At 43.1% G+C, this 144,179-nt stretch overlaps 1 protein-coding gene across 1 annotated transcript; it reads left to right on the top strand.

Moving 5' to 3' along the window:
* The first annotated feature begins 45,679 nt into the window (after positions 1-45,679).
* On the top strand, positions 45,680-141,768 carry ATP13A4 (ATPase 13A4). The gene is made up of 30 exons (XM_075557152.1): positions 45,680-45,754; positions 46,283-46,456; positions 60,130-60,276; positions 65,484-65,554; positions 65,643-65,723; positions 67,230-67,299; positions 70,185-70,319; positions 76,174-76,243; positions 82,982-83,116; positions 84,359-84,532; positions 86,605-86,762; positions 88,538-88,726; positions 90,909-90,970; positions 95,539-95,689; positions 97,788-97,874; positions 98,113-98,266; positions 99,484-99,595; positions 104,983-105,107; positions 108,783-108,946; positions 109,742-109,864; positions 112,029-112,108; positions 112,775-112,817; positions 113,467-113,576; positions 119,934-120,030; positions 122,319-122,391; positions 129,481-129,652; positions 130,546-130,739; positions 131,791-131,879; positions 135,350-135,430; positions 141,556-141,768. Exons 1-30 carry the CDS (start codon positions 45,680-45,682, stop codon positions 141,766-141,768), a joined length of 3,609 nt encoding a protein of 1,202 aa, XP_075413267.1.
* Positions 141,769-144,179: the final 2,411 nt, after the last annotated feature.

The following is a 144,179-nucleotide window of genomic DNA, read 5'->3' as shown; positions in this document are numbered from 1 at the left end:
TAGACTCATGGAATACCAGGGTCGGAGTTTCTCCAGCATTGACCCGACCATCTCCTGTCCTTACCTCACTAACTTTTCATAAATGCCTCTGTTGTTGTCAGTTCCGACTCAGAGCGAGCCTAAGTACAACAGAACAAAACGCTGCCGGTCCCATGCTTGGCGTATGTTTGAGCCTGTGGTTGTTACCACGGGATCAATCCATCTTGTCCAGGGACCTCTTTTACCATCGCCCCTCTGCGGTACCCAGCCTGATACCTTTTTCCAGGGAATGCGCTCTCCCGAAATGCCCTTAGACATGGCAACTTACCATATGTCTAACCATTTCCTTATAAGACAGAGCTAACTATTAAAATCATTCTCCCTTATGCCGAATTATGCTTCAATTGACTCAATTTATTCATCCTACTTCCTTTGTCTTCTGGGGCCAGACATCAAAAATGAGCTTCCTGGTCAACAACGCAAGCATTTAAAAACTGTCCCCATGTATTTTCCATCTCCATCCTTCCAGACATCTCTGTCCAATGAAACATACTCTATTTTTAATTCCACTCTACGTGTGGCGTAGTTTGGGAGCATTGGCCTTTGAATGTCTTCCCGCACTAAGCAGAATGCTCTGGGGATTGCCCCGGTGCTGTGTGTAACTTTCTTTTGTATGTGCTGTAGCAAGAACTCCATGTTGTGGGTGCACCGGAGCTACTTCACCATTCACCTACCAAAAGGCATGGTGGGGCTGCCAGTATTCGAGTCTCATTTAAAAAGCTACTGTAACGTGTGTGTGCAGATTTTCGTTCACTTAAGTTTTCACTTCTCCAGGATAAATGGCCATGAGTGGAAGTGGCAGTTACACGTTAAGATTCTTAAGAAATTGACACACTGTCATCCAGAGTGGCTGTCCAATTTCACATCCTTACCAGCAATGTGTCTGAGTGATGCACTGCTTCACATTCGGCTAATACCCGCAGTGTCACTGTTGTGCTTTTTTTAAAAGTCGTCCTCTGCAGTATGAGAACACTGTGATTTTCATCTGCATTCTTTTCTAACTACATTTTCATGTGTTTATTTGTCATCTGAACCCTCCTGCCTTTCCCCATATTCTAACTGGGATGTTGGTTATTTTTACTGTTGACTTTTGAGAATTCTTTATTTTATTCTAGATAGCCACTCTTAATTGGATATGTGGTTTGAAATATCTTTTTCTCTTACAGCTCATCTTTTCTTCCCTTACGATGTTTTTTTGATAGAAAAAAACCCTTAATTTTGATGAAGTCTAATTTATAATTTTTTCTTTTATGTATTGTGTTTTGAAAAATTAATTAATTTATTTATTTTAATCATTTTATTGGGGGCTCATACAACTCTTATCACAATCCATACAGACATCATGCATTGTGTTTTTAATGCTAAGCTTAAGAACACTTTGCCTACGTTTGGAGCACCAAGAGTTTCTTCTATTTTTTTTTAAAGTTTGTTTTCTTGTTATGTTTCATAGTTCAATGGTTTTGCATTGAAGTTTGTGATCCACGGCGACTTAATTTTTGTATAAAGACTGAAGTTTAAGTCAACATTCACTGCTTCCTCCTCTCAATACTCAAACTGTCCCAGCACCATTGGTTGGAAAGACGATTTTTCCTCCTTTTAATGGCCTTTGCACATCTTTCAAAAATCAATTGTGCTTATTTGTGTAGGTTTTTTCTTGTCTTCTTATTCTGTTCTATTGATCCATATCTATTGCCTCACCAATGTCCCACAGTTTTGAATATAACAGCTCTCCAGTACGTTTTGAAATCAAGTAGACTGATTCCTCTCACTATTTTTCTTTTATTAAATTGCTTAGATAGTCTACTTCCTTTACATTTTAATATAAATTTTATGACAGTCGTGTTTCTATGTAAACATGTGTCTATATATACAAAAGTCTTATTGTGATTTTGATAAGCTTTTATTAAATGTATGTATCAACATGGGAAGGATTAACATTTGACTATGTGGAGTCTTCTAATTCATGAGCCTAGTATGCTTCTCTGTTTACTTAAATCTTTGATGTCTCTCATCAAAATGTTGCTGTTTGGGGCACACAAGTACCATAGGTGTTCTATTAGATTTAATGTAAAGATTGAGTTTTCGATTGCTTATTAAAGGTACTGTTTTGTTAATTCTATGTTCATTACTAGTATGCAGAAATACAATCGATTGTTCCGTGTTCATCTTGTATTTACTGGGTAGTTACTGAACTCATGTATTAGCTCTAGGAGTAGTTTAGTAGATTCATTGGGATTTTTTACATCAAACGATATATCATATGCATGTAGGAATAGTTCTATTTCTTTCTTTCTAACCATACAGCGCTTACTTCTTTTTCTTGCCCTGTTCAATTAATTAGAAGTTTCAGTAGTTTGTTGAAAAAAAGTGGTGAGAGTTGAAAACCCTGCCTTTTAAAAGACATTGTTTGTAATCATTAATCAGAATGTTAGATGTTTTGTAGATGCTTTATCTCAAGTTGAAAATGTTTCTTCTCTTCCTCACTTTTTATCATAAGCAGCTGTGTACAGTTTATCAAATAGTTTTCTTTATTAGTTAACGCTTAGGTGACTTTTACCTTTTTCAGTCTGTTAACATTATGAATTCTATCGATTGATTCTCTGTTATTGAATCCCTGGAATATATCCCATTTGGACATGTTGCAATATTATGAGGTATTTTCACATACTGCTATACTGTTGGCTAATATTTTCTTAAAGATTTTTGCCTCTATAATCCTGGGGATTTGGATCTGCAGGTGTTGTTTTGGTCTTGTTTTATTATTATTTTTGTCTCATTTTATTAGCTGAGTAATGCCAACCCCATAAAATGATTTGGGGAATGTTCTGTCCGTTTCTGTTTTTTTTGGTAAGAGATTGTATGAAATTGACACTATTTAACCACTTGGAAGAATTGCCCAGATTCGTAACTTGGAGTTCCAAGATTTCGTAACTTGGAGTTCAACAAGTATGTATTTACTTTTCTTTATAGTGGTAGGGCTCTTCAAGCTACCTGTCTCATTTGCAGGTGTGTTTATTTGTGGCTATTTTTTTCTTTTTCAGAATGAGTCTGTTTCATTTAAGTTATAAAAGGATGTAAAGCCTGTGAAAGCTGACACTTGGGTAAATAGAAACTGATTAGAAAAGGGGACTACAAATGACTTCCTCTAAGAGAGAACAATGGACATGTGATAACACTGTGAAGTCTCAGGGGTGGAACACTTGTCAGACCAGGCAAAGCAAGGCAGTCAGGTAAATTTACATTCTTACATGTATACATACAGATAGCTGGATTGGTTACAGTTGTATTTGATTTCTGTTTCTTGCTGTAAAAAGTACCCCAGGTTAGAGAGTTTAACACTACAAAAATATATTCTCTGACAGATCTGGATGACAGAATTCAAAACCCAGGGGTTGGCAGAGCCCCGCTCTTGCAGAAGCTCTCGGGAAGAAGTTTTTCTTGCCTGTTTTGCCCCTGGCGGTTTTAGATATGCTCCATGGTTTGGGCGGCATAGCTCTGGTTTCTGCCTCTGTCTCACACATGGTCTTCTCCTCTGTGTCTCAGTCTGTTAGTCTATCTCTTATGAAGACATTTGTCCATGGATTTAGAGCCTATCTGGATAACTCAAAGGAACCTCGGTGGTGATGTGGGTTACGAGTTGGGATGCTAACCCACAGGTCAGTGGTTCAAGCCCACCAGCCACTCTTAGGGAGAACAATGAGGCTATCTGCTCTTGCAAAGACTTACAGCCTGAGAAACCCCACTTAGGAGCTCTATGAGTCACAATTGACTTGATGGAAGTGTGCGTAATTTTGGGGTGATCTTATACTGAAACTCTTAATGTAATAAAAAACCTCTTCAAAGATTGTTTGTCTAGATAAGATCATCATTTCATTGATTTCAGTATTATTTCTTCATTCTACATGGCTTGGTTTATTTTGCTCTTGTTTTCCCTAAGCTTTCAAGTAGATGATTGATTTCACACCCCCCCCCCCGCCCCCCAATAGATGTAGATGTACTAGAACTCACCACCATTGAGTAGAATCCTACTCACAGTGCCCCTGCAGGACAACATAGAACTGCCTCTGGGTTCTGAGGCTGTAAATGTTTACAGGAGCGAAAAGTTGATCTTCTTCCAGAGGAGCAGCTAGTGCGTTTGAACCACTGACCTTGTGGCTTGCTATCCAATACTCTCACAATAGCTATCTTTTAATTACTGTGTTGAGATCATTTCATGCTTTACATGATTATTGATATGCTTTGACTTTTAGCTGCCATTTTAATTTGTTGTCTTCTAATAACTCTTTCAGTAGTTACTTCTTTTTCCCTGTCTTTCGAAAAGACAAACAGTTCTTAGAATTACCTTTGGTTTATTTATAGTCTATTTGAATGCATCTATTAGTGTATAACTTAGTGATTGCTCCAAGTGTTACCTGATGCACATACATAACTTATCACAGGCTACAGTTGTCGCTTTACCAGCTCTAGTGAAATTCAGGAAGTTTACCAAAAATTTCTCCATATACCCTTCTTTGCTTGTAACAGAATTGTGTTAAAAGTTTCTTCTACATATGTTTAAAGAGTCTTACACCTTTTGTTCATTGATTAAGCATAATTTTAAAAACAAAGGAAGAACAGTCTATACTGCCTTTATCTGTATATTTTTCCCTTTATCTATATTTTTATTTACAGTGTTTTTTGTCCTTTCTGATGCTTCATGTTTCCTTTGTTCATTTTCCCTTCACTTTGCAAAATTTATTAGGTCCCTTCTCTAGTACAGGTCTGCTGGCAACACATTCTCTTAGCTTTTCATTTCCATCTCATTCCTGGCAGCTGTTTTCATGGTGGTACGTAGGATTCTGTGCTGGCAGGTCTTTTCGTTCAGCGCCGACAACATTGCTCCCTTCCTCTGGTGGGAGGGAGCCCCTCAGGCGGATGAGCCGTGCGCCCGCGTAGCCCTGTTTCGGGATGTCATGAGGGGGTTTCTTACCGGCAGGCATTCAGAAGTTGAGATCATTGGTGTAGTTTTCTTTCAGTTTATCATCTTTTGGGGGGTCCCCTTAACTTCTCAGATCAGTTTTATGCCTTTTCCTAAATTTGGGACATTTCATGTCAGGTTTTCAGCCCCGATGTCTTCTTTTCACTACTAGATGAACTTCAGTGACACACATGTTAGATGACGCCGATTCCTGAGGCTCTTTTCTTGCTTTTATTTTTGATCTAGAGTCTCTTTGTAGTTCAAATTGGGCAGTTTTATTCTGATTTCCACTTCAGTGCTTCTTTTCTGGGTGTATCTCTGCACATCACTACTGGGTGGAGCTGTGGGGTTCTGGATTTCTATCGGACCACTATGAATACCTCTCTGGACTCCTCACATGACGTCCATGATGCCATAGGGGAGGCCCTACCTGGGAGTGGATGTGTAGGCTCCCCACGTGTTCTTCACTGATACCGTAAGTATAGAGATGAAAGCGCCAGCACCCCACTTGGCCTTCTCCTGCATTATCCTGCAGTAGGGGGGAAATTTGGGATGCTGCCTTACAACACAGCAATTGTGGAGGTGTAGGAAAACTACTTGCTGGCAAGGGTTGGGTTAAAACCACACATTTTTCGGTGCTATTCAACTACAAGAGAGCAGTTATTGTCTATAGGGACATATTGTCTGAAAATGACATTCCCCTGCTTACCTGGAGAACAAAGCAGTTTTGAATCACATGGGAACCCACCCCCCCAAAAAGGAGAGAGAATAAGGAGATATGTTGATGGCATTACAAACTATCAATATAACTTTTGTGTGTCAGTTCCAAATAGAGCACACCATATTAAGTGATTTTGTGTTTTCCTAGGCTGCCCCTTCCTGCTTATTCAGCCAGAGAGAACAAGCTCTTTTATTTATTTATTTAGTACCTATTGGTCTTTCCAGGTTACTGCCTTCTTCCTCCCCAGGCTGTGGTACATGAGGCAGAAAAGATGACCAGAAACGTTACCCCTATGTCTTCTTGATTCCTGGGGTTCAGAGCCACCTACTGTGGTCATTACATAACCTCCTGTCAACTTGAGCAAAAGGGTGGAGTCTATCCTGTCAATCAGGTTGCAGCTTGATGACCTTATTTAGAGGCATGAAGGAGATCAATAGCTCACTGGAAACTAGACCCAGTCTGTCTGCCTTCCCTTTCCTGCTACTGAGACACCCAAAGAGCTGGAGGAGCCACGTGGAGTGCCGTGCTAGTGTTGAGATGCTTCCACTGTCACTGGAGCCACAAGACTTTCTCCCCAGTGGCCTGTAATCTTCTTGCATTCAGTACCATTGCATGTGTTACATGAGTCTAAAGAGGAATTTATGGACAAATATTGGACATGTGGGCTAATATTGGACTTATGAACTTGATCTGGACTAGGCCCCAGCCTAGTTTTCTTAATATACAATTACTGTTGGATATAAAACTTTTTCTTACACACATGAGTGTCAATAAATTTCTTGCTCTATTTGATTCGGACTAACACAGCTACCTTCTCCACTGTTCAGTCTTCTTACATTTGTTCTATAGAAAATAATAAAGAATTTTAGCTAAACTTCTTGTGAGGAATAGAAAAAAAATGTTGCCTGCCCTCTGTTCTTAGATGTAGCAGTCTCATCTATTTTAAACAATTTATTTTGTCTGACTTTATATAAAGATTTGTTTTATTTCACTTTAGAATTATGAAAAGCACAGAAAAGGATACAGAAATAAATAAATGTCATACATGGTTTAGAGCTTTTATGGCCTAGTGGGTTATGTGCACTGGGTTGCTAACTACAAGGTCAGCAGTTTGAACTCACCAACTGCTCCTCAGGAGGAAGATGAGGCTGTCTGCTCCTGTAAAGATGAATGACCTCAGAAAACCCAAAGAGGGCTGTTCTACTTTGTCTTATAGGCTTGCTAAGTTAGTATTGACTCTGGGCAGTATGTTTTGAGTCTGATGGTTCTGTAATTTGATATTTGGTGGATTTATTTTCTAACTTTGGGGGAATTTGGGGGGCTATGTATTCCATCTCTGAAATTATTGGACTACAACTATAAATGCTCCTTTTCACTTAACACACTATAAATATTTGCCTGTGTCCTTAAAGAAAATGTCCTTGACATTTTGTGAAGCATTCGTAAGTTCCGTAGCCAGTTCCCTAAAGTACTGAGATCACTAGTTATGTTCTTTCTGGTGCATGTGCCCATTATATGTTTGTGTTTTTAAATATCATATTTTAAAGAATTATGCTTTTCAATTTATGAAAGATGGGTTCCTAGAAATAATAATTTTATTATTGATCCCTAAATGCTGAACATTTCTAACGTCCTTGATATACCGTATATACTCGTGTATAAGCTGAGTTTTTCTAGCACAAAAATGTGCTGAAAACTGGGTTCGGCTTATACACGGGTCAGTGGTACCCCAGCGAGGTGTAACATCTCTCTGGACCCCACTCCTGGGGTAACGAGATGAGCGCCCATTATCTTGTGGGTGATTGCCGTTTCTCCACTGATCATTCAAAGCCCCGCTGACACTGCAGGGCTTTGAATGTTTGTTTACTCACATCTAACCAATCAGAATCATCCTATGATGTGTATCTTTGAATAAGCCTTTTAAAGACCATATGCGAAGGATGTGGCATGAATGGATGTCATCTGGTCAAGCCCGACTAACAAAAGGAGGAAATCTCATGAAGCCCGACATAGAGTTAATAGCAAAGTGGGTTCGAGATGCATGGGAAGACATTCCAGAAGACATGGTGCGACGTACCTTCCAGAAATGTAGTACTAGTAATGTTATGGATGGCAGTGAAGACTGCACTTTGTATGAAATGACAGCAGTGTAGTGATGATGATGATGGCCATCTCAGTGAGGACAGCATCTATGATGACCTCACACCAGCTGAAGCTCTGCATTGGGATACGGATGATGATGAGGAATCCAGTTTTGAAGGATTTTAACTCTTTACATTTTAGCTCGGTTGCTGATTGAGCTCAGGGAATAGTACTCTTAAGGTATCATTGTTGATACCTTATTGTTTTTGTTGAACCTACTTTCCACTTACTGTGCTGGTTTACTAACGTTAAATGACTTGTTGTCCTTTTATTTATGTTTTTATTTAAAATAAATATTTAAATACATTCCCCCACTGATGTATGAATTTTTTAGTAAATTTTCATTTGTTTTGGTTATTGAAACTCACCAATAGCTTGTGCATTTTCCACCCTAGGCTTATACTCGAGTCAATCAGGTTTTCTGGTTTCACAGGTAATAATTAGGTACCTTGGCTTATACTTGGGTCAGTTTATATTCGAGTATATATGGTATATGTTACTGCAATGCTTACCATTACATTTTTTGCCATTTTATGAAGAATTCTACCAGCTTTGTACAAGAATACTCCTGTAATTGTCTTCTGGTCAGCCTTTATACTTGTCAAAAATCTTGGCCAAAATGACATACTTTTAGTTTTTCAACTCCCTCATTTGACTCAGGGAAGGGGCTTATGCAAAACCATTCAAAATTCAGTGTAATTCAATTTGCTAAAAGCCTATACGTTTCTCTGCTGGCGGCTAAGATACTGACATGAATACAGGGATGAAATAGACATGTTCCTGTCTGACAGAAACTCAGAGTCTAGAAGCAGTGTTGACTCATGTGTACTGAACCCCTCCATGCATAATCCATTGTGTGAGCACTTCACATGCATCCAATTTAACTGTCATGACAACCGAGGAGGCAGTACCAGTGTGATCCTTATTTGATCGAGGAAGTATGACTCACCCAAAGCGGTGAGTCTTCATTATACAGGTTGACAAGTCCCCAACACTAATATGGCTCAGAATCAGCTGAAATGCTTCCCTGCAAATACCCAGGTCCTGAGAACTTCGAGGGAGTGGCCTAGGGATCTGCAGTTTCATAAGTGCCCATGTGATTATGATGTACCTGAACCTACATTTTTCTCTCCTCCACCCCGACTTTCTGGCCTGTCTCCCCGACCTTTCTCCCTCCTTCTATTCCTTTATCATTTATTGAGCACTCACCATGCAAGGCTTTGTTCTCAGCAGTAGATGCATGAAAACAGTCCTTGGGCTCAATGTCCGGCGAATGATAGATTCCAGTGGACTAAGAGCCAGTGTACACATGTGTAGTGACTGAAGAAGAAGAGAGGAAGAGGAAGAGGAGGAGGAGGAGGAGAAGGAGGAGGAGGAGGAAGAAGAAGAAATAAATTTCAAAGCATCTGGATCAGGGGTTCTCAACCTGTGGGTAACAACCCCTTTGGGGTTGAACGATCCTTTCACAGGGATCACCCGATTCATAACAGTAGCAAAATTACAGTTTTGAAGTAGTAACAAAAATAATTTTATGGGTGGGGGTTCCCACAATATGCCGAACTCTATGAGGAAGGCTGAGAACCACTGATCTAGAAGAATGATATGAAGGATTCAGCAGGAAGCCCAGATAAGAAAGATATCCTAGGTCAAGGAGGCACAATGTACCAGGGTAATGAGATGTAAAGAAGCAAAGTCCATTTAAAGAACTGAGTGTAGTCTGATCAAGCTGGCATGAACGCAAGATGTGTGTGTGTGTGTGTGTGTGTGTGTGTGTGTGTGTGTACGGACAGAGAGCTGAGGCTAAATAGGTAGTGTGGGGAAAATCAGAAAGAACCTAAGATACCATCTTACAGGGACTTAGGAGTTTGTTTGGGACTATCGGATGTTAGCATTTCCACGCTGTAAGAACATCTTCAGTTGTGAGCACATTGGGGCAGCGGTCAGTTAGGTGGGGAATTGAAATCCAGTGTAAGCTTTAGGCGGCCACCTGTAGCAGTGCCCACAATAATTTAGACCGAGGCAGAATTGAAAATGGTGGCATTTGCTTGCAGTGAATCCAACAAAAAATGGCACAAACTGTACAGGGATGGAGCAGAGAAGACTCATGCAGAGAGTTAGGAAGCTGGGGAAATGAGAAAGATACTATTAAAGGAAATTTCTAAAATTTTGAGTTGTGCAAATGAATGTGTGGAGGTGAGGGTGGTAATTTGGGGAATGAAGAGAAATCAGTTAATGAGATGCATTGTGAAATTGTGGTTGATTTTGATTTAGGAAACTTTATAGAGAATGTTTCTTTTAGATAATACTTTTTTAAGATTGCTAGGATTCCTGCCCTGCCTCTGGGAAAGGAGGCAATGAGGTAAAGGCAGGTATTTGAAAAACAAAAACAAATCAACTAATTAGCAAACAAACTAACACTGCTTGTATAAGGTATAGAGGTAGGAAAGCATAAGGTAAGTAGTTATCAGGCATACTGCTTTTAGGTGCAATGACTCCAAATAAGCTTATTCCAGATCTTCTAATCAGACTAGGGGAAATGAAAGAAGGGAAAAGTATTGTTTGGCTACAAATATAGGACAAGACAAGGCTTCCTGACTGGCGTTCCATCTATGACACTGGGGTGGCATACCTGGATAAATTATACATGTGCTTCAAGAGAAGTTGAGTTATCGATCCCATCCAGCTTCAAGCTGTCCCATTCATTTATCTGATTGGCAATATTGGCATATCATTTTTCTATGAGTACTGTATATAAGAAATATTCAGAATCAATCTCTTCTTTAGTGTGGTTAGAGCCAAGAACTCCAAGCAACATAAAAGTATAGCTAAATTTTTATTAGAGAATAAAACAATGGGGTAAAAAGTTGACAGCGAAAATTTTAGCTAGGTCTCACTATTCCCCTGTGAAATAAATGTTATTATTTTTAAGACAAAGATGAGAATGAAGAGTTGCTTGTCTGTGTTCTTTAGTAACAGCTGAAGTCAGTGGGGGACTTGCCACTAGGACATGTGTTCTGGCTGAATGAATGCCCCTTCAGTAAAACATCATGAACCAGAGAAAGAGTTAGATTTAAAATAATAGGCAAAAATATAATGGAGATTCTATGAGAGTATGTGACAATTCTCCCCTTTCTTTTATTGAGAAATAGATGATAAAAGTGCACACCATATTTATTGCTGTTTGATGGATAATTAGAAGCGGAATGCTCATTAGTATTCATCAAAATTAAGAAATAGAATAATGCCAAGCCAGTTTGGAAGAACCAGTTGCAATGAACATAAGTGAGCTCATTGGTGACATAGGGATGTATTTTGAATATTAGATGAGATAAAAATCCATTGCGCTGCAAAAAAATGGAGGTTAAGTAAACAAGAATTGCAAAATAGCATTTACAGTATTGTTTCATTTTGTTGTACGGAAAAGCAAAGCTGAGTATTATGAACCAATTAGCAGTTGTTATCATTGTGTGACAGGAATGGAACGTTTTCATTTATTTTCTTACTTTTAAAGTGTGCATATATTTTTTCTATAGTAATAAAAAAGTTATTGAATAGAACCCAAGGGGAGAGGAAGTCTAGTGTTACATTCCTAATGAGATACTGTTGTTAGTTTCGATCCAGCCCTTGGTGACCCAGACTGTGTGTTATAGGCTACGGGGTCTCTAGACCCTGTCCTTTTGAGACCCACAGCATTCTTCAAAGGCCACATCAGAAGGATTCGATGTGGAAACCCCACTAAGTGAACTGGGCTTACTTCAAACTCGACTGTCCTAGATTTGAGGACCCGATGCATGCCCTTGGCTTTAAGCCTGAGATACCCTGGTGCGAGAAGAAGCAGAAGATTGCTATCTTATGATTATGGAATTGATGAGCTTTAGACTTTTGTTTGGATCTCTTGCTTCGAAGGTACCCAATGAAAGTAGCCCTGGACTACCATAGAGTTACTCTTTTAATGTCCTTCTTGCTTTCTTTCTTTTCTCCCTTTATTAATTTTAAATTAAAAAAAACATTTTATTAGGGACTCATACAACTCTTATCACAATCCATACATATACATACATCAAATGCATAAAACACATCTGTACATTCTTTGCCCTAATCATTTTCAAAGCATTTACTCTCCACTTAAGTCCTTTGCATCAGGTCCTCTTTTTTCCCCTCCCTTCCCGCTCCCCCCTCCCTCATGAGCCCTTGATAATTTATAGATTATTATTTTGTCATATCTTGCCCTATCCAGCATCTCCCTTCACCCCCTTTTCTGTTGTCCGTCCCCCAGGGAGGAGGTCACATGTAGATCCTTGTAATCGGTCCCCCCTTTCCAACCCACTCACCCTCTACTCTCCCAGTATCACCCCTCACACACTTCACCCCTCACACCCTGGTCCTGAAGATATCATCCACCCTGGATTCCCTGTGCCTCCAGCTCCTATCTGCACCAGTGTACAACCTCTGCTCTATCCAGACTTGCAAGGTAGAATTCAGATCATGGTAGTTGGGGGAGGGGAGGAGAAGAAGCATTTAGGAACTAGAAGAAAGCTATATTCTTCATTGGTGCTATGTTGCACCCTGAATAACTCATCTCCTCTAGACCCCTCTGTTGAGGGGATCTCCAGTGGCCAACAAATGGGCTTTGGGTCTCCACTCTGCACTTCCCCCTTCATTCACTATGGTAAGATATTTTTTTTAATGATGCCTTATACCTGATCCCTTTGACACCTCATGATCGCACAGGCTGGTGTGCTTCTTTCATGTGGGCTTTGTTGCTTCTGAGCTAGATGGCCGCTTGTTCACCTTCAAGCCTTTAAGACCCCAAACACTATCTCTTTTGATAGCCGGGCACGATCAGCTTTCTTCGCCACATTTGCTTATGCACCCGTTTGTCCTTGGCGATCATATCATGGAGGTGTGCATCCAATGATATGTTTTTTTGTTCTTTGATGCCTGATAAATAATCCCTTCGGGACCACATGATTACACAGGCTGGTGTGTCCTTCCATGTGGGCTTTGTTGCTTCTGAGCTAGATGGCTGCTTGTTTATCTTCAAGCCTTTAAGACCCCAGACGCAATCTCTTTTGATAGCCGGACATCATCAGCTTCCTTCCCCACATTTACTTGTTCACCTGCTTTGGCTTCAGCAGTTGTGTCGGGAGGATGAGCTTCATAGAATGCCAATTTAATAGAAGAAAATATTCATGCATTGAGGGAGTGCTTGCCTTCTTGCTTCCTTATGACATGTATTAATCTGGTTGGCATGGTTTGCCTTTGTGAATGAGTTTTATTGAAAGTTTTGTCTTTCCAGCCCCCATTGTTCATGTAGTGTCCAATCACTTAGGAATTTAATCTGTACAAGTCAACAATTCACGTATTGCGCTCTGAATCTTGCCTATCCTTTTATAATTTCCGTTTCTCAACAATGTTTTAAGTTCCATACAATTGCCTAAACTCTGACACTGTCAACAGAATTACTTTATGCCCCAGGGGGATGATTAATCTCTCTATTATAAAATGATAGAATGTCTCTAAAGTGATATCTCTCAAGTGAATCAGGGACATATAAAAACCATCGCTATTTGACTGGATTTTTATCTTGAATTAATTCTAGCCCCAATCTAAGAACAATCAGTTCTTATGAGATGGCCCTACTAGGTATTTGCTCTCATGAAGAGATCACTGAAGATATGCGTTCGACATCAAAGTATGAAGAAACCAGATGGTGCCTGGCTATCAGAAACAAAGAATATGTAGGGTCTTGCAGGCATGTCTTAAAACAGGCAGTCAGGTAAGTGAGGAGACATCAACTAAGAACACATGGAGGACGCACACCAGCCGAGGTGATCCAAGGATTGTAAATAACAAAATTCAAATCAGAATGAGGGAATGGTATCAAAGTGTAAACACCCAGTTTGTAGAAGGCGATGGATGTCAGTGCAAGTCCACAGTCTATTTATAGTGTTCGCACATGGAGTAAGCCTCTGGTGAATCCCCTCTGACCAAAGTTCAGGGGGGTGTGCATAGCCTTGCTGTCAGACAGAGAGCATTGTAAAGTCGATTATGACTGATGTAGTTCAGATGAAAGTGTAATACTTTATCACATTATCCCCTTTTGATCCATTTTAGATATTAAAAGTTGTTTCAGCTTTTAGTAGTTTGACTTTTCTTTTTAATTAAGGTTTTATTCTGTTTTGCCTAGTGTTTCTGGTTGGTTTGTCTTCTGTTTGTGCCTTGTATGATTTTCTGTTTATGAAATTCAGGATAGGTAGATCTATAGCTACAGTGATTGGATAGGGGCATGGCAGGTGAGGCTGGTGGGGAAATGAGTAGGTAACAATGTGTATGAGAAGAAAATGTTCTGAAATTGATTACACAAATCTTCATAATATGACTGGGCGATTACATTGTATGTGTGAAGTATATGCCCATAAAACTATTTTTTAAAAAGAAAAGATTATTTAAAAACTGAAACGATGCCATAACTATCCGCTGTAGCATGCCCTGGATGACTCTGTATGTGCTCTGTGTGACATCGCAGGGTTTTTGAAAAATATAAATATTATTGTCTTCTTTGTGCCCCACTCTTCTCCCAAGTAATTTTTTTATTCTAAAAAGGTCAATTATTTTGCAACCATCTACCTTCATTTCTCCATTGGCCACTTCTATTGAACACTGCAGTAAATTAGGGTCCCATTTCTGGCAGTCAAAACGGTAGTTATCATTGAGCATCGTGGCGCAATGATGCCAACTTACAGCTTTGCCAGAAGCCAACCCCAGGACTGTGTGCAAGGCGACATGCCAGTTAGAAAAACGAGTCAAGTTGTGTTGTCGCAATGAGTAGTCCTGACGCACAATAGCCAGGGAGTCATCTAGTGGCACAACAGCTCCCATTCCAGGGGCAAGGCATGAACTTCCAATGTGGTGCCATGCTCCTGGAGGCCTTCCTGATAGTTTTCAAGCAGGAGATTTGCAGAGGTTGCAGGCGCGTCTTTGCACAAATGGTGTGAGAGAAATCCACCTTTCTGCTTTCTTAAGGGGTGGTTGAAGCCTGAGTGAAGGCCATGTGAGCCACATGTAAGAGATTCATACATGGGAGATGCCTTTTGCTGCAAGAACTATAGGTTTCAAAGATTTAGAAGGACTCAAGAGATCCCAGAATCCAAACAACTTTGTTATAGATGAAGAAACTGAGGGGGAAAAGGAACTTCCTAGTAGCACCAGCGCTCAGACTGGAACACCGGCTTCTCCATCACCAAGCCAATGCTTTCCTTTCTTCTTCTACAACCATGTTTGCAACCCGTGGGCCACTGGCGCTTGATTGTTTCTCAGACTTATTGCTATGGGATCCAAGGATTCATATGACTAGCAAACAGAAAAGTTATCTCTAGGAGCAAAAGTAGACTTTAATTATGTGAGAATGTATGATATATTTTTAAAAATCATATACATGTGCAAAAACACTGCGTTCTGTGTCACAGAATCGGTTCTGACTCATAGCAACTTCATGGGATGGAGTGGTCTCTTTTCCAGGCAGAAATGAATGTGACAGTTGCGCACTGACTAAGGAAGATCCAAGAGGATTTGGTACATTTGCCTTGTGGTGCTGATGAAAAATATTGAAAGTGCCACGGGCTGACAAAAGAACCACCGAATCAGTCTTAGTGAATGTACAGCTAGGATGTTCCTTGGAGGCAAGAATGGTGAGCGTATGTCTCATGTACTTTGGGCATGTTGTCAGGAGAGACCAGTCCCTGGAGAAGGACATCAAGCTTGGGAAAGCAGAAGATCATCGAAAAGAGGAAGACCTTCAAGAAGAGGGCTTGACAGAGTAGCTGCAATGATGTAACAACAGCTTGTGAGGGTGGCTCAGAACCACGCAGTGCTTTGTTCCGTGGTACACGGGGTTGCCCTGAGTCAGAACTGACTCGAAGGCACCTAACAGCAACAAGAGCACTGTGGGAGCAGAGCACAGGAGCCATGGGGTGGATTTGAGCCACTGACCTTTTGGTTAGAGCTGAGTGCATCATCATCCCACCAGAAGGTCTCCTTGACAAACATCCCACCAGTTGGGTAAATAATTTGAAAACCCATTTGATAGTCCCCTAGGTCAGAAGGTTCCCTTTCAGAGTGCCCTTTGGGACCAGCTCTAACTAAACTCACCCCCGTTGCCCTTCCTTGTTCAACCTTACATAACCTTTCATCTGACTTCTGTAATGATTGGTCTTCTTTTTCTCCCCCTGTCACTTCTCAGTGTAGACATTCCAGAGCAGGCTTTCTGGCTTTTTTACGACTGAAGTCACAGTCTTTCTATCATGTACTCGTACCTTGATGCTTACTCTCCCCGCTCCCCCCACCGCACGCCCCAGCCACTTACAGGGCCAATTCCACCATGTCCCATAGGGTTGTCATGAGTCAGAATGGATTCAGCGGCATCGGGTGTGGGTGTGGGTGTGGGTTTGCTGTGCTGTAGTTGTAAGAAGTATTCACAAATGTCTACAAAGTACTTTCAAGCATTAACGTTTTTTGCTAATTCTCATAAGTATGCTCAGAAATAGCAGGCGGTCAGGTTGGTGGTTAGACGCCACCAGCAGGGAAGCAGAGAAACTAAGACCGTGTGCTTGCACGAAGACGGGCACCCTTTGGAGCTCTGTGGGACGCTTCTGCTCTGCGTGGTCACTCTATGGTGGAATTAACCCGATGGCAGTGGGTATGTTGACTTAACTAAGTATTCACCGTTTCAACACTCTACGCGCACCATCTAGTGATGTGAATTATGCTCATCGTGTTGAAAGCACACGCTTTTGATGTTAAAGCAAATAGCGGCGGGGTTTTCCTGGCTAGATGGGAAATGTGGGTGCCTGCGTGTGTATGTGAGCACACAGGTGCCAGGACAGGTTTAGGGGGCGGGGAAGATGACTAGGACTCCCACCACCTGAACTCTTCAAAGGACGCTGATCTTAATAGCTGGCACATGGCGTAATCATTAGCAGTACTGTCTGGACAATGGAACGGGCTGCCCCCATGAACTGGAGTCTCAGTGGAGCTGTGGGAGTCAGGAGGCATGTGGTATAGGTGTTGTGGAAGGTACATTGGAATGAATCTCCTTTATTTTCCAAATCGTATGGGTGGTGACAGATATTACCTGGGGATAAAGACAAGTAATCCTTCTTTGTGTTAAAATTTCTTGTCAAGAGCAATTCTACATGGATCTATGAGCAGTGCTTTTTGTTAAGAATGTCCCTGAAAAATGAAAAGTTTACTAGGCATTTATCAGCTGTTGGCCTTCTGTGATAGGAGTCCTGGTGGCACAGTGGTTATGTGTTGTGCTGATTCCCTTGGTCAGTAGTTCAAAACCACCAGCTGCTCCTTGGGATGAAGACAGAGTTTTCTACTTCAGTAAAGAGTGATAGTCTCAGAAACTCACCAGGGCAGTTCTACCATGTCCTATAGGGTCACTATGAGTTACCATCAATTTGATAGCAGTGATATGTTTTTTTGGGTGGGGGAGGGTCATCTATGGTGGCCATGCTTGATCTCTCTGCCTACCAGCATGGTAAAATTCCAATTTCTTTCCTTAGGTTGAGATCCCTGTCAATTGGAGATATTTACTCGCCTAAGAAATATTTGGGACCTGCTACATGCCAGACAATTTTCCAAGTACCAGGGATTCCACAGTGAATAAGATAGGTCAGTGATCTGCTCTTGTGAAGCTTACATAAAAGCTGCTGTTAGTTGTTAGGTGCTATCCAGTAGGTGGCAATCCATCGTGACCCTATGCCAGCAGAAGTGAACATCGCATGGTCCGGTGCCATCCTCACAATTGTTCCTTGACCTGAGCCCATTATTGCAGCCACTGGGTCAGTCCATGTCACCGAGTTCCTTCCTCTTCTTTGCTGCCTTTCCACGTTACCAAACATGATGTCCTTCTCCAGGGACTGGGCTCTTTTGAAAACATGCCCAAAGTATGTAAGATGAAGTCTTGCCATCCTTACCTCTAAGGAGCACTCTGGCCTTAGTTCTTCCAACACAGATCCGTTTGTCTTTTAGCAGTCCGTGGTACTTTCAATATTGATCTCCAGCACCACAGGTCAAATATATCGATTCTTCTTCTGGCTTCCTTCTTCAGTGTCCAACTTTCACGTGCATACGATGCAATGGAGAGCACCATGGCTTAGTCCTGAAGGTAACATCCTTGCTCTTCAATACTCAAAAGAGATTGACCCCATGCAATATGTCAGTTGATATTTTGACTACTGCTTCCATGAACATTGGCTGTGGGTCCAAGCAAGACAAAATCCTTGACAATGTCAACCTTTTCTCCATTTATCATCATGTTACCTATTGATCCAATTCTGAGTCTTTTGGTCTTTCTTACATTGAATTGTAATCCATACTGCAGGCTACAATCCTTGATCTTTATCAGTAAAAATTTCAATTCCTCCTCCCTTTCAGCAAGCAACTTTCTGTCATCTGCATACCACAGGTTGTTAATAAACCTTCCTCCAATCCTGATGCCACATTCTTTTTCATATAATCCAGTGTGATAGTCTGGGTATTTTAGAGAAACACATCCACAGAAACTCATGTATAAGACAGTTTTATATAAAGGTTAAGAAAGCACCCCAATCCAGTGCTTCCCAAGCCCACAACTCCAACATTAACCCATCTGTCCAACACCAATCCACAAAGTCCTCCTCACAAAACAGACACAATGATGTCGACTGCAGGAGGAAAACTGAGTCAGTGAATGTCTAAGCATCTCAGCGTTGGCAGGGGTCTCCACATGGCTGCTCCAGCACCCAGGACTGCATCAGGGTAGGTCATATGCAGCTTCTCCTTGGGGATGTCTTGCAGGAAGTGAGCCTTGCCAGCTGAAGCAGGGAACTGGCTAAGGCAACTGCACCATGGTCCGACCCTCACAAAGCAAGAGACCCGAGAACATGGAAGGTGAGGCTCACTGAGCCACTTATCGCTCCGCCTTTCAATTAACCCCACATGTGTTTATCGGCCAGGTTGGCACAATATACTAACTACCTCATCCAGCTTCTCTGATTATTTGCTTAGCATACAGAATGAACAAATATGGTGAGAGGATATAACCTTGATATACATCTTTCCTGATTTTAAACCATGCAGTATTCCCCTTGTTCTATTTTCATAGTTGCTTCTTGATCCATCTGCAAGTTCCTCATGAGCACAATGAATTGTTCTGGAATTTCCATTCTTCTCAAGCTTATCCACAGTTTATTATGGTCTACCCAGTCAAATTCCTTAGCATAGTGAACGAAACATCTTTCTGATATTCTCTGCTTTGAACTAAGATCCATCTAACAATAGCACTGAGGCCCCTTATTCTATAACTCTTGTGAATTTTGCCTGAACTTCTGGCAGCTCCCTCTGAATGTGCTGCTGCAACCATTGCTGGAAGATCTTCAGTAAAATTTTACTAGTGTGCAATATCAATAATATTGTTCTATAATTTTAGCATTCTGTTCGGTCACTTGTCTTTGGAACGGGCACAAATATGGATCTCTTCCAGTCAGTAAGCCAAGTAGCTGTCTTCCAAATTTCCTGGCATAAATTAGTGGGCTCTTCCAGTACTTGTTTAGCTTTCTAAAACATTAAAGTTGGTATTCCGTCAATTCCTGGAGTCTTGTATTTGGCTAATGCATTCAGCGCAGTTTGAACATCTTCCTTCAGCACCACCGGTTCTTGCTCATGTGCCACCTCCTGAAATTGTGGACCATCGATCAGTTCTCCTTGGTACAATGACTTTGTGTATTCTCACCACCTTCTCTTGAAGTTTTCCGCATCATTCAATATTTTGCCCATAGACTCTTTCACGATTGCAGTCGAGGCTTGAGTTTTTTCAGTTTCAGATATGCTGAGTGGGTTCTTCTCTTTGGGCTTTCTAACTCTAGGTTCTGGCATATTTTGTTATTACATTAGGTCTCGTCTTCTCAAGCTGCCCTTTGAAATATTCTTACAAGTTCCTCGACTTCATTCTTTCTTCCATTTGCCTTAGTTACTCTACGATTACGAGCAAATTTCAGTCTCTTCTGACATTCACTTTGACCTTCTATTTCTCTGCTGTCTTTTCAATGACCTTTTGCTTTTTTGGCGGATGATCATCTTGATGTCCTCCCACAGCTCACCGGGTCTTCCCCGTGTTCAATGCGTCAAATCTGTTCTTGAGATGTAATCAAAACTCAGGTGGGTTACATTCAAGGTCCTATTTTGCCTCTTGTGGGCTTATTTTCATTTTCTGCAACATTATCCTGAACTTACATATGAGCAACTGATGGCCTGTTCCACAGTCAGCCCCTGGTCTGATTGTAGCTGCTGATAGTGAGCTACTCTATCGTGTCTTCCCACAGATGCAGTCAGTTTGATTTCTGTGTAGACATTCTGGAGAATTCCATGTGTATAATCACTTTTTGTGTTGTTGGGGGAAAAAAGTATTTTCTACGAACAAGTCATTTGTTTTGCAAAATTCTATCACGTGATTTTTCAGTTTCACTTTTGCCATCAAGTCCGTATTTTCCAACTATTGTCCCTTCCTCGTTGTTTTCAACTTTTGAAAATCCAATCACCAATAGCTATCAATGCATCTTGATTGCATGTTTGATCAATTCCCCTCTGAAGTTGGTAGAATACTTCAATCTCTTCCTCACTAGCTTTTGTGGTTGGTGCATAAATTGGAACTATAGTAGTATTGTTGGATTTTCTTGAAGGAGGATAGATATATTCCGATCACAGGTAGCAGTGTACTTCATGATGGATTTCTGACCATGAATGCCACACCATTCCTCTTGATTGTGTTATTCTTGGCATAGCCAATCATATGATTTTCTCATTCAAAATGGCCAACGCTAGTCCATTTTCAATCACTAGTGCCTAGATATCAGTCTTCATTCATTTCATTTCATTTTTGACTGTTCCTGTTTTCCTAAATTCATATTTTGTACATTACAAGTTCTGATTATTAGAAGATTTTTTGCAGTTGTTTCCCTTTACTTTGATCATCAGCAAATGAAGATCCCTGAAGCTCCACTCCCACATGCTTTACCCAACTCATGTCACCATGGTGGGCTCCCCTCCTATCAGCTACTCTTCAGTCACATTTCAAGTGTCCTCAGACTCAAGGGGCTCATTGTTCAGCAGTATCTTTGACAATGTTCTATGTCATTCTGCTACACTCAAGTAGGTGATCATTAAAAAAATAAATCAGAAAACAAGCAGATAGAGATAAAAGCTCATGAAGATTGAAAATATGTTGGTGTGCTAAAGGGCAACAGGGAAGCTACTATAGACTGCGTGGATTGGGAAACTGAGATCTGATTGCTAAGCAGAGCCAAGCCTGTCCCAGTGTCAAATGTCTCTCATAACAATAACAATATATATTGATGAACATTTTAAAAATGCTATGGTATAGTTTTCATTGTGGTAAAATGTGTAGATAAAACATTATTAGGTGTAAAATTCATTGGCATTAAATACACACATAATATGCAACCATCACCATTCTCTACTTCCAAACGTTTTTATTGCTCTAAACAGAAATTCTGCACTTATTAAACAATAACTCCTTATTCCCCTGTTGCTCAGCCCCTGGTAACTTCTAATCTACTTTCTTTATTAAAAATATATATTGTAACTTAGTTGGGGGTGTACATTTAAAATCAGTAATTTCTACAGTCTAAACTATGGATCAAGCTGCCCACCAGCTTACCCCTCCCCACTCCTGGATTTCCCTTCTCTTTCCCAGGGATCACCATTGAAGAACTCTTTCCCATTGGTTGCTCCATTTCATTTTCATACCAGTTTTTTGACTGGACACTACCAAACATCGTTTTTAAGAAGGAAAAAAAATCAAGTGGCCGATTTTTGTTATTAGTTGCTGCCACACTGATTCCAATCACAGCATCCCCACCTGTGTCAGTAGACCTGTGTGCCAGAGGGTTTTCACCAGGCCACACTGTCTTGGACTTTCTGTACCATGATGAAGGCAGTTTGCCTGGACTGGCACAGCCCCACCTACTGACCTGTGTGTCCTCCTTTCTGACCTGACCCTTCCTAGACACAGCTTCATCAGCCAAGGCGGTGTTAATTTTAGCACCCCACAACGATCTAGAAAGAGATTAGGATGCTCACTAGGAAAATAGCTGTCTGGTTGCTGGGTGGAGGCCGCTGGCCTCTTTCCTCTCCCTCTGCGGTTTGAAGCAAGTGGAAACCTGTTTCCGAGAACCCCACGAACTTGTCTAGGTGCCACAGCCATTATTTCAGATGTGAACGATCAGCAGGATTTCACACTACCCACTAGCACACCTTGGGAGGCTGTGGGTTCATGTGAGTCACCCTGATGAGGTGGGATGAATTTCAAGCCAGGAGGACCTGGCTTCGTTTCCTGCCCACTAAGTGACTCTGGCTACATTTCTTGAACTTCCTTATTTGTGACTCAGGGCTAGTATCGCCTTCCTTGTAGAGCTGTGAAAATGGAAGTAACATATGGAACATCGATTCTAGGTAACACCCCTCCTGGAACGTAATGAGAAGTGAGGTGTCACAGTGTTTCCATGAGCCCCGGCCCAAGTCTGGGTGGACAATGACCCACAGAGCACGTGCCACCACCCTGCCTGTCACTGAGTGGTAGGGCAGGTTGCTTTCCTGCCAGTCAACTGGTGTGACAAGGAGGCATTCCTATAGCCCAGGCTATTAGGATTCTGGGCTAAGAAAAGGAAACTGATTGGGAAAAAGAAATTGAAGCCCCATTAACCTCTGTCCCACCCCCTGTAGCACAGAACTTGCACTTGCTTTCATAAGCCAACTGCCATTCAGCTTCAATGGCCCGGACACTCTAGCTTTAGGGCAGCCATGGGTGCTTGACGTAGTTTATTGTGCCAACCTGGCCCATAAACACATGTGGGGTTAATTGAAGGGCGTAGAGATAAATGGCTCCGTGAGCCTTGCCTTTCGAGTTCTCGGGTCTCTTGCTTTGTGATGGTCGCACCAGGGTGCAGCTGCCTTAGCCAGTTCCCTGCTTTAGCTGGCAAGGCTCACTTCCTGCAAGACATCCCTGAGGAGAAGCCGCATGGATCTACCCTGATGCAGCCCCAGGTGCTGGAGCAGCCATGTGGGGACCCCGGCCAGTGCTGAGATGCTTACACATTCACTGACTCAGCTTTCCTCCTGCACTTGGCATCATTGTGACTGTTTTGTGAGATGGAGGAGGACTTTGTGGATTGGTGTCGGACATATGGGTTAATGTTGGACTTGTGGGCTTGGGCAGCACTGGTTTAAGATGTTTTCTTGATGTGCACCTAACCTTTATATAAAGCGCGCTCTCTCTCTCTCTCTCTCTTTCTTACAGCTCTCTCTTACAGCTCTCTCTTATACATGAGTTTCTGTGGATTTGTTTCTCTAGAGCACCCAGACTAATGCATTGGTTCACTGGCTAGTTGCGGAGGAAGAAAGATAGAGGTGCAGTTTTTCAGTGCTCTGTGAACTACTTTATCTATGTCAGCTGCTAGCTGGAGTGTGGAAAAGTCGTAGAATTCCTCAGCGCCACTTGAAGGTGCAGTATTTAACCAGATACAACTGGGTTATCCTAACACCTCTGAACCAGTTGCCATCAAGCCAACTCAACAAATATTGAGCATGTGTGTAGGTGTGTCAGAGGGGAACTGTGCTCTCTAGGCTTTACAATGGCTGAGTTTTCTGAAGTTGATAACCAGGCCTTTTTTTGAGGCAACTCTGGGCACATCAAAATCTCCAACCTTTTTGTTAGCATAGAGCATGTTAAACATTCGTACCGCCGGGAGACTCCTGTGACACCACTTTCCCTCTGCAGCACCTCAAATTGGCTTTTTGTTGGTATATTTACAATGAATTTTTAATAGTTTTATTGACAGGTCATTAACATATACAATTCAGTAATTGAACTAGATTAAAAAGGAGTGTGCAATCATCCCCACCACCAATTTCAGACTATTTTCTTCTTCCGTGTACTCATTGTCTTCAGCTCCCCATTTGCCCCCAATTTCCTCTGCCTCATCACCCAAGAAACCATCAGTGCAGTCACTGCCTCCATAGCTTTACCCATCCTGGATATAAGATACAGGAAAATATAGAAAGAAATAAACAAGCAAACAAAAACCAACCACTACACTCTGCAAGAGAGCAAGACTATTCACATCCCTGTTCTGTAGTCAGAGGGAATTCATGAGAGACTTCATCCATATGTGGATTTAGGCTCCCACTATCATCCAAACTTTATGCAAATTGGGTGTGCATAATTTAACTCTGAAACTATTCTCTCCTTTGTATTTGGATTTTATTATTTGTAATCCTTGGATCGCACAGGCTGGTGTGCTTCTTCCTTGTGATCTTAGCTGATGCTTTACTTAGATGGATGCTTGTTTGAAGACAAGTTTTTAAGACTCCAGATGCCATGCTTTCTGGTAGCCGGGCACCATCTAGTTTCTTCACCACACTTTGCTATAGCACCCATATCTTCAGTGATCTATTAATGGCTTTCTGTTTCTAAATACACCACATGTTTCCAGATTCCATGCCTTTGCTCAGCATAGCTCGTTCACTTGAAGTATCCTTGATTCTGCCCCACCCTCTCTGCACGTTAAGTCCTTCTCTAACAACAATTCTGGAAAGCTTCTGGAGCTTATCTCCAATCTCTTCAGCATTTGACCCCCAAAACATCTTCCCAAGCTTTTCATATACCATGGACTATTTTCTGCCCTGAATTGTAACTCATCTTATATTTTGTAACTCATCTTATAATTTCTTCTGTTAACTCTTTGAAGATGGCGTCTTTGTCTCTAATTGACAAGCCTTGGCTTTGCTGTTGTTTATGGCCTGGAGCTGATTCTGACCCAATGTGGACCCACAAGGCAGAGTAGAACTGCCCCACAGGGTTTCCAAAGCTGTAATCTTTATGGGGTAGACTGGCATCTTTTAATTTTCTCTTTCAGAGTCGCCAGGGGATTCCAACAGTCGCCATGTTGGTTAGTAGTTGAGCACTTAACCTGTGCTCCACCAGAGTTCTCTTAGTCATGGCCCCAGATACAGGCAATTTAAAGTAAAGCAACCTTTCTGCGAAGATTTTATGTTGGAGGATGCAGCTCCTACACCGTTTCATGATCAATTCTTCACATCTGGGTTCTGCCCAGCTTTCATTCCATCGCGATCTTGTGTGAGGTAAAGCTATGGGAAGGGAGACTAGAAGTCAAGTAACAAGAAAGGAACAGCCCAGTGCTGGAAGCGCCGAGAGGAGACATTCACGAACCCCGAGTGATTTCGGATTAAGTGACAGTACAGCTATTTAACACTGGCCCCTAATGACTCAAGGAATGGAAACATTTGAATTGAAAATGGGATTTTACCCTCACTTTCCCAGTAGTTGGGTGTTTCTGGCTTTGGTTGCTGATGTTTTGTAACTTTTCTTTAAAAAAAATTTGTTATTAACCATTTTATTAGGGGTTCATACAACTCTTATCACAATCCATACATACAACAATTGTGTAAATTGTACATTTTGTACACATTTGTACATTCATTGCCCTCATCATTCTCAAAACATTTGCTCTCCATCGAAGCCCCTGGCATCAGCTCCTCATTTTCCCCCTCCCTCCCTGTTCCCCCCCTCCCTCATGAATCCTTGATAATTTATAAATTGTTATTTTGTCATATCTTGCACTGTCCAACGTCTCCCTTCACCCACTTTTCTGTTGTCCATCCCCCAGGGAGGAGGTTATATGTAGATCCTTGCCATTGGTTCCCTCTTTCCACCCCACCCTCCCTCCACCCTCCTGCCACTCTCACTACTGGTCCTGAAGGGATCATCCTCCCTGGATTCCCTGTGTTTCCAGTTCCTATCTGTATCAGTGTACATCCTCCGGTCTAGCCAGACTTGTAAGGTAGAATTGAGATCATGATAGTGGGGGTGAGGGGTGGGGTGTGGGGTGTGGGGGGGAAGGAAGCATTTAGGAACTAGAGGAAAGTTGTATGTTTCATCATTGCTACATCATACCCTGAATGGTTGGTCTCCTCCCCAAGACTCTTCCGTAAAGGGATGTCTAGTGGCCTACAAATGGACTTTGGGTCTCCACTCCGCATTCCCCCCCCTCATTCACAATGATATGACTTTTTGTTCTTTGGTGCCTGAATACTGATCCCTTCGCCACCTTGTGATCACGCAGGCTAGTGTGCTTCTTCGATGTGGGCTTTGTTGCTTCTGAGCTAGATGGCCCTCATTTCTTCAAGCCTTTAAGACCCCAGACCCTATGTATTTTGATAGCCAGGCACCATCAGCTTTCTTCACTGTAACTTTTCTTATAAAATTACTTACAGGGCTGAAGTACTAAATCTGGCTCACACAAAGACGTGAATAAATGGGCTTAGTCTAGAGCACCAGAGTCTTGGCAGCTGATGTCCAATTCAGTTGGAATTCCCTTTCAAGTCAGGTGCTTGGTTTAGTTCTGTGAAACTCTGTCATAACCTCCCTGCCCTTTCAATTCCTAGAGATGGAATGTAAGGAGAAGTGGAAACAAACAAATAGCCTTAGAAATTTAACTTGAGTGTAATTTCCACTTGATTACTAACCTAAAAAGGATCCCTGGTGACACAGTGGTTAAGTGCTTGTCTAAAAACCTAAAGGTTGGCAGTCTATAAAAGAATGATATAGCTAGCTACTTCTATAGAGACTGTTGTTGCCTTTGTTGTTAGGTGCTGCCGAATCTGTTCTGACTCATAGTGACCCTATGTGCAACAGAACAAAACGCTGTCAGGTCGTGTGCCATCCTCATGATGCTCTTAAGTTTGACCCATTGTTGCGGCCACTATGTCAGTCCATTTCATCCAGGGCCATCTCTTTCGCTGCCCATCTACTCTACGAAGCATGATGTCCTTTACCAGGGACTAGTTTCTCCTGACAACATGTCTAAAGTACTTGAGATGAAGTCTCACCATCCTTGCCTCTAAGGAACATTCAGGCTATCCTGCTTCCAGGCAAATGTGTTGATTCTTTTGGCGGTCTGTGGTACTTTCAATATTCTTTGCCAGCACCTTAATTCAAATGCATCGATTCTTTGATTTTCCTTTTTAAAGTCTTTCCTTGTTCACATGCATCTTGTGGTATTAGGATTGGGAGGACCAGCCCACCACCGCTACCCATGGGTTCAGTAAGTACAATTGTACGGTTGAGATATATTATATTAAAGTCATCGAGAGCATGATAAAAGGTATAGCAATAATGGGGTCAGACACGTTTCATGGTAACATTGCTCACCTCAGCCCCACTTGGTGGTCCACGTGGAGAGAGGGGGAGGGGAAGGAGGGCAAGGGGAAAGGGAACAGGGGAAAGCGGCCAGGAGACGAGGAAGAGAGGAGAGGGTGCGGGAGAGACCAGTCAGAGAGCGCTCTTTTGCTAACCCAGGCCTATATACCTTTGGGGGTGTGCAAGCCCACTGATTCCAGGTAAAGACATATGTCACAGGAAGGGGTTGCCCTATAGGTTATACAGCAATGATAGGGGTTGTTCTAGGGACATACACACAATAGGAAGAGGAGGGATTGGGGGTACACATGTGACAAGATGGGTGGATCCTAGAGTCAGGATGGCAGCTTAACTTTGACCTGTTCTCTGGATCTCCATAGGAACCATTATCAGTAGGGTGTAACCCCCACCTACAGGAACCAAGCTGATGGTTGCAAGCTTCAGGGAGAAGTAATCCATTGTCCCCAGCAGCAGGGAGCAGGCCCACTCCTGTGGTGGGGTGAGGCAGCAGTCTGCCTGCAGGGAGGAGCTGGCCTCCCCCACAGCACCTGAGGCAATGGAAAACACCATGGCTTCAGTCAGGCCCACCTTAGTCTCAAGGTGACATCCTTGCTTTGCAAGACTTTAAAGGTCTTGTGCAGCAGATTTACCCAATGCAATGCATAATTTGATCAATTGATTACTGCTTCCATGATCATCGATTCTGGATCCAAGCAAGATGAAATCCTTGAGAACTCCACTCTTTTCTCCCTTTACCACGATGTTATTATTATGGATCCAGCTGTGAGGATTTGGGTCGTCTTAAAAAAATTTTTTTTAAACAGTTTTATTGGCATTTGATTTACACATCATGCAGTTCAATAGTCCAATTGTTCAATCATTTCAAAGAGAATCATACAATCATTACCATATTAATTTTAGAACACCCCCTAACCCCTGGTTAAATCACCTTTACAATGAGTTGTATAATCACAGTCAGTTCCAGTGCCCCCTCCCTGCTCCCACATTCATTTCCCAATCCTGAAATCCCTCTTCCCTTCTTATCACCCACTCACCCCTCCTTCATTTGCTACCAGCCCCTGTATCTGTTACTGTCACTATGCAGCCACTCCTCCTGTGGGTCCCGAACTTGGAAACTCAACAGAACAATAAAAACTGAAATCAAAACAAGGTGATAAAGGATAAAATAATAATAATATAAAGACCAAAATACAAATAAGGAGTAAGAAAGAAAAGACCTTCCTCAACATTCCAAAAGCCGGGGAAGAAATTTCTATCCTGGAACAAGTAAGAGATACTTGCACCCAGAACCAACACAGATCGGGTCTATAGTGACCCCATCAGGCCAAGTATGCACTTAAATTCAGCATATTCAAGATTACAATTGTCTCTGCTTGAGACTCTTGCCTGTGGCTGAAGCGGATCTGCCAGTGGCTCAGTCTGACCAGATACTCTGCAGGTGGGTTTTGGGTCCATAGCCCTCCACAAATTGGATGTTCATAAGTTTAGCTCTGACACTTTTCTCTTCGCCATATTCAAATTTTGTAATTGTCATCTTTGGATCACACAAGCTGGTGTGTTTCTTCCATGTGGACTTAGTAAACTCCTCGCTGAAATGGCTGCTTGTTTGAATACAAACCTTTAAGATACCTCACACCATTCCAACTGATAGCTGGGCACGATCTCTTTTCTGCACCATACTTTGCTATAGCACCGTTATCTTCAGTGACTCTTTCACAGAGGTGAGTAGAGAGCAGGACCTTGTTATCAGATTTGGGGCTAGAGTAGGAGCCCAGACTTCATCTGCTTGTCCATGGGGTTTGCACATCTCAGGTTTACTTTAACAGTAGTAATATGACAAAACAGAACACACCCACCCAGAAAGAAAAAGTAAAGGAGAAAAAGCAAATGCACGAAAAATCAAGCTACAAGCAGGAAGCCCCATATAAACAAAGAAGTACAGCATTGTCAATCACCCCCCTGGGAGATAAATGGATTGCACTATTGTCATCATCAATTTTCCCAGTCACCCAGCACCCAGACACTGTCGGTATGAGGGATCGATGATAGTACAGTTTCACCTTGAGCAACACACAAGTTCTGTCCTCTCGTTCAAATAAGCATGGTCGACCCTTGAGGCCAGTGGGGACCTTCCTGGGACAACTCTCCCAAGTGTAGCTCTCTGTTTAACGGATGCCAACTTGTGTCACTGCAGGGTGGCCACTGAAGCACTACTGCATGGTGATCATGGGTCCTGTTCCACCAGACACCCATTGAGTCTGGGGTTTCCCCCAAGGGTCAGTGACCACCACGTCCACCACAATCCTGAGGCAGCCACTCTGATTCCTCTCTCCCATCCACACACCCAAGCCCTCACTCCAACAGTGCAAGGTAGGGTGTGGGGGGAGGCCAGAGGCTTGCAGGCATCTTCCCTGAGGGTCATCAGTTGCCAGACTGCAGTGGGCCCGATCCATGCTGTTAAGGACAATGGACAGACCTGCAGTCATTGATGTGGTTCCTGTAGGTGGATGGAGTTCACACCTTACTGATAATGATTTCTATGGAGATCCAGAGAACAGGTCAAAGTTAAGCTGCCATCCTAAATCTAGGATCCGCCCATCTTGTCACATGTAAAGTCCTCCTCTTCTGATTGCGCATATGTTCCTAGACAACCCCCTCTCATTGCTGTATAATCTATAGTACAACCCCATCCTGTGACGTATGTCTTTACCTGTAATTAGTGGGCTTGCACGCCCCCAAAAGGTATATAGGCCTGGGTTAGCAATAGAGATCTTTCTCCCCCACGCTCCACTCCAACTCTCTTGGCTCCTCCCTTGACCTCTCCTCGGCTCCCTGTCCTCCCGTTTCCCTTTCCCCTTGCCCTCCTTCCCTTCCCACTCTCTACACGTGGACCATCAAGCGGGGCTGAGGTGAGCATTCTACCTTGAAATGTGTCTGACTCCATTATTTCTAGCTCCCATGCTCTCGACGACTTTAATATATCTACATATCTATATCTCAGCCATACAATTGTGCTTGCTGAACCTGAGATTAGTGGTGGGGGGCTGGCCACCTCCAATTCAAACCACAGTAGGGTTCAGTTCATTCAGCGGGGCCTCTATGTTAAGTCCTCTTGGTGTAATGCCTGTGTTGTGTCCTGCTGCCACCAGGTCAGCTTCCATGATCATCCTGGTGCTTAGTCCATGATGTGGTTCACTGAAGGTTGGGTAGAAACTAATTTGTAGTGTCTGCCCAAGTACCTAAAATCTGGCCCATTGTCCCCCCACCAGTTCCCTACACTCATTGTTTAGCATCCCTTCCCGCTATGTGATTAGTTCTCCCCAATCACCCACCATACTCATCAACAGAACTATCAGAATCTACTCTACAATGCAGGTCCCTCTGCAGGTCGTGCCTTGAATTTCTGGTTTCCTTCCATTCCTGTGGGGGGCCCATGGGTTTGCCCCAGCCTTGTGTCGATGCTGTATAGCCTGGAGTGGATGATCATCTCCCAATTCCCCCTTCTTGAAGGCGTGACCTCAGGCAATGTGGGGTCTCCCCCTTCAAGTCAGCTCTTGGGAAGTGCTCACGAGGGAGATGATGTATGGTTCACAGCTGGTAGGTAGCCTTCTCCACTTTTGTTCAGGAATTGGTTCCTAAGATTTATTAAGCTGGTGTTTCTTCTTCTAGTGAACTCATTCAATACCTGTCCTTTTGTGATTGATTTACTTCACTCAGCATAAGGGTTTCCAGGTCTTCCCATGTCATGCAGTGTTTCATGCTTTCATTGCTGTTTTTAGGGATGCATAGTATTCCATTGTGTGTATGCACCATAGTTTCTTTATTCTTCCACTGTTGGGCATCTGGGCTGCTTCCAGTTTCTCGCTATTGTGAGCTACGCTGCTATGAACACGGGAGCCTCATCGTGGTATTGCCTTACCATATGGTATTTAATTCGCAGTTGCTTTAAGTGTCACCATGTCATTTCCCACAGTGGCTGTATGTATTTACCAGTCCACCAGCAGTGTATGAGTTCCAAGCTCTCCACATCCTCTCCAGCATTTTTAAAAAAGAGTTCATGTGGGCTAGCATTGTAGGTGTAAAGTGGTATCTCAGTCTGGTTTTACTTTACATCTCCCTGTTAGCTAGTGATTGTGAGCATTTTTTCATATGTTTGTTTGTCATTTGTACTTGATTTTTGGTGAACTGTCTGTTCATTTCTTTTTCCCATTTCTTAATTTGGTCTCGTTATTTTCTTATTGAGCTGTTGTAGAGTTCTGTTTATTTTGGTAATTAGCCCTTTGTCCAATGTGTCATTGGTAAAAAAATGTTTCCCACTCTGTAAGCTCTCACTTCACTCTGCTTATGAAGCCTTTTAATGTATAGAAGTGATGTAATTTCAGCATGTCCCAATCATCTATCTTGTCTTGTGCTGTTTGTGCCTCCTCCATTGTGCTTGGTAGGCCATGTCTGCCCTGCAATAGGACCCTTACGTTTGTTCTAGTCTCCTCATTGATGGGCCCGAGTGTTGGGGTTTACATTTAGGTCTTTAATCCATCTTGAGTTCATCTTTGTGCATGGGGAAAGGTATGGTCTAGTTTAATTCTTCTGCATATGGAAATCCAGTCTGTCCAACACCATTTGTTGAAGAGGCTGTCTTTCTCCCAAAGGATATTTCTAGGTCTTTTGTCAAAGATTAGGTGTCTATTGGTTGATGCATTATGTTTGGGTTTTCTGTTCTGATCCATTGGTTCATCTATCTCTTGTGGTAGTGGTACCAGGCTGTTTTGACTATGGTGGCTATATAGTAAGTTTTTAGGTCAGAAAGTGCTAGGCCTTCTGCTTGGTTCTTCTTTTTAAGAAACTTTTTGCTTTATCCTTGGTCTTTTGCCTGTTCATATAAAATTGGAAATTCGTTTTTCCATTTCTTTGAAGAATTCATTTGGAATTTGAATTTCATTGTATCTATAGATCGTTTTAGGTCAGTGGTTCTCAACCTTCCTAATGCCGTGACCCTTTAATACAGTTCCTCATGTTGTGGTGACCCCCCCAACCATAAATTATTTTCGTTGCTACTTCATAACTGTAATTTTGCTACTGCTATGGATCATAACGTAAATATCTGATATGCAGGATGTATTTTGATTGCTACAAATTGAACAAAATTAAAACAGTGATTAATCACAGAAACTATGTAATTATATATTGTGAAATATTTATTTCTAATGACAAATAAATGAAATTTTGTCTTGAAGTATGGTGTAGCGTGGGTAACAGTCTTTACACCGGGTACTTTTATGTGGGTGTATCTGCATGTGGGTGGACACGCCTGGAGATGGATAGAGGAGCAGTATCTCGGTTCCTAAGACCATCAGAAATGTGTTTTCCAATCATCTTAGGAGACCCCTGTGAAAGGGTCACTAGACTCCCAAAGGGACCCACAGGTTGAGAACCACTGTTTTAGGTGGCATTGCTATTTTCATGGCATTAAGTCTGTCTATCCATGGTCATGGGATATTCTTTCATTTATATAGGTCCTTTTTAGTTTCTTGGAGTAATATTCTGTAGTTTTCTCTGTGTAGTTCATTTCTTTCATTTTTATAAAAAATAATTTTATTGGGGTTTTTTACAGCTCTTATCAGAATACATCCATCCATCGTGTCAAGAACATTCATACATTTGTTGCCCTCATCATTTTCAAAACATTTTCTCTCTACTTGATTCCTTGGCACCAGCTCATTCCCCACCCCCCCTCTCCCTCATGAACCTTGATAATTTATTTTTTAAAAATTCATGTCTGACACCAACTGTCCCTTCACCCACTTTTCTGTTGTTTGTTCCCCTGGGGGGAGGTTATATGTCAATCATTTTGCTCAGTTCCCCCTTTCTCCCTCCACCTTCCTCTTGCCTTCTTGGTATCGCTGCTCTCATTATTGGTCCTGAAGGGTTTATCCGTCTTGGCTTCCTTGTGTTTCCAGCTCTTATTTGTACCTGTGTACATGCTCTGGTCTAGCCGGATTTGTGAGGTAGAATTGAGGTCATGATAGTGTGGGGAGGAAGCATGAAAGAACTAGAGGAAAGCTGTATGTTTGTTAGTGCTATACTGCACCCTGACTGGCTAATAGGGCAGTTTCACTTCGTTAGCTGTTTGTATTCCTTTGATTTTGGTGTTGTCTGATGGCTCTAGCTAAGACTCCCAGCATGATGTTGAGTACGAGTTGTAAAAGGGGACACCCTTGACTGGCCGTTTTCAGTGGGAATGTTTCTAGCTCTCAGATATGGCTTTTATTGTGTTGAGGATTTTCCCTTCTATTTCTACTTTGTTGAGTGTTTGGACATAAATGGGTGTTGCATATTGTCAGATGCCTTTTCTGCATCTATTATGATCATGCCATTTTACTTCTTACCTTGTTTATGTGGTGGATGACACTGATTGGTTTTTGATTGGTGAACCATCCCTGCATACCTGGAATGAATCCTTCTTTGTCATGGTGAACTATTTCTCTGATGTGCTGCTGTATTCTGTTGGCCAGGATTTCTTCTTTTGTTAAAAAAGTATTGAGTTTTTGAATATCTGTCTGCATTAGAGTGGGTGATCTGTTTCTAGGTATCTATTTCTTCTAGATTGTCAAAATTGCTTGTGTACGTTTTTTCATAGTAATGTATTATTATTTTTATTTCACTCAGCTCTGTTGTAACTTCACCATTTTTCATCTCTTATTCTGGTCTCTGCATCTTTTAATTTATTTTTTTTCACTTTGTGAAGTTTGCCAGTTGGTCTATTTTCTTAATCTTTTAAATGAACCAACTTCTTTTCTTGTTGAGGCTCCCATTGTTCTTTTGTGTTCATATCGTTTATTTCTGCTTTGATCCTTATGATCTCTTCCCTTTTTTTATTGGAGGGACTATGTTGTTCTTGGAGGTGTTGTGATCAGGTTTTGATTTTAGCTTTCTCCTCTTTTTTGTATGTGTGTGTTGAGAGCTATAAATTGACTTCTGGTTATTGTTTTCACTGCATCCCCAAAGTTTTGATATACTGTGGGTTATCATTCTCATTCATTTCAAGGAATTTAAAATTTTTCTCCTTTACTTGCTTTATTACCCAGTCATTTTTTAGTATTATGTTCTTCAAACTCCATGAATTTGTCTTTGTGTTTGTGCCTGTTTTACTGTTGATTTCTAATTTTATGGCTTGCTGGTATGAGAAGATTGGTTGTAAATTCTCAATTTTTTTGAATTCGTTAAGGCAGAATTTGTGGCCTAGTATGTGGTCCATTCTTGAGAATGTTCCATGTATATTGGAGAACAAAAGACATATCTTTGTTTTGTTGGATGAAGTATTCTGCATATGTCTGTGAGGTCATATTTTTGATTATGTTATTGAAGTTTTTTGTTTGTTGAGATTTTTCATGACTTCCTGCCTTTCCGTGAGAGTGGCACATTACATTTTCCTTATTATTGTTGATGTGTCTATATTCTTTTCTGGTTCTGTGAGGATTTTGCTGACATATTGGTTGTGGGTTCCTGAGCTATTGCTCTCTTTCATTATGTAGCGAACTTTCCTATCTCTTATTACTTTGTTTGCCTTGAAGTTTATCTTCTCGGAGATGAATATTACTACCCTGCGTCCTTTGGTTGCTTTGCCTACGTGTGGTTTTGTCCAGCCTCTCCTTTTCAGTCTGTTCCTGTCTTTGTTTGTGTGGTGCGTTTCTCATAGGCAGCATATTAAAGCAGTTTGTTTTCTTGTTCATTCTGCCACTCTCTGTCTCTTTGCCAGTGGAATCAATTTATTAACATTCGGGGAAATTATGGGTATGTGTGTGTATTTGTTACTACCGTTATGCTTTATACATGTGTGTTGCGTGTTTGTATGTGCATTGTATTTAGTTTATTTGCTCTTCCTGTGTTACTTCCTTGTTTTGGGTGTTGGTCTGTGAGTGTTGGTTTTTGTGAGGGATTATCTTGTATGTTTTTCTCAGGTTTGTGTGTTGTTACTGTTGTTTTTGTGGCCATAGTACTTCATTGAGTTTTTTTTTTGTAGTGGTGGTCTTGTTTTTGTGAGTTCTTTCAGTTTCTCCTTGTCTTGGAATATTTTTATTTTCCACCATATTTGACTGATAACTTTGCTGGATACAAGATTCTAGCTCAACAATATTTTCCTCTGGTACTCTGTAGGCATCACTCCATTTTCTTCTTGTCTGCAAGGTTTCTTCTGAGAAATCTGAGGTCATTCTAATTGCTGACCCTTTGTAGGTCATTGATATTTTTCCTCCAGGTGCTCTTAGATTTTTTTCGTTGTCATTGGTGTTAGACATCTTGATTACATTATGCCCGGGGTGAGGTATGTTTATTCTTTTTGGGATCTTTCATGTCTGAGGTTCTCCTGGCTTCTTGAATAATTATCTTTTCCTCACTTAGACACTGAGGAAAGTTCTCTTGCAGGATCTCTCGCACTATTCTTTGCGTAGATTTCTTTGATTATTCCTCCTCTGGAATCCCTATAAGACACAGGTTGTTCCTCATAATTGTGTCCCACACTGTTCTCATGCTTTTCTCAGTCTCTTAAAAAATTTTTTTTGTTATCTGTACTTCTTTTAAGTTGGAGTCTATAGATTTGTCTTCTAGGTCACTAATTTGGGTTTCCATCTTTTCATTTAAGTTTCTCTGTTCTTTTATAGTCTTGTTTAATTCTGCTATTGTAGTGTTTGATTTTTGTGTTTCTGTTTGGAGTTTTCTTCTTCAGTGTGTATGTAGCCAGGTGACTAGCTTTTCTGTTGTTTCACTTTTTCTTTCAGACCCTTCCTCCAGCTCTTACACAAGTGCCATCCTCATTCTTTTCCTGTTACAAATCGGAGTAGACCAGAGCATGCACACTGCTACAGATAAGAGCCCACAATTCAGGGAATCCAGGATCGATATACCCCTCGGGGCCAACAATGACAACAGAGATACCAGGAGGATCGGGGGAGGGTAGGGGGGATAAAGGGGAAATCAACCACAAGGATCAATATATAAACCCCTCCCAGGGGCCGAACAGTGGAAAAGTGGGAGAAGGGCGACAGAGGCTGATGTAGGATATTAAAATAAAAAATCAATAATTTATCAAGGTTTCATGAGGATGGGTGGGCAGGGGAAGAAGGGTGAAAATGAGAAGCTGATATCAAGGGCTCAAGTAGAAAGAAAACGCTTTGAAAATGATGATGGCAGCATACTTGCAAATGTGCTTGACACAATGGATGAATGTATGGGTTGTGATAAGAGACGCAAGAGCCCCCAATAAAAGTATTTAATAAGAAAAACATAGAGATAAAAAAGCTTTGTTAATGAATCAGGTGTATACTGGTTAAGATCTAGGGGTGTTAAAGAAGCAAACACATGAAATCCCAGAATGGCCTAGTTTTTAAATGTTTTTAAGGGGCTTTTAGGGTGTCTAGATCTGGGACGGTGAGATTAGATTGTCTGAGTGGGTCTGGGCCTCACTGGGTTTGCCTTCTCCGCTATGCCTTCTCTCAGCTGCCCTGTCAACTCACCCTGATGCAGCTTGGTGGGCTGTGTTCTGGGGATCTGCATTCTTACACAGGACAATGACCCAGGGGCTTCTGATATGCAGATGTCACTGCTCTCTGATTTTAGATTTATGTCTAAGTTTCTTTTATTACATTATGCTGCCACCCTTCTGGTCCTGACAGGAGAGAGGAGGGGTAAAACCCACGAATGGGCGAGCCTAGGGGAAGTTGCCTAGGTGAGCTCTTAGGGCTGGTTTTTTAAGGCTTTCGATGGGGCATGGGATTATGATCCGTTCTTCGGCCGCAGTCTGTGTGGGGAAATTGCAGCACACCAGTGGGTCAGATATCTAGGGTGAAGGGAGGTATGAATGCCATCCTCTGTCCTGGTGGGGGTTGGTGAAGGTAAAGCGCCTCAGCAAGCTCTCTAATCACTCGATGAGTGAAATCAGAAGGGGTGGTCTGAACCAAACCTTAGGACACTGGGATTGCAGTTCTAGCACTTGGTTTCCCAAAATTGGTCTCTTTACATCCTGATTTTCTGGTCTAACAACGGGAGCACAACACAGGTGGTTCTACATGGGCTCCATCTTCCTGGAAGTCCTATTTGGGTCTTCTTTACATTGAGGGATAGTGCATACGGAAGGCTGCAATCTTGATTGTCATCAGTAGGGAAAAAGCAAAGATCATTAAAAAGACAAGAAAGAAAGAAAAGACCAAAGTGGATGTCAGAAGAGACCCTGAAACTTGCTGTTAATCATAGTATCGCTAAGGCAATGGGAGAAAGGGTGAATGTAAAGAGGTGAACTGAAAATTTCAAATAGCAGCTCAAGAAGACAAAGTAAAGATAATAAAATGAGAAAAGACGTAAGGTTAGAAAACCAAAAGAGAATAATACGCTCAGCATATCTGAACCCAAAAGAATTCAAGAAAAAAAACCAACTCAAGCCTTGAAATGCACCATTGAAAGCTTCTATGGGCAAAATATTGAGTGATGCAGGAAGCGTCAAAAGAAGACGGAAAGAACACAGTGTTTGTACCAAAAGGAACTAATCGACAGTGACCTATTTGAAGAGGTAGCACATGAGCATGAGTTGGAATTGACTCAATTACAGTGAGTTTGGATTTTGGAGTTTGGGGTGGTACAAATGGTTGTACATTAAGAAAGCATCCGAACCCAGTCTAGTCCAAGCCCATACGTCCGATATTAGGCCATATGTCCAACACTGATCTATAAAGTCATCTTCAAACTCACAGAACACATGCAATGATGCTGAATGCGGGACCATCACAGGCCAGTGGGTAGAAAAACTTAGGATCCAGTGGTGGTGTAAGCATCTCAGTGCTGTCAGGGGTCTCCATGTGGCTCCTCCAGCACCCAGGGCTCCATCAAGTAGGTCCATGTGGCTTCTCCTCAGGGATGTCTTGAAGAAATGAGCAGAGAAAGAGAAATGTCTCCTGCCTCCAATGAGGAAATACCAGAGTTTCCAGAATTCTCTAGAGAAAGCTGTGCCCACATAGAGGCCTTGTTGGCTATACAATGAACGATAGGCTAGACTCCACCCCTTCGCTCGTAATCATCTCTAGTCCAAAACTGACACCAGATTATGTAACTACCACAACCAGAGAGCATCTGCCTATGTCAGAGGGAGGCATTTCTTAGGACCTGTTATTGGAAAAGACCAGTCCCTATAAAAGAACATCATGCTTGATAAAGTAAAGGATCGTTGAAAAGGATGACGCTCAATAAGATGGATTGACACAGTGGCTGCAACAATCGGCTTAAATATAACAATTGTGAAACTGGCGCCAGACAGGGCAGTCTTTCATTCCATTGTTCACTGGGTCACAGTGAGTTAGGACTGACTTGGTGGCACCTAACAGCAACAACACAGCATCTCTCACTCACACCAGTTGACGTTTTCTTCCTGGCTTTGTTTTTACTCTGTCTTGTGTTTTCCTGAGAATTCAGGTACTTAGAATTTGATTGTTTAAAACCTTGGTTAATGATGTACTCATTATTTGCCCAATCAACTCAATGGCAGGAGTTTTGGAGTTGTTTTAATGTAGTTAATTATTCAATGACATCCATAATAAATGTTTAGGGGTACCCCCAATAAAAAGCTAGGACCTTGACAGTGGCCATCTCACCCTATGACCCTCTTGTTTCTTGATCTCCTCTAACTCAAGGTAACCATTGTCCAGGACTTCAACCTGGGCTTCACCTTTTCAGTTGTGATACACACAGTGACACTGAAACAGACTTGACCCTCTAAATAGTAGCTGTAATGGAACAATAACCGAAATGGGAAAAAAATTGCTTGTCAAAGTCCTGGAATGGGAGACACAGAAGAAACTTTTCTGGAGCTTTTCAGGAACTGATGAGGGAGACTGACTGATCAGAACTGTGCCGAGTGACATACTTTCCAAACGGTGTGGCCTGCCACCAGGTTTGAGGTTGAAACTGTAGTGTAAGACTTTATTAAGAAATTTGGTTGCTATACAAACATGGACTTTGTTTTCTCAGTGGTATATTAAATTTCTAAGCAGGACCTTGACCTGTAACGTTTCGTTTGATCATATTTAAAAAAAATTTAAAATTGGGGTCCATGTTGCTTTGTTTGTCATGGCTGAAACTGGAAGAACTGGTTCGAAACCCTGCCATTGTTTTCTGGCATGAGCTCATCATCTCTTGCTTTTGTTTCTAGAAAGCTTTTTTCCGTTATATTGATGTGTCCTAAAAACACATGTTAAATTTTAGTTTAGTTTTTTTTTTAACTTTTAAAAAGGTTCCTTTGGGACTGACTTTTTCACTTGCCATTTTATTCCTAAAAGCCATCTGTCTTGTGTGCTGCTGACGTTGGGTTGTTTGACTTGCTGTATAAATCCCTTTGCTGGAATATGCCGCCGTCTATCATCCCCCCTCTCCCATGGATGTCTGGGTGATTTCCCGGGTATCTTGTGCCTGCCTTTTGGCGCTCTCCAGGTGCAATAATGCAGAAATATGAGCTCAGTACTGTCCCAATCTCTGATTTGTTTTAAAGCAAAGACAGAAGTCATCACTTTTATGTGAAAATAACTGAGGGACCAATTTGAAGTTTTAAGAAATAATTTCCAGGCCAATGAGAAACCTGTCTGCAGGTCATTCTTTTTGAACCTCCAGTTGGCGATTTGGGGGATTTAGTAGTTCAGTTCAAGAATTTCTTACTCAGTTCTTATTCAGCATAATTTTCTATAGCATGCAGAAAATACAGGGAAGCATGCTTTTACACCCAGAAATGACAGAAAGTGATTCTATTTGGGGAATTAAACTTTAAAAAAATGTAAACTTTCAACTGTTTAACAAAGACAGTAAAGCAAACTTATCTTACAGAGACTAAGTGACTCCCATGCCAAAAAGACTTGACTGTTGTTGGACTGGAACAAAATAATATATTTAACACACAAAAACAACCCAAAACAACTGCCATCACATCAATTCTGAGTCCCTATAAGGGACTCTATAGGACAGAGACCCTATAGGACAGACTAGAAGGGACTCTATAGGACAGAGACCCTATAGGACAGACTAGAACTTCCCCTCTGGGTTTCCAAAGCTGCTAGTCTTTACAGAGTAGAAAGACTCTTCTTTCTCCCTTGGAGCGTTTGGTGGGTTTCAACTGTCGACCTTGTAGCCCAGTGAGTAACCAAGTATGCCACCGGGCAGGCATGCATTAGAATGAGAGATTCCCTGAGAAGATTCCAGAGCCATTTTAAGTACATTGCTTATACCTAGCTCCATTGGCAGGATGATCATAATTGTAATGATAATTGAAGAGATAATAATCTCTCAATACCAACCCAGGATACTTTCTGCTAGCGGAGACGGTTCCAAATAGCTCACTGTCTCCTTACACGTGGTCTCTCAGACTGGTTAAACATGAGTGTTCCCTAAGAGAGAAGACTCTGTTGACAGTTTCTAGGACTAGGAGGGCCAGTCTTGGAACTTGGTGCCCGGGTATTAACATCCTTCTGTGACGTTTCTCTGGAGACAGCAACTGATTTTCTCTACTCATGACCCATATCTGCATTCTATGTACCCATCTTCTCATGCTTCTGTATTTACTAAGGGCTTAGTACCTTGTGCCTGAGGTGAATCCCAGAGTGAAAATTGTCAAAAATAGCCTTGACTCATCCTCATGTGCCCTAGAGGGTGGAACACTTAATACTTAGATGGTTCTGGGAGTTCCTTGAATCCAAGGAGCCATATGTGTATACGTGTATTTCTCTGAGGAGAAAGTCCATAGCTTCTGAAAGGGGTGTGTGAGCTGAGGCAGCATAAGCCTTGCTCCGAGGACCACAGGCTGATCCTTGAGCACTGGGAGCTTGCAGCAGTGCAGTGCACATTGAAGCCTTAGGCATCTAAAGGCTCAAGACATGCAGGCCCAGGGGGAGGAGAAGACTCTTCAGGTGGGAGATGGAGAGGGAAATGAAGAGTGTCATATCCCATGATAGGAAAGATGGATTTACTCCATTGTGTAATGTTCATTTGCCATTTTCCTATGTGTTCTCTTTGGGATTAATCATATTTCGTAAGAGGTGAAGGTGATAGAGTGCAGGTTAGTGAGGAAGGTTTCTTCCAACGTATTCAAGGGTATGAAAAAAAAAAAACATCAAGTCAATCCCAACTCATAAGATTCAAAAGAAGAGAGAAGAATGGCCCTATAGGGATTTCAAGGCAGATTGCCAAAACTCTCTCACATAGAATGGCTAGTGGCTTTGAATGACTGACCTTTGGGTTAGCAGTTGAGTGCTTAACTCACTGTGCCACCAGAGTACCTAGGGACATGGGTGAAGTCCATGTATAGAGTAAATTGCTACAGAGCAATGATGCATAGTGCCATCCTAATTTTTATCATTAAATAGCAATACAGGTCAATGGCCCCTACCAAGCAATTGCCTTCAAATCAGTTTGGTTGGTGTGCAATATTGAACCTTATTCTCACTGTTTCACAGCAAATTGGGCAATGAGTTGATGAGTGTGTGACTGGACATAAGCCACTAAGACAAGAAGAACTTTATCTCTCTGCTGTAAGGGGGCTCATTTTCCTGACTTGTGTTCTACCCCTGTGGTTCTATGCCATTCTCAGTAGCACCTTTTAGGTAACAATTCATGCGACCATTCCTCTATGTAACACCCTCATTGTTCTAGGCTTATTTGGACATACTTGTTTGTATAGCTCCATTCTCCACTAAAGTAATGAGCAACTTGAGCTTGGAGTCATAGTCTCGTTTATTTCTGTGCTAGATGCATGCTAGCTATTTAGCAGACTCTTAATATACACTTTTTACATTGAACTGAAATTAGAGACGGAAGGAGGAGGTGTCTAAGTGTAGAAACGGTTAGCTGAGTATCTTCCACCAACATTGGTACTCCCCAGCCAGTACCTCCTCAGTGACCTGTGGCAAAATGCTGAGGGTCTCACACACTCCCCTGTGTGGAAAGAAGGTGTGATAGTCTGGGTACCTTAGAGAAAGAAACCCAGAGAAACCCATATGTATAAGAGAGTTTTATAAAAAGGGTAAGTGCACATCAAGAAAACACCCAGTGCTGCCCAAGCCCACAAGTCCAACATTAACCCATATGTCCGACACCAATCCACAAAGTCCTCCTCCATCTCACAAAACACACACTATGATGCCGACTGCAGGAGGAAAGCTGAGTCAGTGAATGTGTAAGCATCTTAGCACTGGCAGGGGTCTCCACACAGCTGATCCAACACCCAGGGCTGCATCAGCGTAGGTCCATGTGGCTTCTCCTTGGGGATGTCTTGCAGGAAGTGAGCCTTGCCAGCAGAAGCAGGGAACTAGCTAAGGCAGCTGCACCCTGGTCTGACCATCACAAAGCAAGAGATCTGAGAACTAGAAAGGCGAGGCTTACTGAGCCATTTATCCCTCCGCCCTTCAATTAACCCCACATGTGTTGGCCAGGCTGGCACAATAAACTAACTACCTCAGAAGGGACACAGGAAACCATTCATCAGTCCAGAAGCTGGGAGATACAGAGACAATCCCTTGGCTGAAAGATCCAAAAGGGTAGCCGAGTTAGAGTTCCTTGTGAGCTTTGTGCTTGGGAAAGTTATTTTCATCTTTCTTAAATCCAAAGGGCGGATGTGTATTGACTACTTAATGAAGGACTCTTAATTGCTCAGCATTCACTGCTAATATAAGCCAAACGCACGGCCATTAAGTTGACGACCACTCATGGCAACACTCGTGGGACAGGTTGGAACTGCCCCCGTGAGTTTCGAAGCCTGTGACTCTTGAAGTCCTGCCTTTCTCCTGCCGAGCGACTGGTGGTTTCAAACTGCTGACTTTCTGGTTAGTAGCCCAACTCGTCAACATTATGTCCTCAGGGCTCCTTTATAGTTACTAAGAATTATGGAGTAGCTGTTAATAGCTATTAAATCCACCCAAACCAAACTGACCCCATCAAGCAGTTTCAATTCATGGTGACCTCCTACAGGGCTCCTATGCATTTCTACGGCAGCAGGTAGCCTCACTTTTCTTCCCTAGGAGCGGCTGCAGATTTGAACTGCAGATCTGGTGATAGTAGGCAAATGCCTCACCCACAACACCACTGAAGCTTCTAATAATACCTAGTACTACCAATAATAGCTTCACATGTTAGCTCTTTAGTTTGTTCTTTAAGCAATAAACATTTATTGTCTCACAATTCCGATGGCTGTTGTGCGTTGCACGCTACCACGTTGGTTCCGATTCATAGTGGCCCCACACTCAACCGAGCACAACACCGCCTGCTCCTACAGGAGCCTCACTGCCATTGCTAAACATCAGCTTTCTGACCTTGAAAATGACCTTGTTCATTTTTACTTGCTTTTGACCATGAACTCAAGGACATTTTGCAGACGTCGGAGGGACTGTCTAACATAGCGCATTTGTCAGAGAAGCTCAGGCAGCTGCTGTGGGGCTCAACTGGCAATGTAAGGAAGCCTTGCTATGTTTATAAAAGATGATAAAGCCTGGTTTGGAGGGTGGAAGTTTGTTGATGCCAAGGGGAATGAAAACAACACAGAGGGAAAGAAGGTGGGAGGACTCAGGACAGACTGGAAATCAGGATTGGATGCTTCTCCGTGTGGCACAAGAGACTATTGTTACAGGGGTGTTGGGGCAACAGGGCTATGCTAGGCTTGGCATCTGGAGCACAGTGACGTGAACTTTGGGCAGGAGAGGTTCCCTATCAGGATAGACATTCTATTTTCCAAAACCAGCTGAGCGCTTGTCTTGTTGAGGTAACGCGGTCATTTCATCCAAGGTGTGCCATGTGGACAACACTTAAGCAAGTGTCAGCAGCTGTGTGTACTGCTGACGATTAAAATGACATCTAAGAATGACAGGTGAAGGGCTGAAAACCCCTTTCAGTGTGGGCCACAAAACGTTTCTCATGAATGTAACCTTTATCAGGTGGACTAGAGACAGCTGGTGGAGGGAGAGCCGCATGTTCCAGCCTCTGGCAGGAGCAGAACTATGGGAACTAGGACTTTGTGGACCTACATGCCAAAAGCTAGTGTTAGGATTTTAGGAGAATTGGCATCGAGTGATAATCGTCATCATGGTGTAGCTTGATAGCCACAGAGGCAGCCGTAGTAGTGAGTGTTTACACACCACTTAGACATATCAACCCATCTAATTCTCACAGCTACCCTGCCAGATAGATTCTTTCACCACCCCTACTTTATGGATAAACAAATTATGGACTGAAGACATGAGACAATTAGCCCAAGCTTGACATAGGCTTCAAACCAAAGTATTTAGTTTAAAGATTGTGCTTTTACTGGAAACACAGGGAATCCAGGACGGGTGACCCCTTCAGGACCAGTGGTGAGAGTGGCGATGCCTGGGGGGTGGAGGGAATGTGGGGTGGAAAGGGAACAAGAATCTACATATAGCCTCCTCCCTGGGGGATGGACAGCAGAGAAGAGGGAGGGGGTGACGCCCGACAGAGTAACATATGACAAAATAATAATAATCTGTGAATTATGGAGGGTTCATGAGGGAGGGGGAGTGGGAAAGGAGGGGGCCAAATGAGCAGCCAATATTAAGGGCTCAAGTAGAAGGCAAATGTTTTGAGAATGATGATGGCAACAAATGTACATATGTTCTTGACACCATGGATGTATGTATGGATCGCGATAAGAATTGTATGAGCCCCCAATAAAATGATTTAAAAAATAATTAAAATTGTACTTTTATTGAAATACTCTACTAATTCTCCATTTTAGGCATCTTATTCATTATAAAAAGAGTTTGAAATATGCCTATTGTTGTGAGGGGTGTGGTCACGAGAGCTAGAGCACACATTTCAGAGGTGGCTTTCCGTTCTGTCCGGACTTTGCTTGGGAGAAAGAAGTTCCAAATACTAAATTCACTTTTGATCGGAACCAGATCATGTCTCTATTTATCTTCTCCCGGCCTCATAGCCCCTAAGAGTACATAGCAGGTGCTCAGACAGTGAGTTGCAGTAAACCAGACAGCCTCTGCTTTTTCTCCCGGGTGTAACCTTCTTCCTCTTATGAAACACAGGGAAGAGTGGAAACACATGGCTTTTCCCAAACTTCTCCCAAAATTTCAATTTATTTTTTCATCATTTCATTTCTAATCCTCCGGTGGTCAACTCTTTAGCCAAATCTTGACTCTGAACTCAAGATCTGATTCTAGTCTCTCCTGCCCATGTGGCCACGGGTCCCAACCAAAGGCATCATCGGTTGTTACCTTCATCGATACCTTCTATCTCAGGGCTTGCTGTTATGTCTATGAAAATCTGTCCGTCAAATTCAAGACCGGGAGGGGGACAGGTCTGGGTTCAGATTTTAGTAAAGGACTTCCTAGTGATGGCTTCTAGGTCCGATCACTCAGTGTTTCTGGGCTCAATCTCATCATGATAAAATAGTAGAAATAGTATTAATGGATGGAGCAGGGAGAGAAATAGCTGAACACAGGTGACACAGGCTAGGATACCCAGAGGTATAGAAAGTATGGAGTCTCCCACAGCGTTAGTGACCCCGGGCCGCTGTAATGTGTTTTCACAGTTCCGGAGGATAAACATTCTGGTAAGGATCTCAGCCAGGTTGGTTACTTCTTGTAGGCCTCTTTCCCACATTCTGGTGTTTCCCAGAGATCCTTGATGTTTCTCTGCTTGTGTATAAGTCTTCACCAGGTGTCTTTCCTCTTTGCAAGCAAATCTGTCATTTTTTCTGCTCTTTTCATAAGACTCACTCGGAAGTAATCAGGTTTAGGATGCACCCTCTTCTTGAATGGCATCACTAATGTAACAAATGAAAACCTTTACTTTCCAAACAGGATCATATTCAGGGATTAGGAATTTCACATTTCTCTTGCTGACAGGGTACATTTGAATCCAGGTCACCCAGTAATATTAAATTGGGTGGTTGAGAGAATATCTTCCTTTTTGGGGGGAGTGGGCAGGATTCCTTCTCTACTCTCTGACCCACTCACTTCACTCTTCTCCTCCTTCCTCAATTTTACACTCCCTCAATTTTATCAGCAAAACCAAGTGTTTCTCATTTATCGTTTATTGCACTTACCCAGCCTGTTTGCTAATTTTGATTCTATCCCAGGAGATCTTTGGCTACCGGACTCAAGGCTGCCGTAAAGCTCTCTGCCTCGCTGGATCCATCTTCTCCCTTGGACTCCTGCCCCTGGTGTTCTACTGGAGACCGGCGTGGCACGTAAGGGCACATTGTGTCCCGTGCTCCTTGCAGGACGCAGATGTTGTGCTGCTGAGGTCAACAGTAAGTGTGCCCCTGGCTGTCCACCTGGCAGGTCTCCTTTTGCCAGAACATTCTGTCACAGGGTAATTGTGGGGAGCATTGTACAGGCAGGTGGTGGGAGTGGGGAGGCGCACGATACATCAGCTCCTTCCAGCTTCACAGTGACCAATAACTCAATAATTTGTGTATAATTGGATTTGATTAGGAAGATTGATTTCAGATGGCCTTTCCTTTAGATTGATAAGTTTTGTTGAAAAAAATGAAAAACAACCCCAAACCTACTGTAATGTGAATATATTAAAATTAGAGCTGGGATAACCACACTGGTAGCTGAAGACAATAGTGCAAAGTATAAAACTAGGCTGTAGGCTACAAAATTCACACTGATCTTTATGCCTAATCCTGCCATTTCCGTGCCTATCCGTACTCACAGACCTACTTTAGAGAAAGGGACGAGAAAGCTGGGAAGCAGATGGGAAACCCTCTTTTAGGGAGGAGACTCTGTTGATCTGGGAGAGCCACAGTATTGACAGGAGTGTAATGTTCCCTGAAGAAAAACTCTGGCAAAAATGTAGCTATGTTAGCTCTATGCTGATAGGATGTTAAGTTACTTTATTTGTATTTACTTCCATGGCCCTTTATCTATCATTCCTGCTGGTCTGTAAGCACTACAGGAGAAGGGACCATTCCTAACTCATGGATTGATGCCACCCAGTTCCTGAATCTGGGAGGAGTTTTGTAAATATGTGCTGGCGAAAGACTGAATGGATCTTCCTGTTGATGAGAGTGAAAGTATAATCTCATGAAGAACCCATTTCTCAAATGATTCATCACGATAAAACAGATTCCTGGTAAATCAACCTTTACAGGGATGTTAGCTTTTTATATCTAGCAATCTTTCTAGATAGAAAATCTAGATAATGTAACAAGAGAAAAGTAGATAACAAACTTTAAAATTGGTCCCCCCCAATACCATATTTTAATCTAAAATCAAATTGGTATTTGTACCTAGCACAGAGTTGGGCTCAACTTCAATAAAACTGAGAATTGGATGAAGCTTTGTTGACTTATTCCATTAGGTCAGCTTCATCTCTCATTTCTGATTCCTGGTCTCCTCAAGAGCCACCTTTTTCTATGTCCCAAGTTTGAGTTTATTTGACATGTTAAGTCTTTCATGACAATGAATTTTATGCTTTGAGGATTTTTGTTGAGTGAAACTTTTAAAATTGGAGTTTTTAGGGATTTAGATAAAATTGGAGTGCCACAAACATCTTGGGTGATCTCTGTGGTAGAATTGGTAGGACAATGATAGTTGATTTATATTTACAAAGTTATACAGGCCCCCCCCCACCAGATGACAGCAGGCACGAAAAGAGGGATAACCATTTCCCACTAAATCCCAAAGATGGGAAATATGGGTGGCGATTCTATATCCCATAGGTCTGAAAGGGCTGACTATGACACAGATGATAACCAAGCACTCACTCATAAATTTAACTTGAGATATTTGAAGGCTAAATTTAATACTTTAAGACAGCAAGAGATTACTGTGGAATAAGAGGAACTCATGTTGATGATATTGGGCAGTTATTCCACTACTACCTCAAGTCATACTTATGAATATTTAAAGAATACGCGTGAGAGAAGAGCACCTGTGCTCACCTAGTCAAGTTTCTTTATTTGGAGGGTGAGGAAATGGGACCTGGAGAGCTGATACCATATGCCCAGTCTCATAGGTGTAGGAGTAGCTTAATCAGCACTAATCCCAAGCAGCCTGGCTTCTAGTGCAAGGCTGTTCCCATTGAGCTACACTTAGACTGGAAGTTCAGGGAGCAAAAGAAGCATCAAAGAGCCTATTAAAACGCAGACCCAGAGATTCTGATTTATTGGGTTTGATTGGGGCCCAAGAATGTGCATTTTTAAAGCTCTTTCTCAGGTGATGGTAAGGGCCCACCCCTTAGAAACACAGTCATCACCTGTATTTGGAGCTCCCTTGTTGGTTGGGTCCTTGGAGGAGGCCAGGGTAGTTTCAGAGGTGTGATTCAGAATGAGCAGTGTGATGCAACTGGCCCTCCTGTACACAGCCTCTGTGCATTTCCGAGGGCAGGGATAGTATTTGTTCTTTCTAAGGATGACTTCTATATGAGAGACTATATGTCCAAGCCATCTACAAACTGCAAAATGAATGATCAAAGACCGTTATGAATGTTTTTTGAGTTTATGCTCAAGCAACTCCAATGGCTGGAATACAGTTGTCCAACCATAGCCACTCATTTAAGGGCTCTGCTTGTCTAGATCATAGACTCTCCTTTAAAAAAAAAACATTTTATTAGGGCCTCATACAACTCTTATCACAATCCATACATATACATACATCAATTGTATAAAGCACAACCGCACATTCCCTGCCCCAATCATTCTCAAAGCATTTGCTCTCCACTTAAGCCCTTTGCATCAGGTCCTCTTTCCCCCCCTCCCTCCCCACTCCCCCCTCCCTCATGTGCCCTTGGTAATTTATACATCGTTATTTTGTCATATCTTGCTCTATCCGGAGTCTTCCTTCCCCCCCTTCTCTGCCGTCCATCTCCCAGGGAGGAGGTCACATGTGGATCCTTGTAATCAGTTCCCCATTTCCAACCCACTCACCCTCCACTCTCCTTTTATTGATATTCCTTTTTAAAAATCATTTTATTGGGGGCTCATACAGCTCTTCTCACAATCCACACATACACCTATGGTATCCAGCACATTTGTCCATTTGTTGCCATCATCGTTCTCAAAACATTTTCTTTCTACTTGAGCTCTTGGTATTGGCTTCTCATTTCACCCCCCTTCTCTCCCCCGCCCACCTCCTCCCCTCCTGAACCCTTGATAATTTATGCATGATTATTTTTCATGTATTACGTTGACAGATGTCTCCCTTTACCCACTTTTCTGTTGTCCACCCCCCTGGGAGGGGTTTATGCTTAGATCATTGTGATCGGTTCTCCCTCTCTTCTCCCACCTTCCCTTTCCCCTCCTGGTATCGCTACTTTCATTATTGGTCCTGAGGGCTTTATCTTTCCTGGATTCCCTGTGTTCCCAGCTCTTATTTTTACCTGTGTACATGTTCTGGTCTAACCAGGTTTGTAAGGTACAATTGGGGTCATGATAGTGGTATGGGAGGACGTGTTAAAGAACTAGAGGAAAGCTGTATCTTTCATCGGTTCTATACTGCACCCTGACTGGCTTGTTTCTTCCTTATGACCCTTCTGTAAGGGGATGCCCAATTGTCTACAGATGGGCTTTGTGTCTCCCTTCCTCACTCCCCCTTATTCAAATTGATATGATTTTTTGTTCTGGGTCTTTGATGCCTGATATCTGATCCCATTGACAGCTCATGATCACACAGGCTGGTGTGCTTCCTCCACATGGATTTTGTTGATTCTCAGCTAGATGGCTGCTTGTTTATCTTCAAGCCTTTAAGACCCCAGAAACGATATCTTTTGATGACGGGCATCATCAGCTTTCTTCACTCCATTTGCTTATGCACCCTTTTTGTCTTCAGCAATCCTGTAGGGAAGCTGAACATCATGGAATACCAGGTTATTAGAAGAAAGTGTTCTTGCAGTAAGGGAGTACTTGAATAGAGGCCCAATGTCTGTCTGTTATCTTAATACTTAACATATAAATATATGTACATATATCTGTTTTCCTATTATTATATAAAAATATATTTACATATGTACATGCCTGTATTTAGACCTCTATAAATGTCCTTTGTCCTCCTAGTTCTTTCCTCTATTTCCTTTTACTTTCCTCTTGTTCCATTATATTTGGCCTTCATTCAGATTTCAGTGATTCCTCTTGGTTACACTGTCCTTGATTACGCCTTACCAGGCCTCCTACACCCTCCTTACAATCAGTTTCAGATCACTTGTTGTTCCCTTGTCCCTGGGTTTGTTAACACCCACTTCCTTTACCCCACCTCTCCCTTTTGGATATCCTCCTGGAATCATGGGTCCCGTTTTTTCCACCTCCGGATTGTTTATCCAGCCTATCCTATCTAGATAGACAATAATAAGCACAAAAACAAGACTGAACAAACAAAACAACAAAAGGAAACAAAAAAGAAAAAAACCCAAAAAACAATAAAAAAAGAGAGGGAGGGAGGGAGGGAGGGAGGGAGAGAGAGAGAGAGAGAGAGAGAGAGAGAGAGAGAGAGAGAGAGAAACCTATAGTTTTCCAGTCCAGTCTGATGTGTGTCACGGCCTGGCCCCAAAGTCTATTTTTGACATTCCCCAGAGACTTCATTGCTTTGCTCCCCTTACTGTTCTGTTGCACATCCTTAGCATTTTGCCCCAATGTGGTGGGATCAGATTGGGCACAATTCCAGCACTGTGCCTCCAGTGTTGTCCCTCGTAGCACTACGGGCCAGTGAGGGACATTGTGTCTTGTGGTGGGGCTGGCCCTATGGTCCCTCTGTGCATTGGCTGCTCTGAGCAGGAATATTGTCCTCAGAGATTGGTGGGCCAGGTTGTGCTCCACTCTCTCTGCTTCCCTCTTTGTTTGCTCCTGTGTGCTATTGACATTCCTTTCAAGGATAAGAGCCATTGGGAAGCCAATGAGTGGGAATGCTGAGGACTCATCTCCAGTCGGCTAGGCCAACTCCTTTGATTGCTTGTGTTCATCTCCGTGGGACAAATGTGAGTTCAGGAAAGAGTCAAAGTGCCGTGATGTGCAGAGCTGTGCTGCCTTGTTCTGCCTCTTTCTTGGCATCTTTAAAAGTCCATGAAGGCCCTCCTCCATCTTCCTACCCCTTCAGGACTAATCAAAGAAGTCGAAACCAGTTTCAATCTTGCCTTTTTCATCTTGATTTCAACTTTAATTTTTAATTAGCTGCTCTTGTGTGTCTTTTAAATGTTTGCTATGCCAAAGACTCTCCAAGTAAATGAGATTCTAAATGAATCTTTATGTAATTAGATAAGAACGCAATTATTTCAAACATTTTTATGATCTGAGCCTTAGGTAAAAATAAGCTTTGGGTACCAATGGTTTAAAAGACTTCTACTAGGTTATTCACATGAAAATGACACTGTAACAAGGTTTTATTTGAGTTATAGTACAATGGCTGGACTGTAACAACTTCTCATTAAGGAGGACTGGATGACTCCTACCTGAAAGCGTGCTGCAAATCTTTCCTTCATGTTATTAAAAAATCAGAGGTTGATATTTATTATCAGCCTCACACTGGTAAGATCATTATCACAGGTACTGATTAGGAAGTCATTTCATCGCATTAAAGAAAAAGGCCATAATGTCTTGAAAGTCTTTAGTATTCTGTTTATTTTCCACTCCTCTTCCTCTATTAAATATTTCTAAGAGGGGAATTTTCTGAACGATGAGTCATTACATTTTATCTTATAATTTAAAAATGGCATTTTATCCATTATTCATCTACTTCTGAATTCAACCAGTAGCTGGAGCATTGCCACACATCTATGCAAATAGCATGATTTGAATTCATCGACGTTTTAAATTAAGACTCTTCTGATTATTTCCTTAGTTTCCACCTTTATTGTAATTACAAACACATTTTTCCTTCGCTGTCATTGTGTGTCACATGCTGTCAAAGACCCAGAGGAAGCAGAGGAAAGCTTTGTGGTGATTAGTTATTAGGACTGACTGAGATGTTTCATTCAACGTTTTTTAATAAGGAGCGCTTGCCCTTCACTTTGACCCACGGGAGACATCAGTGGGCTTTCATTCGGAAGCAGAAATTCTGCAAACCATCCTTGCACGTGGCGTCTAAATTCCCAAGTCCACCAAACCCACTGGAATGCCAGCGTCCTGATAGCAGCACCTTTTGTTAAGTAAAATAGACCCTTTGTTTTGTTCAAGCTTTTTATCCATAAGGTTTTCTCTGATATTTCTCTCCCTTTCCATCTATTCATTCATTTATACATTCAAACATTTATTGAGCACCAACCATGCACTAGACTTTGTTACAGGCACAGGGGATGAGGCATGGAAAAATAGATGGAGATCTAGTGGAGCAATGGCCACACACTCACACACACACACACACACACACACACACACACACACACACACACAGAGAATCTTTTGTGAAGTGGTTCCGCGCTGGGCTGCTAACCCAAAGGGTGGTCATTGGAACCTGCCGTCTGATCCACAGGAGAAAGCGGTGGTGGTTTGCTTCTCTAAGTATTACAGTGCCCACACCCACAGCCATCAAGTCAATTCCAATGAATGGGGACCATATAGAGAGTTTCTGAGAACGTAAATTTTTATGGGAGCAGACAGCTTAACCCTAACTTTGTCCTATAGAATCACTAAGAGTCAAAATCAACTTGAATGCAATGGGTTAACACACACACACACACACACACACAGATGTGCAAATACAGAAAGTAGGTGTTCTATCTCTACTTAAAAACCTCCCTGTTCCTCATTCTAAATTTTTGTCAATCCATTCTCTGCTCCAATTCTAGGGGGAACTAATCACCTCAATTTCCTCTGTGCTTTCCATTCTGACTGTTTCAGTGCTGTCCACAGCCGGCCTTCTATGAAAATACCATTGCCTGTACAGTTATGGAATAAGATCTCATTGGTTATTTTATTTAATTCTCATAAGAACCCTTGGAAGTAGGCATTACCATTTCTATTTTACAGGTGGGGAAGCAGAACAAGGTACTTTGCGACCTAGTCAGCACCAGAGCCAAGTCTGTTCCATCCTTTCCTCCTGTCCTCTTTCACTCCTGTCCTCTCCCATCGGGTCATAAATGTGAGAACAAGTTAGAAAGGGGAGCATTGTGATTAGTGAAACCAGCATATCTAATCTCATGGAGTTCACCAAAACACCCAGCAGATAAATGCGAAAATACAACTATTTGTAAGTTTTACTCAGAAAAGGTATATGATTACGATGGAGTATATGATTGAGATTTGACCAAGTCAGTCCAGAAAGCTTTGCCTTGTGAAGCATTGATAGCTGGAGCGGATGGGTATGCGGGAGTGGACTGGGTGGAGGGAATCATGTCGGCGAACCCAAGTCCTCTGATTCCCTAAGTCCAGACATTTCCCCACTATGAACACTGGAGGCATCGTGGTTGAATACTTAGGTGCTAATTGAAAGCTTGGTGGTTCACAGATTCCATATGCTCCGCAGGAGAAAGATGTTTGCTTCTGTAAAGATATATAGTCTTGGAAACCCTGTGGGGAGTTCTTCTATATCCTCTATAGTCACTGTGAGTCAGAATGGACAGCAATGGGGTTGGCTTGGTTTGCTTGAATACTACCCTCCTTTTCATAGCCTTTCCCCGCATTAGATGAGGAGCCTTCTAAAGGCAGTGGCAATGGCTTACTCTTGTCCCCACAGCACCTAGCACACAATCCGTGACACATACTTGATCTTTAATTAAATCAGACAATAAGTTGAGTAGATCACAAATTATCTCATCATTTCTAGCAGTACTTTGTTACCATGGGAAATGCCACAGTTGAGAAAGTAAGTTTTCTTTTAGGTATAGGTCTGTTTTAGGTGTACGCTTATCTTCCCAAACTCAATCTCCCATTTTAGCCTGCTTCTTTCACGAGACTAAGCCCAGCCCACGGCCATTGAGTTGCTTCTGACTCATAGCAACTCCATATGGGTTTCCGAGGCTGTAAAGCTTATGGTGGGTTTGAACTGCTGCCCTTGGGGTGAGCAGTCCAATGCTTAGCTGACAGTGCCACCACTTTCCCTGAGATTCTGTGAATTAACCTTCTGTGAAAAGATTCTCTGCTAACGATTAGTAGTTCTGGGTCCATTATTCATTCTAACATACGACCATTTATATTATGATTAATAATTTTCGAAGTATCTGCAAACATGTGGCCTTCTTTTATCATTACTGAAGCTTTTAAGGGGATCCCCTTTTACAGGTGGAAACATGGAGGCATGAGATGAAATGGCTGTGAGCCATAGCTTGGATGTAGAGGTCTTCCCTCTGTCCAGTGATCTGTCTCTAGATGGTGTTGCGAAGCAGTTCAGGAGTGGAGTCTGGAGCCTGTTTGCTTGGTTTGATACCCAGCACTGCTCTTGATCACCTGTGTAACTGTTAGGTTTGGGGGGTGATTCTTGCTCTCAATGCTGATAAAGAATTCACCTGGTAGAAGCACTTTTGTAAATCCAAGTAATTTTATGAGGGACAGGGAAGTTTCAGGTATTACAGTCTCAAATGTACACACTGTCTCTGGAAAGCGTGCCAGCCCGCATGGCGGGGGAGGTGGGAATGTTCACAACGGAAGATGGCCATTTGAGGAGACTTTGGAAAAACACTTGGAAGGAATACCAGAGCAAGTGTGTGGAACCAGCCTGCAGAGCAAAAGCAGGAACCAAGAGCAGGGAATCCCAAGAGAGCGAAGAGAAGGTGGGCCCTGAGCGGGCTCACAGGTGCTTATGCGCCATACATGCAGGAGAGATTCCCAGCCTCTGCTTGCAGAGAACATCTGAACAAGAGAGAATCTGCCTGCCTGCAGCCTGCTTTTATCCCCTCCTATCCCCACTAGCGGGGAGGCATGGTTGAGGGTATTGGCTGACCTTATTGGCTGAGTTTAAGCACATCTGGGTGGTGTCATGTCGCTGGTGCCCAGTCTGCACCCAGATGTACCACCCACCTGGGCCTAGGGGACTTGAGTGTGAGCATGCTCAGTTCTGGATTTCCCATAGCTGTTTAATTAGTGTGCCTGATTTCTTTCCAACCCCTATGGTGGCACAGACAGCTCCATTTTGTTGAGCACAGGCATTTGGAGGATTCCCTTTGTCCCTATCTAACTATCTTCCGTGACTACAGGGAAGTTACCTGCTCTCTGACTCCATTTCCCTGTGTCAAATGAGAATAATACCTACCCCATTGTTGTGAGGTCGCAATGAAGTGATGTGTGTACTATGTGGAGATGCAGCGCATCTCAGGGATGTAGGCATTTAAAGGGCATTAGCTAACTTATTAACACAGCTGTATATCCAGATGTAGATAACAAGCCAGCTACTCCTGTCTCCTTTGAACAAAAAATACAACCCCCCCCCCAAAAAAACAAAATGAAACAAACCCCAATTTCCCAAAAGTGCACTGAGGCCCTTACTATATTTTTTATTTTGTTGACAATATAGCCATACACACTTTCAGCATTCACCTTAGTGCTATTGATCACGTTCTTCTAGGGATGAAAACATCCTTATTATCCTTTGGCAAAACATAAGTCGCCCCTGACTCACACTCACTGCCTCCCAAGCTTCTCAGCGAAACTTCTGAGTTGTTGATGAGTCCTCCTCTGTTGTTGTAGTAATTCACAAGCGAAGGCTTACACTGCATAGCACTTCACTGCTCTTGGCATCCCCCCCTCCCTTTGTGAACACACCTATCCTGGCAGTTGGGGAAAAGGGTGAGGTTTCTCCCAGTCTTAGAACTTTAGGTACCCTCCAGCTGGACTCTGAGGAGCGGAGCGCCCTCACAGGAGCAGGGGTCAGGGTGTCAAGGGCACCAATGGCTCTGGTGAAGAGAGAGAAAGAATCATTTAAACAGAGACCTAACGATGGAAAGAAGGATGCTTTCGCAAAGTTCTGCATCTGTAAAGACGGGCGCAGAATTTTATAAAGGGCCTGAGAAATGTCCGTTCCATTTACTATATCTGTAATCCTCTCAGTGTGTCACTTTAGCAAGAGGTTCTTTTGCTTCCTCAGCACTGCAGTGTATCCAACTCTAAATAGAAAGCAACTCCAATCAAAGCCCCTGCCATTGAGCTGATTTTGACACATAGTGACCCTATAGGACGGGGTAGAACTGTCCATTGGGGTTTCTGAGACTGTAATTCTTTATGGGAATAGAAAGCCCAATCTTCCTCCCAAGGAGTGGCTGGTGGTTTCGAACTGCTCACTTTGTGGTTTGCAGCCCAACTCATAACTACTCCACCACCAAGGCTCCATATTTATTAGTGTTTCTTTGGACCTTTGCAATAGGTCACATTTTTCGCTTTAAGACAAGGTCAGAAATACATGTGTGTGTGTAGTGTAGTGAAACTCTCACACGAGGGCAAAAATAATACTCACATTTCTTTTCTGTCCAGGTCCAACATGGGCCCTTTGTGTACATTCACCTGTTTGAAATACACCCTTGGGTTATTTAAAATCCTACACTTTCTGAATCCACAGACTTTGTTAATGTTCCTGATTGAAGACTGCTCTCGAAACAAGGTAAAAAAAATCTATGAGGTATAAAAAAAAAATCCTCTGAATCTCTAGGTATAAAAAAATCTAGAGATTTGCCAAGCAAACAGTTTGGATTATTTGCATTACAAACCAATTATTTAAAGTGGTAACTTCGCTGGTGATTTTAAGTATTTTACAGCTCATTAACTTCTTGGAAGGGAGTTGGGAAACAGACTCAAGCAGAAGAAGCCATTTCTCGTTAAAAATACTCCTTTTTCCAGAAAGGAAAATAAGTATAGAGACTCTCAAAGATTTGAAAGTTTCCACAAGAGGCCAATAAGTTCTGATTTACAGAAAGACCTTAAGAACAACACAGTGTGAGAAATAAGGCACAGAGCTAGATACAAACTAGCATGCATTACTTCCCTGCTGTGAGCCAGACCTGGGAACAGGTGTGGTCTCTCTTATTGCAGGGGCCGTTTAAACATCCATAACACGCGGTACTACGGTTCCCATTCGACAGATAAACATCATTACGCACTGAGAGTTGAACTGGTTTCTAAGAGGGTCTTAAGCTCAGCTCTCCAGCCTGGGCTCTTTTCATTACTGGACAACATCAGATTGCAAACTGAGAGAAGCTGGATGCTGCTGCCTGACGCGACCACATGCGTCCACATCTTACCTCCATTTTCTTGTTTGTTTGCCTTTAGAAAATTGGGTGACTTTCTTGAAAAATATGGGGATAAGGGAATGCCAGGGATAAGCTGAGAGGCACACCGATCTAGGCACATGTGAGTAAGTGGTGAAAGAGATGAAAGTAAAGTCGAGGCACAGGTACGAGTTACATTCAGGTGATGCACGGGATTCGCATGGCATCTGAGATCACATGAGGGCCAGTGCTCTTCCCCACAGTAGGGCAGCAAAATCTACATGTCTGTCTCTTGTGACCCTGGGGGACAGCTTGACTTGGGCCTGCATAGTCCCCGCCGCCGTAAGAGCAGAGCTCATGAGAAAGTAGTTGCTGTTTATGATACAGCGCAGAATCCAAGGCGATTTCCACAAATAAGCTACAGACACCATAGGCGATTTGTGGGAATAAAGAAAGAGGAATCAAGATTTGGAGTCGGGAGGCCTGGGTCCTGATGCCAGCTCTACTCTTTTTTTTTCTTTTTAAGTTTTAAAATCAAATTATACTGTTGGAACAGTTCTTAGCCGCGGGGATGGTGAGCTTGCTCATTGGAAACAGAGATGATCATACCAACTTCTGAGACGTGGCCGCCACACACAGGGTAGCTGATACAGAAGGCATTTCTAAGCTGCTAAATAACTACATGAAGCCGAGTAATTACTATGATTTTAGTTCCCGAAAGAGGAGCAACGGGCCAATTAGCTATCTCCCTAATTGTCTTCACTTGGTGGCCAGAGGGCTCTTGTCTTGGTGGATCTTTAATAATTTGTGTTCCCATTACCGACCTACAAACTATGCGTCCTGTTTTGCTTTTGTTTCTGACTGAATTTGTCACTGAAATCTTGCAGAAGAGGAGCTCTGGGGCTGTGGCAACCAGGGGTCAAATTCTTGCTGGACTGTTTACCAACTGTGCCTTACTTTTCCTTATCTATAAACCGGGAGTGATTAAAATACTAACTGCTTCTTGGAAGACTCAGTGAAATAATGCATAGGTAGCATGATGTGACTAGACTGTGCTCAACAAATGCTAGTTATTGTTACTATTGTTGCTATTGCTATTAATAACTCAGATTTCTTTTGACAGCCGAGCCCTTTGGTAAGTCAAAGACAAAGCTATGTAATTCAAGTGCCTCCTAGAAAATCCCTTGCCTAGTCCTCCAGACATAGAGCATGTTCAATATTTCAGTGGCTCAGCTGTTAAAAATGTAGCCATTTTAACTCAGTCTTGGGCTCTGAAAATAACTTCATGCAACTTTTAATTGGATATCATCATATTTTTTCCTCCTTGATGTTAATAGCTAGATTCACTGCTTTAAAATTAACCCACTAACTTTCAAATTTCTATGACCTTTTTCCCCCTTTCTTTGTTTTCCTTTCCCTTCCCCTTCTTTCTCTTCCTTTCTGTACTCTCCTCCTTCTCTTTCTCCCTCTCCTTCCTCCACCCTTTCTGTCTTTCAGAATCTATTAGGCCTGGCTGGAGTACAGATAAGAATCAGACATGTTCAGTACCCACAAGCCAAGAGGCATGATCACAGGCAAAGGGCAGTACAATAAGTTCCAATGTGGTAAGACTCTTCAGTAATCCTGATTATTTAGGGGAGAAAAGAGCGCCCTAGAGACAGTATGGAGCATTCCAGGATGAGGCCATGGAGTTGGATACTGAAGGATGCCAAGGAAGTAGCCCAGGTGAGGCCGTAAAGAGAAGAGAGAAATGAGTAGTAATTGCAGGCATGGCGATGGGTTTCTCTTGAGGAGAATAGAAGAGATAAAATGAATTCAACACCTCTTCTCTGCCTACTCAGCTCAAGCACTCCTCAGGGAAAAAGTGAATCGAGTGGAGCCAGTTCTCAGCTACTTTAATCCCCCAGCCATCAAATTACTTGCCAGGCTTAATTTCTTTTGCAATATTTCTTAGCTGCTGAGGTCTTGCTGGCATCCTTGTGGGTTTCTCGGGTAGCCTGTCCTCATTTAGACGGTAACTACTGCTATTATCACATCAATTTCCAAGGGACCATTGTGGCACCTACTACTTAATCCGGTCTGCTCCCTCCATTCTGTCTGAGATGAAGTTATCCGTCAACTGAAAAATGAAACCTTTCTACTGAGGATGCTAACATGTGACAATTATCTTCTAGGAACTTCAGTCTGTAGGAGTAGTCTTTTTTCATCCACTCCTCAGATTCCTGCTGAAAAGATCATGGTGTTCCACATGCAGGGGGGAACAAAAGGAATGTGGGAGTAAAGCATGGCTCCTACTAAGTGCATGCAAGGCAGGAAGTGATTAGGGGCCCAATAGGGAAACAAGGGAAATATTGGGGTGTTGTGTAGTCCTAGTTCTACCCCCTGCAGTCTCACCTTTCCCCCTTTTCCTGGCTGGAAGGCATTAAAGGAGCTACATGAGGAGGTAGAATTTAAATGAGCCTTGGCAGATCTGGATGAAACCCACAGAAACCCTCGAAAGGATGTGTGTGTGTGTGTGTGTGTGTGTGTGTGTGATCCCCTCCCCCCACTGTGGAATTTTGCATCAGACTGGAGCATCTTGGGGAAACAGGACCCTTGCCTGTGAATGGTCTTCCCTTCTCTGGAGCTTTGACATATGCACCAGGGTCTCCTCCTCATACCCAGATTCTTCAGTGAATGAGGACACGCTGTTTCCTTTCAAGACTCTATAGCCACCAACTCTCCCAGGCATATAATTCTGTCTAGAATGTTCAAGAACTCCATAAACATACATAATTGTATTCAGATGATGTCTTTCAGATCGCATTTGAGCCTGATGCCTTCTTGGAACCTCATGGGGTTTTTGGTGTCTCTCCTCAGGATGAATTCCAGACTTATTCTTGGAAAAAGGTCGTGTGGATCCACCTGTCAGCACTACACAGCACTTTGCGTCTCACTCCTGACCACCCTCTCATTACAGATGAGGAGTACATCATCAACAGAGCCATACAAAAGCCAGATTTAAAGGTAAGCAAAGTTATGGTTCCTGACGATGACAGAACAATTTCGTGTCTTTCCCTTCCACTGTAATTAGGGGCCCTGGTAGCGTCGTGGCTACCCCCTTGGTCTGCTAATGGCAAGGTCAGCAGAATTTGAAGCCACTGGAAGCTCTGAGTCTCCAATTTCCATGTAGTTAGGTTAAAATTTAGCACCTTATCATTTGATTTCCCTTGTGATCTATTTTAAATTTGTTCTAGTGTTTAAGATTTTCTGCTTTCTCTTTGAGGTTTTATTCTGTGTTATTTGTCGTTGTTGTTAGCTTAAAAATAAGGTGGTTTTTGTTTGTTTTTTCTGTATATGAACTCCAGAATAGGTGAGCCTCTAGAGACAGTAACTGGATTCATGGTTCCTTGAGGGTCTGGCAGGGAAGGTTGGGGTGAAATGGGGAGCTAGTAAAGATGAGTACAAGAGTGACGAAATGTTCTAAAACTCACTGTGGTGATGATTGTACGACTCTTGATGTGATTGGATGACTGAATTGCATATTATGTGAATTACATACCAATAAAACTGCTCAGAGTTACATCTCAGAAACTCAGTTCTACCCTGCCCTACATGATCACGGTGAGTCATAATTGACTCCATAACAGTGAGCTTGAGTTTATAAAGTTAAATTAGGACTGGATTTCTCAATAATCAAGGAAACTCAGGCCCAACTGTGCTTACTTACTCACTGGTGGTTAATAATTTCACCTGGCTTTCACCACATCAATGATTGCACTACAGATTAGTCAGTAAACACAATCAAGCCTGCGTGCATAACTTACTTACTGTAAGCTCATGCACACAGGGTTGACTGGTCAGTAATCTACCTCTGAGTTAAACTCACGTCCCCCCTGCACCATTCTCAATCGACACTGTGGAGTCAGACAGAGTTCCGCTCAAATAATAGCTTTCTCTTTCTAAGCTGTGAGAACTCGGATCAATAACCACTACTGTGTGTCAGTTTTATCATCTACATAATGGCAAGGCTTCTTGACCCTAACATTAATTGGAAAAATTAAATAAATTAAGGAATATAGTTCCAGACACATAGTAGATGCGCAATACCTGAGCCCTTAAAAACATCTGTGAAATAGAATTACTCTTACCGTGAAAGTTGTTAGCAATAAATATGCCAGGAAATCTGTTCCTGTTCACAGAGTGAACTTATTTACAAATCTATAATTTGAATTCCGTAACTTGATATTTGGGTTGCTCCCTACTTACCACATTAAATTAATAATACTTGAATAGTGATGAGCTAACATTCACCTATGAAAAACACACATTATAGGTAGAATGTTCTCTCAGATTTATATGAGTAGACAGCTGTTTAATTTTTATGGACTCAAGATCATATTAATTTCATAAGCTTAAAACAATTTTTTAAACCAATAAAAGACAATTGTTGAGTTGTCCCCGTTGTCAATTGTTAGTGCCCAGTTTTCTTGATTGCCAAAATAAACAGACAAAAACAGGTCAATTACTCAGAATATTAGCTTGCCTAATTGTTCAGGTGATCATTTACCTGGAGAAGCAAGTAGCCCAAAGTTGCCTATTGCCTTCAAAGCCCATTGGATCCTTGTCCAATGGCGTCAAACAACTACGTGGTCAAGCACGTGAAAGAAGAAACAATGGCATAAACCAATGAGATGAGAGGAAAGTAATGTGGTCTTGGAATGAAGGAAGCTGGTGCACAGGCTTGATGTCTTCATGTCCTAGCTTAGGACAGGGACTTCTGCTGGCTACTGCCCGTCTGAGCTCTGGGTTTCTTATTTATGAAGAAAGACAAGAACCTCAGTTTCTCAGGCCTGTTGTGAAGCTAAAATAAGAGGATGGATATCATAGTGATTTGTGAACTGGAATGAGCAATATTCATCTAAAGGACCCAAACCTCTCAGTAAAGCTTGGGGGAGACTCTTGGCCTCAGCCACTGATGGCAACACAATAAATAAGACAACCAACGAAATAACAGTGTTCGGTCATTGGGGGCGGGAGTAGGGTGGTTGGAGAGCACCGTGGAAAGACTGTCAGGTTTGCAAGTGGAGTGAAACACAGGCTTGAAGGACAAGCTGCCAGAGTTACATACAGCGCTGAAACCCAGTGCTTAACCTGCTTAATAGAATGTTCTTTACAAGAAGAGAAGGAAGCAAGGATGGAGGTAGCTTCCTGGTTCTGAGTAGAAAGAAACCCCCCACAACAGTTCCCTGATTTCTAATGGCTATTTCCTGCTGTGAAGTTCAAAGAAACTGGCCAAGTGATCATGTCTATGTCTATGTCTCTCTCTCTCTCTCTCTCTGTCTCTCTCTCTCTCTCTCGGCCCCTGGGGCACCTCAAAGATGCCTCAGGTCTATGATGGACCCATTCCTCACCTCTGTCAAGGAGAACATGGACTTATCAGTATGACACTTAACAGTAACGCTTTGCTCCTCTTCCTGCGACCTTCACCTTTGATGTTCTCCATTGATGTGCTTTCCTGGTCTCTTTCTCAAACGTTTTCTCACTGGATAAGTGTGCACATGTTCTCTACAGTTTCTCCTTAAAATTTCGTTTTGAATGCAGGTTTTTAAAAAAAATTATGGAATGAATAAAGCAGGCAAACGGCACTTGATTTAATTTCTTAATTAATTCCAAGATATTAAGGAATTTTCAGACTTTCTTCCAAGGCTAGCTTGAAAATGATACCATTTGAGATATTGTGGACGTTGGGACCAGATGGGTTTGGGCTCAAATTCCAGCCTTGTTTCTTAATAGGTGTGACCCTGGGCAAATTACTTAATCTAATGAACATCGGGCACAAAGTGGAGATGAAAATGATATCTGCTAAGGATGATTAACAAGACTAAAGACACAGTGAAAGATCCACACAGTTCAATAAGTATTAGTATAAACTCAGTCCAGTCTATTTGCTAAATTAATATGGAAAAAGAAGTGAATTTCAGAGTAAGAAAGTGCAGGGTCCAAGATGTGTCATACCCCAGGGATGGTCACGTTCTTTACCTCTAGCTGAAGCTTATGAAGAATCATTCCCAGACATCATGCACTCCAATTTTATATAGCAAATCAATTAGAAAATGCAATTTACTAAATAAAAGTGATTTCGCAGCCAATCTCATTGAAATAAATCCATTTGGTAAATTTTTTTTAAATACAGCATTTAATATTTTAACTCGGTACCTGAACAAATGCGTGTGCATATAAACCCATCGCCATTGAGTGTGTTCTATTCAGAGAGACCCTGTGATGGAGTAGAACTACTTCCGAGGGGTGTGAGACTGTACCGTTCGCTGGAGTAGAGAGCCCAGTCTCTTCCCATGGAACCGCTGGTACTTTTGAACTGTGGACCATGCAGATAGAAGCCCCACTTGAAACCACGACACCCCCAGGGCTCCTCTGTATGTGTGCATGTACACTTGTATACACTAAGAAGGATTAGACTTATTCAAGATCATCAAATCCTTGCAATGTAGGCATTGAGGAGGTCTTTCTAGTTGACATGTGATTTTAGAAGGCATCTATTCATTGATTTAATAAAAATGTATCAAGCACTTACTGTGCATCAGTTATACGCTCTCTCCGTTTCAGAATTAATCAAATGGTTATATTGACTATACTTGTCATAGGCAAAGCATACATTTAGAAGCATTGAAGTGGTTTAATTGCCTCGATTTACATATAGGAAAACTGAGGTGCAGAGAAATGTAATTGCATTTCTTAAGGATAAAGTACGTGTGTGTGTGTGTGTGTGTGTGTGTGTGTGTGTGTGTGTGTATTTCTCAGATGATTCCAAAAGTCAAAACTCAATGCCAGGGGGTTATTTTTGACTCATGGAAACTCATTAGGAAAAAGCAGAATTGGCCAGAGGGGTTTTGGAAGTTTTCCTCCCTGGTTGGTGGGTTGAAAGGGGGGACTTTTTAGTCAGCAGCCCAATGCACACATGAGCCCCTACACCGGGGCTTCCAGAGGGTTCTAATGGGCAATAATGACCACTGCCCTTTAGCAAGGCAACAGTCCTATCGGTTCTCTTTGCGGTCAGCCAGGCCACCAGTTAGTGGAAATTCAGACTCATAGGAAGTTGGGTGACGGAAGCAGAAGCAAGAAGGCATAATTTGGAAAAGCCTGACTTCCCTCCCCTTCCACTATTGACTTCCACGGGTTCATATTACGTAACATAGTGTGGATTTTCAAGGAATTACCTCTTATCCATGTTCCAGGATCTTCTGCCAAATATTTTTTCTGATATGTCTACTACCCATGGAATAAAGTTCCCAATAGTCTACATGAACACTTATGATTGTTTATACTGCCATCTTAATGAACTCCCCCTCTCAGGCCTCCTTTTACCGCTAATTGGCTTTACTTATGGTACCTACTGTCACATGCTCTTTTGAGACAACAGTCCCTCTAGCTGAGCGAAGTCTATGGGCTCTTCAAGGATTGGGGGCTGGTTTTCTCTCCTCCATGATACCTTCTGATCCCTGCCCTTCCTAGAGCATTTTGTGACTATTTGTGCTGGTGAGACATTCTGATGTTCAACTGCCCTATGTTACAAGGTAGAATTGCCCCAGAGGGCTCTCTAGGAGCATTGGACTGCTAACTGCAAGGTTGGTGGTTCAAATTCACCAGTTGTTTTGTGGGAGAAAGAGGAGGTTGTCTGTTCCCATAGAAAGTGGCAACTTCAGAAACTCGATAGGGTCACTCCAAGTCAGAATTGACTTAATGACAGTGGCTTTGTTTTTGTTTTATTTTTATTGGCTTATCTGGAGCAGGTCACAAGATCTTTCTCCCACAGATCCTCTGTGTGGGCTCGAACTGCTGACCTTTGATTAACTGCTGAATATGCTGGAATTGCAAAATCATTATTTGACACATACCATGTTGACTTGACTATATACTATATTGCATTTTTTGGGGTGCAATACTTTCTTTTCCTTCTCAGATGGTAAAGTAGTGTAATACAGGGGCTGAATTTTATTTATAATATTTCCTTACATCTGTGATAAACATTGATTAAATGATGACTTCCAATAAAAAAGCCATTTATTCCGTAGAAAGGGATGAGATAGGCATGGATAAAACCTCAAGCTAGTAGATCTATGCTCTATTTTGACTTCTCTCACAAATGCTTCTGTAACCATCATGTTGCTTTTGATACTCAGACCCTCAACTCAACAACCCCCTTTTTTTTGCAGGTGAGATGCATAAAGGTACAGAAAATAAGATATGTTTGGGACAACTTAGAAGGACACTTCCAGAAAGTTGGGTAAGTGGGTTCAGCATTGACAAGCAAGGAAAAGAGCCATTTACCAAAAATGTTATTACTAAGGATGTCCTTCTCATTACTATTTTAGCTCTTTGGAAGACTGGCTCTCTTCTGCCAAGATACATCTAAAATTCGGATCAGGTCTCACAAGAGAAGAACAAGAGATTAGGTATAGTGCATTGCTGTCAACACCAGCTCAAAGCGTGTTATCCATCAGCAGGAGAGAGAGCCCAGCAAATGGTTATCTTAATTGCTTAAAACTAGAATATGCTGTGATGTCCTTTTTAGTATTATTAAAATAAATTGCTTTCACACGTGTTATCTCGCTCTACCTTCAGAACAACCTTGTGGGGGAAGTAGAGCAGAACTCACTCACCATTTCAATGTTACAGACGAGGCTCAAAAAGGCTTAGCGGCCCAGACAAGGCCACACACTAAGAAGTCATCAGTATTGAGTAATAACTGAGTTCCACACCTTCTGATTGTAGATTCTGTGCCTCTTTTCCTCTCCCTACTGTTTCTCGTGGTTTTTTAAAATTTTGTTTTAACAACAGCAACGTTGAGGCAGTTTTGATTTTAGCCGGAAAATACCAAAAGAAGTGGTAATCAGCCAGGGCTTTCTAGAATCTTCCTTTTTTTTTAAACTGGAAAATGAAGGACCAGAGAGGAAAAGATATTCACGCAAAGCCACACAGTGAATCATACTGGACTTTCGACATTGAATCTAGCATTCTTCCTAAATCTTGCTCCTCTCCGCAGCCCGATTTGTTGTAGACTATTTTGGAGCTACTTACACCTTCCATGTCACCCTTCTCATGGGTCATAATTATTTTTAACGCTGTTATCATGGTGTCGTACATATAAATATATTCAGCAAAGCTATTTAACTTGAAGATCCACATAAAAGGCACAGAGAGATTGCTAAGTGTTCTTCAAAGCAAAATAACTCATAAAGTGGCATCCCTTGGGATTAGCAAAGAAGCAAGATTGCTGAATCTCTTTAATTAGAGTAAATTATATCATTCTGTATTTTAGAGGATTTTTATATATATTAGTAAAATCTCCAGATTCCTAGATTATCAAAATACAGCTAGTAAAGGAGATAGAGTAAAAGAATTCATGGAAAAATGGCATTGAAAAATAATGGCAAATTTCCAGGAAGCTTTTGAAGCCCATTGTATTTGCTCATCAGCAAAATGATTCTCCCTTCATGATCCCTCCATCCAAGATCCACGGAGCCAGAGTCGAGGCAAGAGAGATGAGAAACTGCCAACCTACCTGAATGAGCCAATGGTTAATATTGAATACCTCCATTGCTATTGTTGTTAGCTGATACCTTGATTAACATTGCTGTTAGCTACTATGGAGATAGTCCCCTGTGTGTGGAAACTCAGATACAGTGGAATTGGACCAAAGTTGTCTACAGAGTTTTTAGTAGCATCAAGGAAATATTTAGACTGGGAGGAGAATATAGTTCAATGGAAACATTCTGATAATGTTTCCTGTTTTTATACCTGGTGCTTCCACTTATTTTTTTGAAAGATGGCAAGGCTTATGATCATTCCCTACGTGAAAAAAATATGAACATAGTTTGGATTTTGTCTTTTTAATAGGTGAGAAGATAACTTTCATTTTTACTGGTTGTTACTAAGTGATCTGTGATTTCTCCCCATAGGAGGTTAATTTGTGGGCCTAATACTATTGATGTTGAAATCACACCGATTTGGAAACTACTCGTCAAGGAGGTAACGAGCATTTTGTCTTGGGGCCCAGTTTGACTAGATAGAAAAACAGAGAAGTTTGGTCTTAGTCAAATGAGCAGGAGTTTGAGTTCTATTTATTAATCAGTTGGTGGAATTTGGTGATATGTGGAAAGGATGCCAATAATATTTTCTTCATATCTCTCTTCTGTTCTTTTTCTTGGAGATCCACTTCTGCACACGGTGCAAGATAGGAGTCACAAAGCTCATGTGTCTGCCTTTCATCTACTGACTGGATGAACGCTCCGCCGGCCCTTCGTTCCTTTCTTCTGCCCCCTCTTCCTTTCCTTCCTCTTCTGTTCCTCCTTCCTGTCTTCCTCCTTTGTGATTCTCTATTATTAGTCTTCTTAAACTCTGTAAAACTAAAATAATTATAATAAAAAAACTCAGTCACTTTCCTATATACAATTTCCCCAGCACTAAAAATTGTCAGGGGGAAGAAAACGAAACATCTGTTCAGCCTTATTAGTCCCATTAATCTTAATGTAATTGTCCTTCAGTGATGTGGGGAGAGAGGACTTGATCATCATTTCCAAAATTTAAATGTTCTTCTTCTTGTCATTTTTCATTTTATAATGATGATTATAAAAAACAAACTATGCAGCTGCGTTATGGGTCTTCCTCTGTTTTCCACCCTCCCTCTGACTCCCGCTTGTCTTAAGAAAAAAATTGACCAAACTCAAGGTTCTTTCTCAATATTTTCAGCAAACTGTCAGGCATGAAAGAAAGTGAAACGAATTGATAGGAAAATTTTCTGCGTGTTTCTTCCCTGACTAGAAGCAAGGACAGTCATTCTTGGTTTAGATGCAGTGGTTCTTAACCTTCCTAATGCCGCGACCCTTTCATACAGTTCCTCATGTGGTGGTGACCCCCCCAACCATAACATTATTTTCTTTGCTACTTCATAACTCTAATTTTGCTGCTGTTATGACTCGGACAACCCCTGTGAAAGGGTTGCTCAACCCCCAATGGGGTCATGGCACACAGGTTGAGAACCACTTGACTTTAGAAATATGGATGTCAACTAGAGGAAATTTGAGTTAAATTCAAATGAGTTTTTAATGAAAGCAGGATTATAGGTTTGGGAATTAATATCTCCTCCCTCTCACACCCACCCATTTGTCTCTTTATCATCCTGTAGTGGCTTGTGTGTTGCTGAAAGCTATGACACCTATTTTTCAAATACTAGAAGAGTCAGCTGGAAGACAGGTTTCAGTATAGCTTTCAGATTATAAACAGAGTAGGAAGAAAAAGCTAACCAATTCTGAATAATTAGCCACTGAAAACAGTTCAAACAGAAGTAAAAATATGGTGCCTGAAAATGAGTAGCTCAGGAAGGCACTCAAATACGACTGGGGAAGAGCTGGCCCCTCAAAGTAGAGTTGACCTAGTGACATGGATGGAACAAAGCTTTTGTGAGCTTCATCTGGAGATGGGGTACAACTCAAAATGAGAAGGAACAGCTGCAAACATCCGATAATAATCTGAATGTGAAATGTACAAAATAGAGATCTAGGAAAACTGAAAATTATTTTTAAAATTAAATGGATGAATATCTTAGGAATTAGTGAGCTGAAATGGACAGCAAAATGAGAGCAAAATTTAGCCAAATACAATTTAAATATAATTTTAAAACAGTTGCAACTGGATATTGACAGGAAGCTGACATATGCAAAAGAGGACATAGAGCGGGAGATCTCATTGCTAATGTCCGATAGACCTTGGCTGAAAGCAGAGGTGACTAGAAAGATGTTCACTTGTGGTTTTTGGCTTTGACAAGACATTCTGTTGTGGGGATCATACCAATTTATGGAGACACGAGAAGGATGGAGACTCCAGAACATTTCATTGTACTCATGTGGAATCTGTACATGAAATATGTTTTGGAAACAGTATAACCAGAATGCTTCTTAAGAGCAAGGATAAGGAGACTTGTTTTTACATATTTTCAATGTTTATCAGAAGAGACCCATCCTTGGAAAAAGACATCATGCTTGATAACGTAAATAGTGAAAAAATGGGAACAACATTGGCCTCAAACATAGCATCCATTGGGAAGATGTTACAGAGCGGGGCACTGTCGACGTAAGTCACTGCCATTGAGTCGATTTTGACTCGTAGCGACACGATAGGATGGCCCTAGAGGCTTGGTATGCGTCTGAGACAACTCAATGACATCTAACAATAACTCCTGGCCCACATTGTTCCAGGTGTACAATTAAAGCGGGACATCTCTACTTCAGCTTACTTTTTCTGAGCGAATATTGTCTTTACCTCACTCGTTAATCTAGGGTACTTTCATGGCTTCCAGTACAGCAGCTACTCTGTCACAGGAAAGACCAACAGACCAGAAGGCATTCTACTATTGTAAACCTTGCCGTCATCCTGTGAAGGCCCATAAGTATACAATGGAGGTTATATTCATTAATATCTACTCCTTAGAAAGCTGTTGTGGTGGTCAATATTGATGGTACATGCAACACTGCTTTGTAAACCGTCAAATATAGTAATTATTCAAAGCAAGTGTTGTGGGGTTAGATTGGGTGAGTAAAAGGTTTACTTTATTTAGGGTCTCAGCTGTGTGAACTTGGGCAAGTTACTTAAGATCTAAGACTCAGTTCTCTTCATTTTTATAAGGGACATAGTTAGTTTTTTGTTAGTAAAGTAATTATGCAATTAAATGAAGAAATTCAAGTAAAGTTGCTGATTCAGTGTTAGAAACACAGAGGACTGCTGGATAAATTGAATCATGAGAAACAAGACTATTTTGTAGGAAGATAAATGTCACAGGCCTGTTTACGAAGGCAAACATGTCAATGAATTACTAAATGTGAAGCCTGACTATTTTTCTGCTCTATGTCTGCCAACAGGTTCTGAATTCATTTTACGTGTTTCAGCTCTTCAGCGTCTGCCTGTGGTTTAGTGAAGACTATAAGGAATATGCTCTCGCCATTATAATTATGTCCATCATTTCCATCGCACTGACAGTCTACGATCTCAGACAGGCAAGCTTTTCCACCACTCTCATGTTTTCAGAAAGAGATGATTATTTTTGTTGCGTATGTGTTATCGTGTTGATTCTAACTCACATTGGCCCTGTAGACAGAGTATAACTTCCCTGCGGGGCTCCTAAAGCTCTACTCTTCCTATCTTTCTGCCCCCACCCCTTTTTTTGCCCTTAAAGCTGTAATCTTGATGGGAACACAACTGGTTGGTTTCAACTGCTAACGTTTTTCATTATCAGCCCAGGGCCCCTTGAAAAGAGAATGGTGGTGGCTTTATTGAGTTTTGAATAGACAGGGAACCAGGAAACAGCTACTACCTACTCTACAGTAAATGAGGCCAAGTGTGTGAGTCTAACTGATGGTCCAGAAGCATTAGCCATTTTCCTTCCCCCATCACATCTGCCAACTCTCGTTCCCTTTATGTTACCTGAGCATGACTGGCCACAGAAATACATAGATATTTATAAAGCATGAATGAGTAGGTAAAAAGTATATAGGCAGCTTGAACTATTGAATTGCACGACATGGGAATATTATGCCAATAAATCTGTTGGGAAAAGTTAAATGAAACACACAAAAACATATATGTAGAACATACTGATGTACTTTTTTGAGTTTTGATGAAAAAATCCAATCCAACTCATGGCTCTCTCTATCCCTCTACCAGGGGACCTGGGAAGCACACAAACCAAAGCAAGCACATAGAACACAATGCTTGGTTGCGTTTTAGATCAATAAGTGCCCACTGCATTTGGGCAAATCTTTGTGCTTTCCTGGTCACGGTGCTCTTTTGGCAGCTGAGAGTATGGTTTCGACACTCCTCCCTCTGTATGTTCTGAGGTGTCCATCTTCCCCTGTCCTGCTTTGCCTCTAACTCAGGTTATAACCTCACCGCTAATTTTGAAAAGAAAATGGAATCTATGAGACAAGTTTTGCTTAGCTTTTAATCTCCACCAGCCAAATGACGCCCCCCTCTCTTGCTCTGCCCTAACATTTTAAAGGCAAATACAATGAACTTGTGTTTCCTTCTTTCTTAAACAAAAGGCAGCCTGATTTCCTTTTTTTCCCTAGCTAGTCTTTAAAGTATAAATGTTTTGAGCATAATTTCATATGAATATACAGATTTCCTCCTTAGTTTTGCTGTTTCATTTAGTAATTATTTCTAAAAGCCTATTGTAATGACTTTCACATTTAAACATATCTCAAGTTCAAATGTCTCTTGAATTCAGACTTATGGATTGGACATTATTACTTATATCCCAAACTTGCTATCTAAGAAATGTTTTAAATTGACTCCATTCAACACAGAATTTAAGTACTCATCTCCCCAAACCTTTACTCTCAACTTTCTTGACTTGGTAATAGGCACCATTGTCCATTCAGTTGCACCAACCAGAAATCTGATTGCCACCCTAGAAATTTTCTTTTAAAATCCTGTGATTTTTTTTCCTCTTACATATCTCTATCTATCTCTTTTATAAATCATTTTATTGGGGGCTCATCCAACACTTATCACAATCTATACATCCATCCATTGTGTCGAGCACATTTGTACATTTGCTGCCATCATCATTCTCAAAATATTTGCTTTACACTTGAGCCCTTGGTATCAGCTCCTCAATCTTCCCCTCCTTCCCTGCTCCCCCCTTTCATGAACCCTTGATAATTTATAAATTATTATTTTATCATATCTTACACTGTCCGATATCTCCCTTCACCCACTTTTCTGTTGTCCATCCCCCAGGGAGGAGGTTATATGTAGATCCTTGTAATCAGTTCCCCCTTTTTACCCAACCTTTGCTCCACCCTCCCGGTATCGCCACTCTCACCACTGGCCCTGAAGGGATAATCTTCCCTGGATTCCCTGTGTTTCCAGTTCCTATCTGTACCAGTGTACATCCTCTGGTCTAGCCAGATTTGTAAGGTAGAATTGGGATCATGATGGGGGGCGCATTTAAGTACTAGATGAAAGCTGCATGTTTCATCATTGCTACACTGCACCCTGACTGATTCATCTCCTCCCTATGACCCTTCTGTAGGGGGATGACCAGTTGCCCACAGATGAGCTTTGGTTCCCCAATCTGTACTCCCCCTCATTCGCAATGATATGATTTTTTGTTCCTCGATGGCTGACACCTGATCCCTTTGACACCTTGTGATCACACAGGCTGTTGTGCTTCTTCCATGTGGGCTTTGTTGCTTCATGAGCTAGATGGTTGCTTGTTTACCTTCAAGCCTTTAAGATCCCAGACACTATATCTTTGGTGCCTTGGGCGCCATCTGCTTTCTCCATCACATTTGCCTATGCACCCATTTGTCTTCAGTGATCATATTGGGATGGTGAGACACAATGATATGATTTTTTTATTCTTTGATGCCTGATACCTGATCCCCTCTACACTTCGTGAACACACTGGCTGGTATGCTTCTTCCATGTGGGCTTTGTTGTTTCTGAGCTAGATGGTTGCTTGTTTACCTTCAAGCCTTTAAGACTCAAGACGCTATAACCTTTGATAGCCGGGCTCCATCAGCTTTCTTCACCACCTTTGCTTATGCACCTATTTGTCTTCAGTGATTGTATTGGGAAGGTGAGTACAAAATGATATGATTTTTTTCTTCTTTGATGCCTGAAACTTGATCCCTTCTACACCTCATGATCACGCAGGCTGGTGTGCTTCTCCCATGTGGGCTTGGCTGCTTCTCAGCTAGATGGCCGCTTGTTTACTTTCAAGCCTTTAAGACCCCAGATGCTATATCTTTTGATAGCTGTCTTACATATCTCTTTCATCATTCACTTTTCCCCATCCTTATCATTTTGGTGGTCCAAGTGACTTGGCAATAGCTTCCTATATAGTTTCTTTATGCCACTCGTGCCTTTGGCCTATGTTTTCACCATACAGCAGGCTGGACCAAGGCTTTAAAAATGCCAACCCGATTGTGATAGGTCCCATGCTCTTACTACTAGAAGTTTCAAAGTATTCCCATTATATTTACAATTAAGTCCTAGATCCTATCATGGACTTTAATCTCAACCCCAGAAGTTCCCAAGCATTTAGTCTTCTCTAGACCTTATTCACACTCAAATCAAATCAGATGCCTACACATATTAACACCGGTGAAGGAGAAGACGATGGGCAATCAATGGGAGGTTACCAAACAATGATGAAGGCAAAGGAAGACACTAGGAGGAGTGGAAGAGTTAGCAACAACAAAGGCAAATCCGATGAGAAACACAATCCTACAGTCGCAGTAGTAACAACACTCTGAGAGTAGCTATCTAGGTAGACATGCAAACTGAAGCGGTCTGGATAAGGGAATAGGACTATGCAAGGCTGACAGAGGCTATTTCTACACATGTGTTTTCATGTGCTACCAATATGTCCATGACATATTAGAGCATACAGGGGGAAAATTATAAAAACTTTTCAGCCAGAACCAAGCACCTTGAGGACCTCCGTCATTTGCCCCACAGGATCATAGTCTTAGGGGAAGTCATGGTTCATTGGAACAACATAGCTGACAAAGGAAACATTCTACATACAACTGAGGTGAGCCTGAAATTTGTGAATGGTCCCTAAAGTTGAGTCTTGAAGCTTGTGAATGGCCCCTAAAGTTCAACTCACTCCCTGTTGTACAGAACAAAGATGACTGAAGAAAATTACAGACACATGGAAACAATTATTCCAAAGGATTAAAGGGCTATGTGAAACCAGAAGAACTAGATAGTGCCAGGCTACTACTACCAACTTCTCTGAAAGCGATCACACTGAAGGTCATGGATAAAGTTGAAAGAAAAAAGTGAACCAAAACTCAAAATCATAAAAAATAAAGAAAAGGCTTACCCGTCAGTTAAAGATTGGTGGAGCTCCTGAGACTATTGTCTTTAGTCGCCGTGCGAGCCTGGAGCTGAACTCATCTCTTGACTGAATTTTCAACCAAACAATAGACAGATCTGTAAGAGAAACAATGACAAGGGAGTTCTTCACTCCTTACAACAATCAGTCCCTAGAGATCTAATGGCCACTGTGCCTCCAAGATTGGGAATAGAAACTAGACATATGAGGTATAAGTGTGATAAGTGATGTTCCATTGTGCAGATTGCAATCAATACATACTGTATTAGTCTGGGTACTTTGGAGAAACAAATCCACAGAAACTCATGTATAAGGGAGAGTTTTACATAAAGGTTAAGTGCGCATCAAGAAAACATCCCAACCCAGTGCTGCCCAAGCCCACAAGTCCAACTCACCCATTAACTCATGTCCAACATCAGTCCACAAAGTCCTCCTCCATCTCACAAAGCAGACGCAATGACACCGACTGCAGGAGGAAAGCCGAGTCAATGAATGTGTAAGCAGCTCAGTGCTGGCAGGGGTCTCCACATGGCTGCTCCAGCACCCAGATATGCATCGAGGTAGGTCCATGTGGCTTCTCTTTGGGGTTGTCTTGCAGGAAGTCAGCCTTGCCAGCTGAAGCAGGGAACTAGCTAAGGCAGCTGCACCCTGGTGCGACCATCACAGAGCAAAAGACCCGAGAATTCGAAAGTCGAGCCTCACCGAGCCATTATCCCTCCACCCTTTAATTAACCTCACTTGTGTTTATCGGCCAGGTTGGCACAATAAACTAACTAACACAATATGGAGATACTTTGGAGAAACAAGTCCACAGAAACTCATTTTCAAGAGAGAGCTTTATATAAAGGTTAAGTGCACATGAAGAAAACTTCCCAACCCAGTGCTGCCCAAGCCCACAAGTCCAACATTAACTCATATGTCCAACACCAATTCACAAAGCCCTTCTGCATCTCACAAAACACACACTATGATGCCGACTGCAGGAGGAAAGCCGAATCAGCGCTGGCAGGGGTCTCCACATGGCTGCTCCAGCACCCATGGCTGTATAGGGTAGGTCCATGCTGCTTCTCCTTGGGGATGTCTAAGGCAGCTGCACCCTGGTGCAACCCTCACAAAGCAAATAACCCGAGAACTCGAAAGTGGAGGCTCACTGAGCCATTTATCTTCCCACCCTTCAATTAACCCCACTTGTGTTTATCGGCCAGGTTGGCACAATAAACTAACTAAGTCACATACATACAACAAAATGTATGCACTATTAAATGGAAAACTTATTTGCTCTACAAACTTTAACCCAATCACAATTAAAAGTGTGTGCATGCACACACACACAGCACATTTGAGATGCAAGAGCATTCTGGGATGTTCCTTTCTACAGGAGAATATACAGGACTCCTGGTGGTGTAACAGTGACGCTCAGACACAAAGAGTGGTGGTTTGAATCTACCTGACAGCTCCTAAGGAGAAAGAGCTGTCAATCTGCTCCCATAAAGATTTCTATTTGTCATCAAGGTGGCTATGACTCAAAATATGCTCAATGAGTACAGAGCAGCAATAGTAGCAACAAATCACCGCTGGAGAAGACAAGATGTTGTAAACTTTTGCAGCTGAGTAATAGGGCACCTAATTGTTTCTTGCTACTGTATTTGGCTGGCAACAAGGTTGTAATGCATTTTTTAAAAAATCTAGCACTTTAATGAACTATACCTGGGGCCTACATGCAAATAAGGCTTTGGTGGATGCAGTTTGCACTTAACCACTAATCTAAGGTTTAGTAGTTTGAATCTCATCCCTAGTCTCTCCCCCATCCCCCACGTCTTTTCCCCCAAACTCCCCACCCCCATGGTGCCCCAGAAGATCTGCTTTCATAAAGATTACAGCCAAGAAATTCTTACCACAGTGTTGTATTCTGTAACCTATGGGTCATTATGAGACAGAAGTGACAGCATGGCCACTCAATGAAGAGAGACATTTTTCCATTTTTCCTTCTTCTTTTCCAGCAATCTGTAAAGCTCCACCGTTTAGTTGAGTCACACAGTAGCATTACCGTCTCTGTGTGTGAAAGAAAAGGTAAGTGCCTCTATTTCCTACTTCTGCGTGCCGCGCGGTTAGACCGGGATCTGCGTCTGCAGGGCTGGTGGTCCAGCTGCTCCCATCTGTAGATGTACTAACTTTTTCTGTACATTTGGTTAAAGGAGTGGGGAATTTAAATCATTCCAGTTAAAACACAAACAAGACAGCATTTCCCAGGTCAATTGGTGTCCAGGAAGCCCTGGAAGCGAGGGCTGTCAGCGTGGTGGGTCATGCACTGGGTTACTAGCTACGAAGTCAGTAGAGTGACGCCACGAGTTGCCCTGCTGGAGAAAGAGGAGCTTGTCTGCTACTGGGAAAATGTACAGTTCCAGTCTCTCCTAGAGGATCGCTGTAAATCAGAGTCAAGGTGATAGCCATGGGTTTGTTCGCTTATTTATTTATTTTTTTAAAGGCCATTATCCGGGCTTTGGATGTGCTCATTCTTTTAATTAATTTATTTTTTAATCATTTTGTTCGGAGCTGTTACAGATCTCATTAGCATTCCACAGTTCAATCACACCAAACAGTGTTGTACAGTTGCTTCCACAATCAGTTTCAAACATGTTCTTTCTTATTGAGCTCCTTAATATCTGCTCCCCTGTATCCCCTCCCTCCCCCACCCTACCCCCCAGGAACCATGATTTTTTTTCGTGTCATATTTTATATATCCATTCACTTACAATTCTGTTGTCTGATCCCATCGAGTGGGGTGATACAGTCATCCGTGCTGTCAGCTCCCTATTCTCCCTGTGCGCCCCCCCACCCTTCTCTTCCCATACCCCCAGGGAACCATTACTCCCGTTACTGTTTCTTAAGGGTTAACTATCTTGGCTTTCATGTATCAAATGAGCTTAAATATACAGATGAACCTCTGAAACTCTGGCATGATTAATGAGGTAAACAAATAAAAAGCATAATCTTATGGAGAGGAAATATTAAAGAACTAGAGGAAAATTATGTGCTTCATCAGTGCTGTACTGCACCATGAATTTATCATCCCTTCCTTGTGGCACTTCTGAGAGGGACCGTCCAATTATCTTACAGGTAGATTTTGGGTCTTCACTACATCTACACCACTTCACAACAATTTAGTTGCTTGTTTTTGAACTTCTGATATATTTTTTCTGTCTATACTTTATAATCACACAGGCTGGTGTGCTTCTTCCATGTGTGCTTTGTTGCTGCCCTGCTAGATGGCTGTTTGTTTGAGTACAAGCCTTTTAAGACCCCAGATGCTATATCTTTTAATAGCCAGGCATCATCAGCTTTCTTGACCATATTTTCTTATGCACCTATTTTGTCTTCAACAATTGGGTCAAGAAGGTATACAATACCACATTATTAGAACAAACTGTTCTTGTACTAAGGTAAGATTTAAGTAGAAGACCAAAGTCCATCTGCTTCCTTGTTGCATTTGCATAAACATACATATGTAATTAAATGAATATATTTACATATATACATATTTTTTCTTCTTTCCTTTTTTTTTCTTCCCCTCCAACCCCACTATTTATGTTTACCCATTGTTCACTGTTCAGTAATTCCTCTCAGATAAAATTCGATTGAGCAAACACATCCAGAAAAGCTACTCACCCTTGCCATCAATTTTAGAACCTTTACTATTCCCTTGTAGAAGTTGTTATTGGCTCATAGCTCACCTCCTCCTGTCCATCCCCTCTCATGCCCCCCAGGAATCATCGGTCCAGTTGCTGTCTCTGTAAGATTGCCTATCCTGCCTATTTTGTATAGATAAACACCAAAATAAACAAACAAATAAAGCCATACTGATAGTCACAAGTCTGACAGGGATCCCGACATAGAACCGATGCATATCTCTCTATTAAATAGAGAGCAGGGCGTGTTATAAACCAGCGGGCCAGTCCCATTTCTTTCAGGGTTACATATCCCAGGTCCCACTTACCTAACAACACATATCCCTTTCAGTCTTCATCTTTCGTGTCTGAAAGGTGAGCATCCTGAAGGTCCCCAATGCTATTTCTGCAGTCAAGGATGGAACAAGTCTAGTGTCCCACCCCACCATGCCCAGTTACGCCTTTAGACTTTCAGTGTGGCCCCCTTGTGAATAATCCCCAACCAGTTTAGATGGGGTGCTAAGTGCTGCCCTCTGAGTCGGAAGTCTATGATTGGGATTCTTCAGGGACTTCGTGGCTTTGCTACCATCACTGGTCTGTTGCACTCCCCCTTGATTTGCCCCATGTGGTCAGGTCAGTCCAGCCTCTCTCTTCTCCCAGTGCTGTATCTGCAGGACCGTCCACTGCTGTGATGCCATCTAGGGAGAGGACATCACCTCTTGGGCTTAGGCCAACTCTGCAGTCATCTCTGGGAATGAGCTGCTCTGAGCAGGAGCATTGTCCTCAAGGATTGGGATGCTGAAATGAGGTCTACTCTCATTCTCCCTTTCCTGTGGAGATGTAAACAATACCCTCCCCTTAGGTTGGTTAGTGCCCTGACCCCCCTCTGCTGTCATTTTTCTTCTTCCACCCCTCTTTCAGCCTTAAAGGCATATGTGAGGCGGGGGGAGAAGATGCCTTTCAGCACAAGTGCTCTCTCTGTGTCTGTTTTTGATGATGCATGAATCTAGTGTGGATCTTCACTCAGCATAATATCCTCCAACTCTTTCCATGAGATGAGGGGTTTCATAGTTTCATCACTATTTTTTAGGGATTTGTAGTAGTCCATTGTGTGTATATACCAAAATATTTTTAATCCATTCATCTATTTATGGAAACTTAGGCTGTTTTCACTTTTTTAGCAATGGTAAACTGTGCAGCAATGAACATTAGAGAGCAGATGTCTAGTTGTGATTTGTTTATTTCTTCTGGATATATGCCCAGTAATTGAATTGCTGAGTCATGTGGTAGCTTGATTTCCATCTGTTTTAGGTCTCGACACATCGCTTTCCACAATGGTCGTACGTATCTACAAGACCACCAGCAGTGAATGAGCGTTCCTATTTCCCCACACTCCAACATTTATTGCTTCCTGTTTGTTTGTTTTTTTTGCTTTGGGTTATCTTTGTGGGTATTGGGTGGTATCTCATAGATGCTTTGATTTGCGTTTCCCGGATGGCTAATGATCAGGAACATTTTCTCACATGTTTATTGGCCATTCAGATTTCCTCCTCTGTGAGTCATCTGTTCAAGTCTTTGCCCAGCTCCTCAAAGGGCTATTCTGTTTTCTTGTTGTAAGCTTGCAGGAATCTGTAGGCTTTAGTAATATGCATTTTTTGATATGTCATTTCTACATGTCTTTTCCCAATCCGTGGGCTCTCTTACTACTCTCTGGATGAAATCTTTTGCGGCACACAGCGTTTTGTGTTTAGTAGGTCCCACTCGTCTCTTATCTTCCTCTGGGTGGGTACCCTTCCTTATGTCTGATAGCCTGTATATTCCCTGCATTAAGATCTTTAGCTTTGTCCCAATTTCTCATTTGGATGTTGGATTTTACCTCGAGGTCTGTGATCCACCTTGAATTTGTTCTTGTGTATGGAGTGAAGTAAAAGTCTTGTTTTATTCTTCTGCAGGCTGATCTCCAGTTTTCCAGTACCGTTTGTTGAACAGGTCTTCTGCTTCCCATTGGATATTTTGGGGGCCTTTGTTAAAGACGAGTTGTCTGTATGCTGCTGTTTTAATTTCTGGATTTTCTGTTCATATGCAGTGGTCTGAGTATCTGTCATTATACTAGTAATGTTGAGACCTATGGCTGTCTAGTTTGTTTAAAGTCAGGTAGTGCAAGCCCACCCACTTTGTTCTTCCTCTTGAGGCGTTCCTTGCCAATTCTGGGCTTCTTCCCTTTCCATATGAAGTTGGTAGTCAGTTTTTCCATTTCTTTGAAAAACTGATGCTGGAATTTGTATTGGGATTGCATTAAACTTATATAGTGCAGGATTGATATCTTTACAATCTTGAGTTAACTGAACCACGAGCATGAGATGTTCTTCCATTTGTGAAGGTCCCTTTTGGCTTCTTGTAATAATGTTCTGTAGTTTTCCTTTTACAGATATTTCAGTTTATGCTTGGCTATTGTGGATGTTACTACTTTCTTGATCTCTTTTTCTGTAATCCCCTTAGTGGTGTATAGCAGCCCAATTGACTTCTGCTTGTTGATCTCATATCCTGACATTCTACCATATTCCTCTATTATTTCTAGCAATCTGTGGAGCCTTTGGGGTTCTCTCTATATAAAATCATATCATCCACAAATAATGATAATTTTATTTCTTCTTTCCCCAGATGTATACTTTTGATATCCTCTGTCACCTTATATTATTAGCTCAGAATTCCAGGATGATGTTGAATAGAAGCGAGGACAAGGGGCATCCTTGGAAGCTCCCTTCTTCAGTGGGAATGTTTTTGTCTTTTCTCCATTGATTGTAATGCTGGCTATTGGTTTCTCATATGTAGTTTTTATTATATTGAGGGTGTTGAATATTGTCAAATGGTTTTTTTTGCATCGAATGACATTATCATGCAGTCTTTACCCCTCTTCTTGTCAATATGATGGATACTGTTGATGGTTTTTTAGATGTTGAACTATCCCTGCATCCCTGGTATGAATCCCACTTGGTCATGATCTACCTATATCTCTATCTTTATATCTATAATCTATACACACATTTGTATTCTATGGGTCAAGTTTTTGTTAAGGATTTTTGCATTTATGTTCATTGGAAATATCAGCCTAGAGTTCTCTATTCCTGTGGGATCCCTGAACAGTTCTGGTATCAGTGTTACACTAGCTTCATAGAGTGTGTTTGGGAGTGTACTGTCCTTTTCTGTGTTTTGGAAGAGTTTGTGTAGCATTGATGTCAGCTCTTCCATGAAGGCTTGGTAGGATCCTCCTGTGAAGCCATTTGGGCTGGGACTTTTTTCGGATGGTAGTTTCTTGATAACATGATCTATTTTTTTTTTTTTGCTATGGGTCTATTCAAGTTCTTGACATCATATGAGCTAATTTGGGGAGGGTTTGTTTTATGAGGTATTTGTCTGTGCCTCAAAGTTGGAGTAGAGTCCTTCATAGTACATTTGGGGTCCATTGTAATTCCCCCTGTTTCGTCCCTCATCCTCTATATTGATGTCTGTTCCTTCCCATCTTTTGTTAGGTTTGCTGGTGGTTTGTCGATTCTGTTGATCCTTTTGAAGAACCAGCTTTTTACTGAGTTGATTTTTCCCATCCCCCCCCCACTCATGTATCTCTGCACTGATTTTTATAATTTCTTTTCTTTTGCTATTAGGAGGATTTTTCTGTTGACTCTGTTCCACCTGCTGAAGGGGGTCGGTCATAAGTCTCTCTCCCTCCTTCATCTGTGTGTTGACTACTGGCGAGCTGGCTGAGCTCATTAGTATTGGGGTGTTAGTGGTTGGCTGTAGCATATATGAACATGTAGGCTATGAATATATACATGCCAAGGTTGACAAGCAAATAAATTAGATACAAGTGGGCTTCCAAAATTTGAGGAAATATCTACTATCTTTTAATCCCATTTTCCATCTCACTTTTCTCAAGTCCCCTCAGATCTATGCTTATCTACATAAACACATTTACACCTAGACCACATATCTATGTATGTATGCATTCATGTACCTGTGAGTTTACACTGACACTTCCAATTCCAGTTCAATATCACAGAGTTCACTCTAGCGTAGTCGCTTTCTGTGTTTGTAATTTTCTTTCTTTAGTGAGAATTCTGAAATTCATATATTTAGTGGTTACCCACTGAGCTGAAAACCACAAGGTCAGCAGGTCCAAACTCCCAGCTGCTTTTCAGGAGAAAGATGAGAAGTTTTGCTCTTATAAAGGTTTGTAGACTTAGACAACTGTAGGGATGTCCTGCTCTACCCTGCAGAGTGATAGTCAGAATCAGCTCTGTGGCAGTGAGTTTGTGCTTCCATCGATCAGACTGGCTGTAACCAGTCTGCTGCTTAGACTAGACGTGACCAATTTCTCTCAGGTTGACACCCTTCCACCCTGTTGGGGTTCTGATCCCTCCACACAAACCCACTGCTGTAGCCTTTATGAATACTCTTTCATGCTATATAGATATCAACATTCATATCAGACCACCATGCGGTCCTTATCACCCTACCTGGATTTTGACACTCTGGACCTCACATCCCAATTAGCTAATCTCTCCCAGGAATCATTCCTATTATGCTCAATCTGACCTAATAGTCTTTGTTTTATTTAAGAAGGGGAAGGATGAGGAACAGAAAGGAAAAGGGAAGAATGGAAGGCAGATAAAAAAGGAGAGAAGAAAGGGAGGGTTTTGCATTTCTCTTAGTCTGAGTAACAGTGAGCATCTTTTCAAACGACTGTTAAGAAGCCACTTGCATTGAGGGTGGCTATTGGCTCGTGCCTTTAACCATTTTGCGATACAGTTATTGGCTGTACATCTTTTTTTAAAAGACATTCTTTCTACACTTGCCTGAGGAAAGTCAACCCTTTCCCTCTAAATTAAATTTCAAATATGTATTCTGCATTTGCCCTTTTGGGTATACAGGTGGTTTTTATTTTTATGTGCTTGAACTTAGCAATATATTCCTTAATGCATATGGATTTTGAGTCAATGTAGAGAAATGCCCGCCTGCTCTTTGTAAAAAAAAAAAAAAGACTTTGGTTGCTTTTTCATTGAAGTCTAACCTAGACAGCTGTTGGTCTGTATTTTTGTGGCACAAAGGCTCCACAACTCACCTTGTGTCTCCTCGTTATTTGTAGCCGGCACCCAAGAACTGCAATCCCACCTCCTGGTACCTGGCGATTTATTGCTTTTGACCGGGAACAAAGTCCAAATGCCATGTGATGCCGTTCTGATTGATGGCAACTGTGTGGTGAATGAAGGGCTGCTGACAGGTATGGGCCTCCCTCCACAGGCAAAGCCTGTGCCCTCGCTCTCAGACCCCCATGTGGCCAAGCAGCCAGGCGCCTCCTCAAGAATGACATACAGGACTGCAAAGTTTGGGCCACCGAGGGTGCCAGCCGGGGTGTGTGGGACAGGGCTCTGGCAGTTTGGGTTGTCTGAAACGGGACCACCCTACTCCCACACACCTTAGCTACCCATCCTGCTGAAACGAAAGATGCTCTCTCTTTGCGAAGGGTGAAAGGGTGCTAACTTCTTACACCTTTTTGTTTTCCTCTTGGATGTTGGATTTTTACGACCTGCCCATTTTACCTTCAGACTGTGGAGAGCACCAGCTCTTTCAGAACTGACTGTGACTTTCCCATGTACTATTTTCATCGAAAGGCTATGTCTTCAGAGAAGTGTGAATGGTTTGAAAACCATTCAAAACATCCTGAAACCCATGAAGTCAAGCTTACGCTCCTCCTAGCCTGTCTTGAAAGCATTGTGAAACCGCTGGAAAATGTAGAAACACTTTCGGTGTGGCGTTTGGCAAATCTGCCACCTGCACCAATTTGAGTTTGGACCTGCTGTATTTCATGTTTGGGTGGCGTGTCATCTCGGGGCGGGACCGTCATGGTCACATCTCACACTGTGGAGACTGAGGCCCGGAGAAGGGAAGTGAGTGACTCAAACCATGCAGCTTTTAGTTCTTCCCCCCACACCCATCGTGGTGAGACACGGTGCCAGCAAAGCCACAAGATAAGGGAAGATCACAGAGTCTTTTTTAGTACTGAAATGGGAGTCCGTGCATGCACACCCCCGGACAGTGGCTCCCATGGAAGTTCACTTCCCACTCATTTCTCCCGGTCAGGTCCGAAAGGAGCAAAATGGAGATAACAGCTCACGTTTCCAAGCTATGCTAACTTATTTATTTTTAAATATCATGGCCAGTTAAGTTCCTTTCCCTCTGTGGAGATTCATAAAAATCTCTTACTGGTGGGTTGTTTGGAATTGCCAGTATCCTTTTTCTAGAGAAAGTGGACCTGGTTCATGGGAACCGAACTCTGCTCCCACTGCACTGGCCACAGGCAACAGACTCAATCACCAACTTCAACAGGGTCTGTAAGCTTCTCATCATCTGGATTTGGCTGTTTTATATCTTACATGTGTGCTATGGAAACAAGTAGATGATTTACATGAGTGAAGGCATCCCACCTAAGAAAAACATGAGAGGCTCATTTTTTTTTTTGCAGGAGAAAGTATTCCCGTCACCAAAACCCCGTTACCGAGAATGGACGGCGGCTTGGTGCCCTGGAAAGCGCAGGGTGACACAGACCACAAACGGCACGTCCTCTTCTGCGGCACAGAGGTGGTCCAGGCCCGGGGAGCCAGCGCCGGCTTTGTGAGAGCCGTGGTCCTGCAGACAGGTGAGCTCCTTCTTCTCTTCTTCCAGCAGTTATTTTGAGAGAAGCCCTTTGTTCTGCTTGTTTACTCTCTACCCACTGCCCTCGAGGCAAGAGGCGACACTGGCTCGTGGAGACCCCACAGGACAGGGTAACCCTGCTCCTGCAGGTTTCCCCAAATTGTCATGCTTTTTTTTTTAATATAGCAATTTTATGGGCACATACTTCACTACTCGTACAATTCAATAGTTAAATCATCTTAAGAAAAGTTGTCCCATCACCCCCACAATCACTTTTAGAACATGCGCTTCCTCCTTGTGGTCATTATGAGCTCCCTAATCCCCTGACCACCTCTGCCAGGCGGCAAGGAGCCCTTAGTTACTGTCTCTATAGATTCGCTTCTCCTGGATTTCATATATGAGAAAACGTACATAGCCCCACAAACAAACAAACAAACAAACCCAAACTAAGTAGCAACAATAAGAAAGTAAAGCAGTGAAAACTTATGGAAAAGAAAGCAGACAATATTAAAAACTAGACAAAATGCAAAATGGGCCCAAAGGGAGATCAACTGATAAAGTGCCAGACTTTAACCTAAGTGCACCTGCAATATCCCCTCTCCAATGCACTTGGCTTAGACTAAAGTAAGGGAGTAGAAAGCCCGGCTTTCTCACATGGAGTCGCTAATAGTTTTGAACAGCTGACCTTGCAGTTAGCAGCTCAACGCACAACCGCTACGCCACCAGAGCTCCATTTCAATTTGCTCAGAACTTACAGTTTATTAGGCCAGGAGCAAAGTGATATTTGGTGTTTCTTTGAGTAGCAAACCAAATATATGTCTTTGCTGACACAGTATGACTATCCAGACAAAGCTTCACAAAGCATGTGGGAGATGTATTATCTTTTAATTCCGTTTTACACAAGCTTTTGAGAAATATGATATAACTTTTACATATGTATACTGTAATACAGACAGATCGTTATTGCATATATTTGTGGTGGCTCCCTGGTTCAATATTTGTGGCTGCTGATCAAACAGCAGGTGGTTTGAACTCACCCGAGAGTTGATCTCCAGAGGAGAGAAGCCCTGGACATCTGCTCCTACAAAGATGGCCAGCCCTCGGGGGCAGTTCTGCTCAGTCTTAGAGCATCATTATGAGTGGAAATCGAATTGAGAGCTTCAAAACGTTCATAGAAAAATACCATTATCTTTCAAGTCTATATTTCCATGAACGTTTTGAAGCACACACACACAGACACACACACACACACACACACACACTGCCATTGAGTTGATCCCGATTCATAGGCACCCTATAGAAGTGGAATAGAAAGCCTCCTCTTTCCCTCACAGAGCAGCTTGTGGTTTCAATCCACTACCCCACCTAGGCTGTGTGCATGCGCGTGTGTGTATAATGCCAATTAAGCTGACACATGCTTTTAGAAAAAAATGACTATTTATGTGCGTTACAAATTCTTCCCACATGCAAAACCAGCATATATAATGACTATGTGCATTGCAAATTCTTCCCACATGAAAAACCAGCAAAGCAGACATGCCCACTGTTGCACTTTGCACATGAGTGGAAGGAGAGTCACACGATTCCAGTGAATTTTTAACAACCATAAAGCTACTAATTAACAGAATTGCGTTTAGACCTTGGGTCATATAGTACTCCAATCTGTGTTCTCCTCAGGCAGGACTAATAAGTCTTAGAAAAGTGCGTTCATTAGTCCTTAGTGGGGCATTGAACATAACTCCAGGTGACTGTGTGTGTCTGTGGGCTCACGGGCTGTTCTTTTTAAAACAGTTATGTTTGGGAAAGCTGCTCTGAGCCCAGGGTGCTGGCTTCCTATCTCTGGGATGCACGGAAATGGGAAGTAGAGGGAAGGAGAGCCAGAGGGTAATAGGCTACGATAGGTTAGATATTTCCATTTTGGCACTAATGCATTTTCCCAATCATCCTTCTATTGCTCTGGAGTTTAGACCCCCGTTTAAGTGCCTCTGGAGCAAAGCAAAGGCAGCGCTGAGGCTTAGACACGTGATAGCAGGTTGTTGCTAACTGTGCGCATGCGCTGTGTGTTTGCTGCGACAGGGTTCAACACTGCCAAGGGCGACCTCGTGCGATCCATTCTCTACCCCAAACCGATGAACTTTAAGCTCTACAGGGATGCCATCCGGTTCCTGCTGTGCCTCGTGGGGACAGCCACCATTGGGATGATCTATACTCTGTGTGTCTACGTGCTCAGTGGGGTAAGCTGGCTTTGTCCTTTCAATACAGGCATACACACACTCACCAATATAGATTGTTTACTCTACATGTTGGCCTTAAACTAGGGAACAGTTTTTAAAGCTGGGAAATCAAGCCAAACACTCCTGCATCTACGCTCCCAGTTCCTAATGGAAGCAATCCCCGACTGCTAACAATCCAACCCCAGGGGACCACCACACAGCTTGTGGGAGCATCCTCCCTCAAACCTCCCTGCACTAGTCCATACTGACAATGTCTTTATTCAATAATGTAGTAGCTTACAGATATCAAATGAGGCCTTTACATAAAGAAGACCAGGCTTACTGGCCAGATAAAGACTGGTAGATTGCCCTGAGACTTGTCATTCTTATCTACCTTTCAGGTCTAGAGATGAATCACCCCACGCCCATAACTCAGTTTTCAGCCAAATCATAGTACTCAAAGGAGAACTATAACCCCAGGGACGTATGCACACCTTAGAGTTATCAACAATTTGAGGGGTGGGGGTGGGGGTGGGGGTGGGGAAAGGCAGCATTTCCCCAAGGATGAGGTTCAGAAGGTTTAGGGGAAAAAAAGGAATGGAAACAAGAAGCCTAGAGAGGAAGTGGGAGAAGGGATCTTTTAAAAAAAAATCATTTTATCGGGGACTCATATAACTCTTATCACAATCCATACACACATCAATTATAAAAAGCACATTTGTACATTCATTGCCCTCATCATTCTCAAAACATCCACTCTCCACTTAAGCCTCTGGCATCAGCTCCTCATTTTCCCCCTCCCTCCCCATTCCCTCTCGCTCATGAACCCTTGATAATTTATAAATTATTATTTTGTCATATCTTGCCCTGTCTGATGTCTCCCTTCACCCCCTTTTCTGTTGTCCGTCTCCCAGGGAAGAGGTCACATGTAGATCCTTGTAATCGGTTCCCCCTTTCCACCCTACCTGCCTTCCACACTGCTGATATAGCCACTCTCACCACTGGTCCTGAAGGGATCATCTGTCCTGGATTCCCTGTGTTTCCAGTTCCTATCTGTACCAGTGTGCATCCTCTGGACTAGCCAGATTTGTAAGATAGAATTGGGATCATGATAGTGGGGGAGGAAGCATTTAGGAACTAGAGGAAAGCTGTATGTTTAATCATTGCTACATTGCACCCTGACTGTCTCATCTCCTCCCTGAAAGCCGGGAGAAGGGAATCTTACGTTGTGGGGATTGCAATCGACGACACAAAGCACAATGCATACGGATTGTTAAATGGAAAACTAGTATACTCTAAACCACCATCCACTTCACAGTAAAAACTTAAAAAAATGAAATCGGCGAAGTTTGTGGATCTTGAATATCTTTGTTATATTTTAAAGTATAGACACATATGAGAGATGAGTGTGGAGCATGTAAGAAGATAAAATAAGGTGAAGGACATTGTAGGGGGAGAGAGAGAGAGAGAGAGAGAGAGAGAGAGAGAGAGAGAGAGAGAGAGAGAGAGAGATTGCTTTAAAATTATATCCATGTATCCAATGTTGGTAACATCATTGGGAAAAAAATGCCATCCTGCTCACTGCTGGTAGTAGTTGGAATTGTTATAATCTCGTCCCATGTACTTTGGTCAACTATATTGAGAGCCATTAGTATGTCAGCAGCCTGTGGCCCACTAAGAGCATGTCTAGGAATTGGGCCTAAAGGGTTCACCAGAAAAGAAAGGGGAAAGTCAGATGCACAAAGCAGTTGGGGTAGGCTTTGTGTGTAATAGCTGCAGAACGATTCCTCTTCCAGGAGCCACCCGAGGAGGTGGTGAAGAAAGCTCTGGACGTCATCACCATCGCTGTTCCCCCTGCGCTCCCAGCTGCTCTGACCACGGGCATCATCTACGCCCAAAGGAGACTGCAGAAGAGAGGCATCTTCTGCATCAGCCCCCAGAGGATTAACGTGTGTGGGCAACTGAACCTCGTCTGCTTCGACAAGGTACATGTGCGCCGGCCTCCTGCCCCTCACTGCTGCCACCATGGCTGTTGTCCTGTGCAATGCGTTTGCCCTTTCGTGGGGGAGGCCTCCTACGGTACCTTTCCACTCTCTTTTTATCGCTCGTTGCATGTGTGAGCTGGGAAAGAGCTGTCTCTCGGGCTACAGAGTCTAGAGTTCAGAGGAAGGAGGCTAACTTCGGAATAGGGAAATTGTTAAGGTTGCTTCCTGTTCATCAGGTTCTATGAAAAGCAATTAATTAAAAAGAACATCTTGCCCCTGGCAGCCAAAGCATGCTTGCCCAAGATGTATGTGTAGATGTCATGGGCAAATAAGGAGCCCTGGTGACACATGAGCTAACAGCTCAGCTGCTAACTGAAAGGTTGGTGGTTCAAAACCGCTCAGCAGCTCTGTCGGAGAGACCTGGTGATCTTCTTCCATACAAATGACAGCCATGAAAAGCCTTGGCAGCAGTTCTGTCTGCTCTGTCCCATGGGGCTGCTGTGAGGGACTGACTCAAGGGGACCTCACGACAATAAGGAGCGAGTAAAAAAACAAAGGGTTTATTTAACTACGGCTTACTCTGAGATGTATTGGAAATACAACCCTCCTGAACTCTGACTGTATGTGTCCTTCTGTCGTGTATTGATTCCAATTACTCTGGATTACACACAGCCACTCTCTACCAGCCTCTCCTTTCACCTCTTCAGTCTCCTCTTTTTTTTTTTTAAAGTATGAACACCATGTGCTAGGTGATTGTGGAGGATGTAAGGAGGTGAGACAAGGTGAAGGGCTTTGTAGGCAGATGAGTATGGTATGGAGGCAGAGAGAAAGTCGGGCGCGTGGCTTTGACGGTGCAGCGCATCAGGAACGGGGGCGATGTTTGTGGACCTTGACTCTCTGTGTAAAGAACTGGCCTGACTCCTCCAGCGGCAGGAAGCCCTGAGGAACGTGAGGTAGCAGAGCGGGAGTAGAGTCAGCGCTATGTTCTGTAATGTCGGCCGTCTCAGAGGCATCTCCCGAGTGCAGAAAGTTAACCTGACTCCCGCCACTCCTTGGATGTTACTGTTCAATGAAGATAGCACCATACGAAATGCCTTCTGGTTATGCGATCTTAGCATGCTTTGAACAAAGACGTGAAGGTGAAACAGATCATTGTGACATGAACTTGAATTAAAATGAGTAATAACTATGAACTTATTGCTATGATTAACTGTTTCTATAGAATAGACGAAAAATGAAGCCCTTTATTTGTATTATTCTCATTGAATCTTTCCACCCAGATACATCATGGCCGCATTACAGATAAGGGTTGCGATGGGTAGGCGGGTGACATAATTTACTTGGGTCACCTAGGAGTTCTCTGAAGCTGGTTGTATATCTAGATATGCTCTTACCCCCAGCTCTTACCCATGATACCGAACTGTGATAACTGTCAACATCCTGGCATTGCTCCAAGTAAATGTCGAATCAGTTCTTTGTATTCTTACCCACAACTTTACTTTCCCTCACTCCTTTACAATGGCATCTTTTTAACTTGTGTTTTAAAAGCTGGGAACAAGACATTTTGTAGTCCCAGCTTTACCAAGCACTTCTGAGAAAGTAGACTTTCTACTCCTGTGAAGAGTTACAGTCTGGGAAGCTCATTGGCGGGGTGCTACCCTGGCCGGGGGGGTGGGGGGCGGGCTGCTATGGCAGCGAGTGGACGGCAATGAGAGTTTTGCTCTGTTGTTGTTTTTATTTGGTCAGAGGCCAACCTGCGATGTATGCCAGACAGATATATTTCCCCCCCTTTACCTCTGAGGACCAAAGCGACCGGATAGGTCAAGGTAGAACTGCCCCTGTGGGTTTCCACGACTGGAACTGTGGCTTTCATGGGAGTAGAAAACCTCATCGTTTTCCAACGGAGTGGCTGCTGCTTCCAAATTGCTGACCGTCGGCGGCAGGGAGTCTGTTCTTCTGTGTGTGTTTTTTAAGTTGTGCGGCTGACATTCAAAGATGGGCTGGTATGAGCTTTTGACAGCTTCAGCCCAGGGCTCCAGACATCCACCCTGTTCTATCCCCCTTGGAAGTACTGATTCTGATCAACTGAGTGACGTGTAATTTTCAGTTAAAATGCTTCTTTTTCATCTTCCCTTGGGGGCTGTGGAGTGTTCAGTGTAAACCAATGTTTTTTTCTGTTTAGACAGGCACCTTAACAAGAGATGGCTTGAATCTCTGGGGAGTTCTGCCCAGTGAGGGCAGCAGGTGAGTAACAGACACAAACGCAGCGACATGTCTCCTTTCTAGCCCAGCGCCTTTTCTCATGAGAACTACCAGGGGAGACGTCAAGGTTTCGGAGCGGGTGAATAACAATAGCCAGTGTTATCTGCATTGATGTTCTCCTCTTAAATACTTTCACGTCCCACTAAGAACAGGTGTATTTTCCCCCAACTTGTTTCCAGTCCTAAGGCAATCACCAACCTCGGCGATAACTGTGAGGGGCTGGATTCGGGTTCTGCATGAATGTGATTTGCTTCCAGTGCATTTGCTCGGGGCCGAAGCTGGCCCGCCATAACTCCTGTGATGACACCAGGCAGGTCCTCCTGGGAGGTGACGTTCCTTGCTGTGCGAAAAGCAAAGAGAAAACGTCACTGACTTGGATACATTGAAGTTCAGGAAGGGGAGCCGCTATGGAACTGGAGAGAGTGTACTCGTTTTCCTTGGTATTGTAATTCATAGAACTTCCAGCTGCCGGAACCTCCTCTTAGCTAGCAAGAAAAGACTCAGTTACTGTCGCTTTGGCATTTTCCCGCTGGGCATATGGTAGATTTGTACGGTCCTCTCCCGAGGCCCTCTTGCGGCCATGCTTGAGTTTGCAGTTCCATTAACCTTGTCTCCTAACTTCCATGCATGCTGAACCCGCTGCCTGGTGGTGCTGTGGTTACACACTGGACTGCTAACTCCCAGGTCAATAATTCAAAACCATGGCCATCCCTCGGGAGACAGGTGAGGCTTTCTTCTCCCATAAAAAGTTACAGTCCTGGAAACCCACAGGGGCAGATATACCCTCCCCTATAGGGTCACCTTGAGTCGGAATTGGCTTGGTGGCAGTGAATGGTCTGAACAAGGAAACAGATATTTAACATTTACAGTTTGACGTTTTAAAATTAATGTAATTTTATTAATCATTTTATGGGGGCTCTTAAAAGTCTTATAATAATCCATCATTGAGTTGTATTAAGCTCACTTGTACATATGTTGCTATCAACATGTCCAAAGCACTTTCTGTCTACTTGAGCCTTTGGTATCAGCTCCTCTTTTTTCCCCCTTTCTCCCCCACCCTCCCACCGGTGTGAATCCTTGATCAGATGTATGTAATTGTTGTTATTTCATGTCTTACACTGTCCGTTGTCTTCCTTCACCCACATTTCTATTTTTCGTCCCCCTGGGTGGTGTGCTGTATATCCACCCTTGTGATGGGTTCCCCCTTTCTCCCCCTTCCACCGCGGGCACCCCCACCCTCATGATATCGCTACTCCCACTACTGTTACTGAAGGTTTTATTATAGTTTAATTTTTCATGAAAACACACACGACTTAAATCGCAGGTGCATTTCATACATCACAAATGCATTTTTGTTCTTTTGTGTTTATGTGAATACCATAAAAATTTTCCTCCCAACTTTTGAAAATCCACGTGTTTCCTGTATTTTCACATTAAAACATTGTTCGCAACAAAGTCTGTTTCCTGGGATCAAAAGGATTAATCGTGGTCCTTCTGACCACTCGGCAGAAGGGACACTGAGAAGTGTCAGTCTTGTTTTTCACTTACCTGGGAGCATAGATTCTGATTCACGAAAACTAACAAAAAACCCACTGCCATTGAGGCCACAGAGTCACGGCAGCCCTGGAAGACAAGGTGAAGTGTAGAAAGCTTCATCTTTCTCCCGTGGAGCTGCTGCTGCCCCCGAACAACCAACCTCGCGGCTCAGAGCCCACTATGCATGCAGCCTGCTACACTACCCAGGCTCCTTCTGATGTACGAGGTGGATTCGGAAAGTTCATTATGTTACAATTCTCTTTTCCACAAACTGTTTGAAATCCCTTCGCATGGCTCATCTTCCCATTCCTCGATGTTTTCCTGTTTCCACTGCTATGCGTAATGCATGCGTTTATTAAAATATGTGCGTGCCTTGACGACCGTATGACCCTCAGCCGTATTCGTGTTCTCCGCGCTGCCGCTCTGTGCTGTGCACACACAGTGGGTGCACAGGAAGAAGTGTCCACCTAAAATGCCCTTCCGACTTTGAGGGGCTTGTCCCTTTATGGACTCGCGGTCATATGACAAGCAAAACTCGGGAAAATCCTGTTTCTAAGAGTGACCGGTCAGATTCCAATGCAAACAGGCTGTTTAGGTGAGGCTGCTTGCTGAGGACCCCTCTGTTCCCCCTCCTCCCTCCTTCCTCCTCCCTCCCACCCCTTCTTCCTTTCTCCTCTCTGGGACACAAGGTCCAACTTGGCTTCCAATGAATAACATAGCAAGGAAAACATTATTATTTGCAAGTTTAATTCATAAAGTGAGAGAGAGAAGTCTGATTTTCAGTAAGAAGCCCGTTTCTGACTTATCAGCTATGAAAGATCTCTCTGTTAAAGGTGCCCTGGTGGTTGAGTGCTAACCTGTTAACCATGAGCTCTAGCAGATCGAACCCACAGGAGAAAGACGGGGCTTTCTACTCTCACAGAGTTACTCACAGGGGCAGCTCTGTCCAGCCTGTCCCACAGGATCACTCCGAGTTGGCAGAGAGTTTGCTTTTGGTGCTGTCAAAGGTGAGCTCAGCCCTGCTCACTGAGTTCCAGAAAGCACCATCCCAGCGGGCTGGCCACTCCAAGAATCAGCGAGCACTCCCTGCGCTTGATAGACCATAAACACGTAGGGGAACAGACCAGGACAGAGTTAACACTGTATTCATTTGCTGTGCTCACTGGAGCTGGCTCAATCCCCAGAAGCCCAGAACTGCATACTGATTACATTTTCAAACTTAAGAGCCCTGCCCCCAAAGTGTGTTTTACTTTTTCAGTCTGAGCTGAAAGTGCTTCTGTGCCACTGCTGTGGATTTTCTCTCTCATAGTTTAGCTTTTTTTTCCTTTTTTATCACCTTACGAAAAAACTGGGAGATGTGTTACCAAACACTGAGGTAATTTGTTCGTTTGATGCCTGGTAATGGAGATGGCCAGGAGGGTCAGTAATCATGCAAGAGGCTTTTAAACCTTTAGTGAGTCAAAAGGAAGCTTGACTGGGTAAGCCGGAAGAAATATGGCTGGCTTATGAGTCAACACTCTGATTGGTTTTCTTTCCAAAAGAAAAATCTGGAGCCACCGTAGCTGTGTTTACAGAGATGACAAACAGGCTTCAAAAAGTTGGCGGAAATGAAATTCGAAGATAATGAATTTTTTAAGCCCCCTATGCAATGCCTATACCATGCCAAGCACATTGAAAACTGTGAAAACTATAAAAGCTTCCAAGGCCAAATCAGTAGGGGCATGAGCAGTCTAGGAACTAGATGTGCAAGAGCAGCTAGAGAGAGAGCGGATAAAGCGGGGCAGCAGGACAGGGATTCTGCAGATGCGCCAGGAGAGGGGGAGGGCCACTGGATTCTGCGTCGGAAGCAGGGCTCACTTGGGGTTCAGAAAGACTTTCCTGTGACTGAGAGGTGCTCCCCAAACTGTGGGCTGTTTTGTGAGCACCCCGAATCCCTGTGACTGGGAAGCCACTCAATGGCAATGAGCTTGTTTGTTTTGGTTTGATATTCCTCATTCAAGCAAGGACTTGCCAGGGAGGTTGGGAAGGACATGTGAGTCACATCTCAATCGATTTGAGTTCAAGCTGTTGTCTTAGTTGCCGCATGCTGCTATGACAGAAACGCCATACGTGAGTGACGGAGCCAAAGTATATTTGCTCACGGTGCAGGAGGGGAGAAGTCTAAGTTCAGGGTGCTGGCTCCAAGGTCAAGGTTCTCCCTCTCTGCTTTCCCTCCCTCTCAGCTCTAGGGCAAGGCTCTCATAGGGCGCATCTATTATACCCATCTCTGGTGGCTTACTCAACTGATTTTTTTAATATTAAAAAGATTGATTCAAGACACACCTTCCTTACATGAATAGTGCCTCATGAACATAACAAAGAGAAGCTCTCCCCAAATGGGCTTATAGCAGTCAGAGTTTCCAATGCGCATCTTTAGGGAGCACAACTCAGTCCACAGCAGCTACGGGTTTTAGGAAGTACTCTGAATGATGGCTGACTGTGGACACCAGGTGCCAGAGTGGGAGAGGAGGAATTAGTGCCCCCTTGAAAATGTTCATTTCTTAATCCTTAAAGTCTTGCAGTTCCAATAAGCCTGTCATTCATTCATTCATTCATTCATCTATTTGTTGACTGTGTCTACGATGGGCCAAGCATCAAACCTAATGACACAGAGACCCAGAAGATACAACCCCTACTCTTTGTGAAGGATTGCTTGAGGGAAATTCATCCATAAAAAATAAGTGCAGCATCCCTAACCTTTCTGCCGCAGGAAATACTGTGGTCTGCCGAAGTCAGAGCTCCACATTAGCTGAAGTCAACCAGTCCCAGACAAGGAGCGGTGAAACAAAGAGCTTCCATCAAACTTCCTCACGTTCTTTAGACCTCCCCCTGGAGAACAGCTATGAACTTGGGAGACTGGAGGGCGGGTCTGTAGTGCAGTAAAGCTCACTGAAGTCTCTTTTTAAAAAGTATTCACCTTCAATAAGCCCCCACGTTGGCATGGAGGACTAGGACTGAACCCCTTCCTCTTTCAGTTTCCAGGAAGTCCACAGCTTTGCCTCAGGCTCGCCTTTGCCATGGGGCCCCCTGTGTGCAGCCATGGCCAGCTGTCACTCTCTGATCCTTCTCGATGGGACCATCCAGGGAGACCCACTGGATCTCAAAATGTTTGAAGCCACCAATTGGGTAAGCCTCTGCGCGGCAGCAGAAAATCTTAGTAATATTTCCAACTCCAGAGCAGCACACAGCGACATCATATTTATAGAATATGAAACTAGAGGTCATATAGGAGTCAGGGACAAATGAATCCAAGCCAGGTTTCCTCATCGGTTTAATAAAGCTAATGATTGTCAGGTACTGTAAGGCTTAAATGGATGATGCATTAAAAAATGCAAACGTTGCACTTGACATTCAGATTTGATAGCAATTCCTACATAATCATTTCTTAATTCTTTTGGAAATAAATATTATATCATTGTCGCTCAGAACTATGAGCAATGTTTCGTTCCGAAGTGTTGGACATTTGGATAGGAAACACCAGTGTTGTTCTAACTCATAGAACCATTTTTACCAAAGAGTTTTATTTCTACTAACTTAGCATTGATTTTATTCTTAAGACTGGAGCCCATACAAAGGAACGTTGTAAAAAAGCCTACTGCCCTCCTTCCATGTGAAACTAGGTTTCAGAGAGGGCGGTGCAGTTCTGGCTGTGGAATCTGGGCCTCAGGTTCTAGTTCAGCTTGGCGCCGACTGAGTGCTTGACTCCAGGAAGTCGTCTCTTTTCTTGGGGTCTTGGCTTCCACGACAATAAAATGAAGGGGATGATGCAAACCAGCATGTTTTTATATATAAAACAAAACAATATGAAGATTTTGCAATCTTTTCTTACCAGCAGACTTTCTGTGTTCAGAAGCACGGGATGTAAAATAAGCAGTTGGTTTAGAGAACACGCACTCCCCCCGCCCCCCACTTAGCTACTAGCTGGCTCCCGGCCATCTCCCTTCCACACGCAGCTGCCCGCAGCCCTGTGACTGCCCGGTGCCACCGAGTCAGTTCTGCCTCAGAGCGGTCCTATGTCTGACAACACAACACAACGGACTGCTGCCACAATGGTTGCTACCTTTGAGCCCATTGGTGCAGCCACTGGATCAATCCATCTCATGACGCCTCTTCCTCCTCCCCCCTTCCTTTGTAGCCCCTCAGTGTTAGCACCATTGAGAGAGATCACCTTTGGGAGCCCTTCTAACCGGAATATGGAGGCCGTGGTGGCTCGGTGGTCGAATTCTCACCACTTTCATTGGCCAGGCTAACGTCCTGGCCAATGACCTGCATGTATAGCTATGGCCCGTCTGTCAGTGGAGACGTGCATGTTGCTTTGATGCGACCAGGTTTCAGTGAGTTTTCAGACTAAGACAGACTAGGGAGAAAGGATGAGTGATCTGCTTCCCAAATCACCCCAACAGCCCAGTGGATGACAACCATGTGATTTGTTACTGCTCACGGGGATGGCACAGGCATGGGTGTAAATTTCTTTGGTGGGGAGGCCATGAGTTGGAGACTGGGTTGAAGGGAGGCGGCAGCAGTCATGTCCAACTGGAATAAAGCCTGATTGGGCAGTAGTCTGCTGGAACATTGTGTGTCCAACCTGAATGATCACTTGCTTATGTTTCAATAGAGTTGACAATTTCATCACATTTTTTTAACCACTTCATGAGATGATCACTATGCATTTTGATGTCTTTGGGTAAAGAATTTCTTTGATTATAATTTGGGCTCATTATGACAGCAATTCCAGAGTGATTACTGATCATTTAACCTTGTATGTCATAGCCCTGCCCTGCCCTGAGGACTACCAATCCACGTTCAAGTGGCAGGCGGGGGAGGGAGAACCCATTCTCCGAGGACAGAGCTGCAGAAGGTGCAAGACTGAGGTTTTTGCTTCATTTGAAATCAGTGTGGCCTGTGTGAGCTTTCAATCTTCAAGGCAAGCTGTTCAGAAATGGAGACTGAGACTTTACACAGATTATTCCAATAGAGAAAGCAGGGCAAGTTGCTTGAATAATTCAGAAACACCTTCCCTTCAAGCTCTCAGTAATTTCCATGTATCATTTTCTTCTGTTGGGGAACACGTCTGGTTCATCTCCAACTAACTAGCTGAGGGAGACGACACCAAGAGTAAATACATTGAGGTGGTCTGAGGATTCTCTCAAAGGAAGGGTTTGAACAGAGTATCAGTGGACAAAGGAATAAAATGCTGCTATGAAATATCCCATTTGTGAAATAGGAAATGCATATTTCTGGGGACGATTTCCACATCAAGGAAGTGCCAGCTCATGCCATGGTAGTTAAACCCTGCAAAACAGCCAGCCAGGTAAGCCTGCTCACAGCCACCCCCCCCACCCCCCCGCTACCCTCCCAGGAGCCAAACACAAAGGGAGATTCCTGTCAGGTCCACAATTCCTGGCGGGTCTTATTCGAAACCCACATATGAAAATTGGTGAGACTGTCTTTCCCTAATTTGCTCAAATGAGGATTGAACGAGAAGTTTTTCATCCCTGGGAGCTAAAAATGTGTCGGCATGCCCCTCTCCATTCCCCATCCCCAACCAGGTCCCAGCAGAAGGCATTGCGATCCTGCATCAGTTCCCATTCTCATCAGCACTGCAGAGAATGACAGTCATTGTCCAAGAGGTGGGGGGTGACCGGCTGGCTTTCATGAAAGGTGCACCAGAGAAGGTAGCCAGCTTTTGCCAGCCAGAGACAGGTAAGCCAACTGACCAGGATTATAACTAACACGTTTCCCAAATGTATTCCCTCCGTGAATCCAACTGCCTACAGTTCTTTGCCAGTTGGGTACACATCAACACCCTCAGCAGTACCAACATCCAGCTTGTGTTTCTCATCTCGATGAGTGTTACCATTACCATCATAATTCTCTTCTTAGGAGCCATCCCATTCAGTGCTTCTGTCGGTGTGTGTGTGTGTGTCCAACCCATTGCAACCTGTGTACAACAGCACAACGCACTGGGTCTAGTCCATTGCTAGTCCATAGCTTCTCTCACTGTTTAGGCTTGGTCGATCATCTCTCCATGGGTCACTTCAATAATTGGCACATCTACCCCCCGCCCCCCCGTCTTCCCTACTCGGATTTTCCTTCCATGTTATAGCCACCTAGATAGCCTGTTACCCGACCCGGGCTCCTCAGGGGCGTCCATAGCACCTTGTAATTGTCAGTGTCTTCGTTTGCTAGGTTGCCATAGCAAAGCACCGCAAGTGTGCGGTCGTAGAGTAGAAATCCCAAACAGGGTGTCAGGAGTGTTAGCTCCTTCTGTGGCGCTCTCCTTAGCCTTTTTTGCTGCTTATAGAGGCATCTACTAGACCACATAGTGTCTTCTCCTGCATGTCTGTCTCTATGTAACAACCTAATAACACACCACTCAGAAGGACTTTAGTTTCGGACTCACTCTACCATGGTACGATCACATGAAACCCTATTTCCAAGCAGGATTCTATTCAGAGGTCCTCATATTAGGAATTTCAGCTTACAGTTTAGGGGGCACATTTTCATTCCTAACAATTACTTCATTGATGGTAATTGTTGATCTGCTGGCTGACACCCTATGAGACAGATGTTCTTATAGCAGGTCTGCATTTTAATCTCTGCATAACCCCTGCCTGTCCATACGAGACACTCGATGTTTACTGGTTAAACTGAAGAAAATTCATTTCACTGTTTTCCCATTTTTTGCGCCTTTTGTGTGTGGAGGGGCTGGAGAGATACTTTCTTCTCCCGTTAGCTTCACCAGCCCCAAGACATCGACCCGGACCGTCTTGTTACATTTAGAACTTCCACTGACTTTGGACTGTCCTTTTGTTGAGGTGTGTTTCCTTGGGCGAAAGCTGGGTCTGCTGGTATAGAAACCCTGGGTCAGCACCGCCGCGGGGAGACTGCATACTAATCCTGTGTTATTTTCTGAACAGTACCAGCTAGCTTTATTAGTGAACTGCAGATTTACACCTCTCAGGGCTTCCGGGTCATTGCACTGGCCTATAAGAAACTGGAAGCTGACCACCACTTCACTGCCTTGACGAGGTAAATGGGGACCAGTGTTAGAAAGGAAAATGGCTTGGTGGAAAGAGGCAATCAACTGGGATGGAGCTAGAGGAGTAGACGTGTGAACCCAGATCGATAGCTTGCTAGCTTCCTGTGCAGGCCGTGTCTGAATATTGGTAAATGCGGGTGTAACCACCCCTGCTCTGCCTAAGTCACAGGCCCTGGCTGGGAGAAATAGCTGTGGTGTGGTTGTGTGGTTTTATGGGGACAGATGTGGGAAGTCACTCATGCAGAGAGTTTGGAATGATGGTCACGTCCCCATTTTGAACCAAATGCAAGTCGTGTATTTAAAAATATATACAGCTATTGGATTGTTGAATGTGGCAAAGCAATAGTTCCCTGACAAAATTCTTAATAAGAAAGACACAGTTCAATGAAACCAATAGTACAGCTTGGGCTTGACACGTCATCTGGATAAAGTTTGCAGGAAAAGAAGAAAAGCTTTTGAGGGGAAACCAAAGGGAAATTCTAGAGAAAGTTTTTAATGTGAATATATTATATTAGGGAGGTTCTAAAGCAAAAATAGATTGGAGTATTTATTGATCTAGATTTAATTGATGTTATTGTTTATTTTCACTGTTTTTAGCCTATCTTGTTTATTTCACCTACAATACCATGTCCAGCACTTTTTAAAGCGATTGTTAACTACTCTAGCTAATGCTATTATAGATATAATTATATATGGATATATATAATTATATCATTGATTTTGTTATTTAGACACAAACTCATGATTTTTCACTGTGGAATTCTAACCTTTTTCCCCCCAATCCTTCTAGACCTAACACTATCTTGCTCGATCTCTATGTTGTAGGACTTCTTTTAAGATTCTCATGTTTACATATGCATGGCCTAATCCACACATGTTCTCTGTCAAAAATTAATATCCTCTCTAGATATAAAAAATGAAATAAAAAAGAAAAATGCATCACTAAAATGAATAGCCATGTCAACAAATACTCAGTGGATGCCACTGAAACCAAAGGTAGAGACACGTGGTTTGCGTCTCTGAGGCGAATCATTGTGGAGGCCGCAGCAGCTGCAAATGCACAAGGACGCAGGAGTTGAAGCCACAAGGATTGCACGTAGTCTCAATGGCAGTAGGGTGTCTTTGGGGAGTGGTAAAAAAATCTTGATGAACTTTTGAACCCAACACAACAACACACTCCCAATTTGTATGGCAGGTACATTCATGGACATGATGTGGTAGGAAAAGTCAGTAGAATATTTGTACCAAAATACTTTGTGTTTATACTCAGGACAGTGCTAAGGTGTCAGCCTAGGAAATTAGAAATGACTTTTTTCGTATCCATGTGTGCCCAGTAAAAGGTTTAAGAGAGTTCAGGATAATTCTTGGTTATGCACTGAACATTGCCGGCAATCTTGTAGAGAGACTCCCACAAGTTTCCAACACAAGTCCTCATGGAACATCACTGATGTGACCCAAGCCTGTCACATTGTGAACGAGCCAACTAAGGTCATTAGTGTTGGGTTCCTGAGCATTGTAAGCCATTTCCCCCTCGGCAGGACCCTTGGCTCTTGCAGCTCTTTGTGGACGATCAACTCGGGTCAAGGTCACTCAAGACAGAGAGCTAACAGTGGACTTTGAGATGGGTGCACACATTCTGGGGAAGAGAAAGTTGGAAGCGAGGGAAGGGTGTGAGAGACTTGAAAGGAATTTCAATTTCCCAAGAACCTGCTGCCAGACAGATATCAACCTTCTGGTGCTTGTGCGGCTGGCTGCGTCGAGTTGTTGTCATGATATGTTTGCTTACTTATGATTTGCAAAGCAAGGAGCTGGGGGCTGTGTGGGCAGATGAAGACAACAGGGAGGGCTGAGGGCGAAGGCACAGTGGAGAGGATGTGCCCTAGCCAAAGGTCGGAACCCGTGAAAGTCTAAACACAGTTCCCTAGTAGGGTCTGACCACAGGTCATCCAGCTGCCCGTCTTGTCTGAAAGCCACGTTGCCCCTCTGCATGTTGTCGTAGGTGCCGTCCAGTCTGTTCGGACTCATAGCAACCCTACGCTCAACAGAACGAAACCCTGCCTGGTCCTGCACCATCATCACAGTCATTCTTATGCTTTAGCCCATTCTTGCTCATAGCTACGTTAACTGACCTAACCTTTGGTGATGCCCAATTAGGGAAGCACATTTCATTCTCTGTGGTTGCTCCCGGTTCTTCTGGCATCAACGTCAGAATCTTTTTGGGAGTTACTGGCTTGCTTTGTGCATAGTTCGTCCTTCAGAAGCCACGTATGTGAAGAACATGAAGGGTAGCCACAGGGATGGCAACACTCCCTTTGTATTACACTTCTCGTGATTGTTATTAGAAGCCTTCGGAGCAGGTCTTGTGACTGTGTGAGCAGCAGAGAAAGCATATTCTCCAAGATAGGAGCTCGAGACCCCTCAAGCGACTACTTCTTCTTTATTTCCAGGCTCAGACTGAATGCCCGTGAAAAGAAAAAATGAATGATACCACACTAGACGAGGTTATGTTGATGTGTTAAGTCCATTCCTTCATTTTGCAAAACAAGAAGTAGATTACCAGCCAAAGAACGTGAATTATCCGTGATCCCATAGCAAGGGAGTGGCAGAGCTTAGGTTAGAACTCTGGTTTCATCAATATTGTGCATTGCACCTTTGTGTGGGCTGTGAACCAAAACCAAAGGCAGCAGACATTTGAATTCCAAGATGGGCTGCAGGCATTTGTCCTTGGTGCTGTTTTCTTGGCACAATCTGGCACTTTCTGGGTGGCCCATGTCATATCAGCTCTGACAAATTCTAAAGCCTGATGTCTGCATATGCAGGGCACTAGAAAATCGAAGACTGTAATCACGCATTAAATTTACTCAAAGACCATCTCAAATATCACCTCCTCCAAGAAGTCTTCTCTACTTACTTCACCCAAAATTGATGATATCTTCCTATCTTTTTCTTCTCTGGAGAAGAAACAGTCCAGGGAAGCTGGATTTTATGAAGAAGAGTGTGGCATCAGGATTAGAGAAAGGCTTATTAACAGTCTGCTATATGCAGATGACACAACCTTGTCTGCTGAAAGTGAGGAGGAGTTGAAGCACTTGCTGATGAAGCTCAAGGATTGCAGTCTTCAGTATGGATTTAACTCAATGTAAAGAGCCAGATCCTTAAAACTGGACTAATCGACAGTATTATGATAAACAGAAGAAAGACTGACACTGTCAAAGATCCATCTTGTCTTGCTTGGATCCTCCATCAATGCTCATAGAAGCAGCAGTCAAGAGATCAAATGATGCATCGCCAGAGCTAAATCTGCATAGACCACTGTGTTACTTTAAGGACTAAGGTGCACCTGACCCAAGCCATATTTTTTCAGTGCCTCACAAGCATGGGACAGTTGGACATTAAACAAAGAAGGCCAAAAAAAATGGATGCATTTGAACTCTGGTGTTGGAAAAGAATATGGAAATACCATGGACGGCCAAGAATAAAAACACCAAAAAACCACACAGATCTTTCTTGGAAGAAGTATAGCCAGAATACTCCTTAGAGGAAAGGATGGTGAGACTTGGTCTCAAGTAACTTAGACATGTTGTCAGGAGATGTGAGTCCTTGGAGAAGAGCATCATGCTTGCTGACGTGCAGGGGCAGCACAGGAGAGGAAGGTTCTGAGGAGATGGTTTGGCACAGGGGCTGTAAGCGTGGGCTCAAACATAAGAACAGTGGTGTTTCTTTCTGTAGTGCATTCACTACGAGTCCAAACCGGTTCACAGCACCTAGCAGCAACATCTGTTTCTTCATGCCACAGAAATTGGCTTGTACATTGATCATACCGCTGATTGCATTTAACCAAAGTGGTCGTGTCTAATTTTTCCCTTCTAATTCCTTGGGAAATCTCTGGAGTTGGGGGTACAATATTCTGTGTCTATGCGCTCTCCTTTTGTCCTTAGTCCTTAGGTGCTCAATGAGTGGTTATTGATATGTCTATGGGAACCCAGGGAGAACACACTGACAGTAGAACTCTAGGGAACAGATTTTACTATCTAATGATTGACATGATAAGAGCAAACCCATTCCAGTGAGACAAATATTTGGTGAGCATCCCTGTCTATGAGGCCCGGAGTGGATGTGGTTGAGCTCCGAGTTGAAACCAGCAATGGAAATTTATGGAAAAATAAAATATGAGAAGTATTGTGTTGAGAAAGGAGTTAGTTCTTTCTGTGGAGGCTCCCACAGAGGAAGGGCCATGCAATTCGGACCTCAGAATGTAAGGAAGATTTCAATGGCAGGTCATGAGGAACTTGTAACTTGTTCCATTATACAAACGAGGAAGGCATTCTAGAACAGATGTGTGGAACAGGAACAGAGCAGGTGAGGAGAATAGTCAATGGTCCATCTTGGCTGGTAGGTAGGTGAGGGTCAAGTTATAAGGTAGTTGGAGACCAGATCCTAGAGAGCTCTGGATACCTGGCTCAGAAGAACAGGGTATCCGATCCTTCCGACATGAGTGGAGGCCTTGACAATTTCTGAGGATCCCCACTGACGTTCTTGCCTGTCTAGACAGGCGTGAGGTCTAGCACTGAATACACATGGAAAATAAGGTCACAGAGCTGGCTGCTGCTTTCTTGTTTTTCAACCCAAATGAAGCAGCGAGGGTGTCTTACTCTTATATCTCTTTGAGGTCTCTGGATGCCAGATAACAAATCCTGAGGCATTTCTGAACCCTTCTCCTGAATGCACTTCTCTGACTTGGCCCTGTGATACATCATCAGCGTGCTGGCTTTGGTTACTTGAAGAAACACACTTTCTGGAGAAGATCAAGGGCACCCATTGAAGGGAAGGGAGAGTGGGGTGGTGGGGGTGGTCCCTTCATAGAATGAAGATGTTGAGATTATGGCCTCATACCTCCTACTGTAAAAATAGTGTTGATTAGAGGCTTGGTTTCTTGAGAAATGAATTTCTTAAACAAATTTTCTTTTCCTAGAGCATCGGGTTTTAAAAATATATATGTTTTGTTCTGGAACTAGAACTCCTCTTTGACAGTTGCTAAAAGAGAAGCCAATGGCTATCAGGACAGCCCCAATAGGTAGAAGAGATGTTCTAGTCATTTAGTCCACTTTCTCGCAAGGTAAACGCCAGTCTTTCCCTTCCCTGCTTTCCTCTTGACTCAGTCAGAGTGAATGTCTCGCTATCATTGATGCTCCTTCTGTCTTTTCTTGCATAAAATCCTTGACATATAATCTGTGCCGCGATCATGCAAGCATCGGGAACAATGGTGACCGAGTAACTAGAAAACTACTTTGACAGAGAAGTTTTAGGGTTTTTGATGTCCAGAGGTAAGAAAGTAAAAGCTATTTCTGTTCAATCATATCTAAATGTCTACTTCAAGGGAGAAGATAGAAACAGACCTGATATTCCTGGGATTGTTGATCTTGGAGAATCAACTGAAGGAAGAGACAAGAGCTGTCCTGGAAGAGCTCATTTCGGCCCGGATAAGGACGGTGATGATCACAGGTATAGAACAAAGCACCCCTCACAAACAGTAAACATTTGGTGAGCTCAGTTTGCTTACTTACTTTATTTTATGTCTCAAAGGAGATTGACTCAAAATACACTCATTTTTATAGATTGCATCCTGCTTCATGAACGTAACTGCCATTAACCTTGCCTTATTATCATCATGCCGATTCTAACCCACTGCCGTCAAGTTGCTTCCAGCCCATACGTAGTGACTGCAGGACCGAGCAGGATGACTTCTAAGGCTCCACAGCTTCATGAAAGAGGGCTGCATGGAAGCATCTTTCCCCCAGAGTGGCTGGTGGGTTCACGCTGCCCACATCCGCGTTAGCAGACCAGCGCTTCCTTCGTTGCGCCCCAAGGACCCCTTTGAGTATCATAGGGGTTAGGACTAAGAACACATGGATAGATCTATTAGTTCACAAAATGGAAGATGCGTAATGTGAGAAGCCTGGCCTACTGAACTTGACTCCTGTTTTAGGGGGACCCAGTTCAATCTGTGAAAGGTGGGACAGAGGAGTGATGTGGTCTCTGATTTCTGACATATTGTGAAATTTCTTTTCTTTGCCCTGACAGCTAAGTGCTATCTTGCCTGTGTATAGGAGTCTGAGGTTGCAATTTTTTCCCATTAATGCTTTGTAGATGCTACTCCTTTGTCGTCTGGTTTTTGATATCACACATTACTATTCCAATGGCAATCCATTGTGGGTCACTGGCTCTTTTCTGCTTATACGCCTTTTTCTTTTCCTTGGAGAAGGCTTAGTAATTTAGCAGTGCTACCAGGCTATGCCTCTATGTCTGTCTTTCCTGATTAATTTAGTTTGGAACAAACAAGCACTATCAATCTGTCTTTCTTTCTCTCTGAGAAAATTTCCTCTATTGTTCACTTAATTATTGCCTTTGTTCTCTCCATTATCCTTCTTATTATTCATATGTCAGGTCTCATGGAGTGATGCTTTCAATTTCTTATCTTTAATCTTACAATTGTCTGTCATATTCTTATGATTTTGCTTCACGGTTTTACTTTGTTGCATTCTAATTTTCCCAGAGAACAAGCTGAGGTCTATCAAGTCGTCTAGTGAATGGCTGACTGTGGTTTGGGGAGTGGGGGTGGCTCTAGGAAACTGTGGGTTTCGGTTTGGTTCTGGGTAGGGCTCTGTTAGTGCACCCATCCTTTTCAGTGCAGGTTTCATCTGTCTCCAGCCTCTGCTCGACTTCATCATGTGTGTTCCGATTGTTCTGCCGGGTCTTTTTCAATCTAGCTCTGGAACTCTTAGATGGTTGGTATACCTGCTCACCAGGTGACTGAGGCTCCGCCCTGGGCTGTGGGACTCTCCCAGCTAATGTGTGGACAGGGGGTGTGTGGTGCCCGACTGAGGCATCTGGAGAAAGCCTGTTCGCTTTCTATGCTCTTCCAGCCTTAGGCTCGGGAGCTCCTTCCCACTCACCCAGCTCCTCAGAGGATTCTCAGAAATATTTTGGTAGATCTGAGAGATACTATTTTAGAGATAGCCAGCAAGCTGTTGTAATATTTATTTTTTAGTTATTGCTCTAGGAATCATAGTATATATACCTTCCCTTTCAAGAAAACTCATGTACCAGTCCCTAGCCTCTCCTTGGATGGCATATGTATGTCATATGTCATACACAGAAAACACCTACGATATGTAGGTTTTACTTTCAACAGTCAAGGGTTAAAGGACATAAGCGAACAGAGCTAGTCTTACAAGGACTGGGTTGCTTGTTATTTCTGCTGCTCTTCGATCATTCCTCGTTAGGAGTTCCCTCTGGGATAAGTTCCGTTCCACTTGAAGATACTTCATTTAGCATTTCTTTTTGAGTGTGTCTGCCGTTGATAAATTAATTCCATTTCCTTTATCTGAAAATGCCCGTATTTCTTCATTCCTGACGGATATTTTCACTGGCTACGTGAAACAATTCTTTTTTTAAAAAAAGAAACAATTATTTTCTTACAGTCCTCGGAAAAACGTGTTTCATCGTCTTTTCTAGCTTCTATGGTTTCTGATGTACCAGTGTTTTTCTTTATGTATTTCATATATTTTGTCTTTGTTTTTCATCAGTTTTTATTAAGTGTTTGTCATACCCACTGAGTTTATCCTATTTGGGATTCAATGAGCTCCTTGAATCTGCAAATTTGAGTTTTTACCAAAGTTGGAAAGTTTACTCCTATTATTTCCTTAAGTACATGTTTTTCAGCTCCAATCCACTTTTTTTTTGGTTCTCATGACATGAATGTAAGACCTTTTGATATCTTCCAATATAGCTTCATTAAAAAATTCCCCGTTCTTTAGAACCTGTAATTTCTCCTGGTCTCGCTTCTAGCTCTCTTGCTCCTGTCATCTCCATTCTGCTCTTGATTCCATCAGTGTTTGCTTTCTTTCTTTTATCTTGCATTTTAATTCCAATTCTAAAATATGCATTTGATTCCTTGTTGTATAGTGTTCATTTCTCTGTTGAGAACTTCTAACTTTCCATTCATTTACAGAGCATTAACTTTTACCACAATTTTCCCTTTCCTATTGTGGGTGGGGGCGGAGCCCTGGTGTCTCAGTGGTTACCAGTTGGACTGCTAACTGCAAGGTTAGCAGTTGGAAACCATCTACTGCTTCTTTGGAGAAAGAGGGACTTTCTATTCCTGTGAAGAGTTACGCTGTTGGAAATCCACAGGGGCAGTTCTGCCTTGTCCTGTGGGGTTGCTATGAGTCAGGATCAACTCGATGGCCATGAATTTGGTTTGGTTTTGTAAGTAGTGGATCCAGTGGCCCCTTAGGTTTCCAAGTTTCTGTTGTGCTGCCTCAGTTGTCCCACCCATGGGGTTAGCCTGGGTCAGGAGAGGTGATTGATATCTTAGTTCAGTTCTTAACTCCTTTGCTGTGCATCTTCAGCTCTGTTACACACATGTGCAGATCTGAGTTGACCTTGGAACTTACATGAACTCATACATTGAATGAGTCCTCACAGCGAGTTCTCACCTTTCCAGCGTTCTCTCACACTCTCAGTCCCTGGGGGCCCCTTGGGTGATTTTGTGGCCAGAAAGACTGGGTTTACGTCAGAGCTTCAGCTGCCCACACAGCTTTAGCACTTGGGTCCTCATGTCAAAGGTGCAAGAGGAAAGAAACTCTGATAAAGAGACGCAGGAGGAAGGGGCATTTACCTACCTGTAGGCTCCTTTTATAAATGTTACCTCCCACATATTCTGCCTAATTTTGTTGACTTTTAAGTGTCCTTAGGTAGTTGCTTTTTGTATTTTTTCTGAAGTTTTCCAATGTAATCAGCTGAGCACTCACTCCATTTAACTAGAAATGAATCTACTAGATACTGCTCGTATAGCAAATGAGAAGAGTTTTGTTAAACTCTTGGAAAGTGATCAACAAATGACAGAACCTTTTATTCTTTGGCAGAACTTTGTGCCCTTCATACTTGGGGGCAAAAATACACTGCAGATCATGGAATAACCAAATAAAAAGCATTAAGAACTAGAAAAAGGATCAAAGAATTCTGAAGGCTCAGGACTCTAAGAGACCTTGGAGAGAGTATTTCTCTCCACACCAAGCTAAGGTCCAGACTCCCTCCTACATTGCCAGGGCTTACGTGTCTATGTGTGTGTGTTTCTCTTTTCTTCAACCTTATTTTGGAATATCTAACTTTTAGGGGATAATCTTCAGACTGCAATAACTGTCGCCAGGAAGTCTGGGATGGTTTCTGAAAACCAGAAAGTCATTCTCATTGAAGCCAATGAAGCTAGTGGCTCTTCACCAGCATCTGTATCTTGGAAACTAGTGGAAGAGACCAAGCACCCTGCATATGGGAATCAGGTATGTGTGAAAACACATCCCCCCCACCCCCTATTTTTTCAGACTCTTAGTAACCAGATAAATTTTGATGGCAAGAGTGTAGAGGAGATTGAGAGTCAGCACGCTTAGGCAAATGTCCAAGACACACACAGTGAAGGAGCTCAATTAGATCACTTCCCTGCACTGTTCTTACTGAGCTGCAAGACGCACTGCTTTCTGGGTACTGGAGAAAGAATATTGTAAGTAAGACTAGAGCTCATTTGTCCTCTAGCATGGAAGCCACCTCATAGAGGCTCCTCTCGCGAAGACAGCAGTGGGTGCCTTGGACAATCAAGCTAAGCCTCTGGGTGGGGCCTGGGGAGCATTTTCTATCTCTCTCTCTTTTGCCATCTTCTTGGTAGTCTATCTCTATTGCGGCCTTGTGTTTGGGAAAAATAGTAAGTTCTAACATCAGGGAGAGCTTTGTGAAACAGCAGCACTTTTGTATTTTTACACTTGCATCGTGTGAAATGTGGCCTTCTCAGGACTCACCGAGATCAAACTAGGCTGAGAAGAGGACACGAGGAAGTGGTCCTAACCCCTTCACCAGGGTGGGGATGGGCAGAGATTGACCTGACAAAGAGAAATGGGCCTCTGAGGAAGCCGGGCTAGGCTGGGACTTTTAAAGAGAGATGGCCAGTGATCTGTTTTCTTTCTTTCTCTCTTTCTTTCTTTTTTCCTTATTTCTTTCTTTCTGGTCTTCTCTCAGATATGTGTGGGGGTGGAAGCTACTTTAGCCAGTGAACAGGCTCAAAGGAACTGTGTCTTGGTTTTCAGGACAATTACATTCACATCCGAGAAGAAGGCCCTGGGAATGAGAGTGAAGGAAGCTACCACTTTGCTCTAACTGGAAAAACCTTCCAGGTTGTAAGTCAGCATTTCAGCAGCCTCCTGCCCAAGGTGAGTCTCTCAGAGTGCCAATCTCAGCGCACGCATGCTGAAGAAGAGACCGCCTACCGAGAATGGTCCTCAGTAACTCTGACCCTCTAAGTTGCTGAGATATGGCTACCGAATGGCTAGTTTTATGCATCGTAAGGGATGCAGACATTTTAGATAGAAGTTACTCTTGTCTCATTTCCTACTAGATTTGAAATAAGTAAGCTTGACTGGGCAATTTTCTTCTGACATCCCAGTGAATTCGCAAAGAGTGATTGCTTTGGAGTGCCTGTCACTCTATGGCTGTGGTAGGATCTCGTGTTGTTCTTAGCAGCCCTCCAGTTGGCGATGACTCCTACTAACCCTGTGCACAGCACAGTGAAACCCTGCCTGGTCTTGTGTCAGACTCACAATTCATGCTATTTGGGGGCCTATTGTTGCAGCCACTGTGTCAATCTATCTTCTGGAGGGTCTTCTTTATTTTGTTGTCCCTCGACCAAGCAGCATGTCCTTTTCCAGAGACTGGTCTTAGAGTGTCATGCAAATACTGATGTTATGCAGGAGTGCAGGCCCCGAAGAGAACATTTCTCTTCAGTTTTTGACTGAAGACCTCTGTACTGAAGAAGGTCACACTTAAAGCTTGCTTGGGTGAAGAGCAAACCCACTGTGGATGTCAGTAGTTATAAATAAGCTAGGAGCCAACTAGGGAAAGATGGTGCCCAATGTGACCCACAGAGAAATTGTGATATCTCCCCCCATCCCAGTCGCTCATCATGTTATGCACTGTGTAAGGAAAAGCGGTAAATACTTTGAGATGGAATGCGCATTAAGCTGAGTGCGCTATTGGGAAGACGAGAGAACGCAGACACAAAACACAGAGGGGTTTAGATTCTGTAGGATGGAGCGTAGGTGGAGGGGGTTTTACAGTTAGCTGAAATCAGATAATATGGTGACGTCACAAACCACGAATGGTCAGTATTTCACCGTTGGCTGAAAGATATTTCAGGAAGTTATCTCTTGTTCTCCTTCTGGGATCCTGGCTCTTTGTACATCGCAGTGTCTCATACACACCCGCACAAGGTTCTGAGAAGCCCACGATTCCTTTAGGATCACAATCCCATGATTGTTGTTGTTGTTGTTAGGTACCGCCGAGTTGGTTCCAACTCAAAGTGACCCTATGCACAACACAATGAAACACACCCGGTCCTGCCTCAACCTCACAGTTGATGTTGTGTTTGATCCCATTGTGGCGGCCACCGTGTCCGTCCATCTCCTTGAGGATCTTCCTCTTGACCACCGCCCCTCCACTTTAACAAGCATGATGTTCTTCTCCAGGGACCGGTCTCTCCTGACCACCTGCCGCCATAGGTCACACAAAGTCTCACCATCCGTGCCTCTGGGTGAATTCTGGCTGTACTTCTTCCAAGACAAAATTGTTTATTCTTTTAGCAGTTCATGATACTGTCAATAATTGTCATGAGCACCATAATTCCAGTGTCTTGATTCATCTTTGGTCTTCCTCGTGTCCAACTCCCATCTGCCTATGAGGAAATAAAAAATACCAGAGCATGGTCCAGGTGCACCTAAGTCCTCAAAGGAACATCCTTGCTTTTGAACGTGTTAGAGAGGCCTTGTGTGGTATCATTTGATCTGCTGCTTCTGTGAGCATTGGTATACATCCAAACAAAATAAATTTGGATGCCTTCAGTGTTTTCTTCCTTTATCATGATGCTACCCATTGAGCCAGCTGGGAAGATCTGGGTCTTCTTTACACTGGGTTGTAATCCACACTGAAGGCTGCAATCCTTGATCATCAGCAGCCAGTGATGCTAATTTCCTATCCCTGTAATGCCTGGATTTTTAATTTCAGGAAAAAAAATTTTTCTTTACTTCCATAGTTATCAATATATATATTAATATATACATTTAATGAAATGTTACAAAAACATCACACTCTGCATCGTTATGTTCATCATTTTAAGCTGTCATCCTTACTGACTGGCTGTCTTCACTGGCCATTCATTGGATGCCTGAAGTCTCAAATACCTTTTTAAGAACCAAAGGGGGCTCCTTGCGAACAATGGCTGTTGTTTTTGTTTCTGAATATTAGCGTCATTCCTGTGCTCTGAGAATCATCATTTTTCATAGACTCGCTCATCTAATAAACGAAGGTCTTTGTTCCTTCCAGATACTGATCCATGGGACTATCTTTGCAAGAATGTCTCCTGGGCAGAAATCCAGTCTGGTGGAAGAGTTTCAGAAACTGGAGTAAGTTCTTTCCCAATCCAGGTGGTCTGATTGCATGAAGGTCTGGCAGTCAGGGAAGAGATGGAGGAAACCTACTCATCATTTGGGTTGCCTAGGGCAGTGGCCCTTACCCGGGTTACACCAGAGAATCCCCTAGGGAGCCTTTTGAATATGACAAGCCCGGTATCCCACTTCCAAAGACTGATTAAATTATTCATGTGCGTCTTGGACATCAGGATTGCCTCAGGCTCCTCAGATAAGTCAGTTTTGCATCCAAACACGAGAACCACTGGACTAGAGCTGAAAGAGCAGGGAGGAGCGATGTCAGAAATGTCTGCAAGGTAGTGTGAGCTTAGAGAGCTGGGACACAGAATCTGTGAAATTCAAGGAAGTGAAATGCTTGAAAATGAGGCATTCTGAGGCATCGCTGGCACTCTTGAACTTCTGTTAGAGGTGATCACTGTTAACTATTTGCACCACCCAGGGGCCCCTGGTTTCAGGCAAGAAACGCCAGTTTCTCAGCCCGTTATGGAAACTGCCAAGTCACTCTTCCCATTCAAACAACCAGACTCTAAGAAAAATTCCCTATGCTTGAGTCTGCGGTAATAAGAGTGATTTATCTTTTTAGAGAGATTAGCTGGTAAGATTGTTTTGATTTCTTTTCCAATTGACACGATTTCCTTCCAGTTACTTTGTAGGAATGTGTGGGGATGGAGCCAATGACTGTGGGGTAAGTAGCTGCTAGTGTGCATGGGAGGGGGAGGTGCAGGCAGGGGAAAAGGGGCAGGGTCCCTGTCAGTTATATTTGCTGGGAGCCCTTTAATGAGAGAATCTCCTTGCTTGTACACCAGCCCCCAGGCTTTGGATGGAGAAACTCCTGCTAAGAGAGGTAGAAGGGATTGGACCAAGGCCACGCAAAGACTCGGTGGTCAGAACAAACAAAGTGGGGTAGCATTTTGTTCCTGGGGTGCCTTCCTTGTGGGTACATGTCACGATGCTCCTCTTTTCTCAGGAAGCAACCGCAGCAAAGGGAGGTTGGTCACCTTCTGGTTGGTGCTTGTTCCCACAGTCACCCAGTCGGGGGGTTATCTGACTTTTAAAATGGGGTGTCACTGGAGACCAATGTGATGTGACTCTATCATAAGTTCCCAAACTTATTTGGGCTACTGCCCCTTTTCAGGGGGTAAAAAAAAATGTCTCCAAGCTTCCCTCCGCTCAGACCCTCAGCAAATAAAACTTTTGCATGACAGCCCACAATCTAGGATATGGGCATCTGCTTTTGTAGCCCCACCCCCTATTCCAGTGCCCCCAGGATGTGATATTACCCACTATGGGAGACACTCGTCTACGCGGACAGTAAGCTGACTGTTTGCTTTCAGGCTCTGAAAATGGCGCACGTGGGCATCTCTCTGTCAGAGCAGGAGGCATCTGTGGCCTCACCATTCACGTCCAAAACTCCAAACATTGAGTGTGTGCCCCACCTTATCAAGTAAGTAGGCACTTTCCTCCAGCCTTGCTTCCCCTCCTTGAGCCAAATCACACCGTCCTGCCTGGGAAAGAAGAGGGAGGCATGAGCGAGTGCTTTGTAGGGGAATGCAGTCGAACCGTCTATTGCCAAAGTTGATTTACCAAAAGTTAAGGGTAAAACTGTGAGAAGAATGGCATTTCAGTGAAAGCCATTGATCGGGTCATTTTGAGGGGATGCACTGCTGTTTTAGGTGCCCTTGAGTGTGTTCTGACTCATGAACCACAGAACGAACCACTTCCTGGTCCTGCGCCAGCCCCACATGGGTTCCTATGCTTGAGTCCATGGTTGCAGTCAGTGCGCCAGTCCACACTGTTGAGGGTCTCCCTCTTCTTCGCTGCCCTACTACTTTACCAAGCATGATGGCCTTCTCCAGGGACAGGTCTCTTCTGGCAACATGTCTCCCACTTGTCTGACAGTGTGCCACACCGGGGTGGCTCGGGTGTTGCTGCAAACTATGCCACTGCCATTTCACGTGCCAGCAGAGTCACCCACAGTGAAGGCAGAGCTTCCAGACGATGAACAGATTTTCCACTTCTAAGCAATTAGCCACTGAAAACCTTATGGACAGAAGTCGAAGCATTGCCAGATACTAAAAACCCATGAAAAGAAGCAGAACACCGTCGGAGATGCGGCCACCAAATGAGCCCCTCGGGTCAGAAGGCCCTCAAAATACGACTGAGGAAGAGCTGTCTTCTCAAAACCATAATGATGTGGACAGAGAAAAAGCTGAGAGACTTTCATTTGCTGATGGGTCACGACGTTTAGGAGATAGAAATGTGGAGTTTATCACCAGTTGGGTTATCATTCCTATTATGTATTTATTTACTTTTTCTTGTTTTTCTTTGGATCTGGGAGGTTGATGGAAGCCTTCTTTTCCCCATTTGCCCTCCTTCTCTGAGCCTCTTTATGCTTCTTCCTTTGAGTTTGCCTGCCTTTTACTCGTTTTCAAAACATGTCTTCATCTTTGCTGCTCCCACTAAAATCCCCCTTGCTCCTGTATCTCTTCCCACACACTTTTCCTGTTCCTTTTATTTGAGTGATAGAGATAGTTAGCAATGGATACCTCTGGTTATTCTAATAGCGATCATGTGTTTATACTTTATGAAGGACTTTAATGCTAAATAGTTTATATTTCAAAGGATCCTGGAAATATAGGAGTGGTTGTTATTTCTTATACAAATAAAACAGGCCCAGAGAACATAAATGATATGTCAAAAATCACACAGAGGCTGAATTTCAATGCATTTTATTTAAATGCATTTATGTTAAAATTTCATGTTTGTTAAAATCTCATGTTATGAGCTATGTTAACATATCTCACATTCTTCTCACCATATTAAAATAGTATTTTTTCCTAGCTTTTTCAAGGTTTTAATTTATTCATGCATCCAGTTGGTAAGCAGGCATTTCAAGCCAGGCAGTGCTGTCAGCACCGGGGACCAAGAAACAATAAACAACAACAAATGAAGCTAAAAATCTCACAAAATTTTCTATCAGTGTAGGCAGTCAGGAAGTGAACAGGTAGAGAGATAAAATAAAGAAAAAGTGATAATTTTTTATTCCTCAAGCTGAAATAACTGAGGACGAAATTCAAGCCTTGCATTTCAATATTGAAGGAGTCTACGGGGGACATTTGAAGAACTTAGGCAGCATCAAAGGAAGATGGAAGAAATCTGCTGGAAGCGATCCATATATGTGCCTCTTCCTCCCCAATAACTGATCCAACAGAATATAGGAATTTTGGAACAGCATCATCAGTAATGGGACACAAGTGAATTTTAGCTGAAGGTCATTCAAATGTGGCTGCAGCGGCACATCCACAGGGAACTGCCAGCGATTCAAGCTGGATTCCGAAGAGGGAGGGGAATGACGTACCGTTGCTGAGGTCGGATGGAGCTAGGCTGAGAGTAGAGAAACCCAGAGCGTTGTCTGCTTGTGACTATGCAAGGGCATCTAACAGTGTAGATCATAATCAATCACGGGTAACCTTGTGAAGAATGGGAGTTTCAGAACACGTCATTTCGCCCTTGCTAAACTGGTGCGTAGACCAAGAGTCGGTCTGTTCACATCAGAAAGGGTGAATGGAAGCATTGTCCGCTTTTAGTATCCTTATCCCATCGGTGTGCTCGCAGCTAACCTGGGAAGCTAGGCTATATGAAGATGAATGTGGCTGCAGGGTTAGTGAGGACTCCGAAACCACCTATTATATGTAGACGGTACAACCTTGCTGCCGAAAGGAAGAAGATTTGGAGCGCGTATTGGTGGATAAGAACAACTATAGCCTTCAGTATAGATCACTCTGTAATTAAAAAAAATTAAAATCCTCACAACTGGATGAGTGAGCAACCTCATGTGAAAACACAGAAGACTGACGTCACCAAGGACTTCATTTTGCTTGAGTCCCTGATCAATGCCCCTGGAAACAACAGTCAAGAAACCACGTGCTATATTGCACTGGTCTCCTTTGCTGCGAAAGACCTCTTTAAAGTGCTGAAAGCAGAGCTCCCACTTTGAGGACTGCAGTGCACCTGACAAAGCCATCAGATAGCTAGGTGCGTCACGTGCACGTTAAAGCTGGACAACAATTAAGCAAGACCTGGAGGAATCAAGCTCTGGGGTTGACGAAGACTATTCAATTTACGATGGTCTGCCAGAAGGACAGATCTGTCTCGAAAGAACAGAGCCAGGCATGCTCCCCTAGGATCAAGGATTGCTAGCTTTTGTTTCACCTACTTCGGCATATACCAGGAGGTAACAGTCACTGGAGAAGGATGGCATTCTTGGTGAAGTAGAGGCTCACCAAAAAAGAAGAAAAACCCTGAAAGAAATGGATTGACAGTGACTGCAGCAATGGGCTCACCTCCAGTACTGGTTGCGAGGATGGTGCTGGAGTGAGCAGATTATTTTGTGTGTACATAGGCTCACTGTGAATTGGAGGACACTTGGCATTACCTAGTGGAATGAATAAAAACAAAAATCAAGAGACTATCAAGCCTTGGCTACACCGTGGTGAAAGCCTTTACTGGTAGCTGAGATGTTGGCAGTTATAACCCACCAGCCATTCCATGGGAAAAGATGTGACAACCTGCTTCCATAAAGTTGAACAGCCTTAGACATTCTATGGGGCAGTTCTACTCTATCCTATAGGGTCGCCGGGAGTGGAAATTGATTTGATAGGAATAGGTTTAGTTCGGTGGTTTTTGGAAGGTGAGATGTGGTGTGGTAGAGTTAAGTGTTCAAATACTAACCAAAAAAGCACAGACTTGATTCTCCGAGAGTCACTTCGTCAGGTGTCTGGCAGTCAAGTTACAAAAAAATATCCATTGAAAACTATCTTGACACACATGATAAGTTGTCATAAGTTGAAATTAACTGTATGTATTAAAAGATTCTGTCAGCATATTACACAATACCAGAAGCATTCAAAGAAGGAATACATAGAGTCACTGTACCTTAAGGAACTAGTTGATATACAATCATTTCAAGAGGTACCATATGTGCAAAAACCAATGGTACAGAAAGAAGAAGTCCAAGCTACACCAAAGGCATTAGCCGAAAACAAGGCTCTAGGAATTGACAGAATGCCAATCATAATACTTGGACAAGCTAATGAAGCACTGGAGGCACTCCCCTATGCCAAGGAATTTGGAAAATAGCTCCAACCAACTGAAAGAGATCCACATTTGTATTCAATCTAAAGAAAGGGGACTCAACAGGAGGCTCAAACTATAGGACAATATCCCAGATAATCACATGCTAGTAAACTTTGGCTAAAGACCACCCAACAACAGTTGCAGCAGTGCATTGACAGGGAGCTGCCAGAAGTTCGGGCTGGATTTCCAAGAGGACATCATTGCTGATGTCAGATGGATCTTGTCCGAAAGCAGAGTATACAAGAAAAATGTTTACGTATGTTTTATTGACTATGAAAAGGCATTTGACTATGTGGATCCTAAAAAACTGGATAACATTGAGAAGAATGGGAATTCCAGAACACCTCATTGTGCTCATATGGAACCTGGACGTGGACCTACAGGTAGTCTTTTGGGTAGAACAAGGGAATATTGCATGGTTTAAAGTCAGGAAAGGTGTTCCCCAGGCTTATATCTTCTCACCATAATTATTCAATCTGTATGCTGAGCAAATAATCGAATAAGCAGGATTATATGAGGAAGCATGAGGTATCAGGATTGGAGGAAGGTGTATAAACAACTTAAAATATATACAGATGACACAGACTTGCTTCCTGGAAGTGAGGAGGACTGGAAGCACTTGCTGATGGAGATCAAGGATTGTAGCCTTCAGTATAGATTACAACTCCGTGTAAAGAAAACCAAAATCCTCACAACTGGGCCAACAGGTAACGTGATAAATGGAGAAAGGGTTGAAGTTGTCAAGGATTTTGTTTTGTTTGGTTCCACAATCAATGCTCTTGGAAGCAGCAGTCAAGAGATTGAACAACTCATGCATTGGGGAAATGTGCAACACAAACCTCGTTAAAGTTTTGAAGTGCACAAAGTCCTTTTGAGAACTAAGGTGTGCCTGACCCAAGCCACGTGTTTTATTCACTTGTTTATCAATCTATCTATCTATCTATCTTCTATCTGTTTACTTATCTTCAAGCCATAGTTTCTCAAATCACCTCATATGCATGTGAAAGATGGACATTGAATAAGAAAGACCAAAGAAGAAGAGATACATTTGAATTTCAGTGCCGGTGAAGACTGTCGAAAGGACCATAGACTGCCAAATGAACAAATGAATCTGTCTTGGAAGAAGGTCATTCAGAATGCTCCTAGGAAGGCTAGTGAGACTTTGTCTCATATATTTTGGACATGTTATCAGGTGATACCATTCCCTAAAAATTGGTATCATGCTTGGTAAAGTGAAAGGGCAGCAAAAAGCAGGACGGACACAGTGGCTGCAACACTGGACTCAAACATAGGAACAATTGTGAGGATGGCGCAGGACCGGGCAGTGTCTCATTCTGTTCTATATACGATGGCTATGGGTCAGAACCAGCTTGATGGTACCTCAAAACAACCATCAAGGGGTGGGCTAGGGTCATATGAAAGGTAATATGATGGCTTGGGAGGAGGGTGTTGCTGCAGACGGGGTGTTTGGGAAAGAAGTCAGGAAGGAGGGAATGATCTACTTCGTAGGCACAGCAGATGACTGCGACAAAGTATGGCTTGAGGAGCCCTCTTGACTGGATGGTCAGGTCTGGGAAACCAAGGAAATCATTATCACTACGTTGTTTTATTTTGAGTTGATTCCAACTCACAGCAATCTTATAGGGCCAAGAGTAGGGCTGTCCCGTAGAGGTTTCTGGGCTGAGTTCCCTCTGGTCTCTTCTCTGTGAAGCTGCTGCTGCATTTAAGCTGCTGCTCTTTTGGTTAGTATTGAGCACTGAACTATTGTGGCACCAGAGCTCTTTGTCATGATGATAAGTAAATACAAAGCTATTTTTCTCAAGTGACATAGATAAAATCAGTATTTCATATATAATCTATTGTATACTTTAGACACATATTATTCAATCACTCAAAAAGAACACAAGTTAGCATACTTAAGGGTCTCAAAATAAAACACACACACACACAAAGTTGCCAAGAAGTCAGTCTTGACTCATGGCAACCCCATGTGTGTGTCAGAATAGTACTGTGCTTTGTAGGGTTTTCAATGACTGACTTTTCATCCATGGATCGCCAGACCTTTCTTCTGAGCACCCCTAGGTGGACCTCGAGCCTTTTGGTTAGCAGCTGAACATGTTAACCAGCTGCACTGTTCACTTATAGTTTTCAATCTATTTAAATTTGATAAATGACTCATGAGCGTATGCTTGTTTTATTATGGTATTAGAAATAGTTGAAAAGGACAGAATTCAATTTTAATCAAATACTTGCCAAACTCCTGAAGCATCTGTGTGAAAATAGACCTTGAACTCACAATCTTATTTAAATCCCTTTGCTCACAGATAGAAAAACTGTTACTGAGAGGTGGAAATGACCTTCCATGCATTAATGGGTAGGGACAGTGTCTGGGACCGGTTCCCAGGTACTGCGACTCTGAGGTCAGGAGTTGAAATGATGTCCACAGAGAGGAGAGAGCAATCTGAAATGTGGACTCCCTGGCTGGATCAGGGTCTGTAAAAACTGGCCGAGAATTGGTCCTCCCTGAAACTCTAGCCAGTTCCCACAGACTCAAGGCTCTCTAGTCTGTCAGGCCAACAGTTGGATAATCAGACTTTTGATATTTTCCTGTTGAGCTCAGCTGAGCAGCCCAGAATAACTGACCTCGTTTCTGTTCTTCGTGCAGGGAAGGACGTGCGGCTCTCGTGACCTCATTCTGCATGTTTAAGTACATGGCTCTGTACAGCATGATTCAGTATGTTGGTGTTCTGCTGCTCTACTGGGTATGACTTGGCCCCTAGCCTCTTGGTTAGCGGGAACTAAAATTGGTAGAGGTGCACCCTCAGTTCGCAGTGCCTCTTCTTGAAGGAAGGAGCCCTGGTGGAGTGGTAGGTCATGTGTTAGTCAGTCGTTCAAAATCACTAGCCCTCCGTGGGAAGCAATGATGCGGTCTTCCACTCCATAAAGAGTCCGTCTTGGGAACCTTCAGGGGGCAGTTCTACCCTGTCCTGTAGGGTCACCGTGAGCCATCAATGGTCCCATGGCAGTGAGTCACTAAGGAAGAGATCTCAGTACAACATTTGAGCACCAAGAGCTACTTGAGAAGCATTTCTGTAGATCATAAATAGGCAAATGATGCCAATTTTCCATCTCTTGGACACACCAACACTTATTTAATGAGAGCTTAGGATCAGGACCGAACACAGAACTGCCTCTCTCACACCCACTTTTATCCATCCAGTTCTGGCAGTGTTCTCACCTTCCCAATTCTACGGTGGTTCTGTTCTGCCATGGCACAGCCCATTAAGGAGATGATTCTCTGCATAATCCTATTCGGCTGCCTTTCCACGGAAAAGCTACCGTGATTATTAATGGTTGCCGATTTCTGTAGTGTAAGTACTTCCACCACAGTCAATTTCAAGCTTCAAACTTGACGTCAATGAACGTGGAGCTGGGGAAACATGCACAGTAGCACATCATTATATGATACTTTTGCCAAGAAGATGCATACCATACCAAGAGCACCAGTCACAATGAGATGTGGTAACATTATTAGGAAGTATGGAGTTTTGTGTATTCATTACTTTTGTTTATAACACAGTTTCTTAGGGTATGTTTTAATAATTTACTCATACATGCATATATATGTAAATTATACATTTATATGTGCATAAATACATAATCTAGGAACCCCCGTGTTATAGTGGATTCTGTGTTGGGTTCTAACCGGCAGGTCAGAAGTTTGACATCCCTACCGGTCTGTGATAGAAAGATGAGGCTGGCTGTTTCGGTAAAGAGCCACAGCCTTGGAAATCCTCAGGGGCAGTTCTCCTCTGCCCTGTAGAGTTGCTATGAGTCAGGTTTGACTCTATGGTAGTGACCTTGGTTTAGATTTTGTATAAGCTTGCTCTGAGAGTGCCTGGAGCCGTGAGAATGACTGGTGGCGATGTGAGTCACAGTCAACTGGAGGACAGGGAGTTTGGTTTTCTGAGTGCCTCGCAGCTGTCATACAGAATGCCCGAAACTCTGGCCACTCGTCGCTGAGAGCTACAGCCATACCACAGATTCCCGGCACTGTGGGCATGTAAAAAGTAACATAGTGTACCACCAAAAGTAGAGGTCTTGTGAGAGCTTTTCTTATTACTAATATCAATAAGATAATGTTAATGGAAAAAATCCTCTTGCTGTGAACCCAACTCCTGAGCTGATTTTATCAAGTATCACTGTTTTTTTCCCCAAAAAAGATTATTTTATTCATGCTGAACTCCGATAGCATTGTTTCTATACAGTATTTCCCCCTGCTGCTCTGCTGGAAATTTTAGCTCTGTTATTTGTTGCCTACGTCTTTTCCCACTCACCTATAAACAGCTTTGAAAAGGCCAGGTTGTTTATGGAAAGTTGGTGCTATTTTGAAGTCTCAGTAACTCATCATGCTTCTAAAAACAGTTAAACATGAGATATCACTATCTCCTTCCCACTCGGGGTGAGGGTGTGGACCTGGAAGGGGATGAAACAAATATGCTTCTGATCAATAAAACCTGAACACACTTTCTTCAAAGGAATCGTGCTTTGTAACATTGTCTTCCACCACTCAAGAAGGCAAGTCATAGGTTCTGTTGTTCTCAGGTTCCATCTGGTAAAATTTAGATGTGATCACACACTTGTCACAGGAACTACTGGGAATGCACTGCTTTCTTGTGCCCCATGAAACCCCACTTCTCTGTCTAAAGGTGGAACAAAGAGCAGAGATAAATCTGGTGGAGGAGAGCTTTGTCCTCAACAAAGGGCCGTTCCAGCACTCACACAACCAGCCCAGAGAGACACTACCTGCTTAGTGACCTTCCTGCTTAGTGACCCTCTTGTTTAATGAGAGCTTCACAGACTTGACTTTGAGTATTCCCACCAGTACCTCCACTCATGGACCCACAGAGGCCCCAGGGGCACTACCTCTTCGGCAATTTCCTAGGAATTCTTACACCGAAAATGAATGCAATTGATGTCAGCCTTCAGCCAGAAGGTAATAGCTTTTTTGAGCCTCATTTCATTTCTTTTTATTTATTTTTTATTTCAGGAGACAAACAGCTTGTCAAATTACCAGTTTCTCTTCCAGGATTTGGCCATAACAACTCTTATTGGTATAACAAGTAAGGCATTTTCAAAACTTTCTTCCCAAGGTGCTCCCCTCAGCTGGTTTCCTCTGCCCCAGAAGGGTCCCCCTGCCAGGGGAACAGAAGAGAAAGCAGTGCTATGCTGATTCCCGAAGGGGTATGCAGAAAGAGGAGTGGAGGCCTCATTTCTGAGTGTTGAGAAAAAGCTGACTTGCTATTTTACTGTTTCCAAAGCAAACACAGAGCTTTCATAGAGAGTCACTAAGCATTTAAAAAGAGGAAAACAAACCCCCAAACACCTTGAAGACCAGGCCTGCAGACTTGGTCTGTTTTGATTGTTGTTTTAAGTGCAGTCAAGGTGGCTCCACCTCATAGAGACCTCCAGGCCAGCCTTCCTTGGTCCTGTGTCATCACAATCGGTCCCATGTTCGAGCCATCGATGCAACCACATCTTGTCGAGGGCCTTGCTTTTTGTCACCGCCCCTCTACTTTACCAAGCATGCTGTCCTTCTCCAGGGCCTAGTCTCTCCTGACAACCTGTCCAAAGTACATGAGGCGAAATCTCTCCATCCTTGATTCCAAGGAACATTCTGACTATACTTCTTCACGGCATATTTGTTGGTTCTTTTGGCAGTCCATGATGCTATCGATAGTTTTGCTACTACCCCTTGTCTGTCAGTTTCTCAAAACTATATATTTTTGCATATTTCAAATACCAGCAGTGTATTTAACAAAGTCAATATCAGGGTTTACTGAAGTAAACAGACCATGGTACTTTCAATATTCTTTGCCAAATGCATCGATTCTTCTTTGTTCTTCCTTTTTTTTTAAAAAAAAGAAATCATTTTATTGGAAACTCTTACAGATACAGTTACATTCCATAGTTCAATCACATCAAGCAGGGTTGTACAATTGCTGCCACAGTCATCTTTGGACTTTCTTATTCAATGCCCAAGTTTCATAGGCAAGTGAGCTAATTGAAATTTGGCTTGGCTCAGGCTCACTTCATCCTCAAGGCAACAGCCTTGCTTTCAACACTTTAAAGAGAGCAGCAGATTTACCCAAGGCAATGTATCCTTTGATCTGTGACTGCTGCTTCCAGGAGCATTGATTGGGAACTCAAGTAAGTCAACATCCTTGACAACTTCATTTTTTCCCCTCCACTTATCATGATGTCACTGATGGGTCCAGTTGTGAGAATGTTTGTTTTCTTTACACTGAGTTGTACTCCCGACCAAAAGTTTCAATCTTCGTTCTTCATCATCAGAGGCTTCCAGCCCTCCTCACTGTCAGCAAGCAAGGCTGCGTCATCTGCATATCGTAGGTGGTTAAGAAGCCTTCCTCCAGTCCTGATGCTGCCTTCTGCTGACCTGTAGTCTCTGTTTTTCTCTCTGTTGCACATAAATGCCAACAGTTCCACTTACAGTTTGTATCCTCTTTCCTCACACCTTCTCAAGGACTTTATTCTTATAATAACCTCTTTCTTCACTATCATCAACCTTTCTCTGATCTGGATTATAACCAGCAGCATATCAATATATCAACATCTTCCCTTTCAAGCAATTCTTTCTTGACTCAGAACTACTTACCAGTTACTGTCTCTTTTAGTCTCAAATTTTCCAAGTAGTTGTATCTCTCCATATTCTCCACTTTTGATCTCTAATTCTACCATCATTCTGTTTTTAATCAGTCTTCTATTCCAAACAACAGAGGAGCAGTCAAATCCTAGTATTTGAAGGCATGACTCTGGAAGCTGTTTGGTGGGAGGCAGTGTTGTGGTCACAAATATATAGCAATTGGTTCTCTAAAATAATTGAGTGTGTGCATGTGTGCGCACGCGTTCGCATATTGAGTGGTGCAAATGGCTAAGCACAATGAAAAGTTAATGGTTCAAGTCCACCTCAAGGTGGCTTTGGGAGACAGGCCTGGTGATTTTCTGACTGACCAGTCACAGCTTTGAAAACAACAAATATCATTGGATCTCTCGGAGTCATCATTGACTTGACTGAAACCAATGATCAAAACATTATAAACTTTACCCAAATTAAGAACTTCTAGTAAAAAAATTTGAAAATAATGATATGATACAGGAATCCTTATTATGAATCCCATTTAGCTAATTTATCCTCAAAGAATCCTTTCTTTTAAATCAAATGTTGATTTTTAATAAAAATCATTTTATTAGGGGCCCTTACAGCTCTTATCACAATCCATATGTACAGCCATTGTGTCAAGCACATTTGTATATATGTTGCCATCATCATTTTCAAAGCATTTTCTTTCTATTTGAGCCCTTGGTATCAGCTCATTCCCCCCTCCCCCACTCTCCCTCCATCATGAACTCTTGACAATTTATAATTTTTTTTCCTGTCTTACACTGACCTCTGTCTCCCTTCACCCACTTTTCTGTTGTCCATCCCCCTGGAAGGGGGTTATATGTAGATCATTGTGATCAGTTCCCCCTTTCTCCCCTTACCTTCCCCTTCCCCTCCTGGTATCGCTACTCTCATTATTGGTCCCGAGGGATTTGTCTGTCCTGGATTCCCTGTGTTGGGACCTCTTATCTGTACCCATGTACATACTCTAGTCTAGCCGGATTTGTAATGTAATATTAGGGTTGTGATAGTGGTGGGGAGGAAGCATTAAAGAACTTAAGTAGTGGTTCTCAACCTTCCTAATGCCGTGACCCTTAATACAATGCCTTATGTTGTAGTGATCTCCCAACCATAAAATTATTTTCATTGCTACTTCATAACTTTAATTTTGCTACTGTTATGAATTCAGCAACCCCTGTGAAAGGATCCTTCCACCCCCAATGGGGTCGCAACCCACAGGTTGAGAACCGCTGAACTAGAGGAAAGTTGTATGTTTCATCGGTGCTATACTGCACCCTGACTGGCTCATCTCTTTCTTGTGACCCTTCAGTGAGGTGATGTCCAATTGTCTACAGATGGGCTTTGGGGCTTCACGCCACCCTCTCCCTCATTCACATCGATATGATTTTTTGTTCTGGATCTTTGATGCCCGATACCTGATTCAATCAACACCTCATGATCGCACAGGCTGGTGTGCTTCTTCCATGTGGGCTTTGTTGCTTCTCAGCTAGATGTCCACTTGTTCACCTTCAAGCCTTTAAGATGCCAGAAGCTATAGCTTTTGATAGTCGGGCACCATCAGCTCTCTTCACCACATTTGCTTATGCACTCATTTTGTCTTCAGAGATGTTGTCAGGGAAGGTGAGCATCACAGAATGCTGGGTTATTAGAACAAAGTGTTCTTGCATTGAGGGGGTACTTGAATAGAGGCCCAGTGTCCTTCTGCTACCTTAACACTTAACATATAAATTTATGTACATAGACCTATTTCCCTATCATTATAAAAAACCAAACTTTTGTATCCACTGTCAACCTTAAGTTGTAACTGATCAGTGAGTTAGTTCCAACATCAGTGCTGATTAATGACCTTGACAGATAAGATAAAAGTAAAACAGCAATGCTTGATGCCCAAACACGATTCGTTCCTCCGTGAGGTGAACACCTTCTTTGCGGAATCAGATATTCATTCCTGAATCCTAGAGGGATATTTTCTCAACTTTTAAAATATTACTCATGATGTAATAGATACAGATGTGACAGTGTTTTAAATCCAAGTTGTCTCCTTAACTTCAAGAATATTAATAACACTAACATGTCGTAAACTACTCAGGAAGTGATCTATCTTGAGTGCCCATTATCTTTTTCTTAAGTATATATATTTCCCTAATTACAGGTTTATGGAATTTATTTCTGCTTAGCTGGTTTTAACGTTAACCATGGGCTCCTGCAAGCCCTTCTGCGTGGGCTGCCGTGGCCAGCGACACTTCAAGGAGGTGTCAGTCCTTGACTACCTCCTCGACACGCATTGTGGTCTGACTTTCACATGGTTCCCCTCTTACATCTTCTCATAACAGCTGTCCTGTCAACACTTAGCTTTACAAAAAGGTGTTCAGAAGCTCTGCCTTTATAGAATGCGTTCAAGGGGAGAAACCGCTGTCTACATTTCAGCTGCCACCTCCCTGACACTGCTCTTGTCAACACCGGTGAGGTCCTTGCTGCCAGCAACAAGGTGCCACATCTCTCTTTTCATTGTTCTTTGGTCTCTCAGCAGCAGTTCCGTTCTCAAAAAGTTTTGGCTTTTGTGATGCCAGGCTTCTGGATTATCTGCCGCTTCAATGACGATAGCCTCTCCATCATTGCGTTTGCTGGCTCCTGCTCCTTTACCTGTCACCTAGCTTAACATATGCCGAGGCTTGTTCTTTTCGATCTGTACCCCCGCCCCACCCCCCACACACCACAGGGTCGCAACAAGTCCTATGGCTTAAATGACACTAACCCAGGAATCCCAAATGTATACCTCTCGCCTTGATGAAAATGAGAATCTAGAATTGTAACTACTAAGCATCTTCCTTTGGGTAGATTTGTATCAAACACAGCATATGCAAACAGAATTCCTAATTTCACCAAATCTTTTTCCATTTTTATACATCTCCATGTATTTAGGGAATTTAATAAATACTGAATGCTTCCTCTGTGCTACTTCATTGTATTGACCATTTGAAATAACAGACATTTCTCCTAGGGAACTTATATTCTATGGAAATTACACCACTGTTCACCTCATTTCTCAAGTCAAAGACTTGAAGTTGACCTTAATGCCCCTGTCTCTTCATATATATTGACTTGATGGCAGTGAGTTGAACTACTTTCAAAACATATCGTGAATCTCTTCTGTCCATCTCCAGTGTAACCACTGTCACTAGGGAATGGCCCCTCTCTCGTGGGTTTCTGCAGGAACTTTATCACTGGTCAGTTTACTTGTACTCTTGCTGTCTACCTGCCACTCACCTGTGCACAGTAGTAAGAGTGTTGGCTCACCTCTGTAAATTGTTTTTATATTATTCTCTTGCTAAAAACACTCCAGAGACTTCCTGTTTCTGCAAGAACTCAAATTCTATGTGAGTTAGCTCCTGCTTATTTCTTAACATCACCTCTAAGTGCATTGCCACAAAATCGATTATTTCAGCCACACTGACCCTTCCATGTCTCCAACACTGCCAAGATTGTGGTCACCTCAGTGCCTTTGCATTGCTATTCCACGTTCCTAGAATAGGAGCCTGGAGGAACAGTGGATTATGTGTTGGGCTGCTAGCTACCGAGTCAGCTGTTCTAACCCACCAGCTTCACTGCAGGTGGAAGAGGAGGCAGATTATTGCTCTAAAGATGTACAGCCTTGGAAACCCTAGGGAAGGATTCTACTCTTCCCTATAAGGCCACCATGCCAGAATCAACTTATGGGAGGTAGAAATTACCTGTAACAAAGCTTCTTCCACTCTTTGTAACTTACGATTTACCTCAATTATTACTATTATTTTGGGGGGTGTCATTGTTGTGCTTTGTATGGCTTACCACTGGTAAGTGATACATGTACCACATACAATAGATCTGTACATTTGTATGTAATGTTTCCAACCGCCTCCAAAATTTGCATTTATAAAGATACTACTAATAAGAAGTTAGCCATAAAGTGTTGGAATCAACTTGATGGGAGCGAGTGAGGAGTGAGTCCCTCCCTCATGGACAGCCTGTCCATCTTTTATAGTGTGTTCTTCCTCTGACCTGCAGCAGGGCAATGGAAACAGAAGACCCTGAAGGAGACGAATTGACAGAACTGCAGCAATGGTGGGCTCAAACCCAACAGCGATTATGATGGCGCAGGGTGGAGAAGTCTTTCGTTCTCTTGTGCATAGGGTCGCCATGCGTCAGAACTGACTCCACCGCGCCTAGTGATCACGATCATAAAAGGCAATGATAATGAAAATTTAAAAATAAACGAGGTGTTCGGCCTAGGTCCTAATCAACTTGAGATGAAGATATTTGTATGGAAAAATGGAATGAAAACACCATGGATTTTTCATGAATTTTATGGATTCCTGTGTGGTTTAAGTGGTGAAGTGCTGGGTTACTAATAGAAATACCAGAATTTCAAACCACCCAGAGATACCTCTGGAAAAAAAACAAACTTGGGAATTTACTTCCAAAAGGTCACAGCTATAAAAGTCCCGAGGAACAGGTCAACTCTGAAACTCAGGTGGTTTCCATGAAGAGAAATCGCTTTGATGGGACTCATGACACTGTCACTGTGATGGAAAATGATTATGACATGAATCTTTTCACGTCTCTGCTGTTAGGTTAGAATAGATCATTAGAAATGGAGTAATTATAAAAAATACAAACATTTTCTAAAATTTCATGTTTATTGACAAATTACTCTGCCCAAGGTTTGGATCAACATGCATTCTCACATGCGGTACAGGAGAGACTGCCTTTTATCAGACCTTTGCCTATAATTCCATAATTTTGTCCTTTATAGAGTTTAAAAAAGGATATCTCATAGTTATATGTAGTTTCTTTTAGGAAATTCCCATTGTGTTAGTCTAGGTAGACTAGAAAAACAAATTCAGAGACACTCGTGTGTATAAGAAAGAGCTTTATATACAAGAGTAATTGAATATTGAGGAAACATCCCAGCCCAGTCCAGATCAAGTCCATAAATCCGATATTACCCCTATGTCTGATACCAATCTATAAAGTCCTCTTCAGACGCATGAAACCCATGCAAAGCTGCCAAATACCAGAAGTTCACAGGCCATTGCGTGGAAAGTTTGTGGATCTATTCGTGTTGTAAGCTTCTCAGCGCTGGAAGGAGTCTCCATGTGGCTTCTCCAGCTCTGTGCACTAGAGCAGTTCCATGCATCTTATCAGCTGCAATGCCACCCAGGGAGTGAGCTGAGAGAGAGTGTGTCTCCTGCTTCCAAGGAGGAAAACAGGAATTCCCAGAATCCTTAGGAGAAGACCATGCCCACACAGAGACTTCAATGGCTATGATTTGATTGGCAGGCTAGACTCCACCCCTACACTCTTAATCCTCAAATTGACACCAGATAATGTAACCACCACTCACATGAATTCATTTCTTACATTTTGCTCCTGCAAAGCACTGCCATTTATCCCTTTTTTCAGATATATGTACCCAAGAACTTATACCAAATGTTTGATGAAGTCTACCTTTCTTGAATTTCTCTTGTAGTGAGTCTGAATGGTGCTTACCCCAAGCTAGTGCCTTTCAGACCTGCAGGACGACTGATCTCCCCGCCTCTGCTGCTCTCGGTCATCTTCAACATCCTCCTCAGCCTAGCCATGCACATTGTGGGCTTTGTCCTGGTTCAGGCACAGCCGTGGTATTCTGTGGAGATGTACAGGTACTATTCAAGCCCCACTCCAGCTTCTCACATTCTAGTCTCTCTCAAACACCATCTCTAATATTAAAGGAAGCATTTGGATTTTCCCCCTGCCAAAGGCTTTGGCTTCCTAAGCCCCTGATCTCTACAGCATAGTTTAATGGTGTTATTACCTTTGAGAATAATCTATTGTATTTCTGGTGGCCATGTATTATAGTTTACCGGGGAAGTCTCAGTTAAACTTGATGTCCCAGTCGTTTTACTCTGCTTTCAAAACTGCCTATGTTAAAGGATATGGTCACCCTACTTACATGTTATCGGAGAGTTTAAACCACTTGAGCATACAATCATGGCTTATTCATATGTTTTTCTCCCCATAAGACATAATAGCTGCATATCAATCTGTCTAATAAGTGACTCAGTGAGTCTCTCTGACCACTCATCTATCCATCCATCCATCCATCCATCCATCTATCCATCCATCCATCCATCCATCCATCCATCTAAGCAGCCAGTCAGCCAGACATCAGACACATAGGTTTAGATGTGTTGGTTTCTTCCTCTTTGTTTTTAAATATATTCTTTCCCATTATTTAAGCTTCTCTAGTGGTGTTGTCAGGTAAACTTTAGATTGCTAATGCCAAGGTCATCGATTCAAACCTATCAGTCATTCCCAAGGAGAAAGTTGAGGCTGTCTGCTCCTATAAAGGTTTATAGCCTTGGGAACCACACAAAGTGTCGCCCTGAGTCTGAATTGATTCCGTGGCAGTGGGTGGGTGGGTATCGTCTCTAAGTCAGTAGACAATCACTTAGTGCTTGTCATGGATGGGCATGGTCTGTATATGTATTTTAGACACAGGTGTTCTATGACAGCCTCTCCTCTTCTTTCATCTTCCCTTTGGTTTCTTTTTCAGTGCGTGCACAGCGGGGAATGAAAGCATCTCAGAGTTAGTCCTTTCTCCAACTGCTGCACAAAGACAGGACATCGACAGTGCCTTCGCCAGTTTTGAGAACACTACTATCTGGTTCTTGGGAACCATCAACTGTATCATGGTGGCGCTTATATTCTCCAAAGGAAAACCCTTCCGGCAGCCCACCTATAAAAACTGTGAGTAGAATTGTTCTGGAGCAGAGGCGAGGGATCCCTCTGGAAGCAGCCTGAGTCCGCTCTTCTCCAGGGTGGCCAGACCCCACTCCTGTGCCCTCTCGCCTACACAGTGCAGCCGCGTTCTCAGGGTCATGTGCCGCTTCCCCCAGAGCTTCCGAGAACTGCTGGGCTTCATTCCCTACCAACTCCCTTCACCAAAATTCTCTGGGTGATTTTTCATGTGAAGACTCCAACTGAGAAGACCCCTTGATTTCTCGACTGGTCAGTACTTTTCAAATCATAGAGGAGGCTGTGATAAGGGCCACAGAACTCAGTTGGAACTTGTCTCCTGACATAATGGTCAAGGGGCATTTTATGGTTGGCAAGCTGACAGTGGGTTCCACCTTAAGGATCCTTCCAAATGGTGGAGATTCTTAGCCCAACGACTTCCTTCCTACTTGCTAGCATTCTGGGGTGGGGATCCATATTTGGCGGAGAGGTAGTATGCGATGTTTGACCTAAGGAACATTCATGCGTGTTTGCATACTGTCACTGACCCTTCGAATGGGAAATTCAGAAGGACCAGCTGTAAAATCGATAGCCTTTGGTGTTTTTCAGAGAACATTTTGTTGTCCTTCTCATTTCGGGCCTGGGGAAGCAACCAAAGGCTGAGTTGCCATTTTTAAAAGTATTTATTTGAAGTATTCCTTGTCCGCACCCCCCACCCCCCACTAGACAAGGATTTGAGGTGGTTGGCTTACATTAAAGGGACTTAGAGGCTTGCATGCTTTCAATATTTTGTCAGTGTTGCCCAATAAATGCTTTTCTGTTTTAAGATTTGAAACTTATATATAAGATATATGTGAAGATTTCTACTTGCCTCAAGGACATTCACAGAAATTGTGGCGGTGTGATCCATTGCATAGAGATGAGCCCTTTCCATCTATTATGCTGGGTCTGGATGTGGAAATCAAGTGAAGTCGATCAGTGTTAATCTCGAAAGGCTTATCAGTAGATGTGACACTCTGAGCTCTGATTTTGGGTGATGGCCGTTGTGTTCTGATTTCCTCAGATGTGTTTGTCCTCGTCCTGGTCATACAGCTGGGGGTGTGCCTGTTCATTCTGTTTGCTGACATTCCAGAATTGTACAGGCGTTTGGATGTAAGTATTATCTACAGGAGATGATGGAGTTTTATGGTTATCTAATGGTCTGACTTCAGAAAACAGGTCACAATTGCAATTGACATGAATTCTTGACACCGGTTATTCTTTTGAGATGGCTGAGTGTACAAAGCCTGCTGGCCAGAAAATAAAATTCGGCCTAGTTTCAATTTCCTGAGACTGGAGACATCCTTTCAAAAGTACTGTACATTTTCATTTAAAAGATCACTGTAAGATTAGACCATCTATTTTTATGGGTTCTCTTTCACATGAGAGATTTACCACCACAATGTTTGTTTTGAAGCTATTTAAAACAGTTTTACCTACAACATTTTGACTGCTAATCCTCCAATATGTATTGATCACTCTTGTTTGTCCTTAAAAATGTTTTTCTTGCATGCTTAGATTTCCTGGTTGCGAGCCAGACTTCCAAGGAGCCACATTTTAGGAGTGGCCTTGCTCATACTTTATAACACCAGCACAGCTTTGAAATCCTTCAAGACAGAGAAGTGTTCCATGTGCAAGAAATTGAAGAGAAATCCTATAAGACAGAGATGAGTTCCATGTGCGAGATAGAATCCTATAACCTATCCTACTTTGGAACCACTGTGAAATGTTCCTGAGACTGGCTGGGGGGGGTATCAGTAGTTCATGTGCTCAGCTGCTAACCAAAAGGTTGTGGTTCAAAGTCACCTAGAAGTGCTGCAGAAGAGGTGATGCAGGGAAGCCACCAGTCATGATGCTGAGGACAGGTCTTCTCTGACACACATGGAGGGCCATGAGGTAGAATGGACTTGATAATGACTGGTTAAATAGCCTTTTTCCAAATAAACAGAAGACAGAAGAGCTGAAAGGTCATTTCTAGTTTCATTCTGTGCTGAGTTGCTTTGTACACTCCTTTGCTTCTCCACCTTCATGATGAGTTTCACAAGGGTCCCGATTGGATCGCATCCTTGGGTCACCAGTGTCTGGCAAGGTTAATGCACATAATGGCAGAAGACTCCCTGACATCATTTTTAACGCGGGAGAGGACAGAGTGCCCACTGCATTCAAACCTAGCAATACCAGGGTAGGACCTAGAGTGATTTTGGCATACAAACCCAAGTCTGACATAGATAGGATGTCTGTAGAAGGTTCTGCAAGAGTCATTGTTTTTTAATACTGTTATGAGATTATGTATTGGAAAATGAAAAATGTCCAGAAAAGGAAAATTATTAATATTATTCACTATATCCTTCCCACTCTTAAAATTCATACATAATCAATGCACGTTGACTGACTGATGAAGTTTATTTTATTTTAAATGACATCATGCTGTTTTGCAATCTAGTTTCTACCGACGTTTTGAAAATTGCATTTAAAAAATACATATGGAGAAAGATGAGGCTGTCAGCTCCCCTAAAGATTTACAGCCTCAAAAACCTCAGGAAGCAGTTCTACTCTGTCCTGTAGGGTTGCTCTGAGTCAGAGTTGACTCATTGGCACTGGGTTTTGGGTCCAGAGCTCATGGCCATTTGGGATGTGTCTAATTTTATGCTATTATACATAAAATTATAATAAATAACCTCGTGAATATTATTTCATCCATTACAGCCATCTCGCTGGGATAAATTCCTAGATGTCTATTTGCATCTTTAGTTTCGATGGTTCCTGTCCTCCATATTCTTGTACTGGCTTCCCGCCCATCGTGTAGGAGGCAATGTCAGAGGCAACACCAAATGTGGTAGAATGTCCTTGTATTTGTTTATTTGCTCATCCAGCCAGCCATTCCTCCACCCGCCCATTTATTAACCATTTAAAAGTACCAGGCAGTGTGCTAGGTTGAAGAAGGGAGAGTGCAGAGGAAGTGGAGAAGAGACAGAGAGTGACAAGCTTGGTTTCAGCCCTACTTTCTCCTTCGGAAAATATCACCCATGCAGTCCTGAGGACTTTGAAGCCCTGACTTGAGCCTCAGAGCTTGGCTGCTGAGAGAGGTTGCCATAGAGAAAAAGGGTAACATTACTCACTTTGGCATGTGTACCTTCAGAGCATCCTGGGAATAAAACTATCTTCCTATGCTGTTGTGTGGTGTCATTGAATTGGTTCCAAATCGTCATGACCCCTTGTAGAATGGAACAAAACACTGCCCGGACGCCACACCCACACAGCCATTGCATGGTTGGTTGCAACCACGGCGTCGATCTTTTCGATTGAGGGTCTTCCTGTTTTTTGCCCACTCTCTGGTTTTCCACTGCTCCACTGGGTTATGCCTTCAGAAATCACTTCTCTAGTTTGTTTCCAGTGGGTTGCTATGTATACCCATTGATATACATTTCAAGGAATTAAAAAATACCACGGCTTGGTATCCGTTTAACATACCCATTCAATCTGTATGCTGAGCAAAGAGTACTGAAAAGCAACGATGTTACTTTGAGGATTAGGGTGCAGTTGACTAAAACCATGGCATTTCCATTGCCTCATCTGCATGCGGAAGTTGGACATGGATTAAGGACGACCGAAGAACCTGCATTTGAACTGTGGGCTGGAGAAGAGGATTGAAGCACCATGGACCGCTAAAAGGACACACCGAACTGTCATGGAAGAAGTAAGGCCAGAGTGCCCCTTGGAGGAACGAGGGCAAGACTTCATCTTGAACATGTTGTCAGGAGAGACCAGTCCCTGGAGAAGGACATCATGCTTGGTCAAGTAGAGGGACAGTGACAAGGAGGAAGGCCCTTGACAAGATGGATTAACATCATGACTGCAACAATGGGCACGGACACTGGCACAGTTGTGCAGACCACGCAGGACCTTGCAGTGCTTTGTTCTGTTGTGCACGGGGTCACTATGGAGCGGAACTGATGCAACGGCCCTTACCACCGCTGCCACCATCACCACCACCAACAACAACACCATCACCACAACCACCCCCACCAACAACACCTCCAACAACAACACCTCTAACACCACCAACAGCAACACCACCACCACCAACAACAACCCCAACAACACCTCCACCACCACAAACAACAACAGCAACAATACCTCCACCACCAACAGCTACAACACCACCACCAACACAGCTTGGGTTAGTCATATCTTAGGCCTCAAAGTGAAATCATTGCTTTTAATACTTTGAGGAAGTCTTTTGCAGCAGATTTGCCCAGGACAATACTTCTTTTGATTTCTTAACTAATGTTTCTATGTGTGTTGATTGTGGAGCCTAGTAAAATGGAATCCTGTATTCTTAAAAATTAAAAAAAAAATCAGGGAAAAAAAGAAGTAATTTCTTAAAAGCCAGAAGCAATCCCCTCAAATCGTTAAGTATAATTCTCCTATACCTTTTCTGTGCATGCAAACATAGAAATACTCGGTACAAGTTTCTGTCTATTATATCCATGTCTTATAACTTATGAAAATGTATATTGGGAACGTGTGAATATCTTTCCAGCATATAGTTTTCTTTACACTACTTCCTTCTCTCGCTTTAGCTGCTCTGCACCCCTGTCCTGTGGAGGATCTACATTGTCATTATGCTTGGCTCCAACTTCATTGTGTCCCTAGTGGTGGAGGTAAGTTACAGACTTGGAAACCTATGGGGCGGGGGCAGTGGTGGTGGGGTGGGCTGGGGTGCTGTGAGTCAGTATCGACTGGATAGCAATGAGTACTCATACTAGTATTCATTGATAACATTTCCCAATTGAGACTCAACCTAACACACACTATTTTAAAAAATGGAGATGCAATTCACGTGCCACACAATGCGTCCATTTACCAAGTGCAGTTTGGTGGCTGCTTTAGTATGTGGCCATCACTAAGATCTAATTTCAGCTTGTGTCCGTCACCCTGAAAAGAAACCGCCTTCTCCTTCCTTTCCCCGCATCCTGGCAACCACGGATCTCTTTTCTGTCCCTGAGATGTGCCTACTCTGGACATTTCCTATAAATAGAATCATACAATACGCAGTCTTTTGTGTGACTAGCTTCTTTTCGTTCTCTTAGCAACTTTAATATTTTTGCTTTATGGATGACATGTGAGCTCAGAGTAAGCTCTTCCCACGGTTAGTCTTCAGCTCCCGTTTGCTCGTTTCCCCAGTGAAAAGAGCGTGATCTCCCCCCTCTTTGTTCACTGGCTCACTAGTCTTGTCAGCAAGGTTGGACACAGCCGCCTCCATTAAAGCCCATGGTTGGGCACCATCCCTGGAAAGGCACTTATGAAGAACTGAGGTGCAGGTTTCCATCTACATTACCTCTCCCAGTTACAAACCAAGAATGGCACCAGCAAAGGGGGTACTCATTGTAGGAGGGGAGCATCCCCAGAACTTGACGTCCCCATGCGGTGTCCCGTCGTCGTCGCTGAGGGAAATGTCCTTATGTAGCAGGCTCTGCAGGCATAAGAGCCCGTGGCAGAGCAGGACTGAGGATTAGGATACGGCGATGCTTTCAGTAGTGGGTTACAGACTCAGTGCAGTTCTTTTCCGTTCCTGGCCCTCCATTCTTAGATGTTGGCCTTCCGTGTGTGTGATTGTTGCTTATGGCTATGAGGTAGCTTCCTCTGAGCGGACATGATATCTGTTTTCGGTGCAAGATGGAAAGGAAAGCCCCTTGAGTCCAAGCTTTTTATCAGGAAGCAAAAGTCTCCTGCAGCCCGTCAGCAGACTCCCCTTCTACTTGACTGGATAAGACTGTACTTCAGGACAAGACTGCACCAGGGGCCCTGGTGGCAGAGTGGTTATGCACTGGACTGCTAACCACAAGGCCAGCAGTTTGAGACCACCTACTACTCCTTGCAGCATAGGACTCTGTCTTCCCATAAAGAGTTCCACTCTGGGGAGTTCACAGGGCTGTTCTATCCTGTCCCATAGGGTCACTACAAGATGGAATTGACTCAATGGCAGTGAGCATTCCCAGAAAGAGATTCTGGGAATGTGAATATTTGGCAAGAGGTTAGAATAGATAGCTTGGCTTGGTTTATTTTTGAATTTTGTTCTTTAAGGGACAGGGAAGAGTTGGGATGGGGGTAATCCAACCACAAAGTCGTTCACAGTCACCTAGCAGGAACCCCTTCCTTTGTAAATGTATTTGTAGCTAAGAGCCATCCTCTGCAGGCATCGACGTGGGTTTGAATCCTGGCCCCAGCACTTTCTTGCTGCCTGACTTTGGGCGAGCCACTCCACTTCTCTGGGTCTGTTCCCCACCTGTAAAGGGGTAACGATAATGGTATCCCAACTCTGAGAGTTCTTGTGAGCATGGTATGTGAACAGTGCAAAGCATCGAGCGATAATTTTATAAATACTCACTAGTATTATCATGGAGACCTGCTAACACAGTGCTTTGGGCACTTGGCTGCTACCTGAATAGTTTGTGGTCAAACCCGACAGCTGTTCTTCAGGAGAAAGATGTGTCAGTGCGTCTGCTTCTGTAAAGATTACAGCCTGCAAAACCCGACGGGGCAGTTCTGCTCCGTCCTCAGGGTCGCTTTGAGTGGGAAGCGACTCCGTGGCAGTGGGTTGGGTTTGGGGCTGTTATGAACACCCTCTCGCTTGTGTCACTTGCCATTTCTTCCTTCTCTCCTTTTTCTTTTCAGAGCATTTGTTAATGTGTTGTGTGCTTTGCTAGGGAGATAAGCAAGCAGAGGCATGAAGCTCACAGTATACCTGGAGATGGAGGATATGTTAGATAGTTATTTCTCCTCTCGCCTGCCATTAGTTATGCTGGGAAGAACAGGTCTCAGCAGCTGCAGCACCTCAGCCCCTGCTTTATTCCCATAGGAACTGCGGAAAGGCTTGTTCACTCATAAACTGAACAACAGCCCTGTGCATCCCAGCAGATGGAGGGGTTAGTTTGTCGCCCGTCAACGCTATGGCGGCTCCTGTGTTCCTTGAGTAACAGAGCAGCAGTCCTGTGTGTGGAGTATGAGACTCTGAGAACCCACATTCTAGAACTCTGGCTCTCGCCCCTGGGCCCTGCAGACAGAGAGGACAGTTTCCAGAATCTAGGAGTCGCTAGCTGACTCTCAAAGGTAAGCCAGAGCTGTCTTTAGTGAAGGTAGTTGCAATGGGTATATCCATTTCTTGTCTCCTGACGTGAGCCTAAGAACCCTGGTGGTATAGTGGTTACATGTTGGGCTGTGACCCACATGGTTGGCAGTTCAAAACCACCAGCAGCTCCTCAGGAGAAAGACTGGGCTTTCTACTCCCCGCAAACAGTACAGTCCTGGAAGCCCATAGGAGGTCGCTGAGTCAGCGTGGATGTGATGCCAGTGAGCGAGCCAGCTATCACAATCTGAGTTAGCAGTTCAAACCTCCTAGCTGCTCTGTGGAGAGCAAGGGGAGGCTTGGTGCTCCTGGAACGTGCTTCAATGAGTTAGAATTAACTTGATGGCAGTGGGAGGGAGCCTCCCACTGAGAGGTCTGAGTGCTAACTTGGGTAGTTTTAGTTCCTTTTTGTTGACTTCTGTGTTTATATGTACATATGCATAAAACCTTTAAAACTGTAGTGTTGCCAAGTTTTGTTCCCTCTTGAAAGTGGAATCTCCCCAAACCTGTACTTATGTTTCCAGTTCTGCATGTCATTTACAGTGTACAGAGAGACAGGGCCTGTCATCTCCCAGCACTTCAGCTTCCCATTCCAGAACAACCAGGTTGTCCTGCTTAGAGAAATGTCAAAGCGCCCAAGGCACAGCGCACAGCACCTGTTTACCTGTGTGGATGTGTGTGTGTTCCCGAGGCGGATGCACCAGGAAGCCTGGGAGGCACTTGCTCGCCTTCCCAGGGTGTGCCGGACATTACTTGCCAATCTGGTATGAGCAATTTCACAGGGGCCTCCTGGCACCATCAGCATGACAGAGGCAAGTGAAAACATGGATGGCAGATTGGTGGGAAGGCACCATTGGACCCAGGTGCACACCGTGTAATGAGCTTGGTGGCAAAGTGGGCCACACATTGAGCTGGTAGCCTAAGGGAGGACGATGAGGTGTCTGTTCCCGTGAGGATTTAAAGTCACCGAAACCCAAAGGGGCGGTCCTACTTTGTCCTGTTGGATCACTGTGAGTTGGACTCAACTCAAAACCAATGAGGGTGAATTTTGGAGTTTGGTGCGGTGCTGAAGGGGCCCTGGTGATGCCGCCCGTTTAGCGTTGAGCCGCTAACACTTCAGTCGTTCTGTGTGAGAACGAAAAGGCTGTCTCTTCTCTCTGATTTACAGTCTCGGAAACTCCATGGAGGGGTGCTATTTGTTGGGAACGACCCGATGGCAGGGCGTTTGCTTTGGGGTGCTTTTGGTCCTGGTGTGCCTATGTGTGCACACATGTATGTGTGAGATTCACCTGGTTTCGTTCTAAGGTCTTTTAAGGCTTACTGGATGAAGCCCTGGAGATGAGGTGGCTATGCGTTGGGCTGTGATCAGCATGGTGAGCAGTCCAAAACCACCAGCAGCTTCTTGGGAGAAAGATTGGGCTTTCCACTCTCATAAACAGTTACAATGTGGGGGATTCCCAGGGGGTTTCTGAGAGTCAACGCTGTCTTGATGACTGTGAGTTTTGAGTGTGAAGGCTTGATGGAAGCTAGATATTAAAATCTATTGAACACCCCCACTCTGGTTCCATGCCTTACTCTTAACTTTAAGGAGAACGGTTAATTAAGTAAGACAAAACACCTTGCTTTGGGAGAGTAGTATAACAGGTCTGGCTAGGGAAGCCCTACAGTTTGCAAGAGGGGGATGAAATGGTGTTCACAACATTACTAGCCCTGTCAGCGTAGGGGCAGTTATTAGGGGAAAGATTTAGATGAGCCATTTAGTATTATTATTATTTAATCATTTTTGTGAACTCTCAAAGATGGTTAGATTTTAGGAAAAGCTACTATTTCTGAGACAAGGTCTTTTGTGCACTCCGATAAAATTTAAAATATTCCCCTCGCGAGCACTGCAGCCAGCTCTTGCTTGGTAGGCTACCTTGCCGACTCAGATGGTGTCCTTGTTTCTTTCAAACTCTCTTGTAAGATGGCCAACCTTTGTGACCAAAAATGAAAACGTGACCAGATAACCCCCCTGCACTCTACACTGTAAGTTGTATCTTGGGTCCTATTTTAGAGTGAGTGTAACCCATGAAATAAAATGGCGTGACGATTGTTCTCAGCGTGTTCATCTCAAAGAAATAACTGCAAGCTAAGGTCAGAGTCACTGGCGAGTCCCTTCCATCAGGCCATAGCCCTTTGGGAAATGGATAGTTTGAGGAGGGTGGGGAACGGGAGCAGGGTATGCTACACCGTGCTGTGCATCGTAAGGGGAGTAATCTAATCCATACAGCAAACATAGGAGGGTCGGAATTGCTTCTTCTGATCACCAGGGCCTCCAGAGGCCCACGGTTGAAGTGAGCGTTGAGAGTTGAATCCAGATTTGTCCAACTCCAAGACTGCGGCCTGTCGTGCAATTTCACAGACCCGTGTTCATGACGAGAGCGTCATCTGCTGTCGTGTACCGAACTCTCCATGTGCACATGGCGTAACTTATGAAAGGGTCAATTCTGTTTGGTGGTACCTCCTTTTAATAGTCAGTTTATAGTGAATCAATTATGGATGAGGTATTTATTGGAGTGCACAATTTGAAACGTTTTAAAGGTGATTTCAATATAAGACTTGAATGTCATCTTTCAGGTAAACCTCTTTTTAAAAAAAAAAATTCAATTCAAAGACTTTCCCTGTATACTGAATGTTGCTGTGCGCACCACACTGTATACTGAATGTTGCTGTGCGCACCACACTGTATACGGAATGTTGCTGTGTGCACTACACTGTACACTGAATGTTGCTGTGCGTACCACACTGTATACTGAATGTTGCTGTGCGCACCACACTGTATACTGAATATTGCTGTGCGCACCACACTGTATACGGAATGTTACTGTGCGTACCACACTGTATACTGAATGTTGCTGTGCGCACTGCACTGTATACTGAATGTTGCTGCGCGCACTGCACTATATACTGAATGTTGCTGTGCTCACTGCACTGTATACTGAATGTTGCTCTGCACACTACACTGTATACTGAATGTTGCTGTGTACACTACAATGCCAAATTGAAAGAACAAGGTTGCAGAGCGCATGGCTAAAGACTTTCCATTGTCTCTATTACGTTGAACTCTTTCTCCCTTCAAACAATGGACAATGGTCCCCTTCAACTGAGATACTAGCCCGAGGTTTTTTTCTTTCTTTTTATTAAAAATCATTTTATTGGGGTCTCATACAGCTCTTATCATGATACATCCATCCATCCATTGTGTCAAACACATCTGTACATATATTGTCATCATCACTTTCAGAACATTTTCTTTCTACTTGAGCCCTAGGTATCAGCTCTTCATTTTCCCCCTCCCCACCTCCTTCCTTCACAAACCCTTGATAATTTATAAATTATTATTATTTTTTCATGTCTCACACTGACGGATGTCTCCCTTCACCCAGTTTTCTGTTGACTGTCCCCCAGTTAGAGGGTTATATGTAGATCCAGGTAAACCTCCTTAAGCTCTGTCTCCATATTCCCAAATCTTCTAAAAGGGTCAGTTTGACCACGTTGGATTTATCGTTCTTTGTCAAAGTAGATGTAGATAATTGATAGAGTATGATATCACCATGGTCTAGGGAGGGTCTGGGAACGCTTGACCTATAGTTGTAAAACTTAACTCTCTTTATTTTGCAGGAGGCTATTATTGAAAACCGAGCCCTATGGAGAGCCATCAAAAGGTGTTTTGGATATCAGTCAAAAAGCCTGTATCAGATATGGCACAGGGCCTTGGCCAAGGACCCCAGCTGGCCTCCAGTAAACCAAACCTCCTACTGTGACGTGCCAGAGTGTGGCAGGGGAGTGTCTTACAGCAATCCAGTGTTTGAGAGCAATGGAGAACAACTTTGAAGGCTATGTGATCGCTGAAGCCCATATAGCAGAGAAATAATAACACAAGTGGCCGTCTCCGTGATTTTCTTTTTTTAAAGCAACAAGGCGCTTATGCTATCAACTGGGACTTTGGGTATACCTATCAAATCATGATGACAAGTTAAAGTCTGGTTGATAAAATGCTTTCTGCAGAGCAGAACACTGCCCCAGAGCAGGTCTCCCCTCTTGGCTATTGACTGTATTGAGCTGTGCATTGAATTGATAATGGGTCAAGGGTGGTACTGGGCTAAGGGATTTGTAGGATCAAACATGAAGGACAGCATGCATTCCTTTTTCTTTTTAGGATGCTTTTTCTCTTTATGGTTGAGAGGAAATAGAATTATATGTACACATAGAGTCATCATATGTTGAGGATCATTTTTACTTCTTCGTGGATGGAAAAACGAATGTGTGGGAACCATCACACCAGTCGTCCCTTGCTGGTTTCCTTGTGTTTGTACAATGGTTTTTGTTTACGGCTGTTGCTTCTGCCCTTCCCCTCTGTATTCGCCAGGAAAGGCCAGGCGGATGCTGCAATACCAAAAAGCTCCCCATCTCAGTGGCTTAATATGTGAGAGCTCCTCCTTTGGCCCTAAGGGGTTCCATTTCTCAAAGATCTAGAACCAGTTGGCAACAGCAGGGCTGGAGGACTCTGGTTCCCCACCAGCCAAGCAGCAGTCAAGTCTCTGCCAAAGGGGCCTCAATCGGAAGGCTGTACTTGAGATGAACTACATCACAGTCTCGAAGTGAAAGAACGGGGTGCTTAGTCGGGTAAAGTAGAGTGGGGGTTCTATGAAAACTGTAGTCAAATATCTGAAGGTCATCAAGGGAAAGGCAACCTGATCTGCTTGGGCCAGCTGGTACAGGAAGACCAAACAGGACCAGCGGGTTCAGATCACGGTGGGAATGGTGCCCTGAGAGCGTGAAGGCAACCGAGGAATGAGGAAGAAGGTGGCCTCAAGCAGTGTCTGCTGAGTGGCACGAGAGGATTGGGGTGGATGTTCAAAGGCCACTGTAAGAGAAATTCAAGTATCAAATGGAACTCAAATGCATGCAAGCTCTTTCTCAGGCTGAATGCACCCAGTGTCCATGTGTCATGCTGTGGTATGAGCCACTCCCTACTGCTGCCCACACAGGGCAGCACTCTGACACTCTTGGGATGATGTAGTCAAGGTGGGGCTTGTCCTGGTCCTGTAAAGAGTCCCTTGGGTAGACATACAGAATCGTCCCATTGTGTAACCCACTGTGCCACCAGAACTTCTTAAAGAACATGGCAGAATGTCCCAAAACCTAAGGCAGAACTACTTGCTACCAATATGCTTTCTTGGGCAGGACTTGCAAGAGAAAAGGATGCAGTCCCAATTCTGATGATTAGAGATCATCTCCTGTCTGTCTACCCAGGACACCCAGCTCTGACCGGCAGAGCAGCCCGACTCTAAGCTTCCTTCCCTCAGCCTGTACTCATCTGAGCACAGAAACGTGCCCATGCCACCTGAGCATAAGTGTGCACATGCACATGTGCAGAAGGGCTGACTGGGAAAAGAGGTTATTTGTCCAGAGCCTAGTGTTTCATTTATGGTTACACATTGGGCTGTGATCCACAAGGTCAGCAGTTCGAAACTACCAGAAGCTCTGTGAGAAAAAGATGGAGTTTTCTACTCTCGTATAGAGCTACAGTCTCAGAAACTCACAGAGGCAGTTCTACCCTGCCCTATAGGGTTGCTATGAGTTGGCATCCACTCAATGGCAGTGAGGTGAGAAATTACTGTGTATAAAAGAGGCATGTAAAACCTGTACTTTTGTTGGTCTAAAATCAACCTCTTGTTTTCTGGATCTTCATGCTACCCAAATGGGATGGTCTGCTTGAGTAATGTAGACTCAAAGCCATAGCTCACAGAATTCCAGGCATGTTCTAACACCACTGATATTACTATTTACTTTATACCTAGAGCATGACCATTTATGTGATGTCTTCGTATACGAGTCCCAGTGGTGTAGTGGTTAGGTGCTGGACTGTTATCAGCAATACCAGCCGTTTGACACTACCCCTCACTCCATGGGAGAAAGACAGAGTTCTCTACTCCTGTAAAGAGCTTCAAGTTCGGAACCCCCTAGGTGCAGTCTATCCCGTCATGCAGTCGCTGTGAGTCAATATCAATTGGATGGGAGTGCGTTTGATTGTTGAAAGGTGTTTTAATACTATTCTCACCTAAACCTTCTGGCCATCATGATGGTTCTTGCTCTCTGGATGAGGTTCCTGAGACTCGAAGAGGCTCGGTGACCTGGTCAAATGATAGGATATGGATTCAGACACAGTCTGTCTGCAGTCAAGGAGCTTTGTGGTTATGAGTCTCACTGTGGATCACAAGGTCAGCAGTTCGAAGCCACCA

Source organism: Tenrec ecaudatus, chromosome 8 (genome assembly GCF_050624435.1).
Source record: "Tenrec ecaudatus isolate mTenEca1 chromosome 8, mTenEca1.hap1, whole genome shotgun sequence".
NCBI classification, from domain to species: domain Eukaryota; kingdom Metazoa; phylum Chordata; class Mammalia; order Afrosoricida; family Tenrecidae; genus Tenrec; species Tenrec ecaudatus.
Note: the sequence above shows the minus strand (reverse complement) of the source record. Positions and strands in the feature narration are given on the sequence as shown.

What these genes read in the sequence shown, in the direction of transcription:
- ATP13A4 (XM_075557152.1), top strand. Translation starts at nt 45,680, where the DNA reads ATGGAGTCTCCCACAGCGTTAGTGACCCCGGGCCGCTGTAATGTGTTT. An exon ending in CTCTGTGTGTGAAAGAAAAG is followed by an intron (nt 76,244 to 82,981) that starts GTAAGTGCCTCT and finishes CGTTATTTGTAG; the next exon opens with CCGGCACCCAAGAACTGCAA. An exon ending in AATTGTACAGGCGTTTGGAT is followed by an intron (nt 131,880 to 135,349) that starts GTAAGTATTATC and finishes CTCTCGCTTTAG; the next exon opens with CTGCTCTGCACCCCTGTCCT.